The 144,179-nt window shown below is 42.9% G+C and overlaps 2 protein-coding genes and 2 non-coding genes across 7 annotated transcripts; 2 read left to right on the top strand and 2 right to left on the bottom strand.

The window, feature by feature from the left end:
* Positions 1 to 24,616: 24,616 nt before the first annotated feature.
* Positions 24,617 to 54,982, bottom strand: Znf777 (zinc finger protein 777). Of its 2 annotated transcripts, none has more exons than XM_051203200.1 (6): positions 54,699 to 54,982; positions 49,953 to 50,801; positions 48,622 to 48,748; positions 44,365 to 44,478; positions 28,504 to 28,755; positions 24,617 to 26,071 (listed from the first exon to the last, which is right to left on the bottom strand). In XM_051203200.1, the coding sequence occupies exons 2-6, from the start codon at positions 50,784 to 50,786 to the stop codon at positions 24,900 to 24,902; spliced, it is 2,499 nt and encodes an 832-aa protein (XP_051059157.1). In that variant the 5' UTR covers positions 50,787 to 50,801; positions 54,699 to 54,982; the 3' UTR covers positions 24,617 to 24,899. The 2 variants fall into 2 exon arrangements, with proteins under 2 accessions (XP_051059157.1, XP_051059156.1); XM_051203199.1 differs by lacking the exon at positions 54,699 to 54,982 and adding an exon at positions 54,005 to 54,170 and having other exon boundaries at positions 24,617 to 26,068.
* A 6,118-nt stretch (positions 54,983 to 61,100) lies between these two features.
* On the top strand, positions 61,101 to 61,205 carry LOC127235896 (U6 spliceosomal RNA). The gene has a single exon (XR_007835737.1). It is a non-coding gene; the product is annotated as a U6 spliceosomal RNA (small nuclear RNA).
* Positions 61,206 to 67,937: 6,732 nt separating this feature from the next.
* On the bottom strand, positions 67,938 to 93,002 carry Znf746 (zinc finger protein 746). Of its 3 annotated transcripts, none has more exons than XM_051202792.1 (7): positions 92,678 to 93,001; positions 89,702 to 90,001; positions 89,491 to 89,572; positions 88,481 to 88,594; positions 72,055 to 72,246; positions 71,387 to 71,512; positions 67,938 to 70,472 (listed from the first exon to the last, which is right to left on the bottom strand). In XM_051202792.1, exons 1-7 carry the CDS (start codon positions 92,699 to 92,701, stop codon positions 69,364 to 69,366), a joined length of 1,947 nt encoding a protein of 648 aa, XP_051058749.1. In that variant the 5' UTR covers positions 92,702 to 93,001; the 3' UTR covers positions 67,938 to 69,363. The 3 variants fall into 3 exon arrangements, with proteins under 3 accessions (XP_051058749.1, XP_051058748.1, XP_051058750.1); XM_051202791.1 differs by having other exon boundaries at positions 67,938 to 70,475; positions 92,678 to 93,000; XM_051202793.1 differs by lacking the exon at positions 71,387 to 71,512 and having other exon boundaries at positions 92,678 to 93,002.
* Positions 93,003 to 141,049: 48,047 nt separating this feature from the next.
* On the top strand, positions 141,050 to 141,121 carry Trnac-gca (transfer RNA cysteine (anticodon GCA)). The gene has a single exon. It is a non-coding gene; the product is annotated as a tRNA-Cys (tRNA).
* The last annotated feature ends 3,058 nt before the right edge of the window (positions 141,122 to 144,179 follow it).

The raw sequence follows: 144,179 nt of genomic DNA, 5'->3' as shown, positions 1-144,179 counted from the left end.
TGTGTGAGGTTTTATATGCGAGTTGAATTTTAGTAATATTTCTTTTAAAAAATGTGGGTGCCTTTTATTTGGGGCATAGATGTTTAGAATTAAGACTTTGTCCTGTGATGAATATGAAATGACTTTCTTCATCTCTTTTGATTGATTTTAGTTTGAAATGTAAATTGTTAGACATTAGGATAGTTACACCCACTTGTTTTTTTGGGTCCATTTGATTGGAAAAATCTTTTCCCAACCCTTTACTCTGAGGTAGTATCTGTCTTTGAAGCTTAGATGTGTATCTTGTATGCAACAGAAGGATGGATTCTGTATTCCTATCCATTCTGTTAGCCTGTGTCTTTTTATAGGCAAGTTAAGACCATTAATATTGAGAAAAGTTAAGGACCATTGATTGTTAATTCTTGTTTGTTTTGGATTTAAGGTTTTCTTTAGTCTATGAATCTATTTCCTCTAGTTTATCTTCAGTGCCTGAGAGTCTCTCTTCCATTTCTTGTATTATGCTTGCATCTGTTGCAAGATGGGTCATTTACCCATCTTTTCTATTTCCAGCATTCCCTCAGTTTTCTTTATTATCTCTATTTTAGTTTTCAGGTCTGTTTGAGTTGTTTCCTTCATCTGTTTGTTTTCTCTTGGCTTTCCTTGCTTTTTTAAAGAGGTTTGTTGATTTCTTGCATTTTTTTGTTCTTCCAGTTTTTGTTTGTTTTTTCTTCCACTTCTTTAAGGGATTTTCTCATATCCTCTTTGAGGGTTTCTATCATTTTCATGAAATTGTTTTTAAGGTCATTCTCTTCATCTGTGTTGGTATGTTCAGGTCTGTTGGTGTAGAGTCCCTAGATTCTGGTGGTGTCGTTTTGGTCTTTCTATTCTTGAATGTGTTCTTGTACTGCAGTCTTCCCATCACTTCTTACAGTGGATGCAGGTGGTGTCTCTCTCTCCTTTCCTCTCCTCTCCTCTCCTCTCCTCTCCTCTCCTCTCCTCTCCTCTCCTCTCCTCTCCTCTCCTCTCCTCTCCTCTCCTGGTGGTGTAGGTGGGTCCAGACTTTGATATCAGTAACTTTGGATGGTCTGAGCTTTCCTGGAGGTCTCAAGCAGAGGGTGTAGGGGGTCCAAGATTAAGGTTCATCATGCAAGAGCAGGGCCATTCCAGAAGAGGATGTAGGGGTGTCAAGATGCAGAGCTGACCCAGGAAGTTCCAAGGAAAGGATGGGAGGGGGTCAGACCTGAGCTGGCCCCAAACTCACCTCAAGCAGAGGGCATAGGTGTCCAAGATTGAAGTGAGAGCAGGCTCAGGATGCTCACGTGTTGTGGGGTGGGCCCTACAATGCTTAAGGAAGCATTTTCTCAATTAGTTTCCCTCTTCCCAGATGCCTCTAGCTCATTTTCAAGTTGAAAACAAAAACAAAAACAACCCAAACCACCAACCAACACAGAATACAGACAGGGTTGGCCTTTGGTCAGAACACAGCAAGGATACATTGTCCATGCGGAAGGAGAATTCTAGGCTGGAGGACTTGGTAGTGGCAGAGCAGAGTTTCCTACTTGTGATTGTGTTACAGCTCTGGAGCTGCAAATGTGTCTTGACTTGGCGGAAAGCCAGGCTATCTAGAACTATAATAGGACAGCTCTGGAGGGGTAGAGCTGTGATAGGGCAGGTCAGCTCTAGAGGGAAAGTTGTCCTGAATTCTCAGGAAGCCAGGCTACCTGAAGCTGGGGTGCGGTGGGGGGATGATCTCTCTGCAGGATATAGCAATCCTACTCCTCCTAGAGAGCCATTATGACTGAGCTGGAACATCCCAGCAGAGCTATTTGCTTCTTCCTCTGCCCAAGATGTTACTTCTACTACACTCTGCCAAAGGAGAAGCCCCTGCAGAAATGTAGCACTATCCTCTGACTGGGTGGTGGTGGTGGGGGGAGTTGTTACTTTTGCTGCTCAGCTTTGCTCAGCCCTCCTAAGGGAATATCTCAGCAAGGGTCTTTTGTTCTATTCTGCTCAACCTTACTTCATTCTGTGAATGAAGATCTTCACCCAAAACTCTTTTGAGAAAGAGATTTATTTGGGAAGGAGTCCAGGATAGCAGCTGCCTCTGCCAGAGTGGGAAAGGACAGCCCACAGCTGAACAGGCAGAGAGGCTTATATAGAGCTTCCTAGGGGCTGAGTTTCCCAGGGATAGTTTTTTTGTACTCAGGGATTGGTTAGTTTAGTTACTCAGGGGCAGAGATTACTGATTTCAGGCCCAAACTGTTTCTTTCACTGGTGCTTTTTAGCCTTTTGGTTCTAATTTTAGGACCAGGGCATTTTTCTGGTTCTAGGGACAAAGTATGTTTCTTTGGCGCTGGTTTCTTACTCAGGGTATGTTTCTTTGGTTCTGGGTTCAAAGAATTTCTTTCACTGACTCAGGTTTCAGATCCTGGGTTTGTTTCTTTCACTGACTCTGGGTTCAGAGTCAGGGTGCTCAGGGATTGGTTGTTTTGTGTTTCACTTGGTCAGGGGCAGAGTTGGCTCTGATTTCAGTGCTAAATTGTGTTTCTTTCACTGGCCTTTTTTAGTTTTCTGGCTCCAGTTTTGGTGCCAGGGCCTATTTCTTTCACTAGTTCTGATTCTAGGAACAAAATGTGTCTCTTTGGCTCTGGTTTCAGAGTCTCAGGTTATGTTTCTTAGGGTCTGGGTTCAGGGCTAAAAGTGTTTCTTTCATTGGCTCAAATTTCAGATCGAGGGTGTGTTTCTTTCACTGGCTCTGGGTTCAGAGCTTGAGTGGGTTTCTTTTGGCTGGATCTTTTATCCTACACCACTTGTTATTGAAATACAAGGAGGACCAATATTGGAAATTTGGGGGTTGGGGGGAGAAGGTTTGTGGCAGCCATCCAGGAGCCAGGAAAGATGCCTTACTGGGAAGTGAGGTGGCACCCCTGGACAGCTGCAACAAGGTGAGGACAGTTGAGCATCTGTTATCAACTGAACTGTGCATCAAGACTGGCATGTCCAAGTTCTAATTCCAAGACCTCAGGGTGGAACTGTCAGGGGCTGGAGAGAGGAGTGTTTAAAAGCACTTGCTGCTCTTTGAGGACCTGAGTTAAATTCCTGGAACCCACATCATGTAGCTTATGACCACTTCTAACTGTCTCTAGGGGTCTAATGCCTCTGTCCCATATATGCACAAAGAGTGGCATCACATGGATTACTTTTCCAATATTATAAACAATACTTTAGTGGATTTGAACATACCTCTTTCCCTATATCAGACTGTATCTCCAGGATTGATTCCTTAATGTGAGAATCTTAAGGTCCAAGGCTGCTCTCACTAATGTGGCTCACAAGTCTTGGGGTTCATTCTTAAAGTTTCTGGCAGGTCACTTTCTCCCTCACCATAGTACCTGTCAGCTCTGTCATTCTCTCTGCCCTTTACTGTAAAGAGTAAGGTTTTTCCTCCCTGCCACTGGTTTTGTCCCACAGCCATGCCAGCCCCAATTAACACACTGAGACTCTGTATTTAATATAATGCTGTTGGCCAGGTACTAGTTTCTTATAGGCTAGCTCTGTCTTAATTATTAACCCATTTCTATTTATTTCCTCATGGTCTTTTCTTACAGGGGAGAGGCAGCTGGCAGTTCTGCTCTCTCCAGACTCTCCATCTTGCTCTAATCTTACCCGGGAATGGCACAGGTGTCTCGTCTCCCCAGTCTCTCCATGCTGACTCCTCCTTACTCCTTCCTCTTTCCTCCTTGTCTCCTAGTCCCTCCTATCTTCCTTTCCTATTGGCCAATAGTGCTTTATTCATTAACCAGTATGAGAAACATACATACTGAATGACATCTCCCATCACTTTACCTTCATCCAACTGCTAATAATTAGCTTAGAAAAGCACCCAGAAACCCTGATTTGGCAGACCCTCCACACAGTCATCAAGGAATGGAGTTTGGACCTCAGATTTGCAGCTCAGATCTCTCAACTTGTACAACAACCTGGTTTGACTGTGTTCTCAAGACTTCCTTAATTACACTCTCAAGAACTAACACATAATAAGCCAGAATGCCCTTTAGGTTACCTGGGAAACCAAATTAGCCAATAGAAGGTTGCCTAGTGAGGCTGCCATCAGAGCAAATGGAACCAAATACTCTTGAGACTATTTTCTCAGGCTGTGGAAAATTAATATGAATTATTCTTGTTGTAAAATATTGGCCCCTCTTTAGAGGCCAGAATATATCCTCACATCCACACACTCTAGACCCTACTTGATCACCACTGGCTTCCTCAGACCTGTGACCTTCTGTACAGCTCTAAATTTTCTGGCACAAGCTGAGGGATAGATGATAGTTAACTTTATTATTTTCTAACAAAAACAACTTGAAGCCAGGCATGATTGCACACCAGCGCTTAGGGGGCAGAGGCAGGTGACTGTGAGTTTGAGGCCAGCCTGGTTTACTTAGTGAATTCTAGGCTGCATAGTCAGACTCTGTCTCAAATAAAATAATACAAAATAAAATAATCTATATTTTGTGTGCGGCAGAAAGAGAATGATCCAAATTTAGGGGTTTCACCCTGGATTCCTCCAATGCTTCTCTCAGGCCTGTAAATTCTGATGTGGCATTCTGCGCACTACAGTGGTGAGTCAGTAATGGGATTCTGGCCTCCCAGACCCTCCCAATTACAAATGGATATGAGTCCCTCTGGTGCCTAAGTCCTTGTTCATCTCAGTGTCTCTTCATCATATTCCTGAAGATGTCTAGCCATGCCCAGTTGGTTCTGCCACGGTGGGTCCCATGCTGACACTGATTTCCTTAATCCCTCAGCACACAGCCTGGTAAAATTTAGAAGCAAGGGCTGGAGAGATAGTTCAATGGTTAAGAACACTAGCTGGTCTTCCAGAGGTCCTGAGTTCAATTCCTAGCAGCCATAGGATGGCTCACAACCACCTATAATGAGATCTGGTGCGCTCTTCTGCCCTGCAGGGATATCTGCAGAGAGAACACTATAAATAAATAATAAATCTAAAAACAAAACAAACAAACAAACAAAAAAAACACACTTAGCAGATGGTGGCCCCACACCTTTAATCCCCAGAGGCAGAGGCAGGTGGATCTCTGTGAGTTCGAGGCCAGCCTGATCTAAAGAATACGTTCTAGGACTGTCAGGGCTGTCAAGCAGAAACGAGCAAAGCGCTAGGTGGCCTGGTGGTACAGCTTTCTGATCCTAGCTATTCTTCTTAGGAGACTGAGTGGGATGAATGCAAGTTCACTCTGTAGGGGCTACAGTGGTTGTCTGGGAAACAGTAAAATGCTTTTATTCAAAATAATAAAGGAAAAGAAGAAGAAGAAAGAGGAGGGGAAAGGAGGAGAAGGCAGAAAGAAAACCAAAGGAGAGGAAGGCAGTGAGCACTTAGCTAGCATGGTTTGTGTGTGTTTGTGTGTGTGTGTGTGTGTGTGCGCGCGCGCGCTTTAACCCGCATGCATTCTATATGCACAGGTGTTGTGCCCGCATGTGTATGTTTAGCACATGTGTGCAGTGCCTGAGGAGATCAGATGAAGACATCAGGTCTCCAGAACAGAAGTTACAGTGAGGAGTGCTGGGGATAGAACCTGAGTCCTCTACATGAGCAGCAAGTGCTCTTAACCACTGAGCATGTTTCCAGCCCATGCCCAACTTTAAATTGTACCTTTTAAAAAATTAAAATATTTTTTTGAGACAGGTCTCACTATGTAGCTCTGGCTGTCCAGGAACGTCTCACTGTGTAGACCAGGCTGGCCTCAAATTCACAGAGGTCTGACTGCTTCTGCCTCCCAAAATGCTGAGATTAAAGGTGTGCCACCATGTAAAACATGAACACTGGATTCACTAAGTTCACATTCAAAAGGTACATAACAAGCAGTAAACATTCCCCTCTGGTTGTTCATTACCCACCTTTCTGAGCCCACATGTGATGGTTAGCATATACTGTGAACTTGATAAAACTTCCAACCACCTGGGAAGAGTCACAGTGAGGGACTGTTACATTGGATTGACTTTTATGCCTAGCTTCAGGGCCATTGTCTTAATAAAGTTAACTGGGAAGACCCAGCCCACTGTGGGTGGCACCGTTCCTTAGGCAGGGAACTGTGTAAAAATGGAGAAATCGGGCTGAGCACAAACAAACAAGCAACGGAGTAAGCATTCTTTTCTCTGCTCTTGACTGTGGATATATGTCAGAATCTTTTAAGTTCCTCACCATGACAAACTAACCAAAACCTGGAACTGTGTGCTACAATAAATCCTTTCTACCCTTTTGCCTTTGTGGCAGAGTTCTTCTCCTTCTCCTTTTCCTTCTCCGTGTGTGTGTGTGTGTGTGTGTGTGTGTGTGTGTGTGTGTGTTTTGTTTTTTAACCACAGCCAAAGAAATGAAACTAGAACAGCAAGTTAACAGATTCCCTTGTATTCTTCCAAAGGTGGGTTACTAATGAACAGTTACTCCTTTTCTATAAACACAAATGGCTATGTAACATACACACTGTACTGCATTTTGCTTTGTTTCCATCTGATTAATTTTATCTGAACAACAGTAATACTTGGGAGCATCCACTCCCAAGATAAGGGATGAAGTTCCCAGTGTCTTGATGCTGTTGAAAGGGAAAGATGTCATCATCTTCCCTGGTTTTAGGAGCTTTGCTGGGAAATGGGCACCATCAGGGAACTCAGTAGATACAGAAACACGATGATCATGGGGTGCATATACCTTGGTTTGAACTGCTGACCTTTAGGTCTGCCATCAGGTGCTCTACACCTAAGCTACACCTGAACAAGCCACCTCCTCAGTATATCTCACTTAATAGCTGAATCTAAGGTGCCTGCAGGGCTACTGTGCCTATGGCTTTCTCTTTCCTTGACTTTTTAAAATAGCATTTTCCTTTGTTGTTGTTGTTTTATGTTTGTTTTTGTTTTTTTGAGACAGGGTTTCTCTGTGTAGCCCTGGCTGCGCTGAAACTCACTCTGTAGATCAGGCTGGCCTCAAACTCACAGAGATCCACCTGCCTTTGTCTCCTAGTGCTGGGATTAAAGCTGTGTGCTGCCACTGCCCGCCCTTTGTTTTATTTTTAAGGATTTATTTATTTATTTAATGTGTACATGTGTGTTCCTGCATCCGTTTATAAGCACACTGTGTGTGCAGGAGCTCATGAAGACTCCTGGCACTGGAGTGAGAGGTAGCTGTGAGATGCCTGATGTGGGTGTTGGGAACCTAACTCCTTTGCAAGAATGTTCTTCACTACTGAGCCATCTCTCTAGTGATCTTGTTTTCTTTTCTTTCTTTCTTTCTTTTTTTTTTTTTTTTTTTTTTTTTTTTTTAACACTAGGTCTCCTGTAACTAAGGTTGGCCTTGAACTCTGGATTCTTACCTTTATTTGAGTGCTGGGATTGCAGGTGTGAGGCTTGGCTCTCCCCTCTTTCCAAGCAATTACAAAGCTCCAGAGACACTGTGCTAGGAGCTTCACTGTGGTGTCACTATTGACAACAGAGCCATAGGACATTGAGGTGCCTTGCTCCAAATGATAGTGAACGGGCAGAACCGGGGTTGATCCTGAGGTCAGCTGCCTCACAACAGACTCTTCCTTCCAACACAACTCACAGGCCTCCCTCTCTGAAGGGGTTGCCCAAGGATCAGAAATGCCACCCAGCCTAGTACCACGGCAGGGCTCAACAGAGGTCAAATGTTTAATGTGAAGTTTGTTTGGTTTTTGCTTTTTTGAAACCGGGTTTGTAGCACTGGCATCCAGGAACACACTATATAGCCTAGACTTGCCTTGAACTGGTCTTTATGCCTTCTGAGTGCTGGGATTATGGGATTTACCACTATACCTGGCTAACTGAGGCTTTTTGGAAAGCTTAAGCTAATTAGCTCTTGTAAAGAATGATTTCACGAAGCTCAGAATTGAAAAGTCACAAAACGGCGTACAGAGGAAATGTAAGACTTCATTCCATTCTGTCACACAGTGTCCATGTCCCCCCTTACCCATTTCTTGTCCACTATTAAACAGGAGCTATTTCCTTAGCCTCCCAGGGTTTAGTTTATCATGGTGCTTGTATTTATATACAAATAGGTAATAGACTGAGACATAAATGCCCATGCTTCAAGTTTCATAGATTGTTACCACAAGATAATTTTAGGAAAAAGTGCAAATGAAGCTGAGAGTTATAGGGTGATGTTTTACTCTTTCAGCTTTTTGACTTTTTTGGGGGGGCACCACCCAGCTCCCAAATAAATCACACATAGAGGCTTATTCTTAGTTATGAATGCCCGGCCTTGGCTTGGCTTGTTTCTAGCCAGCTTTTCTTATTTTAAATTAACCTGTTTACCTTTTCCCTCTGGGCTTTTATCTTTCTTACTTCTGTATATCTTACTTTCCTTCTTACTCTGTGGCTGGCTGTGTGGCTGGGTGGCTGTGTGGCTGGGTTGTTGTGTGGCTGGGTGGCTGTGTGTCTGGGTGTCTGGCCCCTGATATCCTCTCCTTGTTCTCTTGCTCCTTCTTATCCTCCTATTTATGCTCTATTCCTGACAGCCTTGCTTGTCCTTGTTCCTGCCTCACTATTGGCCATTCATCTCTTTATTAGACCAATCAGGAGATTTAGACAGGCACAGAAACACAGCTTCACAGAGTTAAACAAATGCAGCATAAACCAAAGTCATATACCTTAAAATAATATTCTACCACAGAGAGTAGTGACTTAGTGAGTTACACCTATAATCCCAGCATTTGAAAGACTTAAGGCAAGAGGATCACCACAAGTTTGAGGCCAGCTACAGCATAGAATATTGTCTCAAACAAACAAACAAAACTCTATCTCTCTGGACTTTCATGTCAACAGCTGTTTGGTGACATAGTTTTTGCTAGATATGATAGGCTCTGCTGGAGGTTCTCATGAGGTCACCAAGCCTGTGACTGCCCATTGACCCCAGTTTTCCTCTGTCCTGCCATCACAGGTGTTAAACAAGTCTGGTGTTAAATCAAGCACACAGACACTCTAAAGCATTGAGTGTTTATAAGTAGCTCTCCATTATAAAGTGGCCAGTCAAGCAATCCACAGCATGCCCACATTGAAATCATCAAAACTGCTGGATTGTGGATTGTTGGCATGATGGTGTATGCCTGTAGTCCCAGCACTTGAAAGGTACCGGCAGAAGGACCAATCAGAAGTTTAAAGTCATCTTTAGCTACACAGTGAATTTGAAGTCAGCCTGGATTACATGAGAGCCGGTCTCAAACAAACAAAGCAAAACAAAACAATTTAAAACAAAAGATAAGAAGGCCAGCCAGATGGCTCAGCAGTTAAGAGAACCCAGTAGTTCCTTCCACCCACTGTCTAGAACTCCAGTCCCCAGGAATCTGACACAGGCATGTGTTTCACACACACACACACACACACACACACACACACACACACACACACACTAAATACAAAACAAAAAAGAAAGAAAACAGGAAAGAAGGAAAAGGAATACTTATAAACTCTTGGAGCCACTGGAAAGTTCCTTTGCACTCCATCTGAAAGAGCACCCTGGGATGGGTGGCAACATTTGAGGCTGGTACTCCGCTGATTTGGCGTCTTCAGCTTCTGCTTCTCCCTGCTCTACCTCCCTTCCAGATGAAAGTCCATTCTCGAGATGGGTACCAATGGTGACTGCAGACACTCAGGAGCTACACATCCCCTTTTCCTGGGGGAGGGGGCCATGAGTCTGCCATCAGGGACAGTTGGCCTGCATCTATTCAGGAATCAAAGCGAGGCTTTTGGAAGTTCATCTTGTCTAAGGCACAATAATCTCCTAAGATATTATGAGGCTACCATGGTCAGGGTGAGAGTTTCAAGTTCATGTGAACTTCCAGGGGCAGTGTGTGTGTGCACGTGTGTGTGAGAGACAGACATACATGAAACCACCATGGTCAGGATGAGAATCCAGTTCATGTGCACTCCTGGGAGTGGGTGAGTGACATCTAGATTTGGACCTCCTGATGCACCAGTCTTTTTCTTTTAGACCATCGACCAGGTCCCCAGTCATGACACGAAGACTTATTTTAGTTTTGAATGCTTGGCCTTTTTTCTCTTCTCTTCTCGTCTTTCTATTTTTTTTTTTTTTTTTTTTGAGACAGGATTTCTCTGTGTAACTGTGTAGCTCTGGAGCCCCTCTTGGAACTCACTCTGAAGACCAGGTTGGCCTTGAAGTCACAGAGATTCTCCTGCCTCTGCCTCCTGAGTGCTGGGATTAAAGGTGCATACCACCACTGCTCAGCAGTGGCTAGCACTTTTAACTTAAATTAACCTGTTTCTCCTCATCTACCTTTTGCCTTGTTTTTTACTTTTCTTGATGTATGCCTTACGTTCACTGCTTCTCATATCTGGCCACTTGACAGTGGCTGCCTGGTTTCTGGCCCTGGGTATCTTCCTGCTTCTCTTCTTCTCCTATTCTTTCCAAGCCTCCTGTTTATTCTCTGCCTGCCAGCTCTGCCTATCCTTCCTCCTGCTAGCTATTGACATTCAGTTCTTTATTAGACCAATCAGGTGCCTTAGGAAAGCGAAGTGAAACATGTTACCTTTAAAAGTTTGTGTGTTTTCGCAGACACCTGTGAAAATGGGTGTCCTAGGTGATCCAGTCTCTCAGAGTACCTTTATTGCAATTTCCTCAGAGTTCTGCATCCAGAAAAGCTTTTCCTAATTAAACAAATGCAGCCTAAATAAGTGATATGCCTTTACACAGTTAAAGTAATATTCAACAGCATAAACAAATATGATACTTCTTTACCCAGTTAAGATAATATTCAACAACATTTCCCCATTTTTGTCTACATAAGAAAGGTTTTAACTTTAATATAGTAAAATGTTATACAACAAGAACAAGTAAGAATTACATGTACAATATCCAGTCCACTTGTATTTGTCAAATTCAGAGAAAAATACTCCACTATATATCCTATCCTGGTGAGTTCTAAGTTTTGTTTCTAACGTAACTTCTATCATAACTATGGAAAAGTGCAACTATAACTATCTAGTTTTCAACTCCCTGGAAGACCCCAGAAGGATATAATATTATCTGAGTACATAGAAAGCATAGTAAAAGCCACTTCCAAACCTATAGAAACAACAGACATCAAGCTGCCTGGTCAGTCACCCAAGGTTCCTCTGCAACACTGAAGCACCCATCTTCAGCCTACAGGCCTAGAATATCTGGCAGACTTTCCTATGAAGTAGGAATTTTGAAGGACTGTCCTGACCAATCTTGGAAAAGTTCATCAGTCCCTTATCTGTGTGTCCTGCTTTCCAGTTTGTACAGCATACTGTCATCAGTAAAGACAAGAACAGTTCCTTTGCCCAGTGGCTAACTTTGCCACAATGAAAGCAAACTCTGTATGGATTTTCTTCAATGCTCATCATCTTTTCTGAAGTAAATCGGTCAGTGATGCTAGAAGTAGATGTGTCTTACAGTCATGAAAACCTCAGGCTATTAAACATCTTAAAAGTCACATTCTATAGGTCTTTGAAGTGTTTGAAGACCATTGATCTATCTAAATATTTATGTTTAACCTTGAAAACATATCTGACATAACTACAAGTTTGATTCTTATAGATGACTAACTACTAACCTGCATTTCTTAATTATACATTACATTTTAAAATGAGCTGCATAAGCTGCATAAAGGTGGCACATACCTTTAATGCCAGCACTTGGGAGGCAGAGGCAGGTGGATCTCCATGAGTTCAAGGCCAGCCTGGTCTACAGAGCAGGTTCCAAAACAATACAGAGAAACCCTGTATTGAAAAACAAAAACAAAACAAAAAACAAAAACAAAAAAAACCAAACAAGAGTAGAAACATACATAAAACATAACAAAAATAACTTTACATTTGTATCAATATTCCAAAATCCATATCACTGTAAAATATTTGAGGTTAATAGTTATCTTTTGTTTGTTTGTTTTGTTTTTTGAGACAGGGTTTCTCTATAGCTTTTGAGGCTGTCCTAGAACTTGCTCTGTAGACAAGACTGGCCTCAAATCTACAGAGATCCATCTGCCTCTGCCCCTCCCCCCAGTGCTGGGATTAAAGGCATGTGCCACCACCACCCAGCTAATAGTTGTCTTTTTATCTTACACTTCTATATTCCCACTAAATGATGACAAGCATCCACAATCCAGTGAATGACCAAAATCTACCCATTCTATATCTTTGGCAATGTGGGCATCCTGTTCTTTAGAATGCTTCCTGTTTGTGGATGAAGGCATCTCCTTGGGGAACCTGAGAAAATTGAAATAATGGCCGAATCCTGGGGAAATAATTAATTGTAACATTCTCTGTGCAATGAGAAAGAACAAAGATTATTTATAGTCTTGGCTGGAATAGTCTGTAAGGCTGGACCATCTCAGACAGCAGCCTTGAAGCTGTCCTGGATGCAGAGGAAACTGCAACAGAGGCTCTCTGGGAAGATGAATCAAATCACCTGGGCCACCCATTTTCACTGGTGTCTGGTCCGCTTGCTCTGAAACACACAAACTTTCAAAGGTAACATACATGTTTGCATTAACACAAGTATGGACTGTGTGTTGTACACAAGTCAGTCAAAGAAAAAATTCTTTTTGTTTTATGTTTTAGCAGGTAAAATAAATGTCACCTGTCTTGTCATTTTTCTAGGTTTATTTCTTTATGTCTGCAGCCAGGATTTTCAGGGGTGCTTTCCATCAAACCTGATCACTATCAACCTTGATTGAATCCACAGAATTTTGTTTCCTATGAAAACAACAGCATAGTCTCTTTCCCAGAGCAATGCATTTTTAAAGTTCCATTTTAAAGTTAAGGCATTCTTAAAGTATTTAGGCTGGTTTAATTTAACACTGTCTGTTACAATCCCATGTCTCTTAGTAACTGTCTTTTATTCATCAGCATTCAAAAAAGTCAAAATTACCATACTAGGATCTAGACTCCTTGTGTATTTCCCATCTATATGTGGACATGTATGTGTGTCTTTTCAAGAGAGAGTTTCTCTGTGTAACTTTGTAGACCAGGCTGGTCTTGAACTCACAGAGATCCTCCTGCCTCTGCCTCCCGAGTGCTGGGATTAAAGGTGTGTACCACTGTCTAGCTCCCTTTTGTTTTTTAAGCCTACACACATGTTTAAACACAGAGGAACTTTTTAAGAGGACTCTTTATTTTATTTTTCCCATTTCCACCTGCTTTACCGCATATCTCTACTCTTTTTTTGTCTACATGAACAAAAATCTGCTAAGCTACATCTGGCTCCTCTGCCACGGCTTTAGTGGCTGGCTCTACCTCCTTCTCGGGCCTTTGAGAACACAGCCTTAAGCCTGCAGGCTGGTCTGGAAGTATGTGATTGAGAACTGTGCTCAAACCCCTGCTCTGGAAATGCAGGTGCTTTGCACTGTAGCAAGTATTTTTGCTTATCTTTTTGTTTCTACTTACATGAAAAAGGCTATGTAAGTGCTCTGCTACATGGAATTTCTTAAAGAAGCCCTCTCTCTCTTTCTCTCTCTGTCTTCTCCCAGCTTTCTCAGGCCCTACTTGGAATATGGGCCCCATGTTGGAATGCCAAAATGTACCAGGATTTTTCCTATAGGCCACCAACCAGCTCCCAAATCATGACACAGAGACTTACTAGTTTTGAATGATCTGCCTTAGCTCAGCTCATTTCTGGCTAGCTCTTTTAACTTAAATTAGCCAGTTTCTCTCCATCTACATTTTGCCTTTGGGCTTTTTACTTTTCTTTCTGTATCTCTTACTTTCACGGCTTCTCATAGCTGGCTAACTAGTAGTGGCTGCCTGGCTTCTGGCCCCAGGTGTCTCCTTCATTCTCTTCCCCCCCTTCGCCTCTCTTTATCTAGAGTTCTACTATTTATTCTCTCCACCCACCAGCCCCACCTATCCTTTCTCCTGCCTAGCTATTGGCCATTCAGCTCTTAATTAGACCAACCAGGTGCTTTAAGTAGACAAGGTAAAACAAATGCAATACATATTTTCATCTCTGGCCAGTCCTATTGAAACAGGTTTCCCATGTCACCCTGTAAGCACCTCAGCCATGCTGAGTTACTGAGTTCAATAAAGTTCATTAGTCTTCCTGGTTCCCACCCTTGAAGAGAGGCTTCTCTTGGAAGAGCTCAGGTAACCATGATAAGTGCTGTGAAACCAGAACAAGACAGGGAAAGATGTTACTCTCAACTGAGTGGTTCCAAGAATTCCCCTAGACAGTGACATTTCTAGAAAGTGGCAGGTGTGAAAGTGGGGGATATGACCTAGAAGATAAGTTGACTAAGATAACCATGTCTGGGAAGATGGAGACAACAGAGTGCATGGTGAAGCCTGAGATAACAGCACGAACTAGCAGAGAGAAACCTATGACGCCACTGGCAGGAGAGAGAAGGCTACGTAGGGGATGCAGTCTGAGCTGCTTCACTAACATTCTCATTCTAACAATCTCACAGTGTGATGGCACACACTTTTAATTTCAGCAGTCAGGATGTAGAGGCAGCCAGATCTTTGTGAGTTCAAGGCCAGCCTAGTCTACAGAGTTAGTTCCAGGCCAGCTAGGGCTACATAAAGAAATCCTGTCTCAAAAAACAAACAAACAAACAAACAAACCCACAAAATTATCAAGTATGTTTATATTCAAACATATCCTGACTTCCTTATGTTCCAGGTACAGTTTAGAATTCCTTGGGGCTAGAGAGATGATGGTTTAAGAGCTCTCACAGAGGATTGGAGTTAGGACACAGACTCCCAACTGTGATTCCAGTTCTGGGGACCTGATCCCTCTTTTGGCTTCTGAATGTTAGGAATCAAGCCCAGTTCCTCTGGAAGAGCAAAGGGCGCTCTTACAACAGCTATCTCTCCAGTCCCTGATTCATGTTTTCTTCCCTTTTGGAGGGTTTTTGTTTTTGTTTTGTTTTGTTTTGTTTTTTTATACAGTTTCATGTTGACCTCAAATTACCTTTGTAGCTGAGGATGAACTTGATTTTCTGATCCTCCAAGTGTTGGGATTACCAACATGGGCCATACCTAGTTTATCTCACTCCTACTCGTTTGTTACTTTGTTTTTGTTCTTTGAGACCTGAAACTCACTCTGTAGACCAGGCCGACCTCAAACTCACAGAGATCTGCCTGCCTCTGCATCCCAAATGCTGGAATTTGGGGGGGGGGAGGAAGAGAGAGAGAGAGAGGCAGGGAGGGAGGGAAGGAGAGAGAGAGAGAGAGAGAGAGAGAGAGAGAGAGAGAGAGAGAGATTGATTGATTCTATGTACAGCTTTGGAGCCTGTCCTAGAACTTGCTCTGTAGATCAAACCTCCTGAGTGCTGGGATTAAAGGTGTGTACCACCACTGCTTGGTGGTCAAATTATATTAAACCCTATTCTTCAAGAACTCTGTCTTTATTTCATCATGACTTGCCCTGAGATTCATTTGTTTTGTTTTGAGACAGGATCTCATGAAACACAAGCTAGCCTTCCACTAACTGCAGCTGAGGATGACTTTGTACCTGATCCTGGTGCCTCCATCTCTCAAGGGCTTGGCTTACAGAAGTTCACCACTGGGACCAGCTGTGAAATTTGTTCCTGACATATTCAAAAAAATGTCAGCTCTAGGTGGTGTGGAGGGCAAAAACACGTGTACACACAGATAGGCACAGGGAAGCCAGGAAAGTTAAACTCTCCAAAGGAAAGAGATGTTTAACCCGTTCCTCCTGGTATGCTGGGGATGGATGTGGCTTACAACCTGTTGATGGTTTGCTGTCTGATGAGCCACGTTCCATTCGTATCTTCTAGAATTTATGTTTTACTTATCCAGATCCCTTCCCCCTAAAATCTTGAGCATTACTTCTAGGTCACAAATCTTATCCTTGTGAAAAGTGCCATTTGTACTTTAAAGTGACTTCTTCGATATTTTAGGATCAGGACAAATCCTGACTCTCACAGACATTATGTTTACCTCAGTCCTTCTCCCTATACCCTTGACTGTTGTTTCCAAGTCAACAAAAAGCCTATTTTAGGACGAAGCCACATGTACTTTGTAAAGAGCTTCCATATAAACTTCTTGTACTCACCAGTCTGAGTCATTACCTGGAAATTTCCTCCCAAATTGTGTTATGTTTAAATATGGCAAATGAATGAATGAATGAATGAATGAATGAATGAATGAATGAATGAACTGATGTCAGACTCCACGTAGTCTTGGCTGGGCCCCAATCATGGGGATGCTTTCCCTGCTGGCTGTAAAGCCTGCAGAGACCTCTCACAGGTAGGGACTGCAGTGTTCTTGCTGAAGATGGTAGGTCTATAAGCAAAGGGTTGCTGAGCAACCATCAGAAGCTAAGAGACAGGTAGGGAACAGATTATTTTCCCTCAGCTACAGGTTCTGGGTTTTGTACCTAACATGGGTCCCTTTCCCCTCTAGGAATTGTGAAACCAATTAATATAACGACTGTCTGAGCACTGAGACTTTTATTATTCTCCAAGAATAGGAGAAGTGGGAGATGAACTCCATAGTCAATTCAACTTTTGGTTTCTAGGAAGTTGTAGAGGAAAAGAAATGAAGGACAGGTAGGCCCACAAAGAGAGCTGCAACATGCTTTCTGAGAATGTGGTTTGCAGGCCATCTCTCCCACCCCATCTCTCTCAAAGGTTCTTTCCAGATATAGACACGGAAATTGTCAACTATTATGACAATGGAGGGTGTGTTCTTCAGCATGCAAACAGGATTTATGATGAAGTTCCAGGTTATTTGGAATCCAATTAGTTCCTGATGGGTCACCAAAAGAGGGACGTCTGGCCTACAGGCAGCTTATCTTCAAAGGTAAGAATGAGGCAGAAGTTTAGCACTGGGTCACTGAGGCCGTACTCAGGCTAACACATCCAGGAAGAATCAACCTGTCCCCAACTGAACTCGATCTCTAGCCTCCAAAACTGTGAGAGACTCAGTTGGAGTTGCGACTCAGCTCTTCAGAGGAGGTCATCTACACAGTAAGTTCTAGGCTAGCAAGGGCCATGTAGTAAGGCCTTCTCAAAAAGAGAAAAACAGAAAGGCAAGGAAGAAAGGAGGGAAGGAAGGAAGGAAAGAAAGAAAGAAGAAAAAGAAAGAAAGAAGGGCAGACAGACAGACAGACCAGAGTCTGGAGAATGGTTGAATGTTAAGAGCTCTTACAAGAGGACCAGGGTTCAGTTCTCAGTACCTAAATGATGCCTCATAACACCAGTTCCAAGGGATCCAACACCTTCTTCTGATTTCTGAGGTGCACATATATACAGGCAGGTGACACACTCATACACATAAAATAAAATAAGTAAATGTTAAAAACAAACAAATGCCTGGAGAGATGCGCCTAAGAGCTTGTTGCTCAGGTCCCAGCACCCATATCAAGTGCCTCACAGCCACAAAGGCCTTTGGACTTGTGGGTACTGCAGTCATGTGCACACACCCACACTCAGAGGCACATACAAATAATTTTAAAATACATTAACTTTAAAGAACTGATTCATTCATTTCCCCTCGCCTTTGGCTTTCTTAGCTGCAACTGGCTTGAGGTAAACCTCGTATCTGCTATGACATGCAAATTCCAGAGACTTCGCCTTGGTGTAAGCACAGTTGTGTTTGCACGGGGAGTTGGGGGGGGGGGTTGTATAAAGAACTGGCTGCACAAAAGCCAGCAAACTGGGCTCGGCTGGCTCAAGGACGCGCGCGGGCGCTGAGACATCACCGTAGGGGAAGGGCACTCCACTGGCCTGCTAGGCTGGGGTTGGCATTTCGGGGGATCAGCCCTCCTGGGCGTGGCTCGAGAATTGGGCGCGTGGCAAAGGCCACCACAACCACCAAGAGGCCCCCTCGCGTTCCTAGAGCGGCCGCCAACAGCCAGGTACAGCGTGGGCCTCCGAAGTCTTAACGGTGCTGGCCGTCAGGGGGCAGCACAACAGCGCGGCCGGACGAGGCATGGCCTGCAGGAGCCTGCAGTGGGGCCTGCCTAGGGAAGATGCTGGGTGGGAGGATGCTTGGAGTCCACACCATTAAAATCAGTTTAAATGTATAAACAGAATGTTTATTTACATTTATTGAAAATATAAATGTACAAACTTGTAAGATGCGGTTTTGGTATTAGAAAACAGGATGGCTTCTTCTACACTCACAGAGCTCTGAAAGACAAACACGGCCCGTTTTCATGGGTATTCAGGATTGGAAAGTTGCTATATAACGCCTCTGGGGCAGAAAAGATGGGCTCTGAGGCCAGCTAGGGAGGATGAGTACTCTAGGAGTCTGGAGGGTTGAGGGCATCTGGAAAGGATTGGAAGGTTGGAGTTGGTAGATGTCTGTCAGGGTCAGAGCTTCTGTGCGTGTTGTTGAGAGTAGACAGCCAGGCATCTAAAACAAGAATCTCAGGATCTGGCTTCTTTTGGATTCCAATAGTTTGTGCTCAGTCAAAAAGGTTGAGTGGGCTCCTTGGGATGTAGAGGCAGCCAGCCACTCCATCTTCCCTGGGTCTTTGCAGCCTGCCTGTTCTTATCGTATCTCAGGCGACCTTTCCTATACTAGGTATCCATTTGGAGGATTTGGCAATGACCTGGAAGCAGTGACCCCTAGTATGCGGGCTAAATATGAGAGGACATGCTAGAATGACTGCATACTAAAAGATAATATCATTTAAAGTTTTAGATTTTTGTTTGTTTGGAGACAGAACTTTGCTATAGCTCTGGCTGGCCTCCAATCAGCTATTGTAGTACACGCTAGCCTCAGCCTCCTGAGCACTGGGATTGGTGAGCCACCACACATGGCTCTGGTTTAGGACTGCCTATAATTAAGACAGGCATTTCTGTCTGAGAAGGTGGTATTGTTTGATAGTGTTGAATCCCAGGACTTGGGAAACAAAGTCAGGGCTCTGAATTCGAGGCCAACCTAGTGTAGCAAGTTCCAGACCAACCAGAGCTACCTAATTACACCCTGTCTAGAAAATACTAACAACAAAAAAAATCCAAGGCAGAGTTTTTAAATTGCTCATATTTATCTACTAGGTTCTTATATATAGCCCAGGTATCAGACTACAGAGAAAGTACAAAAAAATTTAAGCTATTCCTATTTGGGGTAAAAGTGGAACCCATGATGGCCAGAGTGCCCCAGGGAAGTACACTAACCCCAGGGCAGCACAGCCCCTCCAGGACTCTAAGATGTGAGGCAAGGTCCCCGCATCTTCCCTGGCGCAGGCAGAAGCATGTGCTGCAATCATAATGAATCCTTTAAGGACACCTGTGCTGTCATTTCCAAAGCCTTCCAGGAATTCCTGGTGAATTTTGGCTTCTGGGATTTTCCTGGTGAGATTGTAGGAACTTAACCACTTTCAGATAAGAACATTTAAGAAACTTTTCTCTATCCAAGAGTGAGGTAACTATGGCAAGTGTCACTGAATAAATTAACCATACAGACCTTGGGTTGAGACTGGGTAATGCTAAGAGACAACAGGGACTCGGGCAACCTTGGGCTTAAAGAAAGCTTCCTTCAGCCTTGGTGCTTCCCCTCACAGAAGCCTGGCAGATGGTGGCCAGCAGGGAGGATGCCTTGACATGGAAATGGTTCTTCTTAAACAAGGGATCCAGAGGCTGAATACAAAAGTGTGAGAATATGCCACCAGGGTGCAGAGTTAGAGCTGTGGATCTGGCAAATCTTCATACAGTGATGAAATTATGTGTCTTGAACCAAGTGTGTTCCAGCACTTGGGAAATGAGGTCATCCTTGCACACAGTGTGTTCTCCACCACGCTGTGCTCTCTAAGACCCTGCCTTAAAAGGGAGAGGGGGCCGCAGGCTCTTCCTAGTGACACACTTCATATCAGCATCACAGCTATGGAAATGGCTACAAGTCCTCATGCTAGATGTTACTTAACACATATTTCTTCTGTCACATTTAGGAGAGAAATTGGTTAGTAGAAAAATAAGTTATTTGTTCACCTAAAAGATTTTGGTTGTTTAGAATTCAGAAATTCACCAGGCAGTGGCATGCAGGTCTTTAATCCCAACACTCAGGAGACAGAGGTAGGTGGATCTCTGTGAGTTCAAGGCCAGTCTAGTCTACAGAGTAAGTTACAGGACAGCCAGGGCTATTACTCAGAGAAACCCTATCCCAAAAAACCAAAGAGAAAAAAATTCAGAAATTATTTTTAAAGCCAGAAAGGGAAAAAAAAATCCTATTATTTTCATTTGAGGGGGGAAAAGTTTAAATATAAATCTCAAATTCTGTCATTATGTGCTATAACTAGTTAATCTTTTCAAAAAATGAATACCTATGTCTGTTTGGGTGAGGTTAATATTTGTTCCAAGGTTCCAGGCAGCTGGCAAGAAAAATGCATCTCTATTCTTGTCAACATATCTTCTGTTTGAATCACTGGGACTACAGATGTGTCAGATGCTGTAGCTCCCTCCCCTTCAGTGTTCCAAAACCTTTAAAAATTTTCCCTCAAAATTTACTTGAAGGTGTATCACAAATTTTTGGTTGAATAAGGTACTGGTTAATTCAAGTTAAGCAACCATGGGATTAAAAAGGATAATGAGTAATAATTTTAGTCTGACATAAATTATCATTAAATGGGGCAGTAAATTGTGAAAATCATTGTCCTACTTTTGGAGAAAATTAATGCAATTTTCATTGATAACTATGTCCAACTAGGTAAACACACACACACACACACACACACACACACACACACACTTTTTATTTATGTGTATGGATAATCTGCCTGTTTCTGGTGCCCTGGGAGGCCAGAAGAGGGCAGCAGAACCCTTGGACTGGAGTTAATATTAATTAACAGTTGTGAGCCCCCATGTGGGCACTGGGAATCAAACCCTAGTTCTTTTGAAGAGCTGCCAGTGCTTTTAATTGTCAATCCATCTCTGCTGGCACACACACAATTCTTATCTTAGGCAGTGGTGGAATGTTAAGAGCTCTTGCTTAAACTGGTGGCATCTTTAATCCCAGCAGTAGAGAGGCAGAGGCAGGTGGATCTCTGAGTTTGAGCCAGTCTGGTCTATAGAGTGAGTTCCAGGACAACTAGGGCTACACAGAGAGACCCTGTCTCGAAACAAAACAAAACAAACAAATATTCTGAGCCAGGCCTGGCGGCATCTGTAATCCCACCTACACTGGAAGCTGACTAAATCAGGAACATCACAATTTTGAGGTCTGCTTGTGTTAGTTTAGCATTTGTCCTTATTCATGTTGGGAGGGATGACAGCTCTGATCCTGCAGCATAGAGGCAGGGTGTGTGTTACTTTATAATGCCATTTTCTTATAAGAATCTCCTTTCCTGCTGGGCAGTGGTGGCACACACCTTTAATCCAAGCACTCAGGAGGCAGAGGCAGGCAGATCTCTGTAGCAAGTTTTCTTGTTGGACTATCTTTGGATTGACAACCTTCAAACAATGAATAACCCAGAGACTTAATATGAAAGGTTGGCCTTAGCTTAGGCTTTTTTCCAACTAGTCTTTATAACTTAATTAACCCATATGTTTTGGTTGCAAGCCTAGCCTTTCATAGCTGAGCCATCTCTCCAGCCCTTAACCCATATTTTTTAATCTACATTTTGTTCCATGGCTTAGTTACCTCTTAGTGCAGCACATCTGACTTGTTCTGAGTCTGAAATTACACCTAGAGTCCCCCTGTCAGTTTTTCTCTGTTTGGGGAAATGTTCTACCTATTTTTTTCTGTCTAGCTATTAACTATTTAGTTCCTTACTAAACCAATCAGAAGACACCTTAGACAGAGACACATCTTTACAGCATAAACAAATAGTCTGCAATCTCTGTGAGTTTGAGGTCAGCCTGGTCTACAGAGAAGTTCCAGGATAGCCAGGACTATACAGAGAAACCCTGTTTTGATAACCAAAAGCCAAACCAAAACAAAAGAATCTCCATCCCCCAACTGCTGCTCTGATCAATGGTTTAAGTGCCGACCGCAGACAAACCCTCAGGAGGCGGCAGCCTGTTGCAAACATCACTGCAGCCATCATTTTGTCAAACACAGAAAATGGCAGTCTGATCCAAGTCCCGTTTCAGTAAGTGGCAACATCCACTAGATCTTGGTAAAGAAAAAGAGTCCTGCATGTCCCCATGTTGTGACAGGGCTGGAAGGCATCTGCCTTCAGCCAGGTCCAGACTTAACTGAAGCATCCATGAAGCCAGAGCTGCAGCTTTTGCCTTCTTTAATTAAAAATATTCCAGGTAGAAACTGGGAGGCATGACAGCAAATACTTAATTAAGGGCTGAGCTTAGGTTAAATCCTGACCAGGCAAGTTTGGGCTGAAGTCTGAACATCTATTAGAAGGGATGGGGACAGCAATTTATAGCTTGTCATGAAACAAAAGCATTTGTGTTGCACAATGACTAGTACATTTTTGAGCCAATGAATTATAGGTTATTGTCATTATCTTTAATAAAACTCCGAGTGATGATTTCAGTCCAGTTTTTAATGTAAGACCACTAAGAGTAGTATTAGGCTAAATCCCTTTTTCTTCTTTCCTTTTACTTTTTAAATTCTTTGAGTCTGCAGCTATCCTTTGTCAGAAATAAAAGAGTTAAATTGTATGTGTTTACTGCAAATACACATTTCAAGGAACCCAACTGGAAGTGATCAGTTCAAAGCTGATTTTGAAGAAATTTTCATTTAAAGGTTCCCACTATGAGAAGAAAGATGATTCTGCAGCCAAATCACTTCCCAGAAATGGCCCGAGCCTGACTCAGCATTGCTTCAGTGTCAGAAGGGCCTACAGGGCCTCAGCCCCTGATCTCTTAATCTGAAGAGCTGCCACATAGTGCCTAAGGAAAGGTCTTCCCTGGCAGCTAGTTGTTGAAACTGCTCTGTGGAAGGACATAGGTGGAAAATCAAAGTTGTGACTTTTTTTTTTTTTTGCCAGTGATACCTGAGTAAAAAGTTTTCCCTGAAGGTTCTCTAGATACCAAAGGTCCAGTTTAGAGCATGAAGCCAAAAGCTGCTCCCAGATTCCAAGCACTGTAAAGTCAGAAATAGTTTATGTTTTGTTTTCTCAAGGACCCCAGTACATAATAAATTCTGGGAGGCTATACAACCAAGTACCCTTAAAGGTACCAGACCTATGCCCTACTCCATCTGTTTCCTCCTGCCCCTGCACAAGAGTCTCTTAGACAGCAAAGAAAACCCATCAGTTGCTTACTTAATGACTCCTGCTGGAAAATGTCTTGACTCGAGTTTTCTCTACTTCTAACAACCATTTTTATCCTTGGTACACTCACCATTTTGGCAAATAGCCTATTCCGTTAATAGAGTCCCTTTCCCTCAATCTTATTTTCAATGAAAAAAAAATTGGTGTAAAAGGACTAGTTAACACACTGACTTTTCTCTTTCCAACAACCTCCAGATCCCAGAAAAAGTACTTTAAGATCAAGCTGGTGGTGGTGCACACCTTTAATCTCAGCATTTGGGAGGCAGAGGCAGGTGGCTCTTTGTGAGTTTGAGGCCAACCTGGTCTACAGAGCGAGTTCCAGGACTGCCAGAGCTACACAGAGAAACCCTGTCTCAAAAAACAAACAACACCCCCCCCCAAAACAAAGCAAACAAAACAAAAAACAAAAAGAAAGAACATTATGATCAAACAAGGCTTCTGGCTTGAAGACTTGAATTGTAATCTGGGTTGTAACCAGGCATGGGTGGGTAGTTCAGGTCTTTAATCCCAGCACTTGGGAGACAGAGGCAGATGGATCTCTGTGAGTTCCAGGCCAGTCTGGTCTACACAGTTAAGTTCCAGACCAACCAGAGACATAAAGTGACACCCTGTCTTTAAGAAAAAAGAAAAACAATTGCTATGAGCTTGAGACCACCCTGAGCAACATAGTGAGTTCTGGACCAGCCTGGATGAAAGAAATCCTGTTTCAAAACATTAAAATCCAAAAAGTAAACAGGCAAAAAATCCTGGCTCTCTTCTGTGTGACTTCATGCTAGTTAAGTTCTCTGTTAGCTCTGTGCACTCATGCGCCCACACACACACACACACACACACACACACACACACACACCCTATCCTTCACAAAAATAAAGTTAGAAGAAAAAAACTGTCCCGATGAAAGGTGTGTTCACTCCCTCCACTCCACCCCTGTGCCAGTGGCATTCAACACTGAACCGGGAAGTCTAGGCCCCGAGGGAACCCCAGCTTTGACTACAGGATTGTTTTCCTTCTCAACCTGTTCTCCCTGATCCCTCTGGTCAACTGAACCTATTCCCTACTGAGATGCCACACCCCAGGTAGATACCAGGTACAGGAAACCTTCCCTAGACTTCACTCCTTCAAGCGTTGTCCTCTTTTGATTTTAGTCAGTGGTACCTGCTTCTCCTCCTCCCAGCATGGACAAGGAGTTTGAGAAAGGAAATCAGTTGTCTGTTAGCTGATACTAGACACATATCCCTTGGGCCACTTTAGCCCTTCCCCTTACAAACCAAACAAGAACAGCAAACAGGAAACACTTATCTTTTAAAAATTACTCTATTATTATCAAATAAAACCACAGTATCCAAAAGGTAATTAGAAAGTTCTATCTCCCACTAAATGGCCCCGCATCGCGCCTGCGAATGGCTGGCAGCCAAATCACTGCCCCCGTGCAGATTGTTTTCATCCATTTTATTGTCAAGGAAATTAACAGCCTGAAGGGGTTCCCCAGGCCCAAGCGCTCCCCCCTGGGGCCCTGGGGAAGCAGGCAACAAGCGACCTGGTCTCACTACCCCGTCCTGGGGAGAAGGGACGGGAGGGGAGGAGGGTTCACAGCAGAAGGGCTTGGGGCGCCCCGCTCCCGCCCACTGGGCTCAGCCTGCAGGCAGCACCTGTCCCAGGGGCCTTAGACTCTTGCACCTGGCTGCTCATATGGCCTGGGCAGGGGCGGGGCGCATGCTCACTCGCCAGTGTGGGTCCGCAGATGGTACTTGAGAGACTGCTTGTAGCGGAAGCATTTGGCGCAGTGCGTGCAAGGGTAGGGTCGTTCACCCGTGTGAGCTCGCTGGTGCTCCAGCAGGTGGTGCTTCTGTGTGAAGCGCTTGCCACACTCGGCGCAGTGGTAGGGCCGCTCACCCGTGTGGATTCGTCGGTGTTCCAGCAGATGGTGCTTGCGGATGAAGCTCTTGCCACATTCAGGGCATGCATGCGGCCGTTCGCGCGAGTGCACACGGCAGTGGTTAGTGAGCTTAGATTTTTCGCTGAAGCTCTTCTCGCACTCTGGGCATTTGAAGGGCCTTTCGCCGGTATGAGTCCGCTGGTGGCGGAGCAAGTGCGATGGGCGGCTGAAGCTCTTGCCGCATAGGCTGCAAATGAAGGAGACCTCATGCTTGCCAGCATGTACACGCTGATGGATCACCAGGCTAATGTGCAAGCGGAAACTCTTCTTACATTCTGGGCACGTGTAGGGCCTCTCGCCCGTGTGTGTGATCTGGTGTTTTGTCAGACTTGATTTGTGACTGAAGCTGCTGTCACACTCTGGGCACTTGTAGGGCTTGGGGCCACCAACACTGCCTGAGCTGGGTGATTTGGGACGAGGCTTGAGTGAGTGCTTGGGGTTGAAGGCTGACCCATGCTCTGGGGAGGAGTAGCCACTGCGCACCCGGTGAATACGCTGGTGTAGGGTGAGTTGCTGCTTGTGGCGGAAGCTGATCTCGCACTCAGCACATTCATAGGGCCCCTCCTTGATGTGATTGCGCTGGTGGATGATGAGGTTAATCTTCAGCCGAAAGCTCTTGCCACACTCCATGCAAGTGAAGGGCCGCTCACCACGCCGGTTCCGTTGCTGGCTGGAGGCGCCACGGTTCTCACCCAGGTGTCGCTCACTATGCCCGTGTGAATGCCCATGAATGCTGGGCGCCAGCCTCTTCACTGCTGGATTGCCCAACTGCAGGGGTGGGGGGCTCTCCTCGCCCTCAGGGGACATCTCCCCAGGCAGGGGGGTCTGGTACATACTGGCCTCATATCTCCCGGACAGCTGCCCAAGGGATTGCAAGTGCTGTGGCAGTTCGTCCTCTTCTTCCTCTTCTTCCTCCTCCTCCTGCTCCTCAGTCTTGATCACGATCCCCTCTGCTCCAAGGTTAGAAAAGAGAGAGTTTAGCTATTATTTAGAATCCTGATCCTGGATAAGTACAAGGCTTCATCCTCACCAATAGACTTTGTGCTACACACACATCCAAAACAGGGCTCTTTGGGAGGAAGCTACTGGGCACCTTGGTGCTCACGACCCCAGTGAGAAAGAAACCAGCCCTAGGAACGATCACACCGTGCAGAGCTTGTGAGCCGGCAAATATCTTCTTTTCCTTTTGGAGCACCTGGAGCCCAAGAGTCTGCAGGCTTCAATGAACATTGCTGACTCATAGCGATCTTCTCCCTCTCTTCACACTGGTCTTCTCCTTGAGCCCACCTGATTTTCTCATCATGACTTCATTCACCTGCCTCCATTAACTCCTCCCTCCTCAGTCTCTGTGCCATTCAACACCAACTGAGCTCCTCTCTGGTGGCACTCAGGCTCTGGTTTTCTGTGGCAACCCAAGGACTACACATGCAGGTCTCATTGTGCAGCCAGGAACAAGGTGCTTTAAAAACACCAGTTGGCATTCCCTAACTAGTGTTAACTGGAGAGGACTTGTGTTTGCTTTTGAGACAGGGTCTCTATGTATCGATGGCCTTGAACTCAAGAGTTCTCCTGTCTCTGCCTCTTGAGGATTAAGGCTCAGATTTTTTTTTTTTTTTTTGAAATATAATTACATTTCATCTCTTGCTTTTCTCCCTCCAAATGCTCCCATTTGCCTTTCCTTGCTCTTTCCAAATTCATTGCTTCCTTTTTAGTTGTTATCTCTCTCTCTCCCTCTCTCTCTCTCTCTCTCTCTCTCTCTCTCTCTCTCACACACACACACACACACACACACACACACACACTCCCTCTCCCCTCCCCACATGCTCCCAATTTTCTCAGGAGATCTTGTCCCTTTCCCCCTTTCTGGTGTGTGTGTTTATGTATGTCTCGTAGGATCCTCCTTGTTTCCTAGCTTTTCTGGCAGTATGGATTATAGGCTGGTAGTCCTTTGCTCTATGCTTAAAATACATACATGAGTAAGTGCACATCATGCTTGTCTTTTTGTGACTGGGTTACCTCAGGATGGTTTCTTCTAGGGAACTGTCCTCTTAACCAGTGAACCATGACTCCAGCCTAGTTTTTGAATTCTAACAAAATTTTTCTAGACATTTTACACCTGTCCTTTGTACCTGAGCACAGCATGATCTTTTGGGTGTCAAATAACCTTTATACAGGGGTCGCCTAAGTCCATTGGAAAACACAGATTATTTACATTATGATTCATAACAGTAGCAAAATTACAGTTATCAAATAGCAACAAAAGTAGTTTTATGGCTTGTGGGGTCACCACAATGTGAGGGTCTCAGCATTAGGAAGGTAAAGAATCACTGATTTAAAGCTTGTGAACTGCAGGGTTAAATAGGCAACATAGGTGTAGTGAGAGCCTCCAAACCAAATCCAAGGTGTTAGTTAGATTGACCACTTGAACAAGGAGACCATGAGATTTCTACTGAAATTATGCAAATTATAGACAGATGCTGTGATACACACTTGCACTCTCAGCATTTGGAAGACTGAAGCAGGAGGATCACAAATAAGGCCAATCTAAGCTACAACTGTAAGTCTCTAGTTCCAAAAACAAACAAAGCACAAACACCCAACCAAACAGTGAAAACTGGAGCACCAGAAAAGCTGTCATGAAGGACATTCCAGGATCAGCATCGATTGCCCACTGCTACAAATCTGTACTCATGAGGAGCAGAATAAGGATAATGGATTATGCAGTTACAAGCATTGTGACTAGAGTTGGCCAGAGAAGGATGGGAATCAATCTGTCTCACACAGCTCAAAAGGAAAACCCCAGGGCAGGCAAGCTATAAATCTCAGCAGCTGCTCAGAGCAGGAGAATGAAGTGAAGGAAAAAGCTATGCTATTTGAGTTAGGCTGGCATGGAGGACAGAGAGGTGCTCTAGAGAAATAGTAAAGAGAAAGCACACTCAGGCTGGGGCCAGCATCAGGACTCAGAATGGCAGGCAGAGCCAGCAGACCCTTATATTGGCTCACAAGGACTGTCCACAGTTGTTTTTAAAACATTCTTTTCTTGCAGGGTGTGTTGGCACACACTTTCATTGCCAGCACTAGGAGGCTAGACTGGGCTACTTAGTGAGAACTTTGTCTCAAAAATAGATACCACCACCCAAATAAAACAAAGTAAAACAAAACTTCCAAACTCCAAAGGCTCAATGGTGCTGAGAGGAATGAGAAGAAAGTTTGAGATCTGCCACTATCTGTGTGACCTTGGACATGTTTCTGACCTCATCTGCCTTTGAGTTCTTATTTGAGCCAATCTTGGGCAGAACAACTTCTTTCCTAGGCTGGGAGATTCTAATAAGGACCACTTTTCAGGAAACAGGTTCCTCTGCAGCCCCACCCACCCAGAACTTACCTGTGCAGTTTCTCTGCTGTACCAGCATCTGCTTGAGCTCACTGAACTCACCGGAGCCTTCAGTGGACTCCTCGAGTGTGTTCTCTTGTTCCTGCATGTCCAGGTCTGGCTGCTCTCCACAGGGGTCACCCAGCTCTGAGTCCTGAAAGCCGTGTTCCTCCACTTGTCCCATCAGTGGCTCTGGTGTCTGTAGACCTTCTGAGCCCTCATCATTGGTCTGCACCTCGATCTTAATCACGATGCCATCGTGTGCTGAGGGAAAGGTGAGGACATACAGAGCAGTCATGCCACCTCCCCAGGGTTCTACAGTCCTAGCATTAACTTTCCAACAGGTCTTTTAAAAGAGACCCTAAAAAATACAATAGAGTTAATGGTGAGCAGAAAGAATTTTCTAGACACTTTGTAGTCTTGAATGCTAATACAAATTGGAGTCAAGTTATAATAGACTAAAACCTTATTCTCTACAAACCCTAAATTGTTTAGAAAATTATTTCTCTTTCCAGGCCAGGCAGCCAAAACCCAGTTTCTCTCTTGCTGATCCATTCATGCACCAAAGACCATAAAAAGGTGGGCTGTCTCACTTCTCAATCTGACCCGTTTCTAACAGACAGAAGACCCTTTTCTTGGCCTGGGTGTGAGAGGGGTGCTTGGGCTCTGGCAGTCTTTAGTTAGACAGAGCACCATTCACCATTAGATACACTGCTGAAACACGTCTTCTTGCACAGATCTACATTAGCTTCAGATGAGCTTTATAGGTAAAGCATCACTCTACACAAATGGGAGCATAATACACATTTTTGCTTTTCAGTACAGTTTTTTTTCCTTATTAATTTGCTTTCTCCTCTCATTTGACCATGAGAAAAACGAAGGTAATTCCTGTATTTAGCTGATTGCCTCCATGCTTATATACATTCAATTCAAATCAGCATACATACATTAATTTTATTATTTATCACTGTTGTAAAATAAAACATCCTCCTTTTCTCCTCTGTGATCAACTATCTTGTAGAAATCCCTTCAAGATGCTTTTCCATAGTGCTAACCAATCTTTTAAATGATCCTTATATCCCATCCTGTGGCTCATACTGTAATTTAGCAAGTTATTCCCTAAATGAAAACAAAATAAAACAAAACACTTTTTGTCCGCATCTTTTGCTATAGTAAATAATAGTACAATAAACAGCTGTTTATATCCCCAATTACAAAATAGTGGTTTTATTTCTATGAGATGTTCAGTAATGGGACCACAGAATCCAAAGATTGAACATTATTAATTTTGGTGAATGCAATCAGGTTGCTTTTCAATAAGGCTCCGGCAGCTACCCTCCCACTAGGCTTGGGAAGAGTACCCTTTCCCCACATTTCTGCCAGCTACATTTTCATATGCTCATTTTCCTTACCTCAATAAATGTAAAAAGTGGCAATTTTGACTCTATTTGGTTTTTTTTTTTTTTGGTTTTGTTTTTTTTTTTATTTTCTGAAACAAGGTTTCACCATGTAGCCTGAACTCATAGAGTTTTGCCTGTCTCTGCCTCCAAAATTCTGGTTTTAAAGGCACTATCATTAAAGTGCACCAACATACCTGGCTGATTTTATTTGTTGGATGGGGTCGGGGTTAGCTATGATTTCCTCTGCCTATCAGTCCTTTAGAATGATTTTGTGCAGTGAGCACCAACTATTTTTATTTTTATTTTTTCTAGAGGCAAGATACATCCTAGTTCTTGGAGGTAGAGGCAGGAGGATCAAGAGTTTAAGGCCATCCTTGGTTGCATGTGCTCTTAAGTGCTGAGCTGTCTCTCTAGCTCCTATTTTTCACTTTTGAGAGAGGCTCGTGCTAAATTTTCCATGATGTCACTGGACTCATTTTAGCCCAGCCAGGTCTTATATTTGTGATTTTCATACCTCAGCCTTCCAAATTTCTAATTCTGGTGGTCTGGGTATCTTTTGAGTATCTTCTAAATGAATGTTTTTCAACCTTCCTAATGCTATGACCCTTAAAGTTCCTCATGTTTGGTAACCCCCAACCATAAAATTATTTTTGTTGCTAATTCTAAACTATAATTTTGTTACTGTTGTGAACTGTAATGTAAATATTTTTGTAGAGGTTTATCCTTGAGAACCACTGTTCAAAAGGCTCATATGCACTGTGTTTGGTCCTATGTAATGCTATCGAGGGAAGGAGGCTTTAAAAGATGGGTAGATTGGAGGCATTGCTCTTGTGAAGGCAGTGATGCTGGTTTAGAAAAAGTCATGGGTTTCTCTTCTTCAGGATGCCATCTGCTGTGCTATAATGTAGCTAAAAGGACTTCTAAGAGTAACAAGGTGCTGGCAACAAGCTCTCAACAGCCAAAACTGTAAGTTAAACACACTTGCTTTCTTTTCCAAGTTCAGACTGGTCTGGAACTTATGGTACAGCCTAGGCAGATCTGGAATTAGTTTTGCAGCCAAGGATGACCTTGAACTCTGATTTTCCAGACCTCTATTTCCCAAGTTATGAGATAACTGGGACACACCACAATGTCTACAACAAAATTATTTTTTTTTTTTTGTAGAAATTACTAATTTTGGGGTAGTTTGTTAGAACAATAGAAAACAAATTTAAAAACCTCCCCCTCCTCCAATCTCTCCTCCCTCCTTTAACTTCTGTCTACTCTCTCCTTATTGCTGCTTTTGTCTTCATTCTGCAGGCCCTCATGAATTGTGCCTCTTTACCCTGCTTCAAACCTATATTAAATCGTTACATGCCCTCCAAAACCATGACTTCCCTAACTTACGTAGACTCCTGAAAGTCCTCCCTAAAATAAAACTTCAAAACAGTCTCTTTGGACCTTTTTGAGTGCATATCTAGGTAAACTGGATCAGCACTACAATTCCAGCACTCGGGATGCTGAGGCAGGAGTATCACAAGCTTGATACCATCCTGGGATACAGTAAGACCATCTTAACAAAAATTACAACAAAAATAAAATTTCTAGAATAAACACTGAGATAGATATAAGGTTTTTGCTCATCAAATACTGCAAAAATCAAACTTGTAAAAAGACTGCCATACAGGTCCAACAGCAATGCCTTTCTGTTCATGTCTTCCATCAGTTTGTATCATATGGATGGTGATGCAGGAGGTTCACCTCAGAAATGCTCCGTGCAAGACTGGAACAGGCAGGGGGTACCCTCTCATTTCTTGTGGTCTCGGGAATAGAACCTGGGATCTCATGCAAGCCAGACATATCTACCACTGAGCTTTGCTCCCAGCCCCCATTTTACTTTTTTTTTTTTTTTTTTCCCCAAGATAGGTTTTCCTGTGTAGCACTGGCTGTCCTGGAACTTACTCTGTAGACGAGGCTGGCCTCAGATTCACAGAGATCTGCCTGCCTCTGTCTCCTGAGTGCTAGGACTAAAGGCATTTGCTACCACTGCCTGGCATTTTACTTTTTAAATTTTGAGGCTACACCTTAAATATGAATAATGAAATCGTACTAGTTCTGTACCAGAAAAAAGCCTGGGCTTGTAACCCTTACAATTTGAGCTGAGAACATGCAGTCTGGTTTTTCACACAAACCATTAAATGCTCCAATTTCACACTAACTGTAAGCTTCTGCTGTTAAGGTTTTGGTTATGTAACCCAGGCTGGTCAATTTGAACTTGGGCTTTTTTTTTTTTTTTTTTTTTTTTTTTTTTTTTTGTCGCACAGCATCACAGGTCTGTGCTACCATTCCAAGTTATTTTGTTATTTTAACACAGTTGTATGTGTATGCTTTCCCATAGACACATGTGCCACACTTGCACAGGAGGTCAGAAGATAGCTTTTATGTCTGGGTTCTTGCTGTGGAATAATCCTTTAATACATTGTGAATATGTATTGCTCTTATTGTTAATAAATAGCTGACTGTACAATAACTAGGCAAGACAGGTTAGGTGGGAAAACCTAACTGAAAGGATGCTGGAAGAAGGCAGAGTCACAAGGAGCCACCAGCCAGATGCAGAGGAAGCAGGACAGGAACATGATGTGATAAAAAAGGTACTGCATGTGGCAGAGTGCAGGTAAGGAATATGAGTTAATTTAGGATGGAAGGGCTAGTTGGTAACAAGCCTAAGATATTGGCTGAGCATTTATAATTAACACTGAGTTCCTGTGTGGTTACCTGGGGAGCTGGCTGGTGGGACAGAAAACCCCACTTACAAATGGCATCCAACATGGGGCAATGTATATCCACATAAGACCTGAAAGAAAAAACTCTAAAAAAAAGGTTTCAAACGCACAAAAACAGAGCCAAACATGCTTTCCTAGTCCTGTAGTCTCATTTGGGCTGCAGTCCAAAGAGGTGTCTCCAGGCTGCTGCCTGTGGGCTGCAGGGGCCAGTGCAAGCCCCGCCAGCACACCATGAGCTAAGCCACACGGCAGGTTTAAAGTTTTGTTCATGTAAACAGAAAAGATTACAGATATGCAGTAAAGACAGATCCAGATGGATAACACCTCAAAACAGGTTAGTGTGTTTAAAAACATACAAAGGCTTGGGAGAGAAAAGGTATGGACAGTCATAGAAAAAAAAAGTAACTAGTTTAAAAATAATAAAGTCTTCACACAGAGAAGTAAAATAATAGATTTTGTATGTTATTGTGTTGTCTTTGAATTTTTTTAATTGCTGATGAATGAGCAATAGTTGCTAAGAGACACTGGATTATGAAAGCTGCTAGATTAAAACAACCTATATTTTTTAAAAGTGTCTTGACTTAAAAAATGTAAGTCAAAATATGTGTTGTTTTGGGGTAGGGGTTATGCTTTTGCTCCCACAAAAAAACGAAAGGCTGTGGATTCTCCAAGGTTAAAGATGATCAGGTTTGGGGGCTGGAGAGATGGCTCAGTGGTTGAGAGCACTAGCTGTTTATCCAGTGGACCCAGGTTCAATTCCTAGCACCCACTGGCAGCCCACAGCTGTCTGTAGCTCCAGTTTCAGGGGATCTGATACTGTCACTCTAATGCACATTAAATTAAACTGAACTATTAAAAGAAAAAGATGATCAGGTTTCATCAAGAAGACCCCCCCCCCTGAAAATCTTGGCTGTAGACATAAAGAAATAAACCTAGAAAAACTACAATACACGAATATGTATTTCACCTGCTCAAACATAAAACAATCATCTTTGACTTGTGTACAACACAGTCTATACTTGTATTACCGTAGGTATGTATGTTACCTTTAAAAGCTTATGTATTTTGAAAGCAAGAGGACCAGACACAAATAAAAACAAATGGCTCAGGTGACCCAGTACCTCTGAACACCTGTTACAATCTCCTCTCCTCAGAGTTCTGCATGCAGAACAGCTTCAAGGCTGCTAGCTGAGACGATCCAACCTCATAGGTGGCTTCAGTCAAGGCTTAACCATTATCCTGATTTTTCTCAAGGTCCCACAAAGATGCCAGCACCCCAAATAAAAGTAAGCAGTCTAGAAAAGGCAACACCCACATTTCCAAGAGATGGATTATGGATGTTTGTCATTATTTGTGGGAGGGAGGTTGGTTACAAGTTATTGGTTATGGTCAAAAACAAAAGCTAAACAAAGGAGTTAGATTCAAGGATCTCTTTCTGAAGGAAAAAGAGGGATATGACATAGAAATAATAGGACAAAAGGGTAGATTACTGAATATATTTTTAAATTGAAAAAAAAACAAGTCTTAAATATTTTACATTGGTATAAATTTTGGTTTATTGATACAAATTTAAAGTTATTTTTATTATACCGTATGTATGTTTCTAATTTTGTTTTAGGTATTGTACCTACGAAGTTTGTTTGTATGTAATATAAAATTTTAGTTCATTGAAAGCAATTTAGGATAATAAAGAAATACAGGTTAATAGTTAGTCACTCATAACTATCAAACTTATAGTCATGTTAGGTATGTTTTCAATGTCATACACAGATATATTTAGATAGATCAGTGATCTTCAAACACTTTAAGATCTACAGAATATTGCATTTAAAATGTTTTAATAACACAAGGCTTTTCTCAACAGTGAGTCACATCTGCTCCTGGCAGCACCAATTTATGTCAGAGAAGATGATGGGCATTGAAGAAACTTCATATTGACTTTGCTTTCTTTGTAGCAAAAGCTAGCCACTGGCCAAAGAAACTGCTCTTGCCTCAATTACTGACAGTAGACTGTCCAAATTGGACCAGCAGGACGCAAAAGAAAACAACTGCCAAACTTTGCCAAGACAAGGTAGGATGGTCTTTCAAAATTCCCTGCATCTCAGAAGTGTTTGTCAGAAATACTAGGCCTGTAGTCCAAAGATGGATGCCCCAACCTTACAGAGGAACTTTGGGTGATTGTCTAGGCAGCCAGATGTCCCTGTCATTAGGTAACATTTTACCCTTCTGGGGTCTTTTAATGGAGTGAAAGACTAAATAAACTTACAGTTTTCCTTACTTATGATAAAAAGTACATTAGCTATAAAACTTTAGACTCGCAAAGATACATAAGAGTATTTTCTCTGATTTTGCTTAATACAAATGAGTTAGATATTGTGACTGCAATTCTTACTTGTAACTATTATTGTGTATATTATTTTACTATGCTGAAGTTAAAACGTTCCTTATTAATTAAACAAAAAGAGGAAATGCTATGGAATAATCCTTTTGCACACTGTGAATAAGTACAGCTCTCATTGGTAACAAAGAGCTGACTGGCCAATAGTGAGGTAGGAAGAGTTAGGTGGGAGAACCACACTGAGAGGATGTTGGGAGAAAGAAGGGTGGAGACAAAAGAGTGTCAGCCACATGCAGAAGAAACAGGAGATGAATATGACATGCTAAAAAAAAGGTACCGATGTGTGATAGAGCATAGATAAGAAATATGGGTTAATTTAAGATGTAAGGGACAGTTAATAACAAGCCTAAGCTATTGGCTGAGCATTTATAATTAATAACAAATCTCTGTGTGGTTATTTGGAGAGCTGGCTGGCGGGACAGAGCTAACTGGTGACAGGAAACCCTGCCAATAGGTTCTTTCTTTACACCACATGTTGGCTCAAGGATAAAGTTGTTAGTGTTCTTACTCACTGAGCCATATTATGGTCCCTGTAAGTCATTTTGGAAGTATTTTTGCATCTTCGATGAGAGGTGTCATTCTGTAAGTATGTTTCTCATACTGGTTAAGGAATAAAGCACTGTTGGCCAATAGGAAAGCAAGACAGGCGGGACTAGGAGACAAGGAGGAAAGAGGAACTAGCAAGGAGGAGTCAAGATGGAGAGTCTGGAGAGAGCAGGATGCCAACCAGTTCTCTGGTAAGATGAGACCATGCATAAATACATAAACAGAAATGGGTTAATAATTAAAACAGAGCTAGCCAATAAGAAACTAGTACCTGGCCAATAGGATTATAATTAATATAGAGTCTCAGTGTGTTATTTGGGGCTGGCGCTGCAGTGGGTCCAGGCCGGCAGGGAAAACCTGACTTGTTACTTATGGCACCCACGTGGCTAATAAGAACTTCCACTTAAAATTTAACAAAAAGCTTAAAAAAGGGTTTTTAGAAACAAAAGAACAGAGACAAGCAAGTTTTCTTGGTAGCAGCATTTTTTTTTTTTTTTTTTTTTTTTTTTTTTGGTTGGACTCTGATTTGCGAGAGACAAGCAGATATTTGTGTGGCTCCTTTAAGGGAAGTTTCCTGACTCAATATAAGCGGCAAAAAACCCGCACGGCTTTTAAGAAGCACTGCTAACAATTTATCGGTCACTGCAATTGCAGTGACCACATCTCCAAGCTGGCAGCACACTGCTGGGTGCAGCATAGACCAAGGCGATGAGCACAGCTCTCAGTGCTGGTGGTAAAATAGCTGCCGCCATGTTATGACTTTCATTTTAGCAATGTTGTTGTTTAACAAATAAAGACTCGTGGCCAGACAAAGATAAAGATTTACAGTAAAGACAGATTCACATTAAGAAAAACCACTAAAGGTTTACAGTGTGTTTTAAAATATATGTAGGCTTGGGAGAAAAAAAATGGATAAAATGGTTTTAAAAATACAGGGAGGAGTTGGCTGTGGTGGCACACACCTTTAATCCCAGCACTCGGGAGACAGAGGCAAGCAGATCTCTGTGATTTCAAAGTAAACCTGGTATGCAGAGTAAATTCCAGGACAGATAAGAGTTACACAGAGAAACCCTGTCTCAAAAAATAAAAAATAAAAAACAGAGTAATAAAAAAGTCATGTAAAGATGGAAAGCACAGAAAAACTATGGATACTATACGCTATTCTGTTGTCTTCAAATCGTTTGACTGCTGAGGAAATAACAACTAATAAAATAAATGCTACTAGATTAATTCAATTTATATATTTTAAAAATGCTTTGACTTCAAAATTTAAGTCTAAGGTCAAGTTACTGGGGAAAAGAATTTCTATTTTTGTTTCCACAGAAAGTAAAAAGCTATGGATTCCTAAATGACTAACGTGGTTTGATCAAGCCAGATCCCCTGAAACAGCATCCCAGGTGATCCCACATTCAAAACAGTTGTGACAAAGCAGCCATGCAGACTACAGCCAGGATTTCTGCATCTTCTTAGGATCCCCAATGACAGTGCCCCCTATCAGCAGGAAGCAGTTTGGAAAGAACGAAGCCCAAATTCCCAAATAATGTTTATAAATGTTTATTTTCATTTAAATGGTTATAAATTGTTAATGATCACAGCCAATTCTTTTTTAAAATTAATTTTAAAGGTAAAAAGGGGATTATGATATAGATATGAATACTTTGTTTTGGAATGAATTTTCATTTATTGATACAATTTAAGGTAATTTTTATGATATATATATATATATATATATATATATATATATATATATCTCCTCTTGTTTAGATATTGTGCTTGCATAGCTCATTTAGAAATGTAATGTATAATATAATGCAGATTATAGACAGTTACCTATAATAGTCAAAACTTATAGTGTTAGTTAGGTTTTCTAGTTATATAGAGATGTATTTGAGATGAATAATATTCTTCAAACCTTTCAAAGACCTACAGAATATGGCATTTAAAATGGTTTAGAGTTTTTCTTAACAGTGAGGCACAATTGCTCCTGGCAACACCACCTGCGTCAGAAAGGAAGATGGACATTAAAGAAAAACATCATGGAGTTTGTTTTCAATATGGCAAGACTAGCCATTTGGACAAGATACTGCTCTTGTCTGGACTGTTTGACTTTATGCTGTATAAACTGGACATGCAGGACCCACAGGAAAGTGACTGCTGATTCAAGATGGACATTGCTACAGAGTTCCTGCTTCATGGAAGAGTCTGCCAGACATTCTGCAGGACACAGAGAAAAGTGACTGACAAACTGCCAATACAGGTGGACAGTTTAAAGTTTCCTGCTTTTCTGAGGAGTCTGCCAGACACACTATGACCTATGGGCTGAAGATAGAACATTACAGAAGAACTTCAGGTGACTGACCAGGCAGTGAGTTGTCTCTGTCATTTCTAGAGTTTATATATTATCCTTCTGTGGTCTTTGAAGGAGTTGAAGACAGATAGTTGTGGTTATAATTTTCCTTAGTTAGGATTAAAGATAAGTTACATAGACTTTAGACTCAAAAAGATAGGATAGATGATGGAATATTTTCTTAAATCTTGCTAAATGTTAATGAACTAAATATTGTGAACTGTGATTCTTACTTGATAACTGTTGTGTTATATATTTTGCTATGTTAAGGTTAAAACCCTTCTTTTTATTTAGACAGAAAAGAGGAAATGATGGGAGATGTCATTCTGTAAATATGTTTCTCATACTGGTTAAGGAATAAAGAGCACTGTTGGCCAAGACAGGCGGGACTAGGAGCAAGGAGGAAAGAGGAAGCAGTAAGGAGGAGTCAAGATGGAGAGTCTCAAGAGAGCAGGACGCCAGCCGGCTCTCTGGTAACATGAGACCACGTGGAAATACATAGATTAACAGAAATGGGTTAATAATTAAGACAGAGCTAGCCGATAAGAAACTAGTACCTGGCCAATAGAATTATATCAAATACAGAGTCTCAGTGTGTTATTTGGGGCGGAAAAACCTACTTCTTATACACCTTGTTTTTATTTGGTTACAAAAAATTAATTTAATCTAGCTGAGACTAGCTGTGTAGACCTGGGCTGGCCTCACCATTGCAGGAACCCTCCTAACTCTTATGTTCCAGCTGTTGGAATGACAAGCATATATCCCATAAAGAAAATGACTGATTAATCTCAATAAATAAAAGCCGAAAGTCAACACAGATATAAATACTATATACAAAAGCACTCCTAAAATTAGGGAAATACTTTCATATACATGACAGACAGGAGCTAATAATCTCTTTGGTTCTGTTTTTTTTAGCGAGAGAGAGAGAGAGATCTCACTAGGTAGTCCAGCCTGAAACTCACAGAGATCTGCCTGCCTCAGCCTCCCACTGCTGGGGACAGTTGTTCATCCAAATACTTAGTTTATAAGGAACCACCATCAAGCATATCTTTGATATTTAAAACCTCTTTAGAGCAGAATTTGCGAGGTGGAGGTGGTAGGATGAGGAATTCAAGGCCAGCCTAGTGCTACATCAACATTAACAAAAATAAAAATCAATAATGAAAAGGAAATAATCTCAAAGAAGACAAGGAGTAAAGGTTAATAGAATCCAATAAAGGTTAGATAGACTATATGCACATCATTCTTCTGAGAATTGAAGAAAGGCTTCAAAATACTGTTTATACCAGCAGTTCTCAACCTATGGGTTTTGGATGAATGACCCCTCACAGGGATCACATATAAGATTTCCTGCATATAAGATATTTATATCATGATTCATAACAGTAGCAAAATTATAGTTATAGGTTGCAAGGAAATAATTTTATAGTTGGGAATCACCACAACATGAGGAATTGTATTAAAGGGTTACAGGTTAGGAAGGTTGAGAACCACTGGTTTATAACCATAGCTTCTGAAAGTCACACAAAGCTAAAAACTGACTATTGGCCCCAGGGTGTATGGCATTATTTCCACACTGGATGAAAGCAGATAGATTGGAATATTAGTTGAATTGCATCTTCCAATATGTATTAAATTTTTAAGTGGGCATACCCTTTGACCTAGAAAATCCATTTCCAAAAGTTTCAGGCCATTGCAGAGAGGGTCTTTATTCCTACACTAAAACTTGTGAGCTTCCTAAATGCATATCAACAGGAGAGTATGCAACTAGACCATAAACACTAAAATCTGCTATTAAAAGTCGTTTAGATTTAAATATTTGGCACATATTAATCCTCCTGCCTCTGCCTTCTGATTGCTGTAACTGAAGGTATAAACTATTTTAGCAACAACAGCTAGTAAGTGATGTGCTTCTGTATTATTTGAACTTGTTTTACAATCGAATGCGCTATAATTTACAACCCATGTGCAAGCACACACAGAACACTGAAAATAATAAAAAGGTGACTTACAATTTACTCTTTATCCCACCCCAGCCTGCCTCTTTTTAAGAACTGCTGGTATAAACAGTACTCTGATGCTCTCTTTCAATTCTCAGAAGAGTGATGTGCAGAGTTTCACCTTGGTGTCTGTTCTGCTAAGTGTCTTATAGGCAGGGTCTCAGGTAGCCTGTAGTCAGGGATTCCAAGGATTTATGTTTCTCACCTTTGGACTCCTAAAAACATACCTGCATGGGCACTTCCCCAGCTGGTTTGACAGGACCATTCCCTCCAAACCTCTGACCAGCCACCAAATAACTGGTTTCAGTGAGCCTGGTGTGGATCCACAGTCAGCATGGCTCACATCTGCAGTTGGCTCTTTTTCCTAGAGGTGATCATCTTTTCTTCTGTGTTGCTCACTGTTAATGGCCACACCCTCAGCCCCAAATTCTCAGTTCTGTCAGCCATGTAATTATACTCTCAAAGCACTCATACATATGTGACATTTATTTAGTTTCATCTACTTGTAGAAATTCTAGAAACTTCTGGTGTACCCAGGATCTTTCACAGCTTCCCACTTTGTCTTCAGTTTTCTCTCCCATCTCCCTCCCTCCACCTCTTATTTGTTGGAGGTAGTAACAGGAGGATCTCTGTGAGTTTGAGGATAGCTTGGTATACACAGTGAGCACTAGAACAGCAAAAATTACATAGAGAGACCTTGTTTCAAACAACACAAACAACAAAAAAGGAGCACTTTTTCTTGCAGAGAACCTGGGTTTAATTCCCAGCCACCACATGGTGGCTAAAACAGTTTCAGGGGACCAAATACTCTCTTCTGACCTCCATGGATACCAGGTATGTATCTGACATTCAAGCAAAATACTCTGACACATAAATAAATAAAAGTTATGCTAGGGAGATGGCTCAGTGGTTAAAGTATTTGCTATATAAGCAACCACTTTGGATTCCCAGGACCTGTGTAAACGCTGGTTGGGCATAGTGGGCCCCCTGTAATCCCAGCAGAAGGAAGGCAGAGACAGGGATACCTGGACTAGCTATTTCAGTGAGCTTGGGTTCAACTAAGAGACCCTGCCTCAATAAGTAAGGTGGAGAGAAATTGAGGAAGACTCTGGGCATCATATAGACATAGAAGCCTGCACACATGTACCCTTATACACACACACACACACAAATATGTACCCATTAGGCACACATGCATAAAAAAAATTAAGATAAAACAAGAGCTTGGGTTCCTTCTGACCAACCCTGACAAGAGTCAGGTTTCTGCAATGACAGTTGCACTTTACTAACCAATTTAATCCCATCTATACAATCAACTCCTAATGTCCAAATGTCCCAATGTCCAATACCATTTGTCTCTAGTTCAGTCTTCTAAAGCCCAGACTCTATCCAGCAGCTTTCTCATTAGTATTAGTATCTCACTGGGATCTCAACCCATGTGTTTAAAAGTGAATTTTTATTGTTTCTCTTCATCCAGGCCTCCTGTCCACTACCTTCCCTGTTACTTGAGTAAGAGGCCAGGAACCATCCTTTGCACCCTCCACTCGTCAAGTTTTTCTTGGTCAACAGGCAATACATATCTTGCAAATAGCCACTGCTCCCACTAGACTGTGCCAAGGCCTCCACATACTGCCATCTCCCAATATCTTCCCTTCAATTAGCCCTCCTAGCAGCAAGGGACCTAGTTGTTATTTAGGTATCTATTCAAATTCCCTGTTCTAAGACTTGTCTTCTTTATTGTGCACATTCATTATTAAATATTTTTACTGTATTTGTGTAGTGTGTGCAGGGCTGTGAGTACACATGGTATGCAAGCATACCATGATATACATATGTAGGCCAGAGGACTTGTTGGAGTTGGTTCTCTCTTTCTATCATGGGCATCCTGTGAATCGAAATCAGATGCTCAGGCTTGGCAGCAAACACCTTTACTGACTCCCCAAGCTGAGCAAAATTTTCTGTGTTTTGCCTTACAATCTAGTTGCTTCCTGCCATAGCTATATTATAGGAGGTGATTGTGGTTTTTCTGTTTTGTTTTAAAGACTTATATTACTTATGTGTACATCTGTATGCACAAAGGTCATGTGCACATACCATGTTCATGAAGATGCTCAAGGACGCCAGACAGCAGTGATTCCCTCAGAGCTGGAATAACAGGCAGTTGTGAACCATCTGATGTAGGTGCTGGGAACTTAATGTGAGTCCTCTGCAAGAGCTGTACATGTTAATGACTGAGCCATCTCTCCAGTCCAGTGACTGTTTTCATATAGTAAAGATGTGGTTGCTAAATCTGGTTTTCTCTACTGGAGTGGATAAGCCTAACTGAAAGTAAGGACCTCTTTGGTACCCAGCTATGGACAAAGTACTTGATTAAAAACAATAAAAACAACAACAACAACAAAACTGATGAACTAAGTAAGAAACAAACAAATGAATCTTATTGTATAAAAATTCTTCATAAGGTGATGTCAGAGGTGACAGAAAGTGTGTCATGTTATAATATGATATATGTAGTGGTGGCGCACACCTTTAAACCCAGTGCTTGGGAGATAGAGGCAGGTAGATCTCTGTGAATTTGAGGCCAGCCTGGTCTACAAAGTGAGTTCCAGGACAGCCAGTTTCAAAAACAAAAACAAACAAAGAAAATCTTTAAAATGTGAGAATGCACATTTTTGTCATGCTTCCTGGCTTGTTTTGCTCTTGCAGGGCTGTGAGTACACAGGGAGGGAATAAATGGATGGACACACAGATGGATGATAAGGACACAAGTATTCTGAGTATTTTAAACTAAGGGCAAATATCTGAATTTTCTTTGGATCTCTTAAGGACCGAAAGCAATGGAGTGAACTTATTGAAGCAGCTCATAAAACTGTCATTCTTGATATATGTGGACCTAAGTTTTCAGTTTTCTAGATGCTCCTACTTGGAGCTCGGATCTGGTTCAGGTTGCCTCTGCCACCTTCTTGCTAGGGAGAAGACACTAGACAGATTATTCCATGTATGTAGAAGGCAGACACCTAGTTTCTCAGGTAGCAATTGCCTCCAGCTAAATATTCTGTGGTACAGTGGTCCTGTGTCACCTGTTAGCTCCAGGAGCTGAGAAGGTAAGTGTAACAGGTGACACAGCAAGCTGTCTCCGCGAGGCCACTGTCTCTGTGGAGTGTGCCAGACTAAGTCCAGCTCAGGACCAAGTAGGTTAGGTCATGTGCTTTTCACTTTGAACCCTATTCAATGGAAGGCCTGTCTGGAATACATATGACCAAAGTAGATAGGGAAATATTTAAATGCTACCAATGCAGGCCATGAGCCTCAAAGTCTCCCTGCCTCTGAGTTCTTCCACATGGTATCTCTCTATCCCATCCAATTCCTGTTCTCAGATGTGGTCACTCAGGTTTCCCTCTAACCAAAATGTAGCCCTAGAGTAGCCCCTCAACCTCATCTACTTTCAAATCCATCAGTTTTATTCGGTGGTATTGAGTTGGGGTAAGCCTCACCCCTCCATTTGATGTTTGGCACTGAGTGCATGGGCCAGGCATCCATGGCCTGAACTCTCTGAGACTGGGAGCCCAAACAAACCTTCCCTGCCTCCAAAGAGCTAATGTAATCTTCAAATCAATGATATTAAATTATAACAAAGTCTGTCTGGTAGTGACCACCCCTAGCAGGATAATCTCCTTTCTGCAATCAGTGGAATCTGCAATGCTTTTTCTAGGCTTCCCCCCCCCCCCCCCCGAGACAGGGTTTTCCTGTGCTGCTAGCTCTGTCCCTGTCCTATAACTCACTTCACAGATGAAGCTGGCCTCGAACTCAGAGATCCACTTGCCTCTGCCTCCCTAGTACTGGGACTGAAGGTGTGCACTACCACCACCTGGCTGATGTTCTATTATTCTTGATTGTTATATTTACTCACCAAGAACAAAGGGATGTTTCTACTGAAAATCTCTGAGGCAAATCCCCAAGCAGAGCCTACAAAACTGATGCACCAAGAGATCACTCACAGTGAATGTGACGGTCGCTGCCTAGTAAAGACCACGTCTGCCCTCTATTCTGCAGAGACATGGCCCTTGTGTGGGAAGTCTAAAGGAATAACATAAGAATGCCTTCTCTGTGATTCTTCCTATAAAAAGGATGGCAAGAATGGATCATGAAAACAAACAAACAAACAAACAAACAAACAAACCTCAAAAACCCAAAAACCTGTAAGACAATGAACTCTATGCACTCCTACTTATCAGCTACCTGGGCTACCAGCGATCATGGGAGATCAGGACCATTTACCTGCAGCCTCCTTCCTAAACAGCATGCTATCATATCATGCCTTTCAGGTCCTCTCTTGACTATGGCATTCCAAACTGCAGCCACCTGAATACTGAAAGGCCTAGGATGTAGGGCCCTGAGACATCCACCTGCCACTCACCAGCACTGGGGTCTGTGGGTGTCTCACCCTCCTCGGAGTCCTCTTGCTCCTGCATGGCTGGCCTTTCCCCACGCTCCATCTGTGACATAAGGTCTGGTTTGGATATTGCATAATCTGGGCAGAAGGAAGGAAAGATAATATTATGTGGTATGAGGTGGCACTGTATGCTGTAAAGGTATCATCTGTGGGGATGTGACCTAGTATAGTCCCTCTGCCAGAGAGGGGCAATGCTGGAAAATCAATGGGCAAGTATTCAGCCTCTTTCTCCAGGGCCCATTGTACATTTGTGTCTCACGCAGCTCACAGGTACTGAAGCTTCTGGAGCTCATAGCAAAACAGAATTTGTATGCAGTAAAACTAATCCTGATAAAGTACAAAATTCAAACAAAATACTGCTATGAGCTCCTTGTATAAAAAAGAGTTGCCAATCATGATGGCTCATGCCTATAATACCAGCACTTTGGAGGTAGAGACAGAATTCCTGCGAGTCCAATGCTGGCTTGGGCCATAGAGGGAGATTCTGTTCCAAAAACAAACAAAGAAACAAACAACAAAATAAGAGACCAGGTATGGTGGCATACACCCTTAATCTCAGCACTGCGGGGGGGGGGGGGGGATAGAAGCAAGTAGATCTCTGTAATTCAAGGTCAGCCTGGGCAACATTGTGAGCTTCAGGCTGGCCGAGGCTACAGAGTGAGGCTTTGTTTCCAAAAGAAAAAGAGTTAGGATATGTAACTCAGTGATAGAACATGTGCTTGACATGTATGAGACCCCAAGTTTGATCCTCAGTACTCCTCAGAAAATTTAGAATTATTTTGAAATAAAAAGATGAAGAAACGTGGCAGAAATATTAGAAACATAGATATTCATCACATATAGCAAATGGTTAATATTCAAAATTATGTAGAAGCAACCTTTATAATCAGTGAAAAAGAAGCAAAAGTATGAATAGGAATTCACAGGAGATATACAAATGACCAGCAATTATATAAGAAAAGATGCACAGGTTCACCAATCACCAAATAAATACATTCAAATAAAAATAGTAACACTTCTTCATCTATCAAATGAACAAATATTTGCCTATATTAAGAATTTGGGATGGAGAAAGATCAGGAGTTCAAGGCCAGTCTGGGTTACATGATCTTGTCTCAGAAAACAAAACAAAACATGACAGATTTAACCTAACAGAATAAACAGGGCCTAGAGAAATGGCATTCTCATGTGCTATTGCAGATGCCTAGGAGGCTCCATGCTAGTCACCCACTATTCCATAGACCACCTCACACCTGTACTGTTGGTCACCGGGCTGCTTATCACAACACTCAGCAGTGAGAGAGACGGAAGAACCATGGCTCAGCAGCAGCACAATCAAAAGCCAGAGTTCAGAGGGACAGAGAGAAGTCGAGGGGTTAAGAGCACTTGCTGCTCTTGCAGACGACCTGGATTCGGTTCCCAGCACCCACATGGTGGCTCACAATCACCTGTAACTCCAGTTCCAGGGTCCTCAATGCCTTCTTCTGGTAGCATACGGTACACATGCTAACATGCAGCCTGAACACCCATACACATTAAAAGAAAAAGGCAAAGTTCACCTGGATACTGCACTTTCTTTCCAAGGTGCTGATAAAGAAAGCTGTCCCCAGACTAGTAAGACCTTCTGTAAGTGAATGGTCACCTCTGTACAAACTTGACACTACATGTGTAATAGGGCCTGGTGGCTTCCTCTGTGGGGTGGCAATAATGAGCTTTTTATTATGTCATTATAAATTGTTAACTTTCATAATTGTATCTGTAGTAAAAAAAAACTTTTTTTAAGAGTAATGTTAGCCTATGGAAAAGTATGTCTAAAATTATCCTAGCATGAATCAGTTTGTTTTTTTTAAAAAAAGGAATTTTTTTTTTTTTGGTTTTTCAAGACAAGGTTTCTCTGTAGCTTTGGAGACTGTTCTGGAACTTGATTTGTAGACCAGGCTGGTCTCGAACTCACAAAGATCCTCCTGTCTCTGCCTCCTGAGAGCTGGGATTAAAGGCGTGCAGAAGCACCGACTGGCCAAAAAAAAAAAAAAAATTTTTTTAACTTACATTTTTTTTAGACTGTTACATTATATCTACAGGCATTTTTTTTGCCTATATGTTATGTCTGTCTATATGTGTACAGTGCTTACAGAAGCAAGAGGGCATCAGATCCTTTGAAACTGAAGTTACAAATGGTTGTGAGCCATCATGTGGGAACCAAATCCAGGTCCTCTGGAAGAACAGCCAGTGCTTTTAAATACTGAGTTCTCTCTCCAGACCCCATACTTATTTTTACTTTATGTATTTGAGTGTTTGCCTGCATGTCTGTATGTGCAGCTTGTGTGTGCCTCACACCCGCAGAAGCTATAAGAGGATATTGGAGTTAGAGATAGTTGCCATCTGGGTGCTGAGAACCAAACTGAAGTCCTTTGCAAGAGTAGCAAGTGCTCTTAACTGCTGAGACATCTCCAGCACCTAAAATCAAAGTTTCTGTCCAACAGTGTACTCAACATTCAAACCTTTCTCTCTTGTATTTGTGTTTCGGGGTGGGGTGGGGGTATGTATGCAGGGATGCTCACCTGTGTGCATATGTGGAAGCCAGAGTTTTATATCAGGTGTCCTTTCCCCCCCTTATTTTTTGAGACAGGATCTCTCACTGACCTGAAACTATTCTGATTTGACTGGCTAGATAGTAAAGCTCCAGGAACCTCCAGCACTGGAGTTAGATATATATCACACATCACTGTGTCTGGCCTTTATGTGAGTGGCAATCTTAACTCACATTTCCTATGTTTGCATAGCAAGCTTTTTATCCACTGAGACCCTCAGATTTTTGTTTTATCTATGTTAGAAAATTTTATACATGAGCGAAAAGGATACATACATACATACATACATGAAGTCCATTTTTCCATTTTCTTTGTCCTTTCATGTTTTTAATGAAAACAAAAATTGACAGATCTTGGTATAAGACAGACTTTGGTGAGATTGTGACTTCCTAATGGGGACCAGGACCCTGGGCCATACAGCCTCAGTAAGTGATAGCATTCAGTTGTATGAGTAAGAAAACTAGATCTCTAATTTTGTCCTTAGTCCCTCACTACACGTTATTCTTGGGAAGCATTTCACACCCTACTGCACACAGTAGGCCCTCAGGACATTTGTCCTCTTCTAGTTGCTTTCCTTTTAATAATACTTTGCTAGATAAATGAATTTTTTGAGGAGGATGCAGGGGGAAATGCTCTGATGGTGGAGCCCACCAATACCCAGCCTGCTCTTCCCATGCTGCTCCAAGTACTTCTTTGTAGGGTAGTGTCTCTTTGTATAGCTTGTTCCAGCTTGTGCCATACTGACATAAAAGCATGTAGGAGGTTTGGTATTTTCATTTATGTCACTCTTTTTAAAAGAAAAAATTATCTTACTTTTAATTAGGCGCATATGTATGTTTGTGCACATGTGATTCCAGGTGCCTGCAAAATTCAGAAGTGTCAGATCCTCTGGAGCTGCAGTTACAGGCAGATGTATGCTGGGAACTTTTAACCCTGAGCTATCTCTAGCTCATTGGTGGCACTTTTTAAAATTCTGTTTGCAGGACCGGGGAGATGGTTCAGTTGGTAAAGTTGCCTGCTCTGTATGAATGAGAACAAGGGTTTGATTCCCAGCACCCATGTAAAAGCTAGGTATAGTGGTGACCATCTGTAATGCTAGGGCTGCAGGAGAGGGGGAGGGGGAAGGGAAGCAGAAAGGACCCAGAAGTTCTCTGGCCAAATAGCCTAGTGAGCTCATAGCCTCGTCTCAAAGCACTAATGAAGAGAACAGGGAACATCTGACCTTGACCTCTGGCCTCCACATACACCACGTTATACACATACCCACAAAACAAGGAAAACTCTGAAGCGAGGTTGGTTGTGTATGTCTATAATCTCAACATTCAGGAAATGGAAGCAGCAGGATTGTGAATTCAAGGTCAGCCTGAGCTAAATGGTTTTTTCAGGCCAGCCTGATCCTATAATAATAAGATCCTATAATCCCAGCAATAGGGAGGCAGAGGCTGGAGGGTCTCAGTGAGTTTGAGGCCAGCCTGATTTACACAAGTTCTAGGCCAGCCAGGGCAGCCCTATTTCAAAACAAAACAACACACACACACATACACAGACTCACCCACACCCAAACCCAAACATGCACTCCCATCATTCAATCACATAAATCCAAAACCAAACCAAATGTTTGCCTTCTCACCCATGGAGACCAGAGACTCGTAGTTCCCCCTCATTACATTCTTGTAGAGCTCTTTCTGCCACTCAGAGAGGTTTCCCCATTCCTGCTCTGAGAAGTGGACGGCGACATCATCAAATGTGACAGGGACCTGAAACCAAACAGCTGGGTCAGGAAAGACCAGAGTGATAACAGCACAGACTGTTAAACCCAACGCCCCACCTTAAGGACTAGAAAGGGAAAGCCCTCCTCCCCTGCACTTGCTCAGGGGGCTTTACTAAAACCCTGCTGAAACCTGGCCACATTCCTGCCAATGGGGGTGGGGAGGGAGAGGACTCATCTTGCCCAGGCCCTTCCCCAACTTTAAAACATGCACCACCAGTAGTACATGGAACCTGCTGGACACACAGACTCTTAGGCCTCACCCTGGACCTTCAGAAACAGAATGCCTTTAGTGATATCCTAGCATTCTAATGTACAACAGACTTCAAGAGGCTTACATGCTCAGTCTAATTGAACAAAAACAAAAAACAAAACAAAAAAACTGGTCTACACAACATTCTGTAAGAACCTTCTAGGAAAATAAGATTAAAGCCTGTTTCTTAGCTTCTTAAGGATGCTTTCTGAAATGAGTTTTATTGGCATTAAAGATTTATAAGTAAATTGACAAAAAAAAAAAGTTAAACAGCACAAAACTTCCAACAGTTAAACTATATTCTTCATCCTGTCCAGTTTGATAGTAAACTTAAGCACTGCTCATTGGTACAATTGTCTCTTGGTACCTGCAAGGGATTGGTTCAAGAACCTCAGGACACCATAGTCTGCAGATGCTGAAGTCCTTATATATAACGGCACAGTATTTGCATAAAACCTATTAAAAAAAAAACTCCAGCACTTTAAATCATCCTTTGATGACATGCAATGCTACTTCAATGTGTCAGGTACAGTTGTTATAATCTGTCATTCAGGGAACAGCTAAAAAAACTTGTTCATGTTTAGTGCAAACATATTAATGCAGAGTGGGTAGAAATAAGCATGCAGAACCACAGTGTGTGGAGGGCAGAGTGATTGCACAGGCTCTCTGCAAACTTCCACAAGCCCTCCTTCTGCATCCTATCTCAGGCTCTGGGAAGGGTTTTACTCACTCCTTTCTAAGAGAATTTTTCTATCAGTCTGCTTTTAACAACAGCAGAAATAATTCGTTCTTGGTGAAGCAATACTGAATGTCAGGAATCCTTATTTCTTGTTTTTTCTTTCCCAACCATCACTTTCCCTTTCTTTCAACTGAAACAAATCCCTAAGCCATGTTCCCCTGCAGACGGTTTCCTTGGAAGACCCCAATGGAATGAGTGTACCTTGGGAACTTCTCCATTGCTGCCTGGGGGCAGCCGCAGGATCCAGAAATTTCTGTTTTTCAGCAGATTCTCCATGTTCTCCAGGCGCCGCTGCAGCAGCCCATACTCCTGCAGTAAGGTCCCCAGTACAACCCACTTGCTTTCCAGATGGTTTGCAAACTCCACAGCCGTTCTCTCACAGTCTGCTATCTTCTTCTCATTCGTCCCAGTCCTGCCCTCCAGGGTCAGTAGCCGCATGGCCTGGGCTTCCAGTTTCCTCTCCACTGCCTGGACAGCAGCCCACACAGCCAAGCGAGTGATCTCTGTGGTGGGCAGTGGCTGCTCCTTCTGGGCTGCAGAAGAGGTATGGAAGGGAGTATCCTTTTCCAAAGTGGGACTCTGGAGCAGGGTGTCCATGTCAGTCTCCGGACTCGTGGGTGACAGAGTCAGCGAGTCTTTCTCAGGAACTTCAGGAGAGTGGAGTGGAGCTTCCTGATGGTGAGTGGAGTGGGAAAGGAGAGGGTTCCCCTGACCAGCAGCTGAAGGAGGGTACTGGGTTTCTTCTTGGGAAGACAGGGATACCTGGTGGTGTGTGTCTTGCTCAGGATACAGGAGTGAAGGTCCCTTCTGGAGAACATGTGACACCTGGCCAGAAGCCTCTTGCTTAGGAGCACTGTCAGTCTGGGGCAGGGCACCTTGCCGGGGGCCAGTGGGAGACAAAGAAGGAATTTCTTTGGGAGGAAGAATGCAAGAAGGGAACACAGTTTCTCTGCAGAGCCCAGCAGGGGCCTGATGCACAGAATCTTCGTGTGGAATGCTGGAGAATGACAGAGGTGATGAGTGTTCGTCCTCCATGTCCAGCTGCTGGACCTGTGTTCATGAGGAGAGAAGGAAAGACAGCATTGAAGGTCACAGCCTCCAGCAGGCAAAACAAATTCAAGAGACAAGCATTCATGCTAAAAGTCCTCTGTTTTTTCAGTAATAAGACACATTCCAAGGAAGCAAATCTCTTCTGATGGTGGCACTGATAGAGATATCCAAGATAAAACTATGAAGAACAAGACATAAATGATGACTATGCCACCTTCTATATTCTACAGAGCCATCTCCCCCACCCCATGATACATTTCAGATATGATGGATGGTGTGCAGGAGAAGGGTACTGGGAAGAAATCAGAACACTCAGCTATTGGCTCCATCAATACCTATTGCTGCCCTTTCCACTACAGTTTGCTTGTGTGACTGTTGCCCTTGTTTATAAATACCTGCAGAGGCTGGATGGGCTTGGGGCAAGGCAACTCTTGCTTCTGCTCCAAGTAAAGGACACTGAAACATGGTATCAGCTAACAAGCAATTCAGCCTCTGCAGGAGCCCAGGTTTCCTAGGTAGACAGTCCACTAGGACAGGTGTACATTGCTCCCTCACTGTGGGTTCTTGAGGTAGGGAATAAGGGAGAAGGTAGGCCTGTAGTGACTGAAGCCATACAGACAGTACACTAGTTCTGTGAGCTGACAAGAGTTTTCTTTTGGCACTCTGATCCCCATCTTGCCACATCCATGTTAAAATAATGACTCACTAGGGAGGTGAAGCCATGCTCTTCTGTGAGTGCCCAGTCCATTTACCTAGCCATTCAATACCTTTACTGGGTCTGAACGGAATTTTTCTATAACCATTTTTGTTCTTCATAATATTCCTTCAAGGAATCGGTTCAGCTTCTTTGCTCTCTATAAGAATGTTTTGTAAAGTAATTAAAACTTGAAAATTAGCATATCTCTTATGTGTGTGCTCAATAAATGCCCATTGTACACTAATAGGCTAAAAGATTATCCAAGAAATGAGGCTCTTTCACCATCTATCAAAGACTTATCTAATACCACATCATACCTCCCATAACCGTCTTTCTTACGTCTGTTCATTGATTCTAGTATAGGTGATTTCACGAAAGCAGCACTCTTATGCCAATGACAGAAGATTCTGAGATCTCGTCCAGCAAAGATCTTTGAGAAAGGATGATCCATAGCTCTGTTATATGGGAGCTTATTTGCAGAGTAACTCTTTAGTATTTATTATGTGACATAAATTGTGTTTTAAAGATTATCTATTTGTGCCCCACAAAACCTGATGAAATAGGCACTACTAGAATTATTATCCACTTTAACCTCTGAAAATAAGAGAGGCTACACACACCTTGTCTCAGGTCACATAGAATCCAGGTGACCTCTAGGCCTCAATTATAGACAGAGGCAGAGGATAGGTTTGAGATCTGAGTCAGAGAAAGGCTTGGTGATTTAAGAGACCTATGGGAGGCTTACTACAGGATGTTGGGATGGAAGGCTCCATCCCTTAAAGATATCACCGATTATGGTGGTGTCAAGAGCCCCTTAGAAAACCAAATACAAGTAATGAGTTCTTGTCAAAATACATATAGATGCATAATTCTGCAAACACTGAAAGAGTTCAAAGACCTCTTAACTCTCAACCCTTCACTGTTAAGTTGGCAGCAATACTAGACAGCTCTCTTAGGTAAAGCCTCACTCACACAGGTAAAGGAACCAACATAGCCAACACAATAGGCACATTAAGATTGTCTACTTGAAGGGTATTTGCCTACAATTGGTAGGAAGATGTTAGCTGTCCTGGTAACACTGGGTTTTAACTCAAACAAGAAAAAAAAGCTTACTATACCAAAAGCCAGCAAAATAAGACATCTTTATTAGCCAGTTGAATCAGAGCTTAAAGGAAATGATGATTTTTTTTTTTTTTTTTGTCTTCTCCATTTAGGGATTTGGAGTACTGGAAAGGAGTTAAGGGTCACAAGATATGTCCCTTTCCCCATCTATGACTTAATTCTTGATACAATGTCATCAGTTCCAGTAACCTGTGGCTTGATCTTACCCTTAAGCAAAGACATCTAAAACATAAAAGCTCAAATTCTCAAACTGCTAGCAGAGAGGTTAGAAGTCCTCTGCATTGCATTTCATAGATTCTACCTGTTTCTTTTTCTCCCTCCTTGTTCCTTTCTTACAATAAGAGAATGGGGGGGGGGTCCAGGATCCATGCCAACATGCTAGAAAAATGCACAACACCTCTGACTTCTTACAAAAGATGTACCATTTTCTTACATGACCCAGGATGGTTCACCCAGAATCACAAGCTATGAAAGGGTTCAGGAGACCTAAGCCCCAGAGGTAAGCATATTTAAAAAAAAATAATTTTAGTTCCCAGGAGTTTTGTTATTTTCAGAACTGCGAGGGTTAGAAAGCCATCTATCACATCTCTTCCTGCACACATAGGGAACAGGTTCAAAGACACGGACTCCCATGCAGCAAACCTGCCTAGAACAGCCAGGGTGCCTCAGAGAGCACGTTGGGTGAAAGGGCCTTTAATTACTGAATAGCCCTCTGAAGAGAAGAGGTTCTTCAGCCTCTTAGGTGCTCACTCGCCAGACCGCAACCATCCACACCCCAAGTTTGACTCGGGGTCCTCTTGACGCAGAGGCTGTGGGTCACGGGGCTCCCCACACCGGAGACGCGGGGCTGGGCGCTGCCCGGCCTTCCCCTCCTCCCCCGACGGACCATAGCCAGTGCTCCGCCAGCCCAGGCCGCCCGCCCCGGTGAAGCCGCCGCCAGCGCCGCCCCCTCCCCGTCCAGGCCCGCGACACGCCGGGCAGGCCTCAACTGGGCTGCGGGCACCCAGCCCGGGCCGACTCGCTACGTGACCTTGGGGCAGGCAGGGCAGGTCGCCGCCGGGTGTCCGTGCCTCAGTGTCTCCGCTCTGCGAAATGGGAGAGCCGCGTCAGCGCCGCGCCCAGGCCGGGAGCCGCTCCGCGGGGCCGAGCTCTGCGGAAAACGTGCCGCCGGCCACCCCGACGACGCAGCGCCGGCTCCGCAGCCAGGGAGCGAGCGCGCCGCCCGCGCCCCACCTCGGGCCGCGTGTCCGGGCGCCGTGCGGCCGCGCAGCCTCGCACGGACGGCCGCCGCTCCCGCCCGCCCCGGCCGGCCTCCCCCCCCAGGGGGCGCGCGAGCCCGCCAGGGCGCCCCCTCCCCGCTAACGTCGCCGCGCCCGGCCCTTACCGAGACCCCAGGCCGGACCGCCGAGCCCGGAGCACGCAGGCAGTCCCCCGGGCCCCGAGGCCGCGCGTCCGTGCGCGCGCGGGATGCCCTCCCCGGAGCCGGGGCCGCCTCGGCCATGGCCCTGCGCCGCCCGGCCCGCGCCGCGCAGTTCCCCCCGCCGCCGCCGCCGCCGCACGCAGCCCCACGCAGGCCCGGAGCCGTGGGCGGGCTGGCAGTGCGGCGCGGCCTGGCCTCGCCCGCTGGGGCTGCGCGGCCGTCGGGCCCCGGCCTGCTCCGGGCTGTGCGCGGCGGACAGGCGCGGGAGGCGGCGGCGTCGGAGCGCGGCTGTGCGGGCTGCGCCCCGGCGGCAAGCTGGGCCCCAGCGCTCCGCGGCCGCCCCCGGCGCGCTCGCCCGCCCCGGGCGGCCGACGCTGCGACCCCGGCTGCGGCCCGGGCCCCGGCTGCGAGCTGCGCGGCCGTCCCGGCGCCTGTTCAGCAGAGGAGCTGCACCGCAGCTGCCATGTTGCTACAAACTGCATCCTGGGAGGCATGTCCCTCTCAGGCGTTTCAAGAGGAGCGCTCGGAGGCTCGTCGGAGGCGGCCGGAACCCAGACAGCTCCATCTACAGCCGGTAGGAGCGAACAGTGAGGCGCGGGCCGCCGCGGCGCCGGACACGCCCTGAGCCCGTCGCGGCTCCCGGGCCCTCGCGGCTCACCTGGCGTCCTGGCGGCCCGGCGCCCTCGGGCCAGGCCGCGGCGGGCAGCGGCGGCGGAGCGGAATCCCGGGCGCGCGGCTCGCGCGGCGCGCTGGCTCTGGAGGCGGGCCGATGGGCTCCGACAGCCTTCCGCCCGCGGCCGCCTGCGCGTCTCAAACCCAGAACCCGGTCGTTGGCTTTCAAAACCTGCGCTCACAAAGGGATCGGAGAGAGCCGTCACACCAGAGAAAGCCGGAGTTCATGTGACCAGCGCGGTGCAGCCCGGGTTCCAGGGACGCGGGCTGTGGATCTAAGGGGAGCGAGGGGTGGGGGTGGGAGTGCTTTGTGAAAAGCCTCAGTGTTGTTTTCGGCCAGAAGGACAGAATTCCTGGAATCCTTGAGGGCACGGTCTGGAGGGGGTTAGACGGGCTGCTTAGGAGGAAACTGAGGCCAAGCGGGAAGTGGCTTGTTGACCCCAAGTTGCTGTTTGGCCCCCGTGCACACAGTGCTCTTTCCAACCACGAGAGGAGAGATGACCTTCTTTCCTGGACATGTTCATTGAAACGCGTGTGTGTTAAATGCTTAGAAGCTAGCAAGATCTGGGAATGGAATGAAAACGGGGGTGGGGGTGGAGGGGAGTATGAGCAGGTGCCCTGGTCACAGTTAGGATGAACCCCAACTGGAACCAAGAGGAAAGGAAAAGGTAGAATAATTTTTTCACTTCATGGAACCCTGGTGATGTCTGGGTTGGAAAGGGTTTTAAAAGGCAACCAGATAATATGCACCTCTCGACAAAATCGGAGACCAGGCTAGGACCATCTCATTCTGACCTCCCGGCAACTCTCCAGTATGTCTATGAATTGCTTATCATGTATGCATTCACAAACAGTAAACACTGCTGGGTTCAGTGTTCTTGAAATTTTACATCCTGTTGCAGCGTTTTGTTTTCATGGTGGATCATTGTTACTTTGAGACACAGCATGTGTAAACAAGTCTATTTGGTCTGTTCTTTTTGACCACTATGTAGTATTTCCTTATCCTTTGGGGGAAATGAAAACAAAGCTGCTGCCAGGATGCCACATACACATCACAGGCAGTGGACCAGAAAAGGACTGGTGGGTGGCAGGAGTACCTTCAACTGTCCCAGGCTTCAGTCTACTCATCAGAGATGGAGCCCACTTACCCCACCACCCAACAATGCATGGCCAACGTCTTCTGATAAGTGACTTGGAAAATTTGTCAAAAAGTTGAGTGAGAAATGCAACTCTTTATTATCATTTACGTTTGTCTTTATCAAAGAAATTGTGTTTTTATATTTACAGCATTAATGGGTTTTCTTCTTATCCTTTGCCTGTTCTGTTGGATGGTTTTCCTTCCACTGTTTATTGTGTTTTATAAAAAAAAATACATCCTGGTTATTAATCCTGTCACTCACCAAACATTTAATTAACTACTGAAAACAGTTACATTTGTTTATTTGTTTATTTATTTAATACAGTACTGAGACCCAGGGCTCCATGCATACTAGAGTACTGCTCTATCATTGAGTTACACCCCCAGCCCTAATTTTTTTAATTTACATTTATTTATTTACTTATTTGTGTGTATGTGTGAGTGTGGTGAGTGGGAGTTGGGTATGGGCATGGACATGCATACTCGTGAGTACCTGTAGAGATTGCAACTTTCCAAGGGTCAACTCTCTTTTCATTGTGAGTTCAGGATTGAACCAGCCATTAGGCTTGGTAAAGTACAGTATGGCATTTCAACATTTCAGTTTGTCTATAAAATATAGATCAGGACAACTGGCTTATTCATTAGTTCAAACCTTTGCCATTTCTTAGTATTGGAACTACCTAAGATCCTCTTGGCTGAGGGCTCACTCTATTATGCTAGGCAAGTACTCCACTACCCAGTACCCCCAGCCCTCTGCTGGCTGTTTGGAAACACCCAGTTAACTGGAGCCTCTGCTTTGGTGTAAGATTACCAAGATGATTCCACTTAAATCTATCATCTTATGAGTTATTTTCTACCTTTTACAGATGTTCAAAGATCCCCCCCCCTTTTCCCTGCCTTTTATAGATTGAGTATATCAGCATTTACTTTGTTGTTTTTTGAGGCAAGAGTCTTACTCTGTAACTTAGGCTGGTTTGGAACTCACAGTGCACCCCAGCTAGCATAGCTTCCCAAGTACTAGATTACAGAAATGAGTTTAGCACCTGTAGCAGCATTCTAGTTCTAAGGTTACTTTTTACTTTTCACCATTTACTTATACACTTAATTTTAAGTGGTTGCCTTAGTTATAGAGTATCTAGACAGGTTAGTTTTTTCTCAGTTTGACACAAGTTCCAGTCATTTAGGAAGAGGCAATCTCAATTGATAAAAAAGCCTCTAGCAAGGTGGTTCTCAACCTTGCTAATACTCCCACCATTTAATACAGTGTTTCTGATGGTCTTAGGTCACCTCTGTGAAAGCTTCCTTAGACCTTCCAAAGGGGTCACCACTGGTAGGTTGAGACTGTTGCTAGCAGATTGGCTGGCAGGCAAGGCTATGGGGCATTTTTTCTTTTCTGTGGATTGATGATTGATAAGGGAGGGCCCAGCCAATTGTGGGTGTTGCCATTTCTGGGCAGGTGGTCCTGGGTTGTATAAGAAGGCAGGTTGAACAAGCCATGAGGTGGCAAGCCAGTAAGCAGTCTGTTTCATTTCTCACCTCCAGTCCTACGTTGAGTTCCTATCCTGACTTCCCTTATGAGGCACTGATGTGTGGTATAAGCAAAATAAACCATTTTTGTGCCCAAATTACTTTTGGTCATGCTGTTTTTATCACCGCAGTAAAAAGCAAACTAACACAGTCTTGTTGTGTATCCACTCCTTGGCCTCAAACCCAGCATCTTTCTGCATCTGTCTCCTGAGTGCTAAGGTGAGAGGTGTGTCGCCATCACAGCTACCACATCCATCCAACTGTGTCTTTCATTTGAACTACTTCACATGGACTGGAGAGATGGCTCAGCAGTTAAGAGCACTTGTTGCTCTTGCAGAGAATTTTTTTTAGAAATTGTATCTGGGGATAGGAAGATGGCTCAGTGAGTAAAAGATATTTGACCTCAAGCTTGGTGACTATAGTTTGATCCCTGGAACCCAAATGGTGGAAGGAGAGAATCAAGCCCCACAAGTTTCCCTCTGACCTCCACACATGCCTCATGCCCTCCCTCCATATATAAATGTGAATGTCTAGAAAATTGTATCTGTACAGAATTTTTTGTTTGCCATTCCCTAAACAATACTGTATAGCAAGTATTAGGTGTAACTAGTCTAGTGATGATATAAAGTACATGAGAAGGCACACATAAGTTCTGTATGAATATATTGTCATTTTAGGTAAGAGTCTGAGCATCCATTGCTTTTGGGTCGTGGTTGTTCTGAAACCAATCATCCCGGGTACCAAGTGACAGTTGTATAGGATGCTGTGCTATCTGAAGCCTCAGGGATGCACAGGGGCCTTTCACATCTTGCAGGAATAGAATTTTTTGTTTCTCAGCATTTTGTTTTTTACACAGGTGTGTTTTTTTTTCTGTAATTGTATGTATTCTTTGTATTTCCCCTTTCAGGATTACCAACTGTAGTTTTAAACTTCAGTGTTTTTTGTTGGTAATCAGATGAAACTTTGTTATGAACTTTTCATAGAAAAGATTGCCTTGAACCTGTGCCTCAAACTGGTCTGATCTTAGAAGCTAAACCTAGTCAGGCCTGGTTAGTACTTGGATGGGAGGAAGGATTGCTTTGTCCAAATTTTACATTTTCTTCAATAAATGGCTATTCTTTTTACATTTTTTGGGGGGGTTGTTTTGGTTTTTTGAGACAGGTTCTACTATGCATCTATCTATCCCTGTGTGTTCTAGAACTCAATATGTAGACCATGCTCTCTCAGAGAGAGCTGCCTGCCACAGCAGGGATTAAAGGAATTTACCAACATGCTTGGTTACAAAGACATTTTATAGGGTCACGATTATAGCTGGGAGTTAAAGTTTTTGTATAACATGTAAAAAGCTCCAGGTTAAATTCAACAAATTATATATCATTTTATTATTTACTTTTATTTTACTGTATTGTGATTTTAAGAGCAGTCTGAACAAAATAGAACAAAATAGGTTATTTGAAATGTGGTGCTTTGGTTTTCAGCAATGATGGGTACGTTTTAGTTTTTTTTTTTTTTTTTTTTTTTGAGAGCAGATCTCACTTAAGTTGGCCTGGAACTTGCTTTGTATGATCTTGAACTCATCCTTCTTCTGCCTCCTGAGTGTTGGGATCACAGGTTCAAAACACTACACCCTGATCTTGATTTCTGTAAATGACTGAAAAAAAAATATCTCTGGATAAAAACTAACCATGCTTTCCAGGGTTTTTTGTTTTTGGGCTTTTTTTTTTTTTTTTTTGCTTTTGGAGTTTTTTGGTCTTGTTTTTCAGCCTTGGCCATCTGGAACTTGCTCTGTAGATCAGGCTGGCCTCAAACTCACAGAGATCTGCCTGCCTCTGTCTCCTGAGTGCTGGGATTAAAGGTGTGTGCCACCAACGTCCCGTCTGGCTTATGCTTTATGTATTTTTGAGGCCATATTAGGTACATTAAACTTATTTTCCCTTTGATATTGTGACCTTTTATATCCTACTTAGTAGTGCCTCTGGCATCAAAGCCTGCTTTTTCTGGTAATGTTAGTTTGTTGGCTCATGTTTGCTGATGTTTCCCCTCCTCATCCATTGATTAATTTTGAAGGTACTCACTTTTTAATTGCATGTGGTTCCAAGAGATGGGACAGAGCCTCAGGGGCATGATCACTGTCTGTCCCCATCACATACACAGAACAGATGTGGAGCCTAGGTCATATGATCTTTATTAGGCTCCTTCAGGAGTGGGCACACTTAAGACACAGAAACAGGTTTTAGTGCAGAGATTTTAAAGATGGGGTGGCTTTTAGCCCTTCTCAGCTCCTCTTGAGCCCTGGTAGTACATGAGCTAGACATGAGTTCCAGCAGCTTCCTCACCTTCCTACAAAGCACCATGGATGAAGGGAGTGGTCTCAGGCTGCCATAGGGTAAGATGCCTGTACCACAAAGAGGCAAGGATTCCGTATGCCTCTCTAGGACTGATTTTTTCAGTATCTCTGGATATCACAATCAGCTACTCAACTGGCAAACATGGAGCCAAGCTGATGGCAGGTTGTGTATCCTCTGCTTCTAATTTCTGTGTAAACACTTTTGCCTTTTTTTTATTTTTCCTTTTTTTCCTCCCTTTTCTTCCGTCCGCCTCCCCTCCCTTTCTCTTTTTTTCTGGGTCTCTCTATAGCCCTGGCTGTCCCAGAACTCTCTATCTAGACCAGGATGGCCTTGAGCTCACAGATATCCACCTGCCTCTGCCTCTCAGGGTGGGATTAAAGTCTTGGGCTACTAGGACCAGCTCCTGTGTAAACTTCTAAAGCCAGAAGAAGACTCTGAAAGTCTAGGCCCTTCCCTGGGTGTGGTGGCACACACTTTTAATCCATTGTTTAGGAGGCAGGGACAGGCAGATATCTGAATTACAGGCTGGTCAGGGCTACTGAGACCCTGTCTCAGAATTAAGTCCAGGCCACAGTCTGAGAAAAGGAAATGAGGGAAGAGAAAAAAGGTCAGGAGGGAAAGTGGGAAGAACATTCTGGGTTCACCAACTGCCGAGCCAGCCAGCTTTGCTGAATGTTTCACACTGAACCCTAAATACAACCTGGACTGACACAAGCATGTACTTTCCCTGATGAGAGCAAGTGACAAAATCTTTTAGCATTTTAATAAGGTGTCATTTTGGTACCAAATAGCCAGTAAGAAAGGAAGGTTTGACACAGTGCAGGAACAGGGCAGTCACTTGAGAAAGGAAAGCATTTTAATGGTTCTGCCCCAGGGTTCAGGCTCCTGAATCTTGAAAACACAATTTATTCTTCATCCAAAGAGCTTTTCTTTTTCATAGTGAAGGTTGGATTTTCCCCTATCATTAAAAAAAAGTTAAGCTGGAGATATGGCTCAGTGATGAGAAGCATCTGCTGTTTTTCCCAGAGGATACAAGTTTGGTTCCCAGCACACATACCAGGAGGCCTAATACCTACCACCTTGACTCCAGCTCTGGAGACTCTGGCACCTTCACTGGGCTTCTTAGGGCACAAACACATACAAACATACACAGAAATAGAGATTAAAAATTATTTAAAAAATGAAAACAGAAAACATTCTTAAATTAGGCATGGTGGAACATACTTTAATCCCAAACTCAGGAGGCTAAGGCAGGTGGATCTCTGAATTCCATGCCAGCCAGTTTTATATAGCTTGTTACAGGGATACAAAGTGAAGCCTAGCCTCAAAACAAACAAACAAACAAACAAACAAAAAACCCATGGTTTTAACATTACTGCCCACTGTAGCAGCACACATACTAAAATTGGAATGATGCAGAGATTAGCATTCCCCTGAGCAAGAATGACATGAAAATTTGTCTTAAGTTTTCAAGTTATATCCTCCCTCCCACCTCCCTTTTTTAAAAGATAGGGTTTCACTGTGTACCCCAGGCCGCGTGGAGCGCAACAGATCCCTCTACCTGTCTCTCAGTGTTAGGATTAAATGCATACACAACAATGCTCAATGAAGCAGATTTTCTTCATATTTGTTTTTTAAACCTCTGCCAGGAGCCATTCTACTGTTCTTTTAGTGGTGTGAATGAACATCTTAAATTGTATAGTTAACTTAGTCTAAAACCCACTTTACTGAGTGAGGTGGTGCATGCCTAATAATCTCAATACTCAGTAGAGACAGAGGCAGGTGGATCTTTGTGAGTTTGAGGCCAGCTTGGTCTACATAATGATTTCCAGGCTAGCTAGTGTTACATGGTTCAGATGCTGTCTCAGAAAAAGTCTAAATGAAATTGGTATCCATCTTTTTGTTTCTTTTTAAAATTTTAATTTTATTAAATTATTTTTTTTTTCGAGATAGAAGCTCATGTAGCTTAAGCTAGCCTTAAATTTAGTATGTACTGATAATGGCCTTAAAATCCTGATGTTTTTGTCTCTGTGTGTGACAAGATGTAGATAAATAGAGATGGGCTAGTTTAAGCTATAAGAGCTAGTTAAAAACCAGCCTAAGCTAAGGCCATGCTTAGTAATAAGTCTCCATGTCATTATTTGTGAGCTGGCGACCCAAAGGAAAGTCTGACTACACTTTTTTTTTTTTTTTTGGACAGGGTTTCTCTGTGTAGCTTTGAAGCCTGTCCTGGAACCAACACCTGGTCTGGTTTGTGTTTTAGCATAATAATTTCCATGTATCATTTTCTCTATTCTTCATTTTAGGTTCTCTCTTAATCTATTTTTGATGTAACTACAGTTAGTTCTCAGTATTTGTGGGTTTAGACATAAAATAGTCTATAAAAATAGTCACTGTTCCTTAAACAATATAGTATACCAACTGTTTGTATAACTTTTGTATTGTATTAGATGTTATTAGTAATATTGATGTGGTTTAAGCTGTCTGAGAGGATGTGCATAGGTTGTATACAAATGATATGGGGTAAAGGCTCTTGAATGAGTCCTTCCCAGTACTGAGGAATGACCATGATTTTTCTTTTCAGCTAGAGTTGATTCTGCTACTTAGTCACTCCATTAAGTTTTTTTCTTCCAAGTTCGGTGACTGATAGTATGTCCTCACTAGTTTTATGTCCCTTGACACAAGCTTAAGTTATCTGAAAGGATAATCTTATCTGAGATGCCTCCATAAGATGCAACTGTGGGGCTTTTTCTTAGTGATTGATGGTAGAGGGCCCAGCCCATAGTGGATGGTGCCATCCCTGGGCATGTGGTTCTGGGTTTGAGAAGAAAGCAGGCTGAAGCGGGGCATCGGTGCCGCATACCTTTAGTTCCAGCACTCAGGAGGCAGAGGCTGGTGAATCTCTGTGTGTTTGAGGCCAGCCTGGTGTACAGAGCTAGTTCCAGGACAGGTTCCAAAACAATACAGAGAAACCCTGTCTCAAAAAACAAAACAAAACAAAAAAACCCAAAAACCAAAAAAAGAAAGCAGGATGAGCAAGCCATGGGGGGCAAACCAGTAAGCAGCATTCCTCCATGGACTCTGCATCAGCTCCTGCCTCCAGGATCCTGCCCTGTTTGAGTTCCTATCCTGACTTTCTTCAGTGATGGGCTACAGTGTGGAAGAGTGAGCTGATAAGCCCTTTTCTCCTCTGCTTGCTTTTTGGTTATGGGTGTTTCATCCAAGCAATAGAAACCCTAATAAGACATCATACTTTTACTTTTAGAAATACCTTATTTATTTATTTGTTTGTTTTTGCAGCAAGGTCTCACTATGTAACCCTGACTGGTCTGGAACACCATATGTAGACTGGGCTGGCCTCAAATTTAGAGATCTACCTGCCACTGTCTCCTAATTGCTAGCATTAAAGGACTGGAGAGATGGTTCAGTGGTTAAGAGCAATGGATGCTCTTCTAGATGTTCTGAGTTCAATTCTCAGCAACCACATGGTGGCTTAGTCACAACCATCTATAGTGGGATTTGATGCCCTCTTCTGGCATAAAGTTGTGCATGCAGATAGAACACTCATAAATCTTAAAAAAAAAAAAAAAAGAAAGAAAGAAAGAAAGAAAGAAAGAAAAGAAAAGTGTGGGCTATCATGCCTGTCTAGAAATTAAAAGAAAAAAAAAAGTACATTGTTCTTCATAGTATGTTGATATATGTAATTGTAAATTTCCCATTGTATTGTGATCATATTCCCTCTCAACTCCTCTCAAATCCACAACTAATTCCATGTCCACCCAACTTTGTGTCCTCAATTTTAAAAAGTTCAGTCCTATTAGCACTGTTGATATGGTTTTGAGTGTGTGGCTATCCCTGTAGTATGTTTAACCTACCAGGGACCATACTGTTAAAGAAAGCTAACTCTCCTTTTAGCAACTGTCTATTACCAATAGCAACTCAGCAAGGGGTAGCTTTGTGCCCACCTTCTCCCTCTATGCTGGAATTTTTGTTTGGCTTGAGATTTCACAGTTCTTGAATATGCTTTCCTAACTGCTATGAATTCATATGTGCAACTGCCTTGTTGGGTTCTTTTGTAGTCATCTACCAAGTTTGGCTCTTAGAATCCTTGTACCTCCACCCGCTCTTTTACTGTGATCCCTGAACCTTGGTAGGAGAAGAGAGTGATAAAAATGTCTCATTTAAGGCAAACACTTTATAGTTCCTTATTCTCTGTGCTTTTACCAAATGTGGGTCTCTGTGTTAATTATTATACACTCTAAAAGGAAAAACAAAAAGCTTTCTTTGATGAGGTTTGATATACTAATCTATGAGTATAACAAACAGTAAGTCATTAGGAGTCAGTTTAATACTCTGTCCCTTTAGCAGAATAAAAGTATTTTCTTCTCTAGAGCCTATGGCCAGTCTAGCTGTAGGTTCTTAACTTTATAATGGTACCCGGTATGGGTTCCATCTTGTGGAATGGGTCTTAAATCCAACCAGAAAGGGGTCAGTTACTCCTATGACATTCATACCACTGTTACACTAGGAAACATATCTTACCAGGCTGCTTTTTATTGTAGCTTGTAGGGTTCACAGTTGCATAAAAGATTGATTGATTGTGTTTTGGTGGTTTCTATTGATTATGCATGTTCTACTTTGTGCCTCTATGCTGTTAGTTTTATACAATATAAACAAGTCATATTATCTTTAGGAACACACACACACACACACACACACACACACACACACACACACACACACACACATTTAAAAACAGGGTCTTAAACTTTGTAGCTCTGACTGTTCTGGAATTCACCATGTAGACCAGGCTGTCCTAGAATTCACAAAGAACCTGCTCCTGCCTCCCAAGAGCTGGGATTAAAGGTGAGTCACCACATCTGGCTTTAGGAATATCTTTATATGAATTAGAGTTCTTGGATACTTAATTATACTGTTAGTATTCCTTATTAATGGTTGCTTTGTTTTAATTTTTTTGAGACAGGGTTTTTCTGTGTAGCCTTGGCTGGTCTTGAACTCACAGAGATCCACTTGCCTCTGCTTCCTGAGTGTTGGGATTAAAGGCTTGTGCCATCACCTCTCAGCTGTTTCTATTTTTGTACTGTGTGATTGTGTGTTTATATTGAGCAGGGTTAAGGTTTATAATCTGGGGTGGTTCCTCCTGTGGTCAGCCCTGCTTCACCTGGAAGCTAACTTCAGTTATATCATTGTTGTCTGTCCAGTTTTTAGGCCCATTTATCAACCCCTTAGATAATGTAAATTTGAACCCTAACCTGCTAGGTACTAGCAGATACAAGCTGTCATTTTCTTTTTTGTTGCTGTTTTGTTTGTTTGTTTTAAGACAGGGTTTCTCTGTGTAGCTCTTATCTGGCTGTCCTGGGTTACCCTATAGACCAAGCTGACCTTGAACTCACATATCCACCTGCCTTTTCCTCCCAAGTGTAGGGTGCCACCATCGCCTAGTTCTGCTTCTGGTTCTGGGTTTGAATTCCCCAGCTTGAGATGGACAAGCTGTTGTCATTTGTGCCAGCCATGTCGCTGCACAACTTGGATCAAAGTTTTGGAGCTTGCCATTCAGCTCTGCCTGTGAACACCTTTGGGAAATGCCTTGACTTTGCTGTTCTGCTTGACAGGGACTGAATAGCTGGGGGTCAGGGCCTGCTCATTTCTGTCCAGGGCAGGGTCCTTCAGTGGGCAGCATTTACTCTAGATCACTTTGTTGGGCTGGTTGAAACTGCCAGTTCTCTGTCCTGTCTTGTTCCTGATTTCCAACCTGCTTCTTTCCCCCTTCCTTCCACAGATGCTCCACCTGCCTGTGGCCTGAGATCTAAGCTTCCTCTTTTCATCTTCCACAGGTAAACTTCTTGTACTTCAAACTGTCTCAGCATTTGTTTCCCAGAGGACCTGTCACATGGTATCATGGTGCCGGGATGTGTTTTTGAACCTCATATGTGTTGATGACATGGTGTACAAGGTGTACAAAGTTTTCATGGAGTCCAGTTTTGCCTTGGACTTACAGCTATTTCCTTCTCCAGATCCATCCAACCCAAGGTAGGTACAACAGAGACTTCTATGATTTTAATTTGGGCGTGCAGTTGTCTTCATCTTGGGCATATAGTCTTTCCCTTTATTTTTTGTCTTAGCTTTGTATTTGAAAGCTTGTTTATTAAGTCTTATTCAGAATTTCAAGATACACATATCAGCAATATGTTTGGGTCAAATGGTTCATAATATCTGCATTTATTACTTAGAAAGTTTTTTTTTAGATGTATTTATGTGTATGAGTGTTTTGCATGCATGTATGTGTACGGTGTGTATGTTCTGTACTTGTGGCGGTCAGAAGAGGGTGTCAGATTTCCTGGAACTGGAGTTATGGATGGGTGTAAGCTACCAGGAGCATTCTGGGAGTTAAATTTAGGTCCTCTCAAGACCAAGTGCTCCCAACCACTGAGCCATCTCTCCAGAGCTCCCTCCCCCACTTGTTTGAAATAGCCTCACTTTGCAGCCCAGACTGGCTTAGAAAGTTCATTATGTAGCCTAGCTGGCCTTTAACTCAAAGTGATCCTTCTGCCTCAGCTTCACAAATGCTGGGATTAATAAATGTGAGTTACCATACTTGATACCCCCATCCCCATTTTAAAAATAACATAGAAATTATTTGAGAGTATATATTAATATCTAGATGGTCTTTTAATATTTTTTAAGCAATGTTACATTGTGGGATATTTTGTCAGTTACACCCAAATTAGAACTGTCTTACAGTTGTCAATGAAAAAAAGGCTATGTTTGTAAGCCTATTGCCTTGTTTTTAAATGGGCAACTTCCATAGACATCTACATAGTAGGAAAGGGTTGGATAAGGTGACAGATGGCGTCTACACAGGAGTCTTGGAAAAATGCAGGGTTGGTGTCAGCTCCACTGGCAGAGACCAGAGGAGGCTGGATGAGTCTTTGAGCCAAGACCCAAGGGGAGGTAGGAAGGTACCAGGTGGACAGGGTACAAGGGGAAGGTGGATATTGTTCACACTGGCTGTGGCATGGAGTTTAGTGCTCAGTTTGTCTACAGTGAGATGCAAATGGGACATGGGAAAAATACAATGAAGCCCATCCCACTCCCCCCCCCCCCCCAGATAATGGAGAATCCTTTGTTAGCCAGGGAGCAGTAGTGACCAGGTTTCTCAAGCAGAAGAGTCCCCTGGAGCAATGTAAGGGATGGAATGGGGCCTCTGTGGCAGTGAGACCTTTAGTGATGTACAAGAGTTGAGTGTTAAAAAAATCATCATAGACAGGTTGAAGATAATGGCTTAGCAGTTAAAAGCACTTGCTGCTCTTGTACAGGACCTAGTTTGATTTCCAGAACCAGTGTGGTGATTTACAGATGCCTGCAACTCCAGTTTCAGGGAGATCCAATACCCTCTTCTGACTTCTGAGGGAAGCTGCACACACATGGTGTACATGAACTTAAATAAACACACACATATAAAGAACTTAGTTATTTTCCGTTGGTTTTTCTTTTGTTTTGAGGGTCTCACTATGAAAAGCCCTGTCTGTAGTGAGATAGTGAGTAGTGAACCATCCCTTCTGTCTCATTATTCATGGAAAAAAATATGAAATAAGAGAAAAATAAAAAGTTTAATACGTCTTTATTCTTAATTATGTGTATATGTGTGGGCGTGTGTGATAATGAGTGCAGGTGTCCTCAGGGGCCAGGGTTATCAGATCCACTAGAGCTAGAATTACAAGAGGTGCACAGCACCTAACATAGGTGCTGGGAATTGAACTTGGGTCCTCTGAAAGAGCAGCAAGTGTTCTTAACTGCTAAGCCATCTCTTCAGCCCAAAAAATGTTTGTTTTCCTTAAAAAATTATGATCAAGACAAAAGAAGCCAAAACTGTGAGGTAAAATATCAACAGTGATGGCAAAAATGCTACTGGAGGCAGCAAGACCAGGACGCTAGAAGTATTGCTACCTCCCCAGACAAGGACGAGTGGGAGAACTCAATAGCTTGCATCCACTTTCTTGATATCCCATAGTTTTCTCCAAGACTATCCTATCTTCTTGAATACTATCTCAAAGTGAACTAAACCATATAAACTTTGTTTATAGTCTGTGGCCAAGTGTGAGTTATGGGGGTTGAGGAATGGCCTCCTGGAAGTGTTTAGAAGCAGCAGGAAAATGACCGAATGTCTAAGAATGGAATCCATCAAACAGTCTTGGTGCTGGTTAGATTTTATTTTAACAGGATGTTTTCTGTTCATTTGTTTTTTCAAAATATCAGTTATATCAATATTAGAAGTGTAAACAGGTACAAAATATACAGTACATAGAAACAATCTTCTGAACTAGTCTATTTCTAATAAAAGTACGCAGAAGGGAACTGAATGGGCGCCATAGCCTCTGCCCTTTTCAGGCAAGAGGACAAGTGTCTGCTTTAACAAAACGGGAATGGCTATGTGTGGTGAAGGCAGCACTGTTATGACAGAAACTTGGACCTAGCTCTAATTCCACTGCGCAGATAACCCAGGAAAGCCTGAGAAAGTCACTTACCCAGCTACCTGGCTTTCCAACACCTCAGAGTGCCTAGTGATTCGGAAGCCCACAGGGGTGGTGGTGGTGGTGGGGGGGGGGGCTGGCCAGCTTGAGCTGCCAAGGCAGTTCTGTGTCGATGATCCGATCCATTTGTGTGGAACAAATCTTTTAAGAGGGCAAAACCTCAAACCCTTTCCTCCCCTAAACTGATGTTCCACGAGAGCTGGGGCTCAACCGACACTGTTCCCAGTTCTTGGAACACACAGCACTCGTGGTGAGAGGCCATGTCACTTTTGAGCCCTTTATTTCTTCTCTCTTCCCAAAGTCATAGTAATGGAATGAGATGTGAGGTGGAGCCATTTTGAAAACGAGCATACTACACAATGGGCAGTCAACAGAAGCATCCGTGGGTGAGGAATATACCCCAAGATGGATGGCCCTGGCTCTCTGTGACTTCATGTTCCTCCAGATCTACCACTACTACAGTGTAAGTACCACCTTAGACAGCACCACAGATGGCTCACAACAGGGAAAAGTCAGGCCTGGGCGTTAGGGGTCTTCAGAAAGTAAGCGCTCTTCTAGCGAAGGAGTCCTTATTGTGGAGCAGAAGCTGTCAGTACAGGCCTCAGTGCCCTCATAACTCAGGGCCAGCAGCCTGGATAGAACAGAACTTACCTGCCATGGAACTGTGTGGCCCAAGGTCTGGCATGCCCTTGTCTACTCTTCCCACTGACTACCTTTCCAACCCTGCTAAGACAAGGTGGACACAACCCTGAAAGCCACAAGTACACCTCAGAACTTAAACAGGTGCTGCTACTGTTTTCCATCTTTTCCTCAAGAATTAAAGAGAAAAAAACAATAACGAATGGGTTTGTAATTAAATTACTTAAGATCCTACTAAGGTGTTCAGTCTCACAGTCGGAATCCCACACTCTTTAAGGTGGAGGCTGCATTGATAGTTCCTTCCAGTGATCAGTTCAGCAACATGGGAATTTGATTCTCTGCCAAGTCTCCCTTTTTGCTTCTGAGCTTTCAGGCCACCCTGATGTCTGCACACGGGGCTTTGTACACTTGTGGCCTGCAGGAGCCACAGGAGGGTTGTGGGTTCTCTCACAGGTCCCCATTACCATCAGTGGGTCCCAGGACACTTAGGCCACAAGTCCAGTCAGTCACGAGGTCTGTGGAGGCCATGGGTCCTTTGGCTGCCGGGCTCTTGAAGGGGTCGGGAGGAGCTGGCAGTGGGGGGAGCGGCTGCCCGTGAGTGGGTGCCTTGGCCACTGCCGGGTGGTTGCGCTGGTGCTTGCGGAGGTGGTCCTTGCGGATGAAGCTCTTGCCACACACTGTGCAGGTGAAGGGCCGCACGCCCGTGTGCGTTCGATAGTGGTCGATGAGCTTGGAGCGCTCTGTGAAGCGCTTCTCACACTCAGTGCAGGGGAAGGGCCGCTCCCCAGTGTGCAGCATGCGGTGGCGGATGAGATGTGCTGGACGTGTGAAGCAGCGGCCACACTCACCGCACCGCAGGGCGCTGCTGTCCCGTGCGCTGCCCCCACCTCCACCGCTGCCCCCACCACCACCACTTCCGCCTCCAGTAGTAGTGGCAGCTGCCCCCATGCCTGCCCCGTCCGCCAGTCCACAGCTGCGCTGGTGTGCACTCAGGCTCACCTGCAGCTGGAAGCTCTTTCCGCACGTGGCACAGGTGAAGGGCCGGCCTCCAGGCGGCGCTGCCGGGTGCTTCTTCTGTCCCGGCTTGTGACCAAAGCCTTTTGTCCGGCCAGGGTATTTGCAGGGGTCGTTGAAGGGTCTTGGGGCCTGGCTGGGGTCCAAGATGGTATCTCCACTATCAGGAGAGGAGAAAGGGAGCCCCTCGGGCACCGTCCTCGGGTTTAGGCCCACTGGAGGTTTACACCGGAAATTCCAGCCCCACCTGACGCCACCGAAGAGCCAATCCCCCGCTGGGGCCTCCTCCTGTGCTATGGCAGGACTGAGCTCACCAATGTCCCTCTCTGGCCGTGTGGTCTCCCGTAGGCCCAGCACAGGGTCCTGGCTGGGAAAGGAACTGCCTTGGTTTTCCCAGGCTCCTTCCTGGACAGGGCTGGGAAAGAATCTTGCAGCTTGGCTCGGTGCAAACAAAGTCCCATGAGCCTCCAGGTCGGTGGGATGCACAGGTGTGGCCACCACTTCCTCTTCCTGGACTTCTGTTTTGATAACAATTTTTACGTCTGCTGAGAAGAGAGAAGAACAGAGATCATTCTGAACATTTTTAAAGGACATAAATGGCCAGTGCCTTCACCTGGAGGCGCAGCAGTTGGTCAGCGCCATGGAGTACCACCGCTCAAATGAGCACCTTGTCTTGGTTGTAAGGCCCGGTGACATCCCCAGAGTATTCTGTTTCTTTGAATTTATTCTAAGAAAGAGACTCTGAGTGTGATGGCTGTGTACTAAAAATAAGGCATAAGCACAAGCTTGGCCTCCAACATCTGCGGCTCTGTACACCTGTCTGTCAGGCACATTTCCTAACCACAGCTCCTCTACGCATACCCAACCTCACAGGGCTACAAGATTAGCCTGGACACCACATCTAAAGGTACCTCAGCATGCCATCTGGTACACAGTAACTGCAGTTATCTGATGATCAAAATGCTATTGAATGAATAGAACTGTTTGACTTAAATACACTAAATTTCAACCCCAAGGCTTGTTATCAGGGACCTTGGATTCTTAGTGCCTTTGGGTGTAGCAATGGTAAAAGATGACAGTAATTTAAAGTAACAGATTAACTGGCCTTCAAACAAGATAATGAATACAAGAATGTCAGAGTTGTTCTTTCCAACTCTGGCTTCCGCTGTCTTTGGCAGTACCAATATCTAGGAAGTGGTTTTAGTTTAGTCTGTGTGCATCTGTGCCATGGGAGCCACAGGTTGCTTAGGGGAGAAGAGGAGGCCAGTCTTCCAAAGAAATCAGCTTATTTTACTGGCTAACTCCATATGAGAGGAACTGACATCTATAAAAAGCATGGGCATCCTCAAGAAACAGAGAGTTCTGAAGAAGAGAGCAGAAAGCACAGGGAGCTGTAAGATCAGACTCAGTGGCTCCCAGGCCAGGCATTCACTCTCCTCTCCTGCCACTCCTGTACCTTCTGTGGCTGCTGCTGTGTTGAGCTTCAGTGTCCCATCTGAGCATGCTGAAGAGGGGTGGTGGGGAGGGAGGTCTGCTTGCCAGGAAGTGGGTGGGATGGTGGTTGAAAAGTTGGAATGGACACCTGTAAGGAAGAGAAATTGCAGTCTGTGGGTTAGGGAAGGGCAAGGTCATGGGAGAACAGTGAGCATGAAGACTGAGGGAGAAGGGCAGGGCAGTGAAGCCCTTGAAAGGCCTGTTCTAAATGACCATGTGCCTTGGCCTCTCTGAAGCCAATGTCTTTTCCTTCCTTCTCTCCTTTCTCCAAGAGGCTAGGTCTCAAAGTAGGTTTGAACAACTGCTTGTCAGGCCAGATTTTTTTCTTCTTTTTAAAAAGAGGTATTTTATTTTATACAAATGGGTGTTTGCCTGCATGAATGTCTGTGCACCATATGCATGCCTCATACCCTCAGAGCCCAGAAGCGGGCATCAGATTCCCTTATGACAGTTGTTAGCTGCCACATGAGTGCTGGGAATTAAACCTGTGTCCTTGGAAGAGAAGTTAGTGCTCTTAACTACTGAGCCATCTTTGCAACCCCTAGGCTAGATCTAAGAGCTCACACTTTTAGGCACCTTCTCAACTTCTACCCCCATCCCAGACTCTGCTCCCCAGTCTCAATTACTTACCAGAAGTAGCATCTGTGGAGATGTCTCCTGCCCCAGAATCCAACTGGCTGAGGCCCCAGGGCTCTTCCCCAATATCTGGCTGTCCAGCTGCCCAGGCTTCCACACCTAGAGCTTGCTGCTCTTGCAGCTGGAGCTCCCCCTCCTGCTTGATCTGCATCAGGAGGTCAGGGGCAGGAACTGGGGCTCCGGAGCCTAGGAGAAGGAGAACATGTGAGTCCCCTAGGCCTGAGCTGGATGTATATGATCAAGGAGATCCTTAGGGTCAAGAGTAAAAGAAAAGCTATGGCAGTGGGTGCCTAGGTTGGTGAGAAGGAAGAACACACAGACATGTTTAGAGTTAGTGCTGACACAAGGGTAAATCTGAGCTGCCCTGGAGCCCTGCTGTCACTTGTATATAATACAGGATTACAGAATTGAACTCTCCTGTCTTAACCCCTCCTTTTCTTTCTTTCTTTCTTTCTTTCTTTCTTTTTTTTTTTTTTTTTTTTTTTTTTTTTTTGAGACAGGGTTTCTCTGTATAGCTTTGAACCAGACTGGCCTCAAATTTACAGAGATCTGCCGCCTCTGCCTCCTGAGCACTGGGATTAAAAGCATGCACACCGCCTGGTCTAACCCCTCCTTCCTTATGTATTCACATTAGCTTAAAAGAAAGTCCAGAGGTAAAAGAAAGCAATTCAATTAGGGGATGAAGTGAGGAGCTGGGGATTATATTCAGTTGGTGGAGTACCCACCTAGCCCAAGGAGTTATCAGTCCAATCCCCAGCATTGCATAAAACAGGTATGATGGCACATCCAGTTTTTTTTGAGACAGGTTTTCTCTGTGTAACTTTGAAGGTTGTTCTGGAACTCGCTCTGTAGCCCAGGCTGGCCTTGAACTCACAGAGAACCATCTGTCTTTGCCTCCTGAGTACTGGTATTAAAGGCATGAGCCACGAAAGCCTGGCTCTTTTAGTTTTTTAAGACAGGGTTTCTCTGTGTAGCCCTGGTTGTCCTAGAACTCACTCTAGACCAGGTTGTCCTCAATCAGAGACTACCCTCAAAGAAGAAAATGCAAGAGAATCAAGTAAGACTAACATCCAAGGGAACGTGGCAGAAGAGGATCCAGACAAAGGGTGACTAAACCCTTTTCTGATTTCTGAGGGCACCAGGCATATAAGCGGTGCACAGACATACATGCAGAAAGAACATCCATATACAAAAATAAAGTTAACAGAAAGCAAAATAGAAATCAATAATTCCATGGAGTTACATATACACATGTGCATGTCTTTGTACATAATTCAAAGTTTTAAGGGAGAACTGAAATGCAAATCAGAAGAGGCTAATGTTGCCAGATGCTAATGTTGACGAAAATATCAAAATGTATGGGCTGGAGCTATAGTGGAACATACAAGAAACTTTGTAGTTTTGCATGTTTATAGTAGAAAAGGCAGGATAAAGATTAATGGTCCATGCGAAGTATCACAAAAGAAACAATACCAACAACAAAATCCATTATTATTATTTTTGAGACAGGGTCTCTGTGTAGCTGCAGCTGTCCTGGAACTTATCCTGTAGATCAGGCTAGCCTAAAAAAAAAAAAAAAAAGCCTTTAAAGAGTGGAAGGAAGCTATACCTGTGCTCAGGCCTCTATTCCAGCTTCTTGGCAGGCAGTAGGAGGGGATGGTAAGCACATTATTTGAAGGTTTCCTGAGCAACATTCTGAAACCATGCCTCAAAATAAAAAGTGGGGAACAAACAAACATGGGGACATAGTGCAGAGGTAGAGAGTACTTGCCTAGCCTGTGTGAAGCCCCAGATTTAATCCCCAGTTTGAGACAGAAAGACTTGAGAGTGGATAAGGGAAAACAATGTGGAGAGCATAAGATTCATTTACTAAAAAGAATATCAAGCCAGTTCATCTCTAGTAAAAGTCCTAGGAGAAAAGGAGAATAAAAGAAAAAAAAAAAAAAATAAAAAAGTGGGCAGATGCAGCTGACGTTAAAATGGTACAAAGCATACTGCAAATGGTATTCTAAATGAACAAATCCCTAGAAAAATCACAACTCGTCAAAACCGACCAAAAAAGTAACATAATACCTAAATCTTACAACTAAAATACACTAAATCTGTTGTCTAAAGCTTCCAACAAAGAAAATTTGAGACCCATATGGCTTCAATGGTGTCTTCTGAATACTCAGAGTAGATCATTCCAACATGAAGCAGACTCTTGGAGCAAATGGAGACCACATAATGGCTTATATCTTTAATACTAAATGCAGGAGGCGGCAGTCTAGAAAAGGGAAATTATAGTCTCACTGACGAACAATCAGCATAATAAATCTATAATGTACAGAAATGATCATGATACACTAAGGTTGATTCCAGGACTACAAAGTTGGCTCAACTTTAGGAAATAATGTAACTTACTGTATTAGTACACTAAAGGAATAAACAAAAAACCCTTTCATCTCAATAGATGCCAAAGCTGCCAACAAATCCACTCTATAAAACTCTGTAGCCCCTCCTACTGGATGTTGGAAACCCCTAGCCACCCAAAACCGTAGAACTTTTCAGCAGCATTCTCAAAGTGGAAAGTTCAAAGTGGTCTCTTTAAAATCATGAATCATTAGAGTGCCCATTATTGTAGTGGCATTTTGTTTGTTTTAACAAATAAAGCTTGCTTGAAGATCAGAATGCAGAGCTAAGCCACTAGGGGCTAAGGAGTGGTGGCACACACTTTTAATCCCAGGACTTGGGAGACAGGCAGAGGGATCTGTGTTAGTTCAAAACCACCCTGGGCTATACAAGGTTGACTCTGTCTGAAAGATAAACAGAGCTCACACAAAGGGATCCCAGTACTTGGGATCCCAGCACTAGGGAGGTGGAGACAGGAGTGACATGGTTGGGTGGAGAAGGGGATACAAGACAGGAGCTCAGTGCAGTCTGAGGAAGGGTACAGCCTAGGCAGTCAGTCTAAGGATGAAGTCTGAGGAGGCAGTCTGAGAGCAGGCTCGCCCTTTTGGTCTAAGCATTGGTAGAGGTAAGAATTCTCTACTGTGCTGGCTGCTCTGCCTCTCTGATTTTCCAGCATTAACCACTATATCTGAGTCTGGATTTTTATTATTAACACATTATCATGTGTATATCACTAGGTGCCCATTTTCTACTGAAGCCATTACGATTTGAAAACAGAAAAAAATGTATCTTTATTAACTAATATGTGATTAATTTCTTAGGAAATCTGAAAATAATTAGACAATTATTTAAAAAGTTATTAGTGGCCCAGGGACTATGTATGCTGGTCTAGCTCCTGATCCTCACATCTCCTTCATAGTATGTTAGTTCACATTATCAGAGACTGGCTACATGACAGGCAAAGGACTGAAAACAGCACCTCCACAGAGCTCCTGCTGGATGGGAGGGGTTTCCTGCCCCTAGTATCCATAAATCAGCAATAAACAGAAACTGCCAGTTAAAAACAAAGTATCATTGAGCATAGCAATTAAAAAAATAAAATAAATCAGATTATACAAGAAACAGTAAAGAAAAAAGTATAAAACCTTTTGGGCATAAAATTATAAAATCTAACCTATTAAAATTATAAAATCTAATCTATTACAGATGGAATAAGGACTGGAGATCATCAAATATAACATGATTCTGAGAGTGAAAAGTGTCAAAACTTTGCAATTTCAAAACCCCATTTGTATTTTTCATGGTACTTGATTAGGCAGTGAAAGTTTCCTCATAACAGTAAAGGAAAAGAACAAAGTACCAAGGTCTCTGACTACCCAACAGAAAACCTAATCCTGCTGGGTTAATGACTTGAATATGTAAAGCAAATCTTGAAACATTCAGTAGGAAATACAAGACTTTATGATCTGAAAACTGGGAAACATTTCTTAATTGTTGGAGACACAAAAAGGCTCATGCATGCAGGGGGTTCAGTAGAGTGAGAAACATGTAGACCTTACAATACAGTATAGAGCATACTGCTTAGCAGAAGAGCATTGCCTATCATATACATGATTCTGAGTTCCAGCTGCAGCACACAGTCAACAAAACCACCCCACCCCAAGAGAGTATCAGTACACACACTAAGATTCATATTCATATATGTAAAGATATCTTCTTGCAAATGAGTAAGAAAAGCAACTAAAAAGAATGGCCCATAAACACAGCACACACATGCAATCAAGACCATTTCACCTCCACATGCCCAGAACTTTTCGAATGAGGCAGGAGAGGAGCCCCAGGTCCTGCTGGTAACCCTACTTCAGAGACACTTTGACATTACTGAGTCATTCCCAGGTCCATATTAAAGAAACCTCTACAAATGCCTAAGAATTTTCACAACAGCATGTACTTACAGCAAAACAATCAAACCAAATCAAAATCCACAACTAACCCCAAATACCTCAAAACTTAGAAAAAACGCAAATACTGCCCAGCAGTAAAAGAAATGCAATGTATTATTCATAAAAACTACGAAGTGAAAAACCATGGAAATGAACTACTATTTTTATATAAACACAGAGGTGTTAAGCACAGGTGTCAAATGAGAATAGCAAGCCCAAGAAGAAAGTCTGCACCATGGCACCATTCATAAAAAGTATAAAACCTGGTGAAACCAAACAATGGTTTTTGGTAATACACACAGGAAAATAACAATAAAGAAAGGCAGGGAATAATCTGTTCAGTTCCAAATTTCTGTTTGTTTATAAAAAGGGAAGGGCTGGGTCTTGGAAGGACATGGACTCTGGAGGGTCCTGGTGGTGCTCAATTCTCATGCAGCATGTTGGCTTACAAGTGTTGGCTTTATTCCAGATACTTCATCAATCTTGTTCCTGGGTATTTTTCTTACTATTATGTGTGATACAGAAAAACCACATAAAGAACAAAAGTGACCTGTTTGATAGTAACACTTGTTAGGAGATGGGGTAGAGTACTTGGTGACCACATTCATGCAAAGATCTACACTGGATTCCCATACAACTACCCAAAAACCATCCAAAACTTTTGGTTAGGTACAAGTAGAAGGAAATGTATGTGTGCATGGTGCCGAAGGCAGTGCCTAGGATCTTGCATATTAGGTAAAAGCTCTATCATTGAGTTTTATTCTCAACCTTTGTTTTTTGAGACAGAACCTCACAATGGAGCCTCAAATTTCTGATACTCCTGCCTCCTGTATGTCATGATTATAGGTGTAACTAAAACCACATTTTATTTAAAATTATAAATAAATCGCCAATTTAATAGGCTAGTCTAAAGTAATTTTTAAAGATTTATTTTTTATTATGTATATGGTATATGTCTTTGTGTGGGTATGTGCAAGTGAGTACTGGTGCCCTTAGACTCTAAGACTTAAAAGCTAGAAGCACTGCTCATCTGGAGCTGGAGTAACAGATGTCTGTAAGCTGCCTGACATGAGTGCTGGGATCAGAACTTGGGTCCTTCAGAAGAGCAGCAAGCGGTCTTAACTGTTGAGCCATCACTCTGGCTCCTTTTGAAGATTTTTTTTTTTTTTTTTTTGAGATAAGGTTCTCTGTGTAGTAGTCCTGGCTGTTCTAGAACTCACTCTATGGACTAAGCTGGCTTTGAACTCACAAAGATATGATGGGAGATGCCATTCTGTATATGTTTCTCATACTGGTTAATGAATAAAGCACTGTTTGCCAATAGGAAAGCAAGATAGGCGGGACTAGGAGACAAGGAGGAAAGAGGAAGTAGTAAGAAGAGTCAGGATGGAGAGCCTGGAGAGAACAGAACTGCCATTCCTCTGCACTCGGTAAGACCACGTGGAAATACATAGAAATGGGTTAATAATTAAGACAGAGCTAGCTGATAAGAAACTAGCACCTGGCCAATAGCATTGTATCAAATACAGAGTCTCTGTGCATTATTTGGGGCTGGCGCGGCAGCGGGACAAGACTTGGCGGCGGGAGGAAAAACCCTTACTTGTTACAAATGGCGCCCACGTGGCTAATAAGAACTTACACTTAAAATTTAACAAAAGCTTAAAAAGGGTTTTAGAAACAAAAGAACAGAGACAAGCAAGGTTTCTTGGTAACAGCATTTTTCTCGGTTGGACTCTGACTTTGCGAGAGACAAGCAGATTGAGCGGCTCCTTTAAGGGAAGATTCCTGACTCAGCATAAGTGGCAAAAAAAAACGCAAGGCTTTAAAAAAGCACTGCTAACAATTTATTGGTGTGTATCAGAGCTGGCAATGGCAGCGACCACATCTCCTAGCTGGCAGCATGCAGACCAAGGCAGTGAGCACCGCTTTCAGTGCTGGCGGTAAAATAGCCGCCGCCATCTTTTATAAACCATGGCAGAAACAACTATGACTTTCATTTTAGCAATGTTGTTGTTTACCAGATAAGACTCATGGCCAGAAAAAAATAAAGATTTATAATAAAGACAGATTCATATTAAGAAAAACCTCTAAAGGTTTACAGTGTGTTTTAAAAAATACGTAGGCTTGGGAGAGAATTAAAAAATGGTTTTAAAAAGACAGAGAACAGCTGGGTGTGTCGGCACACGCCTTCAATCCCAGCACTCCAGAGACAGAGGCAAACAGACCTCTGTGATTTGCAAATTAAACCTGGTATGCAGAGTGAATTCCAGGACAGAAAAAAGTTACACAATGAAACCCTGTCTCAAAAAATAAAAAGTAAAAGAAATAGAGTAATAATAAAGCCATGTAAAGATGAAAAGCTCAGAGAGAATCTGGTTACTGTATGGTATTATATTGTCTTTGTATCTTTTGACTGCTGAGGAAATAACAACTGTTAAAACAAATGCTGCTGGATTAATTCAATTTATATATTTTAAAAATGCTTTGACTCAGAAATTTAAGTCTAAGGACAAGTTACTGGGGAAAAGGATTTCTATTTTTGTTTCCACAGAAAATAAAAAGCTGTGGATTCCTTCCAGACTAATGTGGTTTGATCAAGCCAGGCCCCCTGAAACAGAGTCGCTGGTGATCCAACATTCAAAACAGCTTGGACAAAGCAGCCTTGCAGACTACAACCAGGATTTCTGCGTCTTCTTAGGATTCCCCCATGACAGCGCTCTTATCAGCAGGAAGTAGTTTGGAAAGAACGACGCCCAAATTCCCAAATATTGTCTATAAATGTTTGTTTTCATTTAAATGGACTTGGTTATAAATGGTTAATGATCACGACCAATATCCTTTTAAAGGTAAAAAGGGATTATGATATAGATATGAATACTTTGTTTTGAAATGGATTTTCATTTATTGATACAATTTAAGGTCAATTTTGTGATATGTATATTTATCTTGTTTATGTATTGTGTTTATATAGCTCATTTAAAAATGTAATGTATAATTTAGTACAGATTTTAGATAGTTACCTATAATAGTAAAAACTTATAACTAGGTGAGTTAGGTTTTCTAGATATATAGAGATGTATTTGAGATAGGAATTCTTCAAACCTTTCAAAGACCTACAGAATATGGCATTTAAAATGGTTTAGAGTTTTTCTTAACAGTGAGACATAAATGCTCCTGGCAACATCACCTACATCAGAAAGGAAGATGGCCATTAAAGAAAAACATCATGGAGTTTGCCTCCAATATGGCAAGACTAGCCATTTGGACAAGATACTGCTCTTGTCTGGACTGTTTGACTTTGTGCTGCATAAACTGGACATGCAGGACCCACAGAAAAGTGACTGCTGATTCAAGATGGACATTGCTACAGCGTTCCTGCTTCATGGAAGAGTCTGCCAGACAGTCTACAGGACACAGAGGAAAGTGACTGACAAACTGCCAATACAAGAAGACAGTTTAAAGTCTCCTGCTTTGCTGAAGAGTCTGCCAGACACACTATGGCCTATGAGCTGAAGATGGAAGATTACAAAAGAACTTCGGGTGACCAGGCAGTGAGTTGTCTCTGTCATTTCTAGAGTTTATATACTATCCTTCTGTGGTCTTTGAAGGAGTTGAAGACAGATAGTTATGGTTATAGTTTTCCTTAGTTAGGTTTAAAGATAAGTTACATATAGGACTTTAGATTCACAAATATAGGATAGATGAGAGAATAGTTTCTTTTAGTCTTGCTAAATGTTAATGGACTAAATATTGTTAACTGTGATTCTTACTTGATAACTGTTGTGTTATATATTTTGCTATGTTAAGGTTAAAACCCTTCTTTTTATTTAGACAGAAAAGAGGAGATGATGGGAGATGTCATTCTGTATATGTTTCTCATACTGGGTAATAATAAAGCACTGTTGGCCAATAGGAAAGGAAGATAGGAGAGACAAGGAGGAAATAGGAAATAGTAAGGAGGAGCCAAGATGGAGAGTCTGGAGAAAGCAGTATGCAGCCGGCTCCTGGTAAGAAGACCACGTGGAAATACATAGATTAACAGAAATGGGTTAATACTTAAGACAGAGCTAGCCGATAAGAAACTAGCACCTGGCCAATAGCATAATATCAAATACAGAGTCTCTGTGTGTTATTTGGGGCTGGCGTGGCGGCGGGCCAAGACCGGGCTGCGGGTGGAAAAACCGTACTCCTTACAAAGATATGCCTGCCTCTGCCTCCCAAGTGCTGGGATTAAAGGCGTGTGCCGCCGCCACCACCACCACCAGGCTAGATATTTTTTTTTGAGACAGGGTCTTACTATGAAGCCTTGGCTGGCCTCGAACTTGGTATGTAGACCAGGCTGGCCTTAAACTCAGAGATCTATCTGCCTCTGCCTCCCAAGTTCTGGGATGACAGGCATGCTTCACCATGCCTGGTCCTTTAGAAGATACTTTAAAGAGAATTCCTAGCTAGGTATGATGACACACACCTGTAATCCTGAGACTCAGTAGCAGGGCTTCCGATGTGAGGAAGCCAGGGAAATGAAAGTCTTTATCTTGGTAGCTATGCCTATGTTCAAAATGTCAGTTTGTGGCTGAACATCCTAAACTGCAGTGGGTTATTCCTACTATATTAAAACTGAGGGGAGGGGGACTCTCCCCATTGACACACATGGGAACTAACAAAGGGACTGTATTCTCCAGGGACTCAGGCTTCAAAATACCATTGGCATTGTGGTTTTGATCTCTTTAGTGGGGTTCTAAAAAACAAACAAAGAAAAAAAAAAAACAAAAAAACAAAAACCATAGGAAGATATACCCCAGAAGTGCTCCAGTGTACCATGATTTGGGAGGGAGAAAGAGGGGAGGTTACCTTATCACACAAATATGTTACTCACTTCTTAAATATTATAACAGTTCTTACAAAAATAACAAGTTCAAGATCTTTTTCAGCTACCCACTCTTGGGTCAGTGTGTTCCCAGTTCTACAAAGTGCACTACAGCTTTGCTTCACTATGCTAAGTAAATTATTGCTTAAATTGAGCCCTTCTGATGCATTCTATCCTTTAAAAAAAAAGAACCCAAGAAATCTCCTCCCAGGTAACAATCCCAGAGCAAGGCAGGATTTAAAGTGCAAGGCAAGTCTGGGCAATCAAGGGAAATGCCATCTCAAAGTGAAAATAAAGAAATAAATTTAAAAGGAGGCTTGTGGATAGCTCAGTGATAGAATGCTAGCTTGTCATGAACAAGGCCCTGAGTTTGCTCTTTAGTTCTGAAAACAAAACAAACTACCTGATAAAATCACAATGCATGAGGAAACTCTAGAAAAACCAGTAAGGGCATCTATTCTAAAACACCTTAGCCAAATTGTTAAAGTAGAAAAACAATATTGTTGTACAAGTCCTTGGGTTTTATCCCTAGCACTATTTTTGTAAAGGATTAAAAGAAAAGAGTGTCTGAACAGATGACTTACCATACCAAATGAGAACACCATTTTTTTTTTTAGCCTAATGAAGTTAAAGAATACCACACATAACCCTAATACAACTATATAAAACACAAAATTAAGTCTAAAAGAAAATACTATTTGTTAGAGAAACGACCACCAGGGCAAGACTGTAAAACCTATTCAACTACCTAAGTAACTGTCAATATAAGAATCTTCCTGCGGACAGAAAAGCTCAGAGTTGTTATGATGGAAGTTCTCTCTAGAAGTTAAATTATAAAGCAAGTGAATACAATTCATTCACATTCCCAAGAGGATTTTCTTGAGAACTTAGATTCCAAAATGAATACTGAAAAACCAAGATCCAAGAATAGCCAGGCAGTTCAAAGACCAGGCAGGGCAGGTTTGACCCATGAGGTGAGGCTCAGAGGAGCTGAAAAGTAGGGTACTGTATATGTGTGTGTGAGTGGCAGTGTCCATATGGCACAGCATATGTATAGAGGTCAGAGGGATTGAACTCAGATCACCAGGATTGGTAGCAAGTGCTTTTTGTGCAGTCTGTTAGCCATCCCTCCAACTTTCTCTGTAGTCACAGATGATTTTGAGTCTGATTTTCCTGCCTCCACTCCCAGTTGGTTAAAGGTGTGTGCCATTTTGCTGAAGTGGAAAGGTTTAAATTCTCCTTTGAAGCTTATAGAAATATCAATTCTAAATGGAACAAGGACTTAAAACTTAAAAAGCAAAACCTTAAAAAAATATTTAAAAGATACAATGTGGGCTGGTAAGATGGCTCAATGTGTAATGGTGCTGGTTGCTATGCTAAAGACCAGAGTGTGATCACCAGGACACACATGGTAATAGAGAACCTATCCTATGAGCTGTCCTCTGACCTCCACGTGTGCCATGGCAATGCAAGTGTACACACACCCACACCCCTAAATTTAAAGTGTTATTTAAAAATATTTAAAGGGGGGGGGGCTGGAGAGATGTGGTTAAAGGTACACACTGCTCTCCTTGATGATCAGAGTTCAATCCCCAGGACCCACATCAAGCAGCTTACAAATGCCTATAACCCCAGCTCCAGGGGATCTGACACCTCTGATGTGCATTCATGTGCACATACCCCCCCCATACATATAATTAACATAATAAAAATATTTTTAAAATATTTAAAGGGTCTGCAGAGAGGTCCCAGTTATTAAGAGCACTTGCTGCTGTTCTTGCAGAGGACCCAGGTTTAGTTCCCAGCATCCACATGGTGGCTCACAACAATTTCTAGTTCTAGGGGGAGTATGATGCCCTCTTCTGGCCTCAGTAGGTTACTGTACACACATGGTACTCCTACATAAATGCAGACAAGACACTCATAAAATAAAATAAAAATAAGTTAATCAATCTTTTAAAGAAAAAATTAAGACAATATCTTGCTCTGCTTCCTGTCTGACCTGAGGTGACCAGACTCTTTTTCCCTCTGTATGCTATGAAATTCTGTCAGAGAAACAGAAATCAAACTGAGATATAATTTCAGCCCTGATTATGAACAGTAGGAAAAGACATCAGAAACACATTTCATAATGCAAGGCTTCTGTTGATTCTAGAGGGAGCAGTGGTACTGGCCGAGGGAGGGGGCACCTTAAGTTTGCTCCAAACAAACATCCACATGTTGATGCAAAGATATGCTCAAGGATGCCACTGCCACCCTGCTTGTGGCAGTGAAAAAAGACATTACTAGAAAATGTACTGCAACAGTTTCTTTTTTTTTTTTTCTTACTTTGTTGTTGTTTTGTTTTGATAGGGTCTTATTATATAGCCCTGAGTGACCTGAAACTTGCTTAGGCATCTAGGTAGCCTTGAATTCATAGCCTCCAATGGCATACATTACTACATCTGGATTTTTCTTTTTATCTTGTTTGAGAGAATGTTTCATTATTGTATTCCTAGCTGGTCTCAAGAGTTTTTTTGCTTTTCAAATGCTAAGATTACAAGCACTTGTCAAACCCAGCTACATAGTTGTTTTTCCAATATCAAGCACCTGCTGAAAAGCCTACGGCAGGCGCACTAGGCCCTCCCTGCCTAACCCCAGGTCTGAGGCTATGGCAGGAAGGCCTGCACTAACCAGGACTGAGGCTATGGCAGGAAGGCCTGCACTAACCAGGACTGAGGCTATGGCCGGAAGGCCTGCACTAACCAGGACTGAGGCTATGGCAGAAAGGCCTGCACTAACCAGGACTGAGGCTATGGCGGGAAGGCCTGCACTAACCAGGACTGAGGCTATGGCGGGAAGGCCTGCACTAACCAGGACTCAGGCTATGGCGGGAAGGCCTGCACTAACCAGGACAGAGGCTATGGCGGGAAGGCCTGCACTAACCAGGACTGAGGCTATGGCGGGAAGGCCTGCACTAACCAGGACTGAGGCTATGGCGGGAAGGCCTGCACTAACCAGGACAGAGGCTATGGCGGGAGGCCTGCACTAACCAGGACAGAGGCTATGGCGGGAGGCCTGCACTAACCAGGACTGAGGCTATGGCAGAAAGGCCTGCACTAACCAGGACTGAGGCTATGGCAGAAAGGCCTGCACTAACCAGGACAGAGGCTATGGCGGGAGGCCTGCACTAACCAGGACTGAGGCTATGGCGGGAGGCCTGCACTAACCAGGACTGAGGCTATGGCGGGAGGCCTGCACTAACCAGAACTGAGGCTATGGCGGGAAGGCCTGCACTAACCAGGACTGAGGCTATGGCGGGAAGGCCTGCACTAATCAGGACTGAGGCTATGGCGGGAGGCCTGCACTAACCAGGACTGAGGCTATGGCGGGAGGCCTGCACTAACCAGGACTGAGGCTATGGCGGGAGGCCTGCACTAACCAGGACTGAGGCTATGGCGGGAGGCCTGCACTAAAATAGCAGGGCTGTCTCCCACAGCAACGACACCTAATGAGTTAGTACAGGTAAATGTGAAACAGAGTAACAATACAACGACATTTATGTTGGTTTTCCAAAAAACTTGGGCAATGAAGGGCAAGTAGTTACTGCATGAAAAATGGGACTGAGTCTACAAAGGCAGCTAACCATACCAGAGACACATCTTAAAGAAGCATACGCTCAAAACCACTTTCTGAATTCCTATTCTCTGTTATGAAATATTCATGATCAAAACATAACACTTTATCACTTGAGATTTATAAATGGGAGGGAGGACAGGCGTGTAACAAATAGATAAAAACAAAATACCTGTAACAGAGAGACTAGAATTATGGGTGGGAGAGCTACAATGTTAAGATAGGGTGACAGGGAAACTCCCATTCAAAGTCCTGCCTGTAGTGGCTCTGAAGAAGTACCAGCCAAAGACTCGGGACCAGCCGCCCTGAATAATGAGCAAATAGCTTAGAGGATGGTGGGATGAGAACAGAAAGACAGGAAAATGGTAAGTTTGCTGGGCTGCGGAGATTGGATGGACAGTTAGGGCATGCATTTTAAGGGGATCTTTGCTGGGTCCAAGCAGCCTGTAGGGACTAAGGGCAGGACTAATGAGACTGAAGTTTGGAAGGAGTCTAGATAAGTGAGTGGGAGGGTTAGGAAGAGAGAAGGTATGTTGTGAATAGAGGGCCAGAGAACTTGGGTTTTTTTTTTTTTTTGTTTTTTTTTTTTTTTTTTTTTTTAACAGCTGGATGGATGGAGAAGCCAGGGAGAATGGGTTTCAGAGGGAGATTACCAGCTTGCCTTGGATGTACTTGCCATGGATATCTATAGGCCACCCAAGTGGAAAGACAGCCTAGGTGTGTCCAGACATGACTTCAGGAAGCACTGCTATGGTTGGGTGTGTCTCTGGAATCTCTGTGTTGGAAACTTAATCCCTTGATCATTGTTAATGTATTAGAAATGGAGCCTTTGTAGGCAAGCAGGATTAGATAAGGTCACAAGGATGTGACCCCCCATAATAGCCTGAGTGGCTTTGTAATAAGTGAGATTTGCAGTTTCATAATGGGATGTCCTTTGTTGCCTTCACCAACAAGAGCCTTACCAGGTATGGCCCCTTGACCTTTACTCTATAGCCTCCCAGCTAGGACTGTGGAGAATCTATAACGACACAGTCTATGGTATTCAGTAGTAACAGAAAATGGATTATGACAGCAAGTCACGGTGGTAAACTCTCTAGACACAATGAGGAAGGCAGACCTTTTGGCACTATCAATTCACTGGAGACTGATACAGGCAAGCTTAGTGGAAGAGGCACCAGATAAAAGGGATGGCCTGGAGACGTATATGCTCCCTCTGGGACCGGGATGGAGAAGTGGGGGCAGTCTTGAGAGGGGAGTGGGGTCAAGGGAGGAAATGTCTGTTGCCCTTGACAAGGTGGCATAGGGCAGTCTTGGGCCAGGCAGAAGAGATGCCCTTGTACTACAGAATGGCTGGGTAGCAGAGCTACAGGACAGAATAGGCAGGGCACAAGAAGTTGGGGGGCAATGAGAATGGTGTTTTTTTCCTTAAATATACATATACATACATACATACATACATATATACACACATGTATATATATATATTCTCTTATGTGTGTGAATGTTCAGTCCATATGTATATACATGCTCCACATGTGTGTTTGATGCAGAAGGCACATACATATATGCCTGTTGCCAGAGGCATCAGATCTCTTAGAACTGGAGTTACACAGATGGCTAAGAAATACCATGTGGGTACTGGGAAAAGAACATGGGTCCTTTATAAGAGCAACAACTGCTCTTAACCACTAATCCAACTGCCTCCTCCCCAGTAGGTTTTTAAAAGTAAAAATGAAATTCTTGGTTTATGAGTGCTATATAACCAGGACTAGGTTTGGTATGTGAGCCATAATTTTCCAGCCTCTGAGCTAATGAGGCAACTGAGATGATACTGGTGACTACTGGCTGATAAAAAGCTCCCATTAAATGCTGGTCAGGAATACCACATGGGATGGACCTGGCTGTAGGGTTATAGGTTTGCTACTAGCAGCTCTGTGGGCTCAGGTGCAGAGCAGGCAGATGATTTCTCTCGAATTATGGTTTTGCCAAGCAGATAGTGAATACAGGGAAAGTGAGACAGTGTCTAAAGGGGAAAACTAATGATGGCCACAGGGAAAGGAGAATGAGGAGAGTGTGTGAAGGCTTTGAAGGCCCTATAGACTGGGGATTTGTTGGACTTTAAGTTCTAAAGACAGGAAGAACCAGCAGCAGAAAGTGGCTGTGGAATACCCATGAGGAATGGGGACAGGGGAAGGAATGAGGAAACCATCGACAGTGCCAGATGGAGAAGGGGGTATACAGAGGTAAAAGAATGACAAGGTGCATATAGATCTAAAGGAGGCCTTAGCTCAAGACAGGGTTTCCAGAGAGGAGAGAGAGGCTAGCAAGGGTCAATGATGAGCAGCAAGGACACTGGCCTCTTGAAAGCCCAATGTCAAAGGGACATGGGGAAGAGGAAAAAGGAGCTGCAGGGCAGCAACACTTGCAAAGAGCCAGGGCTCAGCCTGAGCAAGATGGATGGGAACACATCAGCCCTAGGAGTACTTGGTAGGCATGGTGAGTCCTGAAAAGCACCAGGGAGACATTAGGGGGGTGAAGAGAAGAGATGAGGTCTGGCAAAGGCATAGGCCAACTCAATCAAGAGTTGGAGGAGGGCAGGGACCCCAGATGCCAGGACTGAGGAAGAAAGAAAGGCAACATTTGATTCCTGCTGACATGTTCCAATGGACAGCGCAAAGTCAAGGCCAGCAACTGGCCATTTCTTGAACTCTACAGGTTCTCACATGTTACAGACATTAAGAAATAAAATCAGATACCAGGAACCTCTCACTTTTGGCTTTGGAAGTCAAGGTTACATGTGTCCCCCCACTTCTTCCAGGCAGAGGATTCAGTAGGCACCTTTCCACCATCCAGCTGACACACTGTCCTTGGTACCGGCAAGACTTAAAATACATCCGCTGAACTAAGTTATTAGTGCATCAGTGAAAACTCACCATGTGCTCAGCTCTAGAGCTTATCTGAGATGAAGCTTAACTTTCATGAAGTAAACACATAAAACACAATCAATCAACTATATAGAATTAAACCACACGAAGATCTTAGTTACACAGTATCAAGAAGGACACAGATCCATGGTGGCAGGACAGGCAAGGAACAGACAAAGGAGGAGGCAGAGGCTCATCAGAGACAATGTCTCTCATCAAATGACCCAGCAAGGTCTTCAGTGCAGGAACCTAGCATCCCCATCCTTTCTAAACTTGAAGAGGTGCTGACTAGCTCCAGGGAAATGTGAGACACTATGTTTAGTATCCAATTCACTTGAAGTAAACATCTGATTCTAATCACACTGGACCATACAGCTTGCCAATGGGTTCTGAAACTCTTAGTATGCTTGTTTAAACTGGATAAATCCTTGCACAGCTCTCAGTAGCTAGTGCTCTTCACTCCCACTCCTCTCATTCCCTGCTTTTGGCAGTGATTTCCAGGATGGAAATCACTAGTTTCTACAACATGGATGAGTAACTCAGTTATGACTCAGCCATGGAAGATTTAATTTGAAACTTTCTGTGTCTTTTTAAAGAAGAGTAACACCACCCCTAGACCTTTGCTTTTCTATGTTCATTTGGCCACCTGGTGTGTCCCTGACCTTTCCCCAACCTTTCACCTGGACTTGGGTCCACAGGAACCTCTGGGACTTTGGGGCCGGTGCGACGCCAAGGGCATGGCTCCTTGCCTTGTTCAGTCTGGGAGAGGACCTCAGGTTTGGAGATGGCATAGTCTGAGGAAAGACAGGAGGTTAATTTTTGCCATGTTTTCATCAGAGCTGGAGACAGGCAGCTGAAAAATTGTTAGCAGCCTAGAATCTAAGTCTTGACTGGTACAACACAGCAGTTCTCATGGTAGGCATTCTGCTGCAAAGTCTAGGGACAATCTGGGGTAGAATCTAGGGGGTGGGAGAGGTGTTATTTCATACTCAGCTGTGCATATAAAAGACCCCACCCCCACAGTCATCTGTCCACAGGGCTAGCAGTGCTAGGATACAGGGCCACATTAAGTAGCAGCGTGTCTGCAAAGTAAAAACAAACAAACAAACAAAAACAAACAAACAAACAAAAAAAACATAAGGTGAGTGTACTCACTCACAATCCCACCAAACACTCCTAACTAGAAAGTAAGGCCAAGAAGAGGGGTCTGGGCCTTTCAGGACAGTAGCCCCTGGGGCTGGGGCTGGGGCAGCAGGGCTTTGGGACACAGAAAGAATACCTGTTTTGAGAGGCAAGGTCTACTTATTCTCCACAGATCCTGTGATGGGACACATAAAAGCTACCCAATTGACGGTAAAAGAACAATTCCTTCGCTAAAGGAGAGTTGATTAAAAACACACTGGAGAGATATGGCACCAGTCTCGAAAAAAATCAAGATGCCAGTATTCTGGGTCTGGCGAGGACAGAGGTTAGCACTGTCCTTCATCTGCTATTCTACCAAACAGAAGTAAGTATCAGATACTTCACCTCACAATATGAGAAGAGAAGGATGGCTAGGTGAAGGAGGAGGAGTTTCTTTACTCATAGTATCTAGGGATGTACACATAACTGACATGAAAACAACTCTATCACAAAGAGGGGTCTGGGAACTCTAAAACCCCACCTTACAGAGGAGTGTGTCAAGCCTTACCCAGGGAGACCAGTGTCTCATAGTTGCCCCTCATTACGTGCTTGTAGAGTTCCTTCTGCCAGTCCTCCAGTTTGCCCCACTCCTGCTCAGAAAAATACATGGCCACATCATCAAGGGTCAAAGGAATCTGAAACCAGTGTCACACTCACTCACCCACATGCTTGCAGGCATGGACCCTAGAGCTCCCCATCCCAAGGGCCCCAAAAGTTACCTTGGGGACCTCGCCCTTGCTGCCTGGGGGCAGCCGCAGAATCCAGAAGTTCCTGTTACGCAGCAGATTCTCCACATTCTCCAGCCTCCGCTGCAGCAGCCCGTACTCCTGCAGGAGAGTCCCCAGCACGGCCCACTTGCCCTCCAGCTGGTTGCTGAACTCCACAGCTGTCTTTTCACAGTCAGCCAGCTTTTTCTCTGCCATCCCAGTTCGACCTTCTAGAGAGAGCAGTCGAGCAGCCTGTGATTCGATCTTTCTCTCCATGGCCTGAATTGTAGCTGCCATTGTCCATGGAGAAATCTTTGAGAAAGAAGAAAAACCAACATTGTCCTTTGCACTGTTGCACTGAGCCTTCTCTCCTAGGCCATGAGGGGAACCAAGCTGGGAGTGGGAGCTCATGTATGTGGCAAGTAGGGACATCCTATATCATGCACCAGATCTTTGCATAGTGACAGCTTCTGTGGAGATAAAGATCTGGCCTGAGGCTGGCAGGTGCCTTGCTCAGGACCTCACAGCACACTGTCAGATTCCTACCTTGGTGTTTTCCACCCTCTTCAGTTTTCTCCTGTGTATGCCTATATTGAACATCTCTTCTGGAAGACACTGTGTCTTTTCACAGCACAGTGCTAACTAAACAAATGGTACACACACAGTGTGATTTTGCAAAATAAACAGTGACTTAGCATTGCTGGGGTGTTTTAGTGAAGAAATGATAAACTGCAGATTTACTAGGGCCCAGACTGCACTCCTGTCACAATCACACAGGAACTGCCTGATGATGACCCAGCAAAAACTCCAGCTGCTTCAACAGAGAGGCACAAACAAGGGGGTTGCTTAAGTGCATCTCATGCCCCCTCTTAACAGATAAATGGCCAATTCCCTTTCCTCTAGGACGATCTGATTTGGCCCCTTCCTAATTGTCCTCCCCTGTGAGCTAAAATTACCATTATTGCCAATTTTAACCAATCAAAGTTATCTTGTTTTTGTGATAAAGTCTCACATGAACCAGGGTCTCCTACAACTGGCTAGGTAGCATAGGATGGCCTTGAACCCTTGATCCTCCATGCCTTCATCACTCTAAGTCCTGAAGTGAAAAGTGTGTTACTATGCCTGGAATTACACCACCTGAACTCCCTGCAAGGTACAAATCAGGCACAGATATGAGCTGTCCTGAGATCTGCAATATACTCTAATCTGATGAGGAAGGTACAGTCATACTTTTACATGTGCAAACAATCACAAGCCTGATATGTTCCTGTCATTGGGAATGGAAGAAGCTTAAGTGATTTCCCAATGGGGATAAAGAGCTCATTTTGGGTGGGAGTGGGAAGAATTCCTCCATGTACACAGGACCAAATTAGAGATCCCCAAATGGGTGCCACTTCTGGTCAGTGTCTGAAGACAGAAGTTCCTTACATTTTAGAAGAATATGGGGAAAAAAAGAAGGTAGATGACTACTTGTAAAGTAAAAGTGATTTCCAGGAACTAGTGTGGACTCATTTGAGTTGCTGGTTATCAGAATGTGAGATGACACATCAGAAAATGCCTCTGACCAGAGGCAGAAAAGCTCAAGAGTTTCTCAGGCTGTATAAAAGGTGGGTTACTAGGTCTGACTGAGGACTTTTCAGTGGGTCTCAGAAGATGGGTTCTGATGGGCAGAACTGTTCCAAAGGAAAAACTGTTGTGGGAGGGTAGTTCTGGCCTCTTCTTCCTCTTTAGGGCCAGCTCTGTTTATTTCAGCAGTATCCTTGTACTTTGCCACCATTCCCTCTGCTACAATCTGTGTGTTACACAAAAGGGCATCTGCACTAACATCTATCTCAGTGATGTTATTCTTGTTTAACACCTGAACAATGAGTAGGGTTTTTTGTTTTTTGTTTTTTTTTTTTTTTTTTGCTTGTTTGAACTATTTTTATGGTGCCTATGACCTTTGAACCGTGTAGTGGCTGTGCTCTGCTGTAGTCTAGTACTTTGCTAACTCAAAGGGAACGTGGAATAGCCAACTGTGAAACAGGTAGTGAAGCAAAAAACTCTGAGCTCAAGAGCATGGTCTAAGAGGATGCCAAATCCCTCCACTGTTCCCCACCCACATGAAGTGCAGACCTTCCAGCCCCTTCCAACTCTGCAGCCTCATAACCAAAACCATCTCTCCAGGCTTGTAGACCCGTCTTGTACTGTCCTGTCTCCGTGTCTTGCCTCTCTTTGCCCAAGTCCTATGAAACATTACTTAATTCAATTCACTGAAGCACAGAATACCTGGCCAGGCAGGAGAAACACGGTCTGTTAAGAACCTGCATTCGAATTTCTGTTTCCACCAGGTCGCTATACAACCTTTCAGTTCGACCATATGGCTACTCGTGTACCTGTCTGCTTTCCTTATCACAGTCAATGAATTGTGAGCACTGTCTTCCCACACTTTCTCGCCAAGATCTCGGCAAGTTAACTTCACTAGGCCGCCAGCTTTTCTTTCCTACCAAATAATAACTATTCTACCAAATAGTAACTACCCCACAGGTTTGCAGTGCGGGCAAAATCATGCCTAAACCGGGCTGAGTACAGCGCCAGCCTGGCTGGACAAATGGGAGCAGCCCTCGCGCGCCGCCTGAGGAGGGCTGGGCACTTAGTGGGTGCTCAGTGTCTGCAGGACCGACGACAGATACCTCCCAGGTGCCACCAGGCCGCTGGGGGGAGCTGGGGGAGGGAAGCACCAGCCCTGGCGCTGAGGAAGGAGCCCGGCCCGGGGACGCGCAGACCGGGAACTTGGCGCGGGTCGGCCTCCGGAGCGCGGACGGCGGTTCCCGGCGCCCGGCTCCACCCGGTCCGGTAGGCCCCGGAGGACCTCGCGGCCGCTTGCCGCAGCCCCAGGACCCGCAGGCCCGGTCTGGCCCGGAAGCCCTCCTGGGCCCTGCGGCCGTGCTGGGCCCCGGCCTTCCGGGGCCCGAGGCCGCACGGGCCAAGCGCGCGGGCCGCCCTTACCGGAGCCGCGGCCGCCTCGGCCATGGCCCTGCGCTGTCCTGCCCGGCGCGGAGGAAGTCGACGCCGCGGCGCGCGGCCCCACGCAGGCCCGGCCGCCGGGTCCTCTCCGCCGGCAGCGCCGCTGCCTTCCCCGCCGCGCTCCTCGCAGGCCGGCCTCCCGCCGCTCCGCCCGCAGTCGCACAGCCACCGTCAGCGCCCGGCCACTCCACACTGCATCCTGGGAGCCGGCGCCGCGGCCAGGCCGACGAAGGCCCGTGAGGCTTCCTGGAGGCAGCGCGGCGGCACAGCTCCACCTGCAGCTCGAGCGGCGAACGGCAGCGCCGGCACCCGCCCGCCGCCGCGCCCGGCCCCGCCCTTCTCACGAGGCCCCGCCCCAGCCGAACTCCAGACCACGCCCCCGAGCGTCGCTCCGCCCCTCGCAGTCCTGTGGCGCTAGCGGTGGAACCCGAGGGACTGTGCACCAGAAATGTCAACTCAGCAGTGGCAACCTGTTTTGGCTGTATAAAACTTGGGCTCATGGCTTCGGTGGGCAATGTGCACTTCTGGCTCGGTCATTTCTGCAACTGGCCAGCAATAGCACGCCTATCTTTGCCTTGAAATGGAATTAATACTTCCAACAACAAAAGATAGCTTGATAAGTCACAGTAGGCATTGTATAGGATTTTCTATAATATATAGTATAACAAACATTTAAATGACATGAAAATATGGAATTTTCTATAATGTATGTATTACAATAAACATTTTTAATGACGTATAAAATGGAATAAAATGCTATCGTTTAAAATGTTTTGAATGGAGCTGGAGGGACATCCCAGCCACTCACAGCACTTGCTGTTTTTGCAGAGGGCAGGGGTTTGGTTCCCAGGACCCATATGACAACTCATAACTGTCTGTAAGTAAGCCCAGTTTCCGACCCCCCTCCTGTGATGTACCTGGACACCACGTACACACCAAATGATACTGATTATATGAATAAATATAATATATAATCAGTATATATATATACATATGAAATATATGTATGCATACACACACATGCACACACACATATAGAGAGAGTAGTGTGGGACAATTTCATTTTGGTGTTAAAATGTGCATATAATAGGATGTGTGTTATGTGTATTATCTTCATCTAATGTTCATATAAAATTTTATGTCTAACAAAGTTTAGGCAGGTTTGGAAGCATATACATTAACACAGTGTCTAGTTTTATGCTAATAGAGAGGCCACAGATTGGGGGCATTTCCTAACTTTTTCAATTCATATGTTTGTTTTGTAATAACAAGGGAAAGAAGAAAAAAAAATAAAATGCAAAATTCCACCAGAAGCCTGGTGTGGAGCCCTCGTGTAACACCAAAGACGTTTTGTGTTTCAGAATTGCCATTGGTGCCAGTCCCCAAGCAGGAACCTGAAAGCCATGGACTAGTTAATGGCAGAAATATTTTTGTTTTAGCTGTTGGTTACTTATTTTATAATTTTCTTTTATTTTTGACTATGTATGCATTTGTCTGTATGTAAATATGTGTACTCACATTCGGGTGTGGGGGGAGACCAGGGGTTTCATCCCTAGGAACAACCTGAGAACAGAACTTTTGTTCTCTGCAAGGGCAGTAGACACCTCTTAATCACACACACACACACACACACACACACACACACACACACACACACAGTGTGGCTAGTTTTATGTCAACTTAAAATAAGCTATAGTTGTCTTAGAGAAGGGACCCTTAATGGAAAAAAACATGCCTCCAGAAATTTGAGCTATAAGCAGACAAGCCTGTAGGGCATTTTCTTAATTAGCAATGATGGAAGAGGGCCCAGCCAGTTGTGGGTGGTGTCATCCTTGGGCTAGTGGTCCTGGGTTCTATAAGAAGGCAAGCTGAGGACCGAGCCCATAAGCAGCTATCCTCCATGGCCTTTTTCTATCAGCACCTACCTCCAGATCCCTGTCCAGTTGATTCTGATTTCCTTTGATGGTGAACTGTGATGAGGAAGACACAACAAGCCAAACAAACCCCTTCCTCTCCAAGTGTTTAATCACAGCAGTAGTGACCTTAAGACACTGATGAGTGAGATCTTAACACTCCCCTCATTTTCTGATCAGCCTGTAGGGGTGTGAGAAGAGATGGAGTCATTACAATGCACTTTTCTTAGTGTGTAAAAATTGAATTTCTTTTGAGGACTGCCTTGGGTGAACCCTTACTAATATTTGGGGAGACTGGTGCCCCAAATCTAATTTTCCTCTTTTCCTGCTAACAGCTGTGTTGAGCTCTCCCAAGTCTTGGGATTTATTGCCTCTCAAACCCCTGACATCACTTACCTTTTGGAGTCAATTCTTCAAAGGGTGAAGTTCATCTCACCCTTACTATAGGAACAGCTCTGGCATTAGGCTCCAGCTCCTTTCCTATTGTTTTCTTTTGGTAGTTCTTCCAAGGAGGGAATTCCTTCCCCTTTGAACACATCCCCTTTGCTGGGGTGGGCCTATGTGTGGGAATGAAGTTTGATAATCTGGAGGGAATTTGATAAGGAAAACACCTGAGTAGACTACATCTGTAAAGGTAGGTGCAAAAGAAGGTGCTCCTCAGCCTATGCTGTTAGCTTTGCTGTAAAGTGCTGGGTTAAAAAAAGCAACGCAAAGGCAACTCTCTACTGAAGAGCTATACCCACATCTCATTCTGACTTTCCTCAGCTTTTCTTTGAGAAACCCAGAGCCATGCTCTCAGGTGTGTTTTAGTTCCCCTGAGTATATAACCTTCTCCTGACGTTTGTGTTTTAGCCCACATTAAGTATCTATGTATGCATGCATATATGTATATGGCTAGAGAGATTGGCTCAGCAATTAAGAGCACTGGCTGCTCTTTCAGAGGACCTAGGTTGAGTTCCCAGCACCGACATGGTGGCTCACAACTGTCTCTAATTCTAGTTCCAGGGGATCTGATGCCCTTAATTCCTACCTCCAAAGATACCAGGCACACATATGGTGCACATACCCATATGCAGGCAAAATGTTCATGCACATATAAATAAATCTAAAAAATTAAAGTCAGCAAATACTTTAGAACAAGTCCTTCTAGCCTGAGAGGTAAATCCCAAGGGCCTCACAGTGGTCATGAGAATATAAACAAATAATCACACAGAATGACCAACAACTGGGCCATAGCTTCAACTATGGGCATCAGCCCTATATGGGGCTATGTAATTGAATGTGGGAATCCTGAAACATTTGTCTACAGTGAAAGCTTTCTGAGTGCATGATGACCCAAAAGTAATTCAGGGAGCCCTGAGAATCTAGAAATCTGCAGCTTCAGCCATTACTGCCAGAGATTCTTGATCAAGTCAGCCAGTTTCCCAGGGGTTTCTTTGTCTCATGTGTAAGATGGTCACCCTAGAGATTTAATTGAATCTGCCTTCCTTTTTATGTTAGCTTGCCCCCCCCTTTTTGAGACAAAATTGTTCATGAAGTAGAATATGTTTGTGTGACTTTTGTTTATGTTGCATTTGTTTAATTCTGTGAAGCTGTGTTACTGTGACTGTCTAAAACATCTGATTGGTCTAATAAAGAGCTGAATGGCCAACATCCAGGCAGGAGCAAGGAAAGGCAGGACTGGCAGGAAGAGAAAATAAATAGAAGGTGGACCTAGGAAAAGGAGCAGCAAGAGAACAAGGCGAGGAGAACATCAGGGCCAGCCCACCAGCCAGCCCACCAGCCAGCCCAGCCAGCCCAGCCAGCCCAGCCAGCCTGCCAGCCCACCAGCCAGCCCAGCCAGCCCAGCCAGCCCAGCCCTCCCAGCCAGCCCAGCCAGCCCAGCCAGCCCAGCCAGCCCAGCCAGCCCAGCCAGCCCACCAGCAAGCCCAGCTGGCCCAGCCAGCCTGCCAGCCCACCCAGCCAGCCCAGCCAGCCCAGCCAGCCTGCCAGCCTGCCAGCCAGCCTTGGAATAAGAGTGAAAGCAGGCCTTTAATCTCAGCACTCTAGCGCCAGAGGCAGGTGGATCTCTGTTAGTTCAAGACCAGCCTGGTTTACAAGAACTAGTTTCAGGAAGAAAGATAAAAGCCCAGAGGGAAACAGACAATTTAATTTAAGAAAAGCTGACAAGCAAGAAGACAAGTTATGGCCAGGCATTTATAAGTAATAATAACCCTCTGTGTGTGATTGATTTGGGAGTTGGTTGGTGGGTCCCTCAAAAAAGCCAAAAGAGTAAGACTGAAAACATCATTCAATACTTTCTATGCAGTCCTGGTTGTCCTGTAACTTGATATGTAGATCATGCTGGCCTGATACTCACAGAGATCCCCCTTCAGAGCTCTGGGGTTAATGGCTGTGCCACCTCACCTAGGAAATACTAACTTGCTTTACTTCTGGACCCAGCTGAAGCCCAGCACTTCCTCAATCCTTCTACTATGGGTTCCTTAGACATTTGAAAATTAAAAGCATTTTATATGTATGGGTGTTTTGCCTGTATGTAGGTTTGTGCATCACATGTATGTTTGCTGCCTGCAGAGGCCAGAAGAGATCCTCTGGACCTGGAGTTATAGTGTAAGGAAGGAAAAATACAGCCTAACTCTCCAATGACCACAGGAAGCTAAAAGTTTAGAAATACTATCTTAAAATGCCCTAAACCCTCAAATTCCAGACCCTGTCCTCTGCCAGTAAATAGGCAAGGTCACACTCCTTGCTGTTTTAGGCAGACAGGCCCTTAAGTACGTAATATTGGCCTAGTAAGATAACAGAAAATGAGCTAACTAACCACTTGTCTGACTTCGTAAACTGCTTGTGAAACCTCCGCTTCAGTGACCTATGTGTGGGCTTTGTTGTAAACCCTATAAAAACTGTCTCAATTCTGTCCTGGAGGTCCTCAGTCCTATGACTGTGGACCCCAGTGCACTTGGAATAAAAATTCCTCATGCTATTTACATCGAGACTGCTTCTGGTGAGTGATTTGGGGTGTCGCCTTTCCTGTGTGGGAGCGTGAAGGTTCACGCTCTGTGGGTCTTTCAATAGATAGCTATGAGCTGCCATGTAAGTGCTGGGAATCCATTCCAGGTACTCTAGAAGAGACACATGTCTCCAGGCTCAGTTCTTAGACTTTTTTTAATGCTTGAGATTGTTGAGAAAAATTTATATGGCCCTAGGTATATAAAAATGGGTCTCCAAATCAAACATTTTCTCACAGTAAGTATAAATTTATTTTAAAATGATTATTTGGCATATTATAATCTTACCAATTATTTACAGGGAAAACCAAGTTACATACTAATGTGATAGGTGTGCCTATTTATTTTTGTGTTAGAAATTAAATCTTGGAGCCAGGGTTGGGTGGTGACAGTGCTGGTGATGGCAGCATATGCCCTTAGGCTTTAATCCCAGCACTGGGGAGGCAGAGGCAGGTAGATCTCTGAGTTCAAAGCCAGCCTGGTCTACAAAGTGAGTTCCAGGACAGCCAGGGCTGTTACACAAAGAAACTCTGTCTTGAAAAACAAACATAGAATTTCACACTTCTCAGATTTTGGTTGAATATTTTGATTTTTTAATTTTCAATGCTGAGAACTCCACTTTGTTTGAGGCAGTTTTGTTTAGAACTATTTCAGAAATTGTTGGAAATTCTGCCCTAACCACAAGCCAAAATTCATTTAGATTTTTAAAAATGAAATTCACATCAGCATTTCAAACAGCAGTTTTAAATTTCCAACATTCACATATACAATAATCCAAAGACAGTATATATGACCTTAATTTTCTGTAAACCATTATGTTTCTATATAAGTAGAAAACTGGTAGTTCTGTGCAGTTTATAACATAGATTTCTAATTCTGAGCCGAGGTGTCCCGGGCAGTGTTTGTTAGTGATACAACGAACAAGTTTATTTTTGACTAATTAATTTTATTAATTGGGTAATTGTGAGCTCAATTTGTATGAATATATGTGTCTGTGATCACACACACACACACACACACACACACACTAAAAGAGGGTGTCAGAACCCCTGATTATAGGTCCTAGGAAAGAAACTTGAGCTTCTGCAAGATTAGTAAGTGCTCTTAATAGCAAATCGACCTTTCCAGTCATTTGGGTCATAATTTTAGACTTACTCTCCATGACTGGGAAGATTCCCTGCTTTAGGCAAAGTGGAAGTACACAGAGAAGCAAATTCACTCACCTCAGAGACAAGCACCAGGCATAAAGGCATAGACACACATACAGGCCCAAACAAACAAAACATATACATAAAGTAATAAAAATTATAAATTTTAAAGATTTTGGTCTAGAGAGATTGCTTAGTGGGTTAAAGCACCTGCCATTAGGTCTGACCACCAACCTTCAATCTCTGAAACTTACATGGTGGCAGAGAACCTGCTCCCACAGGTTGTTTTCTGACCAACACATGCTGCTATGGCACATCAGTATGTTTGTGTGCTTTTGTACATGCATATACACATACAATACATAAATGTGATTTACTGACTACTGGACACAAATCAAGGATGTGCTGCTTCATGGACCCCTTAGGCTGGGAAGACAGCTCAGTGGTTAAGAGCATTTGTTCCATTAGAGAGCCCAGGTGTGATACCCAGCTCCCACATGGCAGCTATCAACCTTCTATAACTCCAGTTCCAGGAAAACTTGTCATAAGTGCACAGACATATAAACAGGAAAAACACAGATACACATAAAATGAAAAACAAATCTTAAAAGGAAAAGCCCCCTCTTGTTCCCACATCACTAGTGCTCTGGGTACCTTTCTTGGAGAGGACCCAGCCTTCAGTCTGAGATGTAGAATTTCCATCATGATGACATCACTCTTGGATAACCTGAAGGTAAGATTTTGATGTGACTTTGAACCAGGGATGAGATGACATGCAGGGGGGAAAACCCTGAGATCCACAATTGCCTTGTTTTCTAGAACCCTCTGTAGTCACAGTTATTATGACAGGTTGATATGGGAGCTTTCGTACAAGTGTGTCAGTGACTGACAACTGCTCAGAGGGTGGCCCATCCCAGGGCCTCTGCATTCATCCAGGAATTGAGCTCTGAGCAGCAGAAATTCAGGACAGAACCCAAGGCAGTCTAGGTTTTCTCTAAAGGTCAAAAGGCTTTGGCCTGAGCTCTTCAGGATGGAAAAGGGGTCACTTAGCTCCAGCATGAAAGAATAATCAGGTGGGCCCATCTTTAAGTAGACTTCAAATATGAAAAATTCTAGACATATGAAAGAAGTGGCAGTTTGTACTTAGAGTTATTTTAACATTTCAGTAACTACAATTATTGAATTTCCCCATAACTGATGTCATTTAAGTTCCAAATTAAAATAATCCTTCTCAGAGGAAGGAGACTCACAAGACTCAGGAAGCTAATGAAACTATATGATTCAGGAAGCTTACAAAGCCACAAGATTGATAGGCCCATTCCACAAGTTGAGAAAAACACTAACCAATGATGGAGGAAGGGCACCCTCTCTGATGATGCTGACTGCAAGGTGTGCAAAGATCTCCAGGAATGCAGCTCCTCTGAGTCAGCCCCACACTGGAGTGGGTCTCTGGTACTCCAGCTTTTCTCTTGTGTGGTTCACCAAGCTAGTTTCTTCAGTGTGCTCTCTGGGGGGGGGTGCATAGATGTCTATTCACATCTCCCAGGAAATCATATAATGACTCAGTTCTCCATGGCTTTTGAGAAGAATGGTCTAGGTATAAAAAGTTGAGTTTCTCGCCTTGTAGTTCAAGAACACCACTGTGCAAGAGTCCAGTGTGCCCCAGCAATGACATTAGTAATTATAATGGAGACAAGCTTATTACTCAGATCCTGACTCACTGCTTTATAACTTAAGTGTGTGTGAAAGATGTCACATCAAAGGCTAGTCAGAAATTAAGAATGCTTTATGGGGACATCGAGTCTTTTCTAGTTTGGGTACAGACAAACCCACTCAGCAAGGATAAACCAAATTTATATGGAGTTCTTACTGAGTCTTGCTGCCAGGCAGGTATAGAGTCAAGATGTATGCCTCCTCTAGTCCCAAACTGAGGAATTCTGGTATTTTAAAGGTTTTTATGGCATTTATTATTGCTGGGAAATAAAGTCTAGCCCATAAACAAAGTGGAATAATTTTTGTATTCATTTGGGCAAAAGACTATCTGAGATTATAATTGACCAAGGTAGACAGGCATACATGGTCACAGTTCAGCACAAATTGCTCCAGAGTTGAGCAGAAGGTTGAAAGCTACAGCCCTTCCTTAAAGACCACATTGTCTAGTTGTGTGCAAATCAACATTAAGAGGATGAAAGGGGGATCAGAGAGATGGCTTAGCCATTCTATTTTATTTATTTATTTATTTATTTATTTATTTTTTATAACCAAGTCCATTTAAATGAAAACAAACATTTATAGACAATATTTGGGAATTTGGGTGTCGTTCTTTCCAAACTACTTCCTGCTGGTAAGGGGCGCTGTCATGGGGGATTCTAAGAAGATGCAGAAATCCTGGCTGTAGTCTGCAAGGCTGCTTTGTCCAGCTGTTTTGAATGTACGATCACTTGGTACTGTGTTTCAGGCAGTCTGCCTTGATCAAACCACATTAGTCTGGAAGGAATCCACAGCATTTCATTTTCTGTGGAAACAAAAATAGAAATCCTTTTCCCCAGTAACTTGTCCTTGAACTTAAATTATTGAGTCAGAGCATTTTTAAAAATTTATTATTTTACATGTCGATCCCAGTTCCCTCTCCCTTCCTTCTTCCCTCCCTCTCTCCCTTTTACCCTCTCTGCCCTCTTACATGCACCCTAACCACACTCCCCTCCCATCCCCCCACCCCAATTCCATATGTAGGGGAATGCTATCCAGTTGGGGTCATGTAGATCTGACAGGTCATGTGAACTAGGGACTAGGGCTTCTCTACTGTCTCTAGGTCAAGGCAGTTATCCCTCCATGGGGGATGTGTCCGCAAAGTCCCCTTGTGCACCAGGGATACATCCTGGCTCCACTGTCTGAGGTCCCTTAGACTGCTCAGTCCTTCTGGCTGAGACCATATTCAGGTGGGCCGGAGTCAGTCTCATGCTGGCTTCCCCGCTATCAGTCTGGGGGGGGGGGCATTAGCTCCTCCTTGTTCAGGTCAGCTGTCTCTATGTGTTTCTGCCGCCTGGTCTTGTCCTCTCCCTCTGCACCTGGGTTCTACTTCAACTCAGTGTTTATGTATGGGTGTTTGCTCCTGTTTCCAACAGGCATTAGTTGAGGGCTCCATGGATAAGTTAGTTGTTGATCTCACTCTCCGGGAAGGGCATTTATGATAGCCTTTCCACGGAAGCTCAAATTGTTAGTTGGGAGCAGTCTTGTAGTTCTCTAGACCTTTCTTTGTGTTCAATTTTATCTTCAAACCAATATTGGCTCCCTCTTTTATGTTCTCTCTCTCTCTCTCTCTGTCTCTCTGTCTCTCTGTCTCTCTCTCTCTCTCTCTCTCTCTCTCTCTCTCTCTCTCTCCTGTCTTCTATTCCTAACTGGACTTTAATACACCTTGTATCCTAGTTCCTCTGGTGGTGTGAATTATAGGCTGGTGATCCTTTGGTCTTGGTCTAAAATCCATATATGGGTGAATACATACTATGTTCCTCTTTTTGTGACTGGGTTACCTCATTCAGGATGGTTTCTTCAAGTGCCATCCACTTGCCTGCAAATTTCAAGATACCATTATTTTTTTCTGCAGAGTAGTATTCCATTGTGTAGATGTGCCACATCTTCAATATCCATTCTTCAATTCAGGGGCATCTAGGTTGCTTCCAGGTTCTTGCTATTACAAATGTTGTTGCTATGAACATAATTGAACAGATGTCTTTGTTGCATGGATGTGAATCCTTTGGGTATATGCCTAAGAGGGGGATTGCCGGGTCCTGTGGTAAACTAATTCCCATTTTCCTGAGGAACCGCCACATTGATCTCCAAAATGGCTGTACGAGTTTGCATTCCCACCAGTAGTGGAGAAGTGTTCCCCTTTTCTCCACATCCTCTTCAATATGAGTCATCATTGGTGTTTCTAATTTTAGCCATTCTGGCAGGATTAAGATGGTATCTGAAAGTAGATTTGATTTGCATTTCCCTGATAGCTAGGGATGTGGAGCACTTTCTTAAGTGTCTTTCAGCCTTTTTATTTCTTCTATTGAGAATTCTTTCTTCAGTTCTGTACCCCATTTTTTAATAGGGTTATTTTGTGTTGTGTTGACTAGTTTCTTGAGTTCTTTGTATATTTTGGAGATCAGCCCTTTGTAATATATAGGATTGGTGAACATCTTTTCCCAGTCTGTGGGCTGCCCTTTGGTCTTTTCCACTGTGTTCTTTGCCTTATGGAAGCTTCTAAGTTTGATTGAAGAGGTCCCATTTATTAATAGTTTCTCTCAGTGTCTGTGCCCCTGGAGTTATGTTCAGGAAGCAGTCTCCTATACCAATTTGTTCAAGGGTACCTCCTACTTTCTCTTTTAAGGGGTTCAATGTGGCTGGATTGGTGATGAGGTCTTTGATCCATTTGAGTTTTGTGCATGACGACAGACATGGATCTATCTGCAGTCTTCTACACACCCTCATCCAATTGTGCCAGCACTATTTGTTGAAGATGCTGTCTTCACCCCATTGCATAATTTTAGCTGTTTTGTCAAAAATCAGGTGTTCATAGGTGTGTGGGTTAATATCAGGATTTTCAATTCGATTCCATTGGTCTACCTGTCTATTTTAATGCCAATACCAGGCTGTTTTCAGAACTATAGCTCTGTAGTAGAAGTTAAAGTCAGGAATGCCTCCTGAAGTTCTTTTATTGTATAGGGTTGTTTTGGCTATCCTGGGTCTTTTGTTTTTCCATATAAAGTTGATTATTATCCTTTCAAGGTCGGTGAAGAATTGTGGTGGGATTTTAGTGGGGATTGCATTGAATCTGTAGATTGCTTTTGGCAAGATTGCCATTTTTACTATGTTTATCCTATCTATCCAAGAGCATGGGAGATCTTTCCATTTTCTGGTATCTTCTTTAATTTCTTTCTTTAGAGCCACAAAGTTCTTATTATATAGGTCTTTTACTTGTTTGGTAAGTGTTACATCAAGATACTTTATGTTGCTTGTGGCTATTGTAAAGGGTGATGTTTCTCTGATTTCTTTCTTAGCCTCTTTGTTGTCTGAATAAAGTATGGCTACTGATTTTTTTGAGTTTATCTTGTATCCTGCTAGTTTGCTGAAGGTGTTTATCAGCTGTAGGAGTTCCCTGGTAGAGTTTATTGGGTCGCTTATGTAAACTATCATATTATCTGCAAATAGAGAAAGTTTGACTTCTTCCTTTCCAATTTGGATCCCCTTGATCTCCTTTTGTTGTCTTATAGCTTTAGCTAGAACTTCCAGTATGATATTGAAGAGATATGGAGAGAGAGGGCAGCCTTCTCTTTTCCTGATTTTAGAGGAATTGGCTTAAGTTTCTCTCCATTCAATTTGATGTTGGCAGTGCTGTATATTTCTCTTATTATGTTTAGTTATGTTCCTGTTATCACTGATCTCTCCAAGACCTTTATCATGAAAGGGTGTTGAATTTTGTCAAAGGCTTTTTCAGCATCTAGGGAGATAATCATATGGTTTTTCTTTTTCTGTTTGTGTATATGGTGGATCACGTTGGTAGATTTTCGTATGTTAAACCATTCCTGCATTCTAGGGATGAAGCCTACTTGGTCATGGTGGATGATTTTCTGATGTTTTCTTGAATTCGGTTTGCCAGCATTTTATTCAGTATTTTTGCATCGGTGTTCATCAGGGATATTGGTCTGTAGTTTCTTTCTTACTTGTGTCTTTGTGAGGCTTGGGTACCAAGGTTATTGGGGCCTCATAAAAAGAGTTTGGCAATGAACCTTCTGTTTCTATTTTGTGGAACAGTTTGAGGAGTATTGGTATTAGGTCTTCCTTGAATGTCTGGTAGAATTCTGCACTGAATCCATCTGGCCCTGGAATTTTTTTGGTTGGAAGGCTTTCGATGACTGCTTCTATTTCATTTCGGGTTATAGGTCTATTTAAGTTGTTTGTCTGTTCTTGATTTAATTTTGGTAAGGGATAGTTATCCAGAAATTTGTCCATTTCCTTTGACTTTTTTAATTTTTGTGGAATACAGGTTTTCAAAATATGACCTGAAAATTGTCTGGATTTCCTCTGTGTCTGTTATGTTCCCCTTTTCATTTCTGATTTTGTTAATTTGCATGTTCTCTCTCTGCTTTTTCATTAGTTTGGATAAAGGTTTGTCTATCTTGTTTATTTTCTCAAAAATCCAACTCTTTGTTGCATTGATATTTTGTATTGTTTTCCTGGTTTCTATTTTGTTGATTTCAGCCCTCAAGTTGATTATTTCCTGGCAGTTACTTCTACGGGGTGAGTTTGCTTCTCTCTGTTCTAAGGCTTTCAGTTGCGCTGTTAATCCTCTTATGTGACTATCCTCTGTTTTCTTCATATGGGCACTTAGTGCAATGAACTTCCCTCGTAGCACTGCTTTCAAGGTGTCCCATAAGTTCAGGTATGTTGTGCCCTCATTCTCGTTGAATATTAGAAAGTCCTTAAGTTCTATCTTTATTTCTTCTTTGACCCAGGTGTGGTGCAATTGCACATTGTTCAGTTTCCATGAGTTTGCAGGTTTTCTGCTATTTGTGTTGTTGTTGAATTCCAATTTTAAAGCATGGTGGTCCGATAAGATACAGGGGACTATTCCTATCCTCTTGTATCTGTTGAGGTTTGTTATGCCACCTAGTATGAGGTCGATTTTAGAGAAGTTTCCATGTGGAGCAGAGAAGAAGGTATATTCTTTTTTCTTTGGATGGAATGTTCTATAGATGTCTGTTAATCCCAGTTGAGACATAACTTCTGTTAGTTCTTTTGTTTCTTTGTTGAGTTTCTGATTGGTGGTCTATCTAGTGTTGAGAGTGGAGTATTGAAGTCTCCCACTATAAGTGTGTGAGGTTTTATATGAGCTTTGAGTTTTAGTAGCATTTCTTTTATGAATGTGGGTGTCTTTGTATTAGGGGCATAGATGTTTAGAACTGAGACTTTGTGTTGATGGATTTCTCCTGCAATGAATACGAAATGAACGTCTTCATCTCTTTTGATTAATTTTGGTTTGAATTCTAACTTGTTAGATATTAGGATAGCCATACCTGCTTGCTTCTTGGTCCCATTTGATTGGAAAATCTTTGCCCAACCCTTTACCCTGAGGTAATGTCCATCTTTGAAGCTTACATGTGTTTCTTGTATGCAACAGAAGGATGGGTTCTGTTAGCCTGTGTCTTTTTTTTTTTTTTTTTTTTTTTTTTTTAGGTGAGTTAAGATCATTAATGTTGAGGGTGAGTAAGGACCATTGATTGTTGATGCTTGTTTGTTTTAGGTTTGTTGTTGGCAATGGTATTGTGAATATATTTGTTCTGCTTTACCCTTGGTTTCTGGGTTAGTTGGATTATCTGTTGCCTACATCTTTGTGGGTGTAGTTATCTTCCTTGGTTTAGAGTTTTCCTTCCAATACTTTCTGTAGGGCTGTAGATACATATTGGGAAAATCTGGTTTTGTCATTAAATATCTTGTTTTCTCCATCTATAGTGATTGAGAGTTTTGCTAGATATAGTAGCCTAGGCTGGCATCCGTGTTCTCTTAATACTTGTAGAACATCTATCCAGGACCTTCTGGCCTTGAAGGTTTCCATGGAGAAGTCAGGTGTAATTTTGATAGGTCTGCTTTTTTATGTTACCTGTCCTTTTTCCTTCACTGCTCTTAATATTCTTTCGTTATTCTGTATGCTAGGTGTTTTGATTATTATATGTCGAGGGGTCTTTTTTCTTTAGTTCAGCCTATTTGGGGTTCGGTATGCTTCTTGTACTTTCATGGGCATGTCCTTCTTCAGTTTTGGAAAGTTTTCCTTGATGATTTTGTTGAATATGTTTTCGGCACCTTTGAGCTGGACTTCCTCACCTTCCTCTATGCCTATTATTCTTAGGTTTGGCCTTTTCATGGTGTCCCACATTTCCCGGATGTTTTGTGTTAAGGATTTGTTGGATTTATGATTTTCTTTGGTCGATGAATCTATTTCTTCTAGTTTAAATTATGCGCCTGAGATTCTCTCTTTCATCTCTTGAATTCTGTTGGTTATGCTTGTGTCTGTAGTTCCCTAATTTTTGCCCAGTTTTTCTATTTCCAGTATTCCTTCGGTTTGTGTTGCCTTTATTTTCTCTATTTCAGTTTTCAAGTCTTGAACCGTTTCCTTCATCTACTTAATTGTTTTTTCTTGGTTTTCTGTACTTTCTTTACTTTCCTTAAGGAATTTGTTCATTTCTTCCACTTTGTTGTTTGTTTTTTTCCTCCATTTCTTTAAGGGATTTTCTCACATCTTCTTTGAGAGCCTCTATCATTTTTATGATGGTAATTTTTAAGTCATTCCCTTCTGCTTCCTCTGCTTTGTTGTTGTGTTCCGTTGTAGTTGGTGTAGATTCCCTAGATTCTGGTGGTGTCATGTTTGTCTTTCTGTTGTTAGGTGTTTTCTTGTATTGCCTTCTTCCCATAGCTTCTTCCAGTAGGTGTTGTTGGGGTCTCCCTTTCTCTTTATGGTACTTCCCCGGTGGGCTTATGTGGGTCTGAGATTCAATATCTGTAGCTCTGGGTGGTCGAAGCTCTATAGGAGACCTTTCTGCAGACAGGGACCCAGGGATGGGGTCAGGGCTGAGGATCCAGTATAAGATGCCTCTAGCCAATGGTTCTAGCCAATGGCTCGTGGAAGAGGAGAAAGGCTGAGCTGTAACTTTCGAAGTTTTTTGCAGGATAGTGGGATCTCACTGGAAACTGGAACTCTCCAGCTGAGGCCTCTTTTTTTTTTAGCAGAGGCCCTACTTTGGGGGTCAGGGATCTTGCCAGTGGGAACTCAGAGTGGACCCGTGGAGATAAGTGGATCTCTGGGAGGGGCCCAGGACTCCAGCAGAGGACTGGAGGTGGGGTCAGAGACCAAGCAGGTGGAAATTACAGGTGTTCCTGCGTGCATAGTCAGGTCTCCTTTGTTCAGAGTTGCTCTGAGAAGTCTCTGAAGTAGGGTGGACTGTTGGCTCCATCATCTGTCCCAGTGCTCAACTTGGGCGGCCGAACAGTGGACAGGGTAGGGAATAGGGTGGGAGGGGCAGGCTCGAGGTGGGGATGGGTGGGGGTGTATCAGAGCTCCAAGGATGCTCTCATTGGGGACAGGACACAGGAGCAGGGGGATCAGGGGTCAACCCAGGGAGTTGGGGGGGAGGGAGAGGTTGTAGGGGAGAGGCCTCCCCAGTTGGGCCCAGACTCACCTCTAGCCAATGGCTGGTGGAAGAGGACAAAAGTTGAGCTGTAACTTGGGAAGTTTTTGCAGGATAGGTGGATCTCACTGGAAACTGGAACTCTCCAGCTGAGGCCTCTTTCTTTAGCAGAGGCCCTGCTTTGGGGTTCAGGCATCTTGCTGGCAGGCGGCTTAGCCATTCTTGAAGAGGTTCTAAGTTCGGTTTTTAGTCCCAACATGGTGGCTCATAATCATCTGTAATTCCAATTCCAGGGTATCCAACATCCTCCTCTGACCTCCACAGGATAAGGCATTCAAATACTGCACAAACACACAATGCAGCCAAAGCACACGTGGACAGAAAGTAATAAATGTCAATAAAAAAAAAAAACCACCATTGATTTAGAATCTGGGAAACCACTAGTGCATTTGGAGTTAAGAATGACACATAAGATAGATATTTGACAAGATTACCCTTGAAGTTGTATGAACAGCTGCTTTGAGAGAAAGGTAGCAGATGTCAAGAAGTAAGAAGAAAAGTTCAGGTGAGACACACTGAGAGGGTGATGGGAGTCTCCAGCTTCCCAGGATAAACAAGCTATCAGTACACCAGAGCAGCAGCAGTAAAATGATAGGAAAATACACAGCGTATGAACATAATAAGAGGAAAATCGGCAAAATTATACTTATATCCTACATATTGTAATTTAAGAAGGAAACTTTATTAGAAATGTCTTAGGAAAATTACATAACATGACCAATGTTGGTACAGCAGAAGTATATAGTATATTTAAGTTTTATCTCAAAATTACATCGTGTGTGTATGTGTGTGTGCGTGTGTGTGCATGGGCACACGTGCACGTGCATATGCTTACATGTACATATCACCCAGCATGGCATACATGTGGAAGTCAGTTCTCTCAGCCTATCATGTGGGTCCCTGGGACTGAACTCATGTCAGGCTCGGTGGCAAGTGCTTTAACCTATTGAGTCATCTTGATGGCCCCATATTTAAGTGTTAAAGCATAAACACCATAGCCTTAAAAACAAGTACACCTAAAATTAAGAGAATTAAAAGAAAAAAATTCCAATACCTAAACATGATGGGTGATTTTAACAACTTCTCCATATAACTGATAGGACAGATAGAGGAAAAATCAGCAAAGGTGGAAGACTTGAAAGTCAAAATTATGGGGGGGGGATTTTAGGTGGCCTCTTCCTTTACTCAGATTCTTAGTTGGGGTTATTCTTGTGGATTCCTGGGAATTTCCCTAGTGCCAGGTTTCTTGTTAAACCCATAATGGCTCCCTCTATCAAGCTATCTCTTTTTTCGCTCTCCTTCTCTGTTCTTTCCCCAACTCGACCATCCTGATTCCTCATGTTCACCTCCCCACTCCTCTTCTCCCCCCTCTTTCTCTTATCTCCTTCCCACTCCCCCCATGCTCCCAGTTTACTCTAGATATCTTGTCCCTTTTCCATTCTCCGTGGGACCATGTATGTCTCTCTTAGGGTCTTCCTTGTTTCCTAGCTTCTCTGGAATTGCAAATTGTAGGCAGGTTATCCCTTTTAATGATATTGATGACTACCTTAAATGCCACCATAGAGCCTTTATCCAGTAGCTGATGGAAGCAGAAGCAAAGATTCACAGCTAAGCACTGAGCTGAACTCTTGGAATCCAGTTGTAGAGAGGGAGAAGTGATGAGCAAAGGAGTCAAAACCACTTTGGAGACATCCACAGAAACAGCTGACCTGAGCAAGTGGGAGCTCACAGACAAGAGACTGACAGCTTCAGAACCTGCATAAGGCCAAATTAGGCCCCGTGATCATGGGTATCAGCTTGGGCAGTCTATGGGGCCGCTGGCAGTGGAAACAGTATTTATCCCTAGTGCATGAACTGGCTTTTGGAGCCCATTCCCTATGGAGGGATACTCTCTTAGTCCAGATACAGCTGGAAGGGCCTCAGTCCTGTCCCAAATGATGTGACAGACTTTGATGATCCCCCATGGGAGGCCTCATCCTCTCTGAGGAGTGGATGGGGAATGGGATGGGGAGATGGTGGGGAAAGTGTGAGAATGGGAGGGAAAGGAAACTGTGATTGGTATGTAATATAAGATTGTTTTAGCTTAAATAACAAATTAATATAAAAGAAAACAAAAGAAAGTCACAATTAATTCTATTTAATTTCCAAATGTAAGATGATACCTGACAATTAGAAAGACAGAGAGAACACTTACCCATACTGACAGATTGATGACCAGTAAGTCAGCTTTAGCAGCTTTCAGAAGACTGAACTGGCCAAGAGGTGAGTGGCGCACACCTTTAATCCCAGAAGGCAGAGGCACGTGAATTGCTGTGAGTTCAATGCCAGCCTGTTCTACAGAGCTAGTTCTAGGATAGCCAAGGCTACACAAATAAACCCTGTCTTGAAACATTTTCCCCTGCCCCCAAAAAGATTGTACTGGAAGAATACTTTCTTGGTGTAGGATAAAATAGAAGTCAGTAACAAAAAATATAAGGAGACCATATGAAATGTTTGGAAAGGGGCTACAGAGATGGCTTTCTTTAAGAGAACTTACTGCTCCTTCAGAGGTCCTGGGTTTGGTACAAGAAAGGTAGATTAAAAAACTAATAAAATAAAAGTAGAAAAAGAAATTAAACCCACTGAACACAATAGAAATGAAACAGTACCAGTAAGAACACAAGTCAAGTGTTCATAGACAGGATCAACAAACACAATGTTTATCAATAAAACAAGCTATTAAAACCTATAAGCCAACAGAAAGATTGACTAGAAGCATATGTTAGAAATTATGAGTACACCAGAGCTTAGGGACCATGCAAATTAAGGAGGGATATTATGTACAACTTGATGCCAATACATTAAAAAACTTGTCACAGAAAAATTTCAAACTCGATGTAAAACATAACTTATTAAAACTGACCAACAGAACTAGTTGTGGTGTGATGCACACCTGTGATATCAGCACCCAGAAGGTTCAGGCAGGAGGATCAGAAGTTCAATGTCACCTGCAGCTTCTTATTGAGCTCGAGGCCAGCCTGAGATGCATGAAAACCTGTGAAAAAAACAAAACTGATCAAGGAAATACAGAAAACTGATTTTCCCCTAAATATTAGATTCAATAATTGAAAACCCTCCAAGAAAGAAATTTTATGTATTAGATGGGTTTACTGGCGAGTTCTCCCAAACATATCATGTGAGGAAAGCAATTTTCACCTTGTATATAACCTCCAGGGAATTCAGAAAATGGGAAATACTTTCCAATGTGTTTTACAAACATTATTTTATATACTATTGATATTTAAACTTGCTAAAGGTAAAAGGAGAAAAATAAAGCCTAAAGCTCTTGTAAGCTAGATGAAAATATTCTAAACAAAACACAGCTGTCTCCAGTGATATGGAATCAAGGTTGTTGTAACCCTGAAAATCAGTTGTGGTCATTCATCCTTAACAGACTAACAACCATAGACATCCTAATAGGTACAAGAAGATCATTTGAAAATTCAGCTGGGGGCTGGAGAAATGACTACACAGTTAAGAGAGCTTACTGTTCTTCCAGAGAACAGCACCCCACCACCCACATCAGGAAGTTCACAACTGCCTGTAATTCCAGCTCCAGGGGATCTGATACATCCTTTTCTGGCTTCTGTGGCAGACTTTTAAACAGACAAATGGTCAACAATAAATCTTAAAAAAGCATTTAACTTGTATTAGTGATCAAACTCATATCATTACATGGATAAAAGCTAGTGTCATACAGATCCATAAGAAATGACCACAGCAAACTGGGCATTTAAACCCATCACTCAGGAGGCAGATACAGGCAATCTCTGAGAGTTCAATACCAGCCTGGTCTGTATAGTGAGCTCCAGGACAGCCAGAGTTACATAGTGACATCCTGTCTGAAAACAAACAAACGAACAAACAAACAAACAAAAATCCACAGAACTGGGCATGGTGGCTCAAGCCTTTAATCCCAGCATAGAGGAAGTAAAGGTAGGTGGATTATTTGTGAGTTTGGGACCAGCCTGGTCTACACAGTTGGTTCTATGGCAGATAGAGACCCTACCTCAAAATAAATAAATAATGAATAAAGAGTACAAAGTAAGTGATTCCAAAAGCTGTTATTATTCCCCAGCTCTAGAGCCAGAAGTTGAGAATCAGTTTTACCAACATAGCATCAAGGGATGGGTTAAGTAGGGTTACCATTCCTGCCCTTTCTGGCTTCTGTTGACTGTTCCCTTGTGGCTCCATCATTCCAGTCTCAGCTTCTGTGATCACATTGCCATCTTATCTGTGTTAAATCTCTTTGCATTTCTCATAGAAAGAACACATGTATGTCTATGTATGTTTTGTGAATCATTAGAAATATGATTGGAATACTTCAATATGTGTTTTCAAAAAACATAAGCTTTCTCCTCTGAGCATGGGAGCATACACAGACCTGTAATCCCACACTAGGGAGGCTGAGACAGGAGACTGAAAGTTCAGTGCCAGTCAGGGCTACAGAGTGAATTCTAGGACATTCTGGGTAATACAGGTAGACTGTCCTAAATGACAAGAAACCTTCTCCTATAATATAACCCCAAGATATTCAGGCAGTTAACAAATGGTATAATTACCCATTATATAATTCAGAGGCTTTAGCTCAGTGGTTAAGAGCTCAGTCAGTGTTCTATTGCTATGAAGAGACACCATGAACAGAGGTTTAGTCCATTAGTCAAGATAGGAAGCATAGCAGCATGCAAACTTGCATAGTGGTGAAGTAGCTGAGAGTTTTACATCCTGATCTTCAGGCAGCAGGCAGAGAGGGGGGCGGAGGGAGGGAGGACAGGGAGAGGGGAAGAGGACTTTTGAAAATCACAGTGATACACCTTCTCTAACAAGATCACACCTCCTAATCCTTTCCAAATAGTTTATGAATTGGGGACTAAGCATGCAAATATCAGCCTATGGGGTCACTTTTAGTCAAGCCACCACAGGGCACTCGCTGCTCTTGGTTTGGTTCCCAGCACTAATGTGGCAGCTCACAATTGCTTGTAACTCTAGTTCCAGGAGATTCTACACCCTCTTTTGGCCTCTGTGAGCACCAGACACGCATGTGTAAGCACACACACACACACACACACACACACACACACACACAAATATGCATGTCTATATGTCTACACACACACACACACACACACACACACTACATCTTAAAAAAAAAACTACAGCTGGGATTGGCGAGATGGCTTATCAGTTAGAGCACTTCCAAAGAACCTGAGTTTGATTCCCAGCACCCATGTCAGGTAGTTTACAACTCTCTGTAGATTTAGCTTCATGGGATCAGATTTCTCTGGGCTCTAGGGGCACCTGTATTCACATGCACATACCTACATGTACACACACACACACACACACACACACACACACACACACACACACACTTAAAAATAATAAAATGTAAAAAATCTATAGCCTTCATTTCTCAATTATCCAAAGAATGTCACTGATAGTAGTCTTTGATTTGCTCAGGGTCTCAGCTTCATGGGCTTCCAGATTCCTTTAGCCTACACCCGTTCACTATTCTTTTTAATGTCTGAGATGCCTAAACTGGTTGCTTTGCATTCTGCATTCAGCACAGGTTCACCAACATGGCTGAGTCTCACAAATACAACACTGGAAGAAGGAAAATGTGGGGCCCAACAATGGGGCAAAATGTCTAAAAGGAGAAAGGAACAAATGCAACACATATTTATATAGTTAAACAAATACAGTACATCTTTGAATAGTTAAACAAATATTCTGCAACATTCTTCCTTTTTTGTCTAAATTTAAAAAAAGGGTTTTAACATAATGTGACTATACCAACAAGAACCATTGTCAGGTAAGAATTACATTTACAATATACAGTCCATTTACATTTGGGAAATTCAGAGAAAAGACTCCATTATCTGTCCTATTTTAGTGAGTCCAAAGTTGTGTACCTAACTTATTTTTTATCCTAACTTTTTAGAACTCAAAACATTTTCTTAGGTAAACAATTTAAGTTTTTGTTTCTCAATCTTATAAACTTTGTATCTCTTATGTAAGTTTCTTTTCTGAATTTGGTAACAAGGAAAATTATAACTTTATCTCTTCTTCAACTTCATTAGAGACCCAAGAAGATATATTACCTGAGTAAACAGGAGGTGCAGAGCAAGCAACTTCCAAAACTATAGAAAGGACAGAAGCAGCTAGTTGCCTGGACAGGCACCCAGGTTCCTCTGCACTGTTGGAACATCCATCCATCTTTGGCCTACAGGCCTATAATATCTGACAGACTTTTCTTGTGAAGCAGGAATTTTGAAGGAGTCTTCCCACCTTGTCTTGGTAGAGTTCATAACTCTTTTTCCTTTGTGTTCTTCTCATCCAGTTTTTACAGTATACTGTCAGCAGTCGAGGCAAGGGCAGTTTCTTGTCCAAATGGCTAGCTTGTCACAATGAAAATCAACTCCATATGGAAGTTCTTTAATGTCCATCATCCTTTTATGAAATAGATTGGTGCTGGTAGGAACAGACCTGTCTCACTGTTATGAAAAGCCTTAGGCTATTAACCATCTTAAATGCAATATTATGTAAGTCTCTGAAGCATTTGAAGAGCATTTATCTAAAATATGTTTCTTTAACCTTGAAAACATACCTAACATGTCTACAAGTTTGACTGTTATAGATGACTAACTACAGCTTGCATTTTTACATTACTTAAATGGTTTTTAATAACATTTTACCAAGATTAGACCTTCATTTTACATTTTTAAATGAGATGCATAGTTACAACACCTTAAACAAGAGTAGAAACGTACATACAGTTAAATAAAAATAACATTAAATTTGCATCAATATATAAAAATCCATGCCAATGTAAAATATTTGAGATGAATATCTGTGATGACAAACAACTATAACCTATGGAATGATCAAAAGCCACCCTCTCCACCTCTTAGGAATATGGGCATTGTGTTCTCTAACCTGCTTCCTTTTCTCTAAGGGTGATAGCATCCCCAAGGGACCCGGAGAAAATTGAGATAATGGTCTAGTCCTAACAAAACTAGCTGTAACATTTGTTGTTCAGTCTCTGTGTAATAGAAAAGTGCAAGGCTTATCTGAAGCCCTGACTAGAATAGTCTGTGAGGCTGCACCATCTCAGCTAGTAGCCTTGAAGTTGTTCTGAACTCAGAACTCTGAGGAAATGCAACAGAGGCATTCTTAAAGGCTGAATCATCTAGGCCACACCATTTTCACTGGTTTGGTCCCCTGGCTTTGAAAACACACAGACTTTCAAAGGTAACATACATATCTGCATTAACACAAGCATGGGCTGTGTGTTGTATACAAGCAAGCAAATTATTTTTCTGTTTTATATTTAAGCAGGTAAAAGACATTTGTCAATGTTATAAGTTTGTTTGGACTGTATAACCAAACTTCTATCTATGCTATATGAAAGGATGACATGTAATAGTAAGTAATGAGGACTCTGTAGCCAATAAAAATTATTTTGTTTCATCCAGTCTCAGAGCTGTTCCTGTGTCAAGGGATCAGCATATACATCACCTGTCTTTCAGTTTTCTAGTTTTATTTCTTTATGTCTGCAGCCAAGATTTTCAGGGGGTCTCCACCAATAAAATCTGGTCTCTATTAATTTTGAAAGAATTCACACTCTTTCATTTCCCATGGAAACAAAAGATTAACCTCTCCCCCAATGCAATACATTTTCTGAATTCCATTTAAAGTTAAGACATCCATAAGGTATCTAGGATGGCTTAATTTAACAGTTTTACAATCCCATGTCTCTCAGCAGCTGTTGTTTGTTAAACAGCATTTAAAAAATTCAAAGTTGACAAAGCATTATGTAGGATCCATGCTCCCTGTGTATTTTCCATCTTTACATGACCTTTTAATAAGATATTACTTTACTTTTTGTAACATGAAAATGAAAAGACCCAGAGATTGATATTGGGTTCAAGCTTCAAGCAAACCACCCAGCCACTAGCTCTCACCTTTAGCTCAGGCTGATCCAGTGTTCACTAGCTCTCACCAAGCTTCTGATTATAACCTCTCTTCAGGGTGGCTGGAGAATGAATGCCTCTCTGAAACCTTGCTTCTGTCTTATATACTTTCCTAATATTTAGATTCAAGGTGTGAACTATAATTTTCTTTTAGACTGATTCACTCTTGTGTAGCATGGTCTTGGACTCACAGACACCTGTCTATCTCTTAATCCTAAGTCCAAGGATTAAAGGTGTGTACCACCACCTACTAGCTTCTGGCTGCTGGGATTAAAGACGTGTGACTGGCTTCTATAGCTTGTGGATGACTTCGCTTTCTGAATCCTTAGACAAGCTTTAATAAATCATAAACAATATATCACCACACCTTTTCTTTAAAGACTTTATTTTTAAACCATTTTTTTCCCTTAAGCACCTACACATGCTGTAACCTGTTTAAAGATTTGATTTGGCCTTGACCTGTTTTACTGTGCACCTGTATCATTTTCTGACCCAGTGAGCAGACTTTAAACACCAAGCAGCAGCTAGGTCCTCCGCCATGCAACTCTGGTGGTTGTCTCTGCCCCTTCCTCAGGTATGTGAGCACCAAGCCTTGAGGCTTGGCCTGGAGCTGCATTAACCACTCCAGCTCTAGGAAATTGGTGCCTGCACTATGGCAAGTGTTTTTACTTAGCTTGCTGTTTCTACTTAGAGTGCAGCTTCTCAAGTGCTCTGCTTCATAGCAGGGCCTCTTACAGGGAGCTGTGCCCCTTTTTCAACTTTAGTAGGCACTATGTGGAAATTCAGGCCCCATGCTGGCTGCACTTTGTAGATGGAATTTTCTTTGGGCTGCCAACCAGCTCCCAAATAAAGACACAGAGACTTATTATTAATATGCCCTGCCTTATCTTAGACTTGTCCTACAAGCTCTTTTAATATAATTTGACCTGTTTCTGTTCATTTACATTTTTCTTCAGAGATTTTTTTACCTTTCTTTCATTGTGTATTCCTTACTTTCCCACTTCCTCTGTATCTGGATGGCTGACCCCTGTTGTTTCCTTCTTTATTCCCCAAGTATAAATTCCTCCTCCTTACTCTCCCTGCCCTGAAGTTCTGCCTATACCTCCTCCCTTGCTATTGGCTGTTCAGCTTTTTATTGGATCAAATCAGCAACACATAGTTAAACAAGTGCAACTCATCTGTCTTAGTAGGGTTGCTATTTCTGTAATGAAACAAACACCATGACCAAAGAGCAAATTGGGGAGGAAAGGGTTTATTCGGCTTATACTTCAGCATTGCTGTTCATCACTGAAAGAAGTCAGGACAGGAACTCAAACAGGGCAGGATCTCAGAGGCAGGAGCTGATGCAGAGGCCATGGACAGGAGCTGCTTGCTGGATAGCTTCCCATGGCTTGCTCATCCCACCTTCCTGTAGAATCCAGGACCAGCGGCCCAGGGATAGTATCATCTACCATAGACTGGGCCCTCCCCCTAAATGGGAAAAATGCCTTACAGCTGGATCTCATGGATCGCATTTCCTCAACTGAGGCTCCTTCCTGTGATGACTCTATAGCTTGTGCCAAATTGACACACAAAACCACCCAGCACAACATCTTTACATACTTAAACGTATGCAGCACATCTTTTCATAGTTAAACAAATCTTCCACATCAGAGAGGCTATTTCTTCATTATTAAAAATTTATCCTCTGGCTGATAATTGCAGAGGTGACATGCCCATCCTTAGCAGGATGTCAGTTTTTCCTACTATTGGTGAAGATGAAGGTAATGTGTCTTAGCTATGGTCTCTATTGCTGTGAAGAGACACCATGACCACTCCAACTCTTATAAAAGAAAAATATTTAATTGGGGGTGGCTTTCATTTTCAGAAGTTTAGTTCATTATTGTCATGGTGTAACATGGTGGCATGCAGGCAGACATGGCACTAGAGAAGGTGCTGATAGCTCAGGCTTGTTACTAGCTGACTTTTACACTTAATCCATATTTCTTATCTATGCTTTGCCACATGGCTTGGTACTTTTCCTCAGTATGGCATGCCCATTTTTCTCTCTCTGCATCTGCCAGTGACTCCCTCACTCCACCCTTCTTTCCAGTATTCTCAGTTTGATTGTCCCACTTAACTTAATCTTGCCTTGCTATAGGCCAATCAGCTTCTTTACTGACCAATGAGAGTAATACATATTCATAGTATACAGAAGGATTATTCCACAGCAGGGGGCTTGAAACAGGATCTCACTATGTAGCTCTCTGGCTGTCCTAATTCACTATGTAGACCAGGCTGGCTTTAAACACATAGATTTTTAAAATTAGTTTTTAAAGTTAGGTTTATGAGCTGGGCGTTGGTGGTTTATACCTTTAATCCCAGCATTCGGGAGGCAGAGGCAGGTGGATCTCTGTGAGTTTGAGTCCAGTCTGGTCTACAGAGCTAGTTCCAGGACAGGCTCCAAACCAATACAGAGAAACTCTGTCTCAAAAAAAAAAACCAAAATAAATAAAAAAATAAACAAATAAATAAATAAAATTAAGTTTATATCCTGATATTTGTGGCTTTATTTTTGGAAATATAAAATATTAAAAATATCCTAGTGATTTGAAAGTTGAGCCAAACAACCCCCTCCTTGCACACAAAAGGGGCAGGGAGAAGGAGAGGAGGGAGGAGCCAGTTGTGGCCCCATCTCTTCCAGCTCATAGTTGTTACTTTCTTGATTCATGTTCTTATATTTTTGGTTGTGAGCCTGGCCTTTTACAGCTGGGCCATCTCTCCAGTCCCCTTGACTTGTTCTATTTCTTGATTTGGATGTGAGGTTATACACATGTTTTTAAAAATTATATAGCTGAGGACCAACGGCATGCCAATGTTTGTATGTTTTATGCTGGTGTGAAAAGTCCAACATGAAGTCTAGCTGGTGGCATGACAGTTAGTTAAGTGGGATCATTAAGTATTACTGAATGTACCTGTTCAAAGTGCAGAGAACAAGAGAACTTGTCCCTTCCCCCTTCTGTGAGGGACCTTATATGAATCTCTTAGAATCCACCTCATATCCTAGCTCGAGTGGGGGCAGTGAGTGGAGAGGGAACTAGGAGAAAGAGAAGGGGAGGAGAAGAAAGCACGTGGGACTAGGAAGATTGAGTCAGGGGAGGAATAGAAGAGAGAAAAGAGAGGGAGAGGGAGGGAAAGAGAGAGAGACAGAGACACAGAGAGAGAGAGAACATAAAAGAGGGAGCCATTATAGGATTGAAGAGAAAACTGAACCTAAAGAAATATCCAGAGACCTACAAGACTGACTCCAACTAACAAGTTGAGCAACAGTGGAAAGGCTACCATAAATGCCCTTCCCGGATAATGAGATCAACAACTAACTTATCCACCAACATGGAGCCCTCATCTAGTACCTGTTGGAAACAGAAGCAAACACCCACAACTAAACACTGAGCCAAACTAGAATCCAGATGCAGAGAGAGAAGACAAGACCAGGCTACAGAAACACATAGAGACAGCTGACCTGAACAAGGAGGAGCTAATGGGGCCCCAGACTGATAGCTGGGAATCCAGCATGGGACTGACTCAGACCCCCTGAACATGGGTCTCAGCTAGAAGGACTGAGCAGTCTAAGGGACCTCAGACAGTGGAGCCAGGATGTACTCCTGGTGCACAAAAGGACCTGGCGGGCACATCTCCCATGGAGGGTTACTGCCTTAACCTAGAGACAGGAGAGAAGTCCTAGTCCCTACTCCAAATGACTTGACAGATTTAGATGACCCCTCCTGGAGGGCATCACCCTACATGTGGAGTGGGGGGGATGGAAGGGGAGGTGGTGGGGTGCATGTGAGGGGGGAAGAGAGGGAAAGACGGGGAGGGGAAAGAGAGGGAAAGAAGGAGGGAGGAGGGAACTGGGATCGATATGTAAAATAAAAAATTAAATTAAAAAAAAAAGAGTTGCCGTGGTCATGGTGTCTCTTCAAAGCAATCGAAACCCTAAGACAGTCCTACTTTGACTTGTATGTTTTGTTTTATCACATTTTATTATTATTCTTTAGATACATGTTTGTTTTCTAAGGAAAAACAGATAGGAAAGGAGGTGGGGACAAACTGGGAAATGGAACTATAATCAAAATATATGCTAGTTTCAATGACAGAAAAAAATTATTTTGGAAGCCATGAGTTGTGGCTCATACCTTTAGTCTCAGCATTTGGGAGGCAGAGGCAGGAATATCTCTTTGAGTTTGAGCCAGCCTGATCTATATAGGAGTTCCAAGATAGCCAGAAGGACCATATAGAGAGACACTGAGTCAAAAGAAAATCTATTTTGATCATCTTCATCTTCAATTGGTCAATTCATTTGTGTTACCATGACTTCTGATGTGATTATACTTACATCTACCATTATGTAATTTGGATCTGTTTGTTCCTGTTTTCCTTCTTTTCCTTTTTATTTTATTTATTCATTTATTCATTTATTTATTTATTTGCTTAAACAAGAAGTTTTTAAGATTGTGTAACTGAAGGCAGGAGTGGTACCCCCTACCTTTAACCCCGACACTCAGGAGGCAGAGGCAGGAGGATCTCTGTGAATTTGAGGCTCCCCTGGTCTACAGAGTGAATTCCTGGATAGCCAGTGCTACACTGAGAAACCCTGTCTCAAACGAACAAACCAACAACAATCAGATCCCTGAACTAGGGTGATGCCTCAGTCTATAAAGATTTCATCATATATGCATAAGGACCTCAGTGAGGATCCCCAGCACTGTGTAAAAAGCCCAGCACATCTCCTTTCCTGTAATCTCAGCACTGGGGCATCAGAGACAGGAGGCTCTCTGGAGCTTGTTGGCCAGACAGTCTAGCTGAATTGGAGAACTCCAGGTTCAGCCAGGAGCCTGGAGAGATGGCTCAATGGTTAAGACACTTGTTTTTACAGATGACCCAGGTTTAGTTCCTAGCACCACATAGTGACTCACAACCATCCGTAACACCAGTTTCAGAGTATTTGGTCCTCCTCAGGCACCTGACACCCAAGTGGTACACAAACATAAAAAATGGCAAAATACTCATCTACATAAAAACTAGATAAATTGTTTTAGATAAGATGGAGAATTCCTGGACTCCACACACTCATGCATATGCATTCATATTCTCTCTCTCTCTCTCACACACACACACACACATCTCCAGGCACACACATGTAGCATACACCACACATATGCATATAAAAAAAGAATAATCTATATGAATGTCCCAGTCCTGAAGTCCTACCAATCCCTCACACTCATCATGGCCTACACTAACTGCCCTGTCCCCTCCTGCCCATGGTCTTCTCTTTCTGGAGTCTTAGCCTAGGAACAAACCAGTAACTTTTGTCTAAGTCAGATGTCCTTTTCTTTAGTCCTGTGCATCTAATTATTAGTGAACCTGACCATTTCTAACTCACCTGGCTCCCTGCTTTCCCCTTTCTCCTTTCTCTACTCACTGTGAAGACCAGCATCATTTCCCATGTGGCAGTTTGGCCTGTATCAAATCAGTGTGACTGTAACTCTTTTCCCAGTAGTGTCTCCCATGTAGATTCAGCTAAGAGCTAAACCAGAGAAACATCCTATTACTCTCTGAAAGTGTTCATTGGGTGACTCACAGACACAGCAACTCATGCTTGTCCAGCTCTTCCCAGTGACCAGCCCTGTCCCTTAGTAGTTGTCCCAAGGCCACCATGAAACACACGGCTGAGGATCCACAGAGTGGTAGAAAAGCAAAAGTAACTTTCTTCAGAGTCTTTTGCCAACCTCCTTCACAATCCTGTGAGATCCCCTTTTTCCTTGTGGTCCATTGGCCACAAATTCGCTAGGACACCGAGTCGGAGCAAAGACAGAGAGCTTTGAATGGCCTGTGAACATGGCAGAAATAGCTTCCTGGGGGATGACTTCAGTGACCCAGCTCAACTTTATTCCAGAATGAAGGGAGATATAAAGGATGAGGACAGAGGCTGGAGTATCACTAATTTGCATTAGGTGGCATGCTCCAATCATATAGCTGAATTAGTGGCAGCACAGCCCTATGAAAATAGCTAGAGCATGTTACTTAATTACCATGTGGACAGCAGAGGAAGAGTATTTGCAGGAAACTATGACAAGGTTTGTCCTTGAGATAAGCCAGGCATCTGGGCCTAGAGACATCATCCAGATAAAGCTAGGTAAAGCAGGAAGCCCCATGGAGAGGGAATCCTCCATGTTGTGCAAAGCCTGGGGAGAGCTGCTAAGCTAGGGTAGACTGCAACCTCTAACCAGCAGGGCCTACTAACACATCCCCATGCCAGCAGCTGGGTATCTGTGGTCTCCCCAGTTCTCCCATTATTGCAACTTACTGGTTCCCCTCTCTGAACTACAGAAAGGCTGGTTAGTGACTGTTCTTTGGTCTTCTAGCTCTGCCTTCTGGACTGTTACTTGTAACTTGTCCCATACCATGCAAGATCTTATTCCTGTGACAATTCCTTCATTCAGTAATACTTTTTTCTTAATTTTTATTTATTTATTTTTATTTTACATATCGATCCCAGTTCCCTCCTCCCTCCTTCTTTCCCTCTCTTTCCCCTCCCCGTCTTTCCCTCTCTTCCCCCCTCACATGCACCCCACCACCTCCCCTTCCATCCCCCCCACTCCACATGTAGGGTGATGCCCTCCAGGAGGGGTCATCTAAATCTGTCAAGTCATTTGGAGTAGGGACTAGGACTTCTCTCCTGTCTCTAGGTTAAGGCAGTAACCCTCCATGGGAGATGTGCCCGCCAGGTCCTTTTGTGCACCAGGAGTACATCCTGGCTCCACTGTCTGAGGTCCCTTAGACTGCTCAGTCCTTCTAGCTGAGACCCATGTTCAGGGGGTCTGAGTCAGTCCCATGCTGGATTCCCAGCTATCAGTCTGGGGCCCCATTAGCTCCTCCTTGTTCAGGTCAGCTGTCTCTATGTGTTTCTGTAGCCTGGTCTTGTCTTCTCTCTCTGCATCTGGATTCTAGTTTGGCTCAGTGTTTAGTTGTGGGTGTTTGCTTCTGTTTCCAACAGGTACTAGATGAGGGCTCCATGTTGGTGGATAAGTTAGTTGTTGATCTCATTATCCGGGAAGGGCATTTATGGTAGCCTTTCCACTGTTGCTCAACTTGTTAGTTGGAGTCAGTCTTGTAGGTCTCTGGATATTTCTTTAGGTTCAGTTTTCTCTTCAATCCTATAATGGCTCCCTCTTTTATGTTCTCTCTCTGTGTGTCTCTGTCTCTCTCTCTTTCCCTCCCTCTCCCTCTCTTTTCTCTCTTCTATTCCTCCCCTGACTCAATCTTCCTAGTCCCACGTGCTTTCTTCTCCTCCCCTTCTCTTTCTCCTAGTTCCCTCTCCACTCACTGCCCCCCCATGTGCTCTGGAGAACTTGTTCCTTCCCTCTTCTGTGAATCTCTTAGAATCCACTTTGCATCCTAGTTCCTCTGGCAGTGTGAATAATAGGCTGGAGATCCTTTGCTCTAGGTCTAAACTCCATATATGAGCAAGTACATACCACATTGTTCTTTTTGTGACTTGGTTTCCTCATTCAGTATATTTCTTCAAGTTTCATCCATTTGCTTGCAAATTTTAAGATTCCATTGTTTTTTTCTGCAGAGTAGTATTCCATTGTGTAGATGTGCCATGTCTTCTTTATCCATTCTTCAGTTGAGGGACATATAGGTTGCTCATATAGTTGAGCACATATCTTTGTTTCAAGGATGTGGATCATTTCAGTATATGCCTAAGAGGGGGATTTCTGGGTCCTGTGGTAAACTAATTCCCATTTTCCTGAGGAACTGCCATACTGATCTCCAAAATGGCTGTATGGGTTTGCACTCCCACCAGCAGTGGAGGAGTGTTCCCCTTTCTCCACATCCTCTCCAGCTAAGTTGTCACTGGTGTTTCTAATTTTAGCCATTCTGGCAGGAGTAAGATGGTATCTCAAAGTTGTTTTGATGTGCATTTCCCTGATAGCTAAAGATGTTGAACACTTTCTTAAGTGTCTTTCAGCCTTTTTGATTTCCTCTATTGAGAATTCTCTCTTCAGTTCTGTACCCCATATTTAATAAGGTTATTTGGTGTTTTGTTGACTGGTTTCTTGAGTTCTTTGTCTATTTTGGAGATCAGCCCTGTGTCAGATGTAGGATTGGTGAAAATCTTTTCCCAGTGTGTGAGCTGCTGTTTGGTCATGTCAACTGTGTCCTTTGCCTTACAGAAGCTTCTAAGTTTCAGGAGGTCCCATTTATTAATTGTTGATCTCAGTGTCTGCTGAAGTTATGTTCAGGAAGTGGTCTCCTATATCAATTTGTTCAAGGGCACCTCCTACTTTCTCTTCTAAGAGGTTCAATGTGGCTGGATTGGTGTTGAGGTCTTTGATCCATTTAGACTTGAGTTTTGTGCATGACGACAGACATGGGTCTATCTGCAGTCTTCTACACACCCTCATCCAATTGTGCCAGCATCGTTGCTTTCCTTCCCCCCATTGTATACTTTTAGCTGTTTTGTCAAAAATCAGGTGTTCATAGGTGTGTGGGTTAATATCAGGATTTTCAATTCGATTCCATTGGTCTACCTGTCTATTTTTATGCCAATACTGGGCTGTTTTCAGAACTATAGCTCTGTAGTAGAGCTTAAAGTCAGGGATGGTGATGCCTCCTGAAATTCTTTTATTGTACAGGGTTGTTTTGGCTATCCTGGGTCTTTTGTTTTTCCATATAAAGTTGATTATTATCCTTTCAAGGTCAGTGAAGAATTGTGGTGGGATTTTAATGGGGATTGCATTGAATCTGTAGATTGCTTTTGGTAAGATTGCCATTTTTACTATGTTTATCCTACCTATCCAAAAGCATGGGAGATCTTTCCATTTTCTGGTATCTTCTTTAATTTCTTTCTTTAGAGCCACAAAGTTCTTATTATATAGGTCTTTTACTTGTTTGGTAAGCGTTACACTAAGATACTTTATGTTGCTTGTGGCTATTGTAAAGGATGATGTTTCTCTGATTTCTTTCTCTGTCTCTTAGTCGTCTGAAAAAAGTAGGGCTACTGATTTTTTTTTGAGTTTATCTTGTATCCTGCTAGTTTGCTGAAGGTGTTTATCAGCTGTAGGAGTTCCCTGGTAGAGTTTATTGGGTCGCTTATGTAAACTATCATATCATCTGCAAATAGAGACAGTTTGACTTCTTCCTTTCCAAATTGGATCCCCTTGATCTCCTTTTGTTGTCTTCTTGCTGTAGCTAGAACCTCAAGTATACAATATTGAAGAGATATGGAGAGAAAGGGCAGCCTTGTCTTGTTCCTGATTTTAGAGGAATCACCTTAAGCTTCTCTCCATTCATTTTGATGTTGGCTGTTGGTTTACTGTATACTGCTCTTATTATGTTTAGGTATGTTCCTGTTTTCACTGATCTCTTCAAGACCTTTATCATGAAAGGGTGTTGAATTTTGTCGAAGCATCTAGGGAGATACTCAATTGGTTTTTCTTTTTCTGTTTGTTTATATGGTGGATCACGTTGATAGATTTTTTTTTTGTATGTTAAACCATCCCTGCAACACAGGGATGAAGGACCACAACAACTCTTATAAAGGAAGAGGAAAACATTTAATTGGGGGTGACTTGCAGTTCAGAGGTTTAATCCACAATTGTCATGGTGGGAAGCAAGGCAGCATGCAGGCAGGCATGGTGTTAGAGAGGTAGCTCCAAGTAGTGCATCTGGATCGGCAGGCAGCAGGGATAGACCAAGCCACTGGGATGACTTGAGTGAATATCTAAGACCTCAAAGCCTGTTCTATGACACATTTCCTCCAACAAAGCCACAACTACTCGAACAAGGCCAAATCTCCTAATCATGACAACTCATATGAGCCTATGGAGGCATTTTTATTCAAATCACCACATTCCATTCCCTGACACCCATAGGCTTGTAGCCATATCATAACACCAACTGCATTTAGTCCAACTTCAAAAGACCCAAGAGTCTCAAAGTTATTTAAAAAAATCCAAAGTTCCAAGTCTCTTCTGAGATTCTTGCAATCTCTTAACTATAATCCCCTGTAATATCAAAACGAAAAAGCAGATCAAATACTTTCAACAAACAATGACATCGGGCATACAATATCATTCCAAAAGGGAAGGAAGGGATGGATTATAGAGAGGAAATACTGGACCAAAATAAAACTGAAACCAGCAGGGCAAGATCCAAACTCTGCATCTCCATGTCTGATGTCAAAACACTCTTCAGATCTCCCACTTCTTCAGGTTCTGTTGAGTGTAACACATTTCTTTCACTTGGGCTGGTCCCACTCACTCCCTGGTAGCAGCTCTCCTTGGCAGGCATCCCACAGCTCTGGCATCTTCTATATCTAGGAGTCTCCAAGACAATCTTGGCTTTACATAATGGCCTCCGTAGGCCTCCAAGCAAAGACACTCATGACACACACCTGGCCTCAGTCACTTTCCTTAGCCATAGAGGGAGATTCTCCAATCCCTTTTTTGTATCATTGACTCTAAGGCCAGAACCACATGGCTAATGCTGCCAAGTTCTCCTGCTTGATGGAGCTGGAACTTTGTCCTCCTCTTTGAATTACATTTCCTCAGCTGTCTGTTTCAGGTGGTTTCCTTCACGGCTCTAGATTTCTTTTAATCCCTTTTCACAAAGGATTGAAAACTTAGACGGTGGGGTCTTGCCATGACCTCCCCTTTATTTCATTCAACATCATATTTTTCTTTAAACTTTTTATGTCTCTGAGCACTGAACTTGACTCCAATATTACATTTCTTGCTACTCCTTTTCTCCTCAAACTGTACATTTTGCATTTTTTTCCTTGCTAGCTTGCTCCTTTTCATTATAGATTTGTGTAAGAGTGACCACTAATAACCAAGTGATACAGTCAATATTAGGCTGTCTTGAAATCTTCTCTGCCAATGCCATTCATCCAAAACTCTTCAGTCTAGTTTCAGAGAGACTTTTAGGACAAGGGCAAAAAGCATCATTCTTTGCCAAATTATCACAAGAGTGGCCTCTAGGACACTTGCTAATATTCTTGCCCTTCTGAACTCCTTTAACTAGACCCCCAATCAAATGGAAATAAGAAGCAAGCAGGCATATCTATCCTAATATCTAACAAGTTAGACTTCAAACCAAAATTATTCAAAACAGATGAAGACGGTCATTTCATATTCATCACAGGAGAAATCCAGCAACACAAAGTCTCAGTTCTGAACATCGATGCCCCTAATACAAAGTCACCCACATTCGTAAAAGAAACACTACTAAAACTCAAAGCTCATATAAAACCTCACACACTTATAGTGGGAGACTTCAATACTCCACTCTCAACACTAGACAGGACCACAAATCAGAAACTCAACAAAGAAACAAAAGAACTAGCAGAAGTTATGTCTCAACTGGGATTAACAGACATCTATAGAACATTCCATCCAAAGAAAAAAGAATATACCTTCTTCTCTGCTCCACATGGAAACTTCTCTAAAATCGACCTCATACTAGGTGGCATAACAAACCTCAACAGATACAAGAGGATAGGAATAGTCCCCTGTATCTTATCGGACCACCATGCTTTATTTTTTATTTTTTTTTATGCATATAGAGTATTTTTTATTTAATTTTATATAACAAAGTCCAATTAAATGAAAACAAACATTTATACACAATATTTGGGAATTTGGGCGTCGTTCTTTCCAAACTACTTCCTGCTGGTAAGGGGCGCTGTCTTGGGGGATTCGAAGAAGATTCAGATATCCTAGCTGTAGTCTGTAGGGCTGTTTTGTCCAGCTGTTTGGAATGTAGGATCAGCTTGTACTCTGTTTCAGGCGGTCTGGTGTGATCAAACCACATTAGTCTGGAAGGAATCCACATCTTTTCATTTTCTGTGGAAACAAAAATAGAAATACTTTTCCCCAGTAACTTGTTCTTCAACTTAAATTTTGGAGTCAAAGCGTTTTTTTTGTTATTATTTTACATGTCGATCCCAGTTCCCTCTCCCTCCCTCCCTCCCTCCCCCCAAGCCCTCCCTCCCTCCTTCCCTCCCTTTTGTCCTCTCTACCCTCTCCCATGCACTCTAAACACCCTCCCCTCCCAACCCCCCACCACAATACAATATGTAAGGACCACCATGCTTTAAAATTGGAATTCAACAACAACACAAATAGCAGAAAACCTGCAAACTCATGGAAACTTAACAATGTGCAATTGCACCACACCTGGGTCAAAGAAGAAATAAAGATAGAACTTAAGGACTTTCTAATATTCAACAAGAATGAGGGCACAACATACCTGAACTTATGGGACACCTTGAAAGCAGTGCTACGAGGGAAGTTCATTGCACTAAGTGCCCATATGAAGAAAACAGAGGATAGTCACATAAGAGAATTAACAGCGCAACTGAAAGCCTTAGAACAGAGAGAAGCAAACTCACCCCGTAGAAGTAACTGCCAGGAAATAATCAACTTGAGGGCTGAAATCAACAAAATAGAAACCAGGAAAACAATACAAAATATCAATGCAACAAAGAGTTGGTTTTTTGAGAAAATCAACAAGACAGACAAACCTTTATCCAAATTAACGAAAAAGCAGAGAGAGAACATGCAAATTAACAAACTCAGAAATGAAAAGGGGAACATAACAACAGACACAGAGGAAATCCAGACAATTTTCAGGTCATACTTTGTAAACCTGTATTCCACAAAAATTTAAAATTCAAAGGAAATGGAGAAATTTCTGGATAACTATCCCTTACCAAAATTAAACCAAGAACAGACAAACAACTTAAATAGACCTATAACCCGAAATGAAATAGAAGCAGTCATTGAAAGCCTTCCAACCAAAAAATTCCAGGGCCAGATGGATTCAGTGCAGAATTCTACCAGACATTCAAGGAAGACCTAATACCAATACTCCTCAAACTGTTCCACAAAATAGAAACAGAAGGTTCATTGCCAAACTCTTTTTATGAGGCCCCAATAACCTTGGTACCCAAGCCTCACAAAGACACAAGTAAGAAAGAAAACTACAGACCAATATCCCTGATGAACATCGATGCAAAAATACTGAATAAAATACTGGCAAACCGAATTCAAGAAAACATCAGAAAATCATCCACCATGACCAAGTAGGCTTCATCCCTAGAATGCAGGGATGGTTTAACATACAAAAATCTATCAACTTGATCCACCATATACACCATATACAGAAAAAAAAAACCATATGATTATCCCCTAGATGCTGAAAAAGCCTTCGACAAAATTCAACACCCTTTCATGATAAAGGTCTTGGAGAGGTCAGGGATAACAGGAACATACCTAAACATAATAAGAGCAATATACAGCAAACCAATTGCCAACTCAAACTGAATGGAGAGAAACTTAAGGCGATTCCTCTAAAATCAGGAACAAGACAAGGCTGCCCTTTCTCTCCATATCTCTTCAATATCGTACTAGAAGTTCTAGCTTCAGCAAGAAGACAACAAAAGGAGATCAAGGGGGTCCAAATTGGAAAGGAAGAAGTCAAACTGTCTCTATTTGCAGATGATATGATAGTTTACATAAGCGACCCAATAAACTCTACCAGGGAACTCCTACAGGTGATAAACACCTTCAGCAAACTAGCAGGATACAAGATAAACTCAAAAAAAAAATCAGTAGCCCTACTTTTTTCAGACGACTAAGAGACAGAGAAAGAAATCAGAGAAACATCATCCTTTACAATAGCCACAAGCAACATAAAGTATCTTAGTGTAACGCTTACCAAACAAGTAAAAGACCTATATAATAAGAACTTTGTGGCTCTAAAGGAAGAAATTAAAGAAGATACCAGAAAATGGAAAGATCTCCCATGCTCTTGGATAGGTAGGATAAACATAGTAAAAATGGCAATCTACAGATTGAATGCAATCCCCATTAAAATCCCACCACAATTCTTCACTGACCTTGAAAGGATAATAATCAACTTTATATGGAAAAACAAAAGACCCAGGATAGCCAAAACAACCCTATACAATAAAAGAACTTCAGGAGGCATTCCTGACTTTAACCTCTACTACAGAGCTATAGTTCTGAAAACAGCCCAGTATTGGCATAAAAATAGACAGGTAGACCAATGGAATCGAATTGAAAATCCTGATATTAACCCACACACCTATGAACACCTGATTTTCGACAAAACAGCTAAAATTATACAATGGGGCAAAGACAGCATCTTCAACAAATGGTGCTGGCACAATTGGATGAGGGTGTGTAGAAGACTGCAGATAGACCCATGTCTGTCGTCATGCACAAAACTCAAGTCTAAATGGATCAAAGACCTCAACACCAATCCAGCCACATTGAACCTCTTAGAAGAGAAAGTAGGAGGTGCCCTTGAACAAATTGATATAGGAGACCACTTCCTGAACATAACTTCAGCAGACACTGAGATCAACAATTAATAAATGGGACCTCCTGAAACTTAGAAGCTTCTGTAAGGCAAAGGACACAGTGGAAAAGACCAAACGGCAGCCCACAGACTGGGAAAAGATTTTCACCAATCCTATATCCGACACAGGGCTGATCTCAAAATATACAAAGAACTCAAGAAACTAGTCAACAAAACACCAAATAACCCTATAAAAAATGGGGTACAGACCTGAAGAAAGAATTCTCAATAGAGGAAATCAAAAAGGCTGAAAGACACTTAAGAAAATGCTCCACATCCTTACCTATCAGGGAAATGCAAATCAAAACAACTTTGAGATACCATCTTACTCCTGCCAGAATGGCTAAAATTAGAAACACCTGTGACAACTTAGCTGGAGAGGATGTGGAGAAAGGGGAACACTCCTCCACTGCTGGTGGGAGTGCAAACTCATACAGCCATTTTGGAGATCAGTATGGCAGTTCCTCAGGAAAATGGGAATTAGTTTACCACAGGACCCGGCAATCCCCCCTCTTTGGCATATACCCAAAGGGTTCACATCCATGCAACAAAGACATCTGTTCAACTATGTTCATAGCAGCACTATTTGTAATAGCAAGAACCTGGAAGCAACCTAGATGCCCCTCAATTGAAGAATGGTTAATGAAGATGTGGCACATCTACACAATGGAATACTACTCTGCAGAAAAAAATAATGGTATCTTGAAATTCGCAGGCAAGTGGATGGCACTTGAAGAAACCATCCTGACGAGGTAACCCAGTCACAAAAAGAGGAACACAGTATGTACTCACTCATATATGGATTTTAGACCTAGATCAAAGGATCACCAGCCTATAATTCACCCCACCAGAGGAACTAGGATACAAGGTGTATCCTAGTACAAGAGATTCATATAAAGTCCCTCACAGAACTGGTAATGGACAAGTCCCCCAGAGCTCAGGGGAAGTGAGGGGGCAGTGAATGGAGAGAGAAGTTGGAGAAGGGGGAGGAAAGGAAAACATGTGTGACCAGGAAGATTTAGCCTGGTTAGGAATAGAAGACAGGAGAGAGAGAGAGAGAGAGAGAGAGAGAGAGAGAGAGAGAGAGAGAGAGAGAGAGAGAGAGATTGAGAGACAGAGATAGAGAGAAAGAGACAGAGAGAGACAGACAGAGAGAGAGAACATAAAATAGGGAGCCAATATTGGTTTGAAGACAAAATTGAACACAAAGAAAGGTCTAGAGAACTACAAGACTGCTGCCACTAACAATTTGAGGGCTATCATAAATGTCCTTCCTGGAGAGTGAGATCAACATTAACTTATGCATGAAGCCCTCATCTAATACCTGTTGGAAATAGGAGCAAACACCCATACATAAACATTGAATCGAAGTAGAACTCAGATGCAGAATGAGAGGACAAATCCAGGCGGCAGAAACACATAGAGACAGCTTACCTGAACAAGGAGGAGCTAACAGGCCCCCAGACTGATAGCTTGGAAGCCGGCATGGGACTGACTCAGGCCCCCCTGAATATGGGTCTCAGCCAGAAGGACTGAGCAGTCTAAGGGACCTCAGACAGTGGAGCCAGGATGTATCCCTGGAGCACAAAAGGACTTTGCGAACACATCCACCATGGAGGGATAACTGCCTTAATCTAGAGACAGGAGAGAAGCCCTAGTCCCTACTTCACACGACCTGTCAGACCTACATGACCCCTACTGGATGATATTCCCCTACATATGGAATTGGGGTGGGGGGATGGGAGGGTGGTTAGAGTGCATGTGAGAGGGCAGAGAGGGTAAAAGGGAGGGAAGGAGGGAGGGAGTGAGGGAGGTTGGGAGGGAGGGAGGGAGAGGGAACTGGGATCGACATGTAAAATAATAAATAAAAAATGCTTTGACTCCAAAATTTAAGTTGAAGGACAAGTTACTGGGGAAAAGGATTTCTATTTTTGTTTCCACAGAAAATGAAAAGATGTGGATTCCTTCCAGACCAATATGGTTTGATTAAGCCAGACCGCCTGAAACAGAGTACCAGGTGATCCTACCTTCAAAACAGCTGGACAAAGCACCCTTACAGAGTACAGCCAGGATTTCTGAATCTTTTTGTAATCCCCCATGACAATGCCCCTTACCAGCAGGAAGTAGTTTGGAAAGAACGACACCCAAATTCCCAAATATTGTCTATAAATGTTTGTTTTTATTTAAATGGACTTGGTTATATAAAATAATAATAAAAAAATAATAAAAACAAAGAAAATTCAACTTGAAGTTGAGATGTAAATAAATACCTCTGAAAAATGAGAATAGGTGTGAGTATACTAATTAATACTCGTTTCCACAGAAGTGTTAGTGATTTCTAAGCCTGATTATTTAAACAAAGCACATCACACTGATTTTATCTATTTCTTTCCATAAGGCTCAATGTCTAGAAGAAACAGTCATATGAAAACTGGCTGTCTCTAGGTGACAAGAGAGATACACAAAAAATCGAGAGTTTTTTTTTAATGATAAACTTTACAAGCAATATTTACCCTGGAAAAATAATTGTGAAAGCCATTTTGATATACTGTGAACACATTCATGTGGTGGGGGAGTGGGGATAAAGGTCACAGCAAAGTTGTTTCCATAGAGGTTCTTTGTGGTCCTTGTTCTGTTGTCTTCATGCTATTCTCAGAACTCCTTCATTGTCCAATCAGGACCAGGGAATGCACCAACTCCCAGGTTGGAGGGATGTTTTCAGATGTAGGTACTACAGGTGTCTCAAAGAAGTTAAGCACTGTACCTTCCAACCGAGGTTTTTGAGGATTTCCTAGAGCCCATGTGGTATTAAATATTTAGTATATGTCTGCTGTTCCCACAGACTGAGGAAGGGATGTGAAGACATGTGAACAGGGTAGAGATGGGGACACTGAAGATTGGAGAAGGATCTTTTTGGGTTGAGTTTGGAAGAATTTTGTACTAGTCTTACTAATTTTCTAGAGATAAGTAGAAACTTCCTATCATGTGTATGTCTGTGACTATGTAATTCTCTAGGGATAAGTAGAAACTTCCTATTTTGTGTATGTCTGTGACTATAAAAGGTGGTTAGCAGACCTTTAGGGTAGAGCAGTGGGAAGTAGCTCAGAGGTATAGCATTTGGCTTTGGTGGTTGAGTTTCCCTGTTCAAGGCCAGTTGTCCCCTGATTGCTGTTTTGTTTGTTTGTTTTTGTTTGTTTAATTACTATTTCTTTTCTTACTCATATAAGTTATTGATTATATTCAGTTCTACTTTTCTTTTGTTTATTCTCATTATGTTCCTTGAACATGTCATGTAGATGGATAACTGCCTATTTCTTTCTATAGTTCTATAGTATCTAGCTCAACTGTTTGTATATTTGTAATTTCTGAGTCTATTGAACTCTCAGAGAGTAGGTAGGGGTTGTGATGGTCAGTCCTCCAGGTCAGAGAAGACAGCTATACACAGAGCCAACTTCCCAGGAGCAGATGGTAACTGCGCATTGGTGGTCAGACTCAGGGGCACAATCAGAGAACCCAGGTTTACTGTTTAGGGTGATGGACCCTGAATTGCTCTGTCCCATGCTAGTGCCACTGCATATTTCCTTAACCTCAGAGGCCATAAGCTTGGCTCAGCTGCTCTGCCAAGGCACTGAAGACATCTGCATGCTAGTCCATTCTGTCTTCATAGGAGGATGGGAGGCACGTCTAGGACACAAAGGAGGAGACAGTTGGCCAGCTCAGGAGCTAACCGAGGACAACTGTGAAATGGGTTCAGGTCTGCCGGCTGCTTCTTTCCTCTCCCTTGGCTGAAGCCCCCATTCCAAGACAGGACTGGAAGGTTGTAGGGCTTAGGGACACCATCTTGCTAGTCATGTCTAGCAGCTTCTAGAAAGCAGGCCTGAAAGGGCCCTGTATTTTAACCTCACAAGTCTGAGTGTTACCACACAAAAGAAAATTATTACCACAGGGGAAATAGTACAGGGTTAGGGCATTTGACTGAAGCTCAAGAGGTTCTTGGGTTCAAATCCAGTTATACTTTTTATCTACTGCTTTTGTATATAACCTTGGTGTTTGGATCCCCACCTTTCTTTCCCTACCAGGTTCTGGGATATAGAGTCTACAAGGAAGAAAGGGTGTACTCAGTCTGGCTGGGTCTGCTACACACAGTTTCAAACTGTTTTTTTCTATGTGGACTTATATCTCTCCTGCCTGTGTGGTCTTCATCTTCACAAAAGGGCGAGGAGTAGAAACTTCTACTGAGACACACCTGTGTCAGATAAAGTGAGACTAGTTTAGTAAATCTCTGGTGGAAAGTTGATGGGGCCAGTTTCCTCAAAGTTTGTATGTGAAATACCTAGATTTCACCAAAGGATCCATGCAGTGGGTACAATGGACCCAAACTCCCCATTTTCATTTAGATAAGTGAACAACTAGAAAGCTAGAGTGGTTTCTTAATGAGAAGGAGAAAGACTTGAAGAGAGAATGTTTAGGAAGAGGATCAATGTGGTTTAGGAAATGCTAAATTTGAGATGCTCACTAAACATTCAAGAAGAAATGTTGAGCTGATGTGACATTTGATTCAGGGATGAGGTGAGGCTGGGGCCTTTGTTCCTTTGGTGGTGTTGTAGTGTTGAGCTCTGCCATGGGGAATTTTCAATAAACAGAAGTGTGCACCTCACAGGTCTAGAGACTGGGAAGTGTGTAGAGGGGATGCCTCTGGTGAGGACCTTCTTGCTGTTCCACAAAGTTTGTGATTGTACTTTTAAATTCTTTGCCCTGGGGGTTCACCTAGGCATTTCTCTTTGGTGAACATTCTATAGGACTGGTGGGCATTTTTGTAGTGGGGGGCACTGCTGCCTTGAATTTTTATATTTATATTTTGTGATGAGATCTGGGCGTGTGGACTTCTTTTGTTAGTTCTGTGTCTGATATGGACAGAGCAAGCTGGGGCAGATCCAGGATGTGTGAGCCAGATTGGGTTTAAAGGATGGAGACAGCTTAGATGGAATAAAGTCAGGTAAACACAGTGGGGTGGTGTGTAGTTCTGGTCCAAGCCTGGAGTTTGGAGATAGAGTTGGAGCTTGGTGAGAGTATGTAGGATGGACATTCTGGTTCAAGCCTGGAGTTTGGAGGTAGATGTGGATATTGGGGAGGATGTGTAGGGTGGGCTTTCTGGTCTAAGCCTGGAGTTTGGATGTAGAGTTGGAGATTGGGTAGGGTGTGTGTAAGGGAAGATCAAAACAACTAACCAAGTTAGATCCCAGCACAAGATGTGCAGTATCTGTCTGGGCAGAGAGGTTGGGGTAATGTGGGGAGGGTCTATAGGTTAGAGGTAGGCTGGGGGGGGCAAATTAGGCTGGAGCACTGGATGAGGGTCCTGGGAAAATTCATGGAGAGGAGGACAAGAATGCTGCAATAGCTATTCCTGTCCATCAACTTCACTACATCCAGAATGAACTAAAACCCAAGCAATTGGGTATACTTGTATGGGTTTTTTCTTTTCTTTTAATTTGTTGAGCATTGATTTGTGTTTTGCACACACACACACACACACACACACATATACATACATACATACATACATATTTGTGTGAGAGTGTCAGGTCCTTTGGAACTTGAGTTACAGGTGAGCTGCCATGTGGGTGCAGGGAATTGAACCTTTGAGCCATTTCTGTGGCTCCCAGGGCTTTCTCCCCCTTAAATAAATCACCTGGAGTGAGAAGATCCACTTTTGATCTGGTTCTTTTGAGGTGGGAAGATCTACCTTTAACCTAGGCCACATCTTCTGCAGGCCAGCCTACCATGTGAATGGACAACTGTCTCTCATCTCTTCCTACAAGCTCCCATGTCCCAGCACCAGGGAGGCAAAGGCAGAGGCAGGCAGATCTCTGTGAGTTTGAGACCAGCCTGCTCTATACAGCTAGTTCCAGGACAACCAGGGTGACACAAAGAAATTCTGTCTGGAAAAACAAAAAACAAACAAACAAACAAACAAAAAAGGGCCAGCCTTGCTGCAGCCTCAGTCTGTGGTGAGGTCCTTGGCTCCTGTTGCCACCAAAATCTGAGGATAGGGCTGCACAGAACTGACCCTGCCCCTTACTAGGGAGAACTAGCCCTGCTCCCACCAACTGCAGCACTTGGGAGTGCAGGCCCTGCACTGCACCTGGTCAGCGCAGGAGTGTTGTTCCTATTGGGTGGTTTTGAGCCAGCCCTGGATGTGTGAAAGTAGAAGAGCTAGACCCACTGTCTGTCATTCAGTGGCATGGGTGGGGAAGAGATACCACCTTCATCCCTCATCCCTCACTACCTAGTGCAGGCAGGAAAAGCTGGTCCGGGGGCACAAGAGTAGGAGAACTGACCCTGTCCTTCACTGACTACAGCACTCAGAAGAGTGGGCCCTGCACACCTTACCTGGGCAGTGCAGCAGAGCTGATCCTGTTGATGACGGTGCAAGGGACCCATTACAAGAGAGCTCCACCCCTCATCTGCCATATGGTGGAGTGGGTGAGGGAGAAAAGACCTTCCCCCACCCGGCCCCCCATATTCTGCGGTGGATGGGAGAGTTGGCCCTGAGGTGAGCCAGCCTAAAGGGTATGAGAGTAGGAGAACTGACCTGTTTCCCGTTGTATGCCGTGTGGTATCATGGATGAGAGAAATATGCCCTTACCCCACCCCTTGCCTACCTCCTTGCCAACTTCTGCAGGCTGTAGCAACTGGGAGAGTGGGCTACACAACTCACCCAGCAAAAACAGTAGAGCTGGGCCCGGTGGTGTGTATATGGGTGAGCCAGACTCAAGGGCACGAGAGCAGGAGAACTAGCTCTGCACATTGCTTCCTGTTGTATTGGGTGAATTAGCTGGAGCAGTGTTGGAGAGCTTGCCCTGGTAGCGATGATGAGGGAAAGCTGATGAGCTAAACAACCCAGCTCACCCAGGCCCAGAACCAGGGCTATAAGTTATCCCACCTCAACTATGAACTGCTGGAGTATGTGAAGGGGTCAGATTTGCAAATCCAAAGCTGCAGGATCTCCATGACACAGGATGACAACAGGATATCCAGGAATCCCAGTTCACTTGGGGCTGATGGGCTCTGGGACCAGGCTGGCGGGAGAATGCCCATAACAAAATGGGGCCAGCAATGTGCTGCATGAATTTCCATGTAACCCTGACAAAAGCTTAAGAGATTTTAGAAACAAAAGAACAGAGACAAGTAGGGCTTCTTGGTAGCAGCATTTTCTCAGGAGGGCTCTGTTTAGCTAGAGACAAGCAGAGACTCACACAGCTCCTTTAAGGGAGGTTTCCTGACTCAGCATAAGAAAAAACAAAACAAAACAAAACAAAACCTGCAGGGATCTTTTAAGAGTCTCTGCTATCAAACAAAAATGGTGTGTACTAGAACCTGGTGGCAGCAATGACCAGCAATGCTGCATGGCAGATTTAACTTTTACTCAGAAAGGTTTAAGAGTTGAGGCAATGAACTATTTCCCAGTGCTGGTGGTAAACTTACACCTGCCATGTTAGAAAGTCATAGGCTAAAACAGATGCTGCTTTAATTTTAACAATGTTGTTTAGCAGATTAAAGACTCGTGACCAGAAAAAGTTAAACATATATAGTAAACAGATTCAAATGAAGTGAAAGTCTACAGTGTGTTTAAAAATATATGTAGGCTTGTGAAAGAAAAGAAACAGGATTTTTTTTTTTTTTGAAATAGAGTAGCTGGGTGGTGATGGCACAAGCCTTTAATCCCAGTACTTGTGAGGCCGAGGCAAACAGATCTCTGTAATTTCAAGGCCAGACTGGTCTACCGAGTGAATTCCAGAATAGGCAAAAGTACACAGAGAAACCCTGTCTCAAAAAATGAAAAAATAAAAGTAAAGGAAATAAAGTAATAAAAAAGCCACATAAAGTTGGAAAATACTCAGAGAATCGGAATACTGTATGTTATAGTGTTGTCATTAAATTTTTTGATTGCTGAATAAAGAGCTACAGCCACTAAAAAATACTTGATTATAAATGCTGCTGAATTAATATATTTTGAAAATGCTTTGACTTCTGAATTTAAGTATAAGGACAGGTTACTTGTGGATTTCTTCCAGATTAACACGGATTGATGAAGTAAGACCCCCCCTGAAGCAGTGTCCCAGGTAAGATCCAGCATCTAAAACAGCTGAGATGATGCAGCCTCACAGCCTGTAGCAGCCAGGATTTGGGCAGGTTTCTGGGTCTTTTTAGGATCCCCATGAAAGCAATTTGGAGAAAACAACACCCAAATTTCCAAATGTTGTTTATAAAATGTTTGTTTCATTTAAACAGGGTTGATTATAAATGGTTGATGATCACAGTTAATCTCCTTCTAAAGCAAAAAGGGGACATATGACACAGAAATGAATACTTTGTATTGGAATGGATTTTCATTTACTTATACAATTTTAAGGTCAATTTTGTGATATGTATATTTCTCCTCTTGTTTAGGTATTGTGTTTATACAGATCTTTTAAAATGTAATGCATAATTAAGTACAGATTATAGATAGTTACCTATAATAGTCAAAACTTAGGTTAGTTAGATTTTCTAGATATACAGAGATATATTTGAGATGGACACAACTGCTCCTGGCAACACCAATTACTTCAGAGAGAAAAATGGGCATCAAAGAAACACGTTATGGAGTTTGTTTTCAATATGGCAAGACTAGCCATTTGGGCAAGAAACCACTCTTGCCTGGACTGTTTGATAGACTGGACTTGCAGGACCCACAGGGAAGTGATTGCTGAATTTGCAAAACAAGACAGTCCTGAGGATTCCTGCTTCCTGGAAGAGTCTGCCAGACATTCTGTAAGACACAGAGAAAAATGGCTGACAAACTACCAATACAAATGGGCAGTTTCAAATTTCTTGCTTTGCTAAGAAGTCTGCCAGACACACTATGGCCTATGCACCAATGCTGGATGCTCCAATTTACAGAAAAACTTTGGGTGACTGTCCAGGTAGCAAATGTCTTTGTCAATTCCAGAGTTCATATATTATCCTTCTGTGGTCTTTGATGGAGTTGAAGACAGGTAGTTAGTTATAGTTTTCCTTAGTTATGATAAAAGATAAGTTACATAAGACTTTAGAATCACTAAGATAGGATAGCTGATAGAATATTTTCTTTAAATTTTGCTAAATGTTTATGGGCTAAATATTGTTCTTATTTTATTACTGTTTTACTATATTACTATATTACTATTTTACTATATTACTATTTACTATTACTAAATATTACTATTTACTATATTAAAGTTAAAACCCTTCTTTTTATGTAGATAGAAAAGAAGAGATGATGGGGAATGTTCCTCTGTATATATGTTTCTCTTATTGGTTAATGAGTAAAACACTGATTGGCCGATTGGCCAGACAGGAAGTGATATATCTAGGCAGAAAAAGGATAAGCAGGGAAACTGCCCTCTTTTCTGCAGAGATGCTGAGCAGGCGAAGGAGTTGCAGGTCCAGCATTCCTCAGTAAGCCAAGACCACACAGAAATACATGGATTGATAGTAATGGGTAAGTATAAGTCAGAGCTGGCCAATAAGAAACCTTAGCCAATAGTCAACAGCTTTATAACTAATATAGCATCTGTGTGCTTCTTTGGGGCAAGGCAGCTGCAGAACCAGGCAGGAAACACTGCAACAAGAGCCTAGTATTGATAGGGAAGCAGAAGCCAGACAAATGATCTACTGAAATAAACATAAGTAAAGATTATGGACTAAGGCTATCCTGTGGGACTCCCTGGGCCACAATAGAGCTTCCACATTATGCTGAGGTTTTTTCATCTTCCTTCCTTTTTTTTTTCTATTGGCTGTACTTTTAAATCAGTTTTTGCTTTGGCAAAGGCAGAGAGTGGAGGTGAGGGGATGGGGAGTCAGAGGTGAGTGGGAGTCAGATGTATGATGTGAAATCCACAAAGAATCAATAAAAAGAAAAAAAGAGAATGGGGCCAGGAAGGACCAAACATTAGGTGGAGATCAGGAAACTCCAAGGAAGAGGGGGAGGAAAGACAGATAGTGGGAGCCAGAAGGGATGAGGACATCAGTAAAACAAGGCCTACAGAATCAACTAAGCAGGGCACATAGGAGCTCACAGAAACTGCCCTCTGCATACATGCTGTGGTTGTTTACCTTGGGGTTTTTGTGGGACTCCTAACAGTGGGAATGGGGTGTCTCTGACTCTTTCCACTACTCTTGGGACCCTTTCCCTCCTCCTCCTGATTTGCCTCATTCAGCCTTGACATATGGGTTTGTGCCTAGTCTTATTGCATCTTGTTATGCTGTATGCAGTTGATATCCCTGGAAGACGTGCTCTTTTCTGAAAGGAAACTGAAGTTCAGTGGGCCTGGGGCAATGGGGGAGTGGGGTAGGTAGAACTAGGAAAAGTGAAGGGAGGGGAGGCTTTGGTCAGGATGTATTGTATGACAGAAGAATATAGGAAAAAAAAGAGATGGACCCAGAGAGCTGCAGAGCTGAGGAAGGCATCTCACCAGTCAGGTCTTGCTGCTTCTGGAAAGTAGGTCTGAGAGGACCTGTAATTTAACTTTATAGTCAGGACATATCACCACTCATGAAATTTATTAACTGAGTACACTAGTATCAGTGGGGGTATAGCTCAGGGGTAGAGCATTTGACTGCAGATCAAGAGGTCCCTGGTTCAAATCCAGGTGCCCCCTTACTTATGTTGGATGCTGGTTACTGACTTACCACATCTTATGGAGGCCACCCATGAAATTAGGAAGTTTTCATTTGCTGAAGTCTCTAGAACCAGTGCTTCTATAATCCATTAATTCTATGGGTTACATTCTCAGTGGCATTATAATCCCCCATGTGCATTAGTACAGTGAACACAGCTAAACTCTGACCTAAGCTGCATCCTCTCTTATCATCTTGTTTTTTCTCATTTGTATTCTTTCCCTCTTCTCACCAGGATAGTTGCTTTTAATTGTCAATTTGCCACAATGCAGAATCACCTTGGAAATAAAGTCTCAATGAAGGGTACAATGTCTAGATCAGGTTGTCCTGTGTGCTTCTCAGTAAGGGATTGTCTAGACTACTAAGTCAATTGATGTATGAAGACACAACACTATTCCCTAGGCAGGGACCCTGGATTGTGTGAGTGTAGGAAATTAGCTTAGCATTAACAAGCATGTGTGCACTTATTTTTCTCTGCTGTTACAGTAGATGATATATGATTAACTGCTTAAAGTTCCTGTTGCCTTGACCTTCCTGAAATACCTCTTGCCTGGGCATTTTATCCTAGGCTATGGCATTATCAGAAGAATGAACCAGCATGTAGAACTGTGTGTGGAAGCCAGCACAACAACTGGAGAGAGGAGAGGGCACTTGGCAATGACCATAAGGATGGGGGAGGGAATAAAGAACGAGGTGTTTTCTGCCTAAACTGGAGAACCTCCAGCTGATTCTCCAGAGCTGGTGATTGGGGATTCCAGGCTATGGGGTGAAGCACAGAACCTCTGTAGGCTGGCACCTCTTATTATTGGTCAGGATTCCTGCTGTGGCAGCCATGCTTCAGTATTTTAAGTTTAACTCCTCAGAACACAATTCCCACCAAAGATTTGAACTTTTAACAGCATTTGCTACATAGCCATGTATAGAGCCAGGCAGAGCCTGAAAGCTCTGTACCATGGACAGCTCCATAGTCTGCAGTATTTGCTGAAGACACAGGAGGAACATACGGACCCCCAGCACTGTGCAAAGGCCTCAGCTATTTTGCAAAATGTCTAAGGTGGCATGAAAAAAACAATAACCAAATGATCACAAAGCTGTCTAGTGAGATGGCTCAGCACACATGACAACACTGAGAATCTGAATATACATACATACATACATATATACATACATATGATTTCAGATGTAGAGGCACATGTGTAGTGAGGTAGTCCTTCTGTAGCACTGACCACGCCCATTGGGGGGTGGAGCGATGGGCGGAGGTGACCTGAGGAAGGAGGTCGGAGGGGGCCAGGAAGGCGCTCTCTTGTTGGCGTGACTCGGACAGGAGAGGATCGGGTTGAATTTCCTGGTGTTCATTTGTCTAGGTTGTAAGTTATTTCTCCCTAAATAAACATCTATTCGGCCTATTTGTTTATCCTGATCCTTATTTACCGCTATATCTGGTGTCAGAAGCGGGATTTACCTGGGTTTTGCCCCCAGGCGGCAGAAGCCGCCCCCCTCCCCCACCTTCCCCAACGGGCAGGGTTTAACCAGGTGGACTCACCACAGCTTTGGGACATTTGCCTCTTCCTTACTGCAAAGGAGATCTTTGCCGCTAAAGCAGACCTGAGAAGGCACTTACCGCTTAACATTTTTTGCCCTTTTCCGCACGGGACTTTGCATTCGCGCAGAGCCTCTGGGCGGCACCCGCCCGGCGGCACCTGCCCGGCTTGCACGCGTTTCGTCTTGTGTTACAAGTAACTCCAAAAGTCCCCTTTTAACAAAATTCTGCTTGCCATAGTTTGTTAAGAACTTTTTACAGGAACCGGGATCAGACGAGCCTGGGCGGCTAGGCACTATTTGATGACACACCTCCAGGCGTAGCTACCACAAGCTGAGATATACAACTAAAAGCATCAAAGTTCTAGGACAGCAGAATTACACCTAAGGTAATTGTAACATCCTTTGCAATTTAAGCTGATATAAAATCTGAGATAAATTGTTCTATAACTATGGCAGATAATTTTACTATGCAGAACTTTAGGAATTATTTTACTTCATATGTAGAAGGGATTTTAGCAGAAGAAACTTATGACTGGACCAATATATACTTTTATTTTGTAATAGCAATGGGTTTCATCATTAACATGATATTCTTAAAGAAATGGTTTGAGATTACAGCAAACAATAAGGAACTTGTACAAACCATGGGAGACTTAGTAACAAAGATTCGAAACATTGAAAATGATAGAATTCAAAGCATAGAGACAAGGATTCAAAACATTGAAAATGATAGAATTCAAAGCATAGAAAATATAGAAAGAAAGATTCAGAATATTGAAGATGGCGTTGGCGAGCTGAAAGGTATAATTTGTTTAATGTCAGATACTTCAATAACCAGAACAGAAACAATGCAATGCATTAACAAACTAGCAGAAACAGCCCACTCCTGGTCGGAGGAAGCTACTAATAAGTTTAAAAAACTGGAACATCAGATAGAAAGACTAGATGACAGAATCTCTTCCATGTCTGAGGATAATGGCAAGCTAGCAGATAGAACATTGTTTCTGGAAGGCAGTTTACACGCCATTCAGATAATATCTAAGGATGATAAGATTAAAATCATGGAATCATTTGTAGTTGGAGAAAGTAAGAAACTGACTGATGCAATGAAGTCTCTAGAAAGTTATTTGATTCAAGAAGTTCAGACACTCAAAGAAACAATGGTGAATAGATTTCAGGCTTTAGAAGACCTTCAGTCTGATACATCAGAAGAAGAACTACAGGTAACAGGGCATGAAAAAAGATTTAAAATTTTCCACACCATTTAGGGTCAGGGGAGCTTTCCCTGTATCTATTCATGAAAAGCCAGCAACGAAGAAACATCCAAAAGGTGTCGTTGCATATCAGTGGGAACCAATACGTATGAAAGATTTAAAAGGTATAAAGGGAGCAGTAGTCTCTTATGGCATGCACTCACCTTATGTGAAGCAATTAGTAGAATCATGGGCATGGAATAACAAGGTAACCCCTAAGGATTGGGATCAATTAATATCAGCT

Source organism: Phodopus roborovskii, unplaced genomic scaffold, assembly GCF_943737965.1.
Source record: "Phodopus roborovskii unplaced genomic scaffold, PHOROB, whole genome shotgun sequence".
Lineage (NCBI taxonomy): Eukaryota > Metazoa > Chordata > Mammalia > Rodentia > Cricetidae > Phodopus > Phodopus roborovskii.
Note: the sequence above shows the minus strand (reverse complement) of the source record. Positions and strands in the feature narration are given on the sequence as shown.

What these genes read in the sequence shown, in the direction of transcription:
- Znf777 (XM_051203199.1), bottom strand. Translation starts at nt 54,121, where the DNA reads ATGGCCGAGGCGGCCCCGGCTCCGGGGAGGGCATCCCGCGCGCGCACG. An exon ending in CGGTCCGGCCTGGGGTCTCG is followed by an intron (nt 50,802 to 54,004) that starts GTAAGGGCCGGG and finishes TCATGAACACAG; the next exon opens with GTCCAGCAGCTGGACATGGA. An exon ending in CGAGTCTCTGGTCTCCATGG is followed by an intron (nt 44,479 to 48,621) that starts GTGAGAAGGCAA and finishes CCTTCTGCCCAG; the next exon opens with ATTATGCAATATCCAAACCA.
- Znf746 (XM_051202791.1), bottom strand. Translation starts at nt 92,701, where the DNA reads ATGGCCGAGGCGGCCGCGGCTCCG. An exon ending in GCAAGGGCGAGGTCCCCAAG is followed by an intron (nt 89,573 to 89,701) that starts GTAACTTTTGGG and finishes TTTTCTGAGCAG; the next exon opens with GAGTGGGGCAAACTGGAGGA. An exon ending in TCCTGTGGACCCAAGTCCAG is followed by an intron (nt 72,247 to 88,480) that starts GTGAAAGGTTGG and finishes TCCTTCTCCTAG; the next exon opens with GCTCCGGAGCCCCAGTTCCT.